The following is a 144179-nucleotide window of genomic DNA, read 5'->3' on the forward strand; positions in this document are numbered from 1 at the left end:
TGGCAAATGGATGTCAAAACTACTTTCCTTAATGGAAAGTTGGCTGAGGATGTTTACATGAGTCACCCAGAGGGTTTTGTCAGTACAGAGTACCCTAATAGAGTGTGTAAGCTTAAGAAATCCATTTATGGATTAAAGCACACACCTCGTAGATGGAATCTTTGCTTCGATGAGAAAGTTAAAGAGTTTGGCTTTTCGAGGAGTGATGATGAATCTTGTGTATATGTCAAGGCTAGTGGGAGTATAGTCATTTTTTTGGTATTGAATGTGGATGACATACTACTCATGGGAAATGACATCCCAACTTTTTAGAATGTTAAGTCCTGGTTTGCGAAGTGTTTCGCTATGAAGGACCTTGGAGAAGCTGCCTATATCCTAGGGATAAGAATTTTGAGAGACATGAGTAAAAGACTAATTGGACTTAGTCAGAGGACCTACTTGGAGAAGGTGCTGAATAGATTCAGCATGCAGGGTTACAAGAAAGGAGAGTTAACGATCCAGAGTAACGCCAGATTGAGTAAGACTCAAATTTCGAGTATAAAGGCTGAGATAGTTGAGATGAGTCGAGTACCATATGCTTCCGCTGTAGGCTTGATCATGTATGCTCTGACTTGTACTCGTCCTTATGTAGCCTTCGCATTGAGCATGGTCAGCAGATATCAGGGGAACCCAAGCAAGGCTTAGTGGATTGCGGTAAAGAACATTCTCAAGTACCTTCAGAGGCATAAGGGCTGGGTCCTTACCCTCGGTGGGAGTGATGACTTGAGAGTAGTAGGGTATAGTTATGATAGCTTCCAGGTTGAAAGGGATAATTTCCGCTCTTAGTCAGGATGGATATTTACCTAAAATGGTGGAGCAATTACTTGGAAAAGTTCCAAGCAGGAGACAGTGGCAGATTCAACCTGCAAATCAGAGTATATAGCGGCAAGAGAGGCAGCGAAGGAGGCTATATGGCTAAGGAACTTAATTGGAGACCTTGGAGTTGTACCGGCTATAAAGGAGCCCATGGAAATTTTCTGTGATAGTGAAAGTGCAGTTGCCTTAGCCAAGGAACCAATGGATCACGGGAGATCCAGACACATCGACAGAAAATATCATTTCATCAGACATCGAATAGAAGAAGGACTCCTCATGGCAAAGAGGGTATCATCAGATGAGAACCCGGCAGATCCCCTCACGAAGGGACTAGGCAGGGTTAAACATCTCCAGCATGCGAGGCGCATAGGGCTGAAGGATGATATTAGTTTTAGTAGTTAGATAATTTTGAAAATTTTAAAGTGTAATTGACATTTGATGATAAATAAAAGTTGTTTATTTATTAGCATAAGTTTTGCTATCTTTTGTCAATCATTTACTATAATTTCATTTTGCATGCTTTGACTTTAAGAATAATTATGTTATGGTATATCATATTATTCAAATTCTCCACAGTCGGTCATATGTTGGAAGTAGATATGAATCAAGACTGTCATGAGTTGGTTGTAGATGTCTAAGGTGTTAGACATAGCATGAGGTGCTACAACACTCAAGAGTGCTCATAAGTTTTGAGAATTGGATCAACCCACGCTCACTGGTATCACTTCATGGAATTTATCTCGAGTGATCGTGAGACGGTAATATCATATAAGTCTTCAAACCTTGAGATATGAGTTGTTGACTATGAGTTGGTTATACATTGATTATACAAAAACACATTGTTAACTCGATGTTATAAAACGTGCCTTTGTGTATGATTCAACAAGTGGTAGAACAAGCATATAAGTCAAAGTTTATCTGTTCCTTCATGGATTAGAAGCGATATATGGGCCCCTTGATGATTTTGTATTGACCTATGTACCAGGCCAGGTCGGAACTAAGTTGATGTGTTTAATTAAGTTATATGCCAAACAAATCAGAAAGCGAGAAACAAACTGTTGGACAATAAGCAAGACATTGTTCCATGTATTTGTCTGATTGATATCTAGAACAGAGGATTATTTGATCACTTATCTGAAATGGCGTATATCATCATCATATCAGTTCCGAGAGACCTTGAAAGGGCTACGATTGCTAATTGGTTCCTGAGGTCAGACTTGGAGTTATAGTTATTAGACTCATCCAAGTGGGAGACTATTGGATAAGGTGTCTAAGTCCATAACTATTTCTGGTATGTACTTGACCCGGTTTGGCATGGTCCATTTGGGTTGCATGGCATCATGCATTTGGATAGAATAAAATGAGAGAAATAACACTTATGGTTTATTAATATATTATAAGTTCTAATATATTAATAATATTATTCAATTAGTATTGATCAAGAATTAATTTTGAATTAATTAAGTGATCAAAAGGAGACTAATTAAATATATGGGTTGATTGTGTAAATCATCCACACTTATATAGTGGGGTAATGCTTCATGGATTATCAAGTTTGGCTAAACCCATAGGATGCTCCATGGTGTGTATAGAATCCATGGGCCGTGGAAATGAAAAGTCATGATAATTAGGGTTTATATGGTGTAACCCTAATTGTAACACACTATATAAGCTTCATGTTCTTCACCAAAATCGCCCATTAAGATATACAAGTGAGGGCTAGCCGATTTCTAAGTGTTCTTCATTTCTCTCTAAGTTATTCCAAGTGCATTTGGTGTTGTGTAAGACATTTGAGGCATCAAAATTGAGGTGCTAGGCTCACAAGGTTTTCGAGGAATCCAAACAACTACAAGGTATGTATTTCTTACTAACTTTTATGATAAAAGTTTCCCTTGTATGCTAGATAGGATATGAACCTTGGAAAATCAATTTTGCATGTATCATAGTAAAACATAGATCCAAGGTTTCTAGGGTTGCATGTACACCTTAGGAGTGTTAGAATGCTCAAAACCCTACACTATGACATGTATACTCCTCAAGTACGCATGGCGTAAGGATTTAACTTGCAACAAATTTTGTCTTTCAGGTCAAAATGGAAAATACCTAGTTTCGGGATGTTACAATTCTCCCACACTTGAATTAGACTCGGTCCTCGAAATACAGTGCTACAAATAACTCTGGATAATGAATCCTTGACCCGCTAGCTCTAATCAATGGCGAATAACTATCACTAGTCTGCCTGAATTTCGAAAATCCAATAACTTGTCCAACTCCCATGAAAGCAAAAGCATCCCGGGACATAGTTAATATGAATTCACTTTGCAATACGAAGCATACGGAACCCTTAAGTCACCGAATTATCTTGCTGATATCATTAGAAACAAAAATCTCTTCCTATTTACTATTGATTTTGTGACACCCAGTTCTGAATCGTTCCTAATTTGGGGCCTTGACCCGAAGATCGGTTATCATAAGGCTTAGGGAATTTGGGAAAGAGAGAATTAGTCGCCCTTTCAGTATGGAAAATGTAGATTGGGCAAACTGGAAGTTCGGTTTGTGTTTTGGAGTCCAAGGGTAGATTGGTAAGTATCAGTTTGGGCCTTTATGAATTTTGGGTTAAATTTTGGAAACGTTTAATGTAGGTGAGAGTTAATAGAAGTGTAGAGCTTGTTGTTACCTTTCCATGGATATACGGATCATCAAAATCGGACTTAGAATGAAGAAGTTATGGCTTTCGGATGTTTAGTAAGTTTAAGGCTAAGCCTAGTGCGCGGAGGCATACATAGGAGTACGCTGGGCGTACTTGGCAGGTTGATCGCGAGTGTTTGGGGGAGTACACTGTGTTTACCAAGAGTACACAGTGTGTACTCCACTCTGGTGCACCCCCAAATTTAGGGTCTTTGACCATATTCAAAGGCCTTAAATTGTGTTCAAACCCTATTATCTTCAGCCTCCATCAACCATAACCCTAAAATCGAAAACCTAAGTGCCTTTTTTGATTTTTGAGCTTGGGAGTGACTTTTAGTGTTGTTTTTGGTAAAGTAAAAGAAGAAGAACACTTGGATGTTGGTTAGGAGTGGCATGAGCTCGTAGGTCCATATTCATCTTCATCTTAACAAGTCATTTGAGGTAAAAATCTCTCATATTGGTGTTTCTTCTTGCTAGATCTAACTTAGGCTGTTATTTACACATTTTTGGGTCTTTTGACATAAAATTGGGTTTAGCTTCTACTCCAAAAACCGTGCAGGTAAGATCATAGCTCACATGAGGCCCTTCAGTATAAAAATGCAACATTTAAGAGTTATTTTGATTCATGCAAGAGTTAGGTTCTTTGTTACAGTTCTTTTTGAGTTTTGGAGCTTATTATGTCATGCATGGGTGTAAAGTTTCCAACTTTACATGTTAAGTCACATTCTAGAATCAGATATGAGAGTTTGGCATGTTGGCTTAACCAAATAAGTGCTTAATGGGATGGATTGCTAATATGGGTTGTACAAGGGGCGTAACCAGCTGGTATGTCGCACCTACTAGCCCCAGAAGGAGTACGCTAAGAGTACGAGCTGAGTACGCTTTGCATACTCAACATATTGACTTTTGGGTTGACTTCCTCAAGTATGGGCCATACTTTGAGCCTTTAGGGTTTGGGCCTTGTTGGGCCATTGGACTTCTGACTTTGGGCCATGGATACACTATGGAATTTCCTAGGATTAGGTCCATGATAGTTTTTGGACCAAGTTAGAAAGTTAGGCCATAATGGGCCTTGAGTCGCCATTTAGGAAGTTGGTTTTTTCTTTCAGCATTTGGGATGAGCCATGGTTTGGGCCAATTATGAAAAGGGTGTGATGGTATTTTTACCTAGATATCGGATATGTAATCTAGATTATTGATTATGGGTCAGGATCCAATTAGTAATTAGATATTATTTGATGGTTTTAGCATGGGGATTTTCTGGACCAGCAGACAAAAATTTTATCTGAGAGATGTTGCAGCTTGAGGAGAGTTTCCTTATTGTATTTAGCGAGTCTTAGGCACCAATGTCGGTCCCTGGTTTGATATGTTAGGACAGTATTTGCCTGCATGGCTCTTGCATGTGTTATGTGTTTATATATTTACCTGGCAAGTCCCGATTACTATCATGTATGTTATCTATCTTTGTGATTATTTAATGTGTTATATGATTATATGTTTATATGTTTATATGTATACATGGCGGGGCTGATGACTGACAGATATGTTTCCCTAGCGGGGATTCATGTCGGACGAGGCCCAATGATACGTGGGGCCCACAATATCTTTTATAAGTACGGTATGTGGTATTTTGGGGAACTCATTACGCTTTATGCTTATAGTTTTTAGTTTATGTTTCTGGTACTTCTAGTTCGAAAGGGAAGAACCCGGGATGCTTGTTGTAGACACATCATGTTCTTCTGCATTTTTTATATTAATCTAATGTAATTGGATATTTTGATACACTCTAATTCAGTAAGGTTCCTTTGATGTTGTTTTCGTTGATAGTTGTATCAATTTAAAAATCAAAATTTTTGTTCTTAATTTTTGGGACGTTACAAATTGGTATCAGAGCCTTGGTTTCAGGGTTTCACACACACTCTCAGGCATGTCTGAATTCAAACTGATGATTTGGTAGATTATGTAAAAAGAAAAGGTTTTATAAAAACAATTTTCTAATAAAGAAAAGGGTACGGTGCATGCTATCAACCGAACTCAAGTAAGTTTTCCCGAAATAACCATACATCTTTTATAATATGTTTTGAGTTGTGAATCTACGAATCGCATGCTAGATTAGGGCTAACGATATGTTCAGGATTTCATGATAGAATGCTAGGAGAGATGCCTTTGTATGCCTGTGGTTTCAGTCTGCGGATTTGCATGCTAGTACTGATCAGTCAGTGATAGGATGGCCTTCATAGGCCAAGCTTGTTCCAATTACTTGATGCTCGAATGCTACTTGCTTTGTGATTTTTAGGAATTCTCATTAACTACAACTAACTAGTAAGCGAATATGATAAGTTACATATTATTGAGATTAAATAATTATAGAAGTGTTAGGTTGAAATCTCTTGCACAACTCTTGTCCGATTCCAACCATTGTAGCGTTATACCTTTCATTCGATGAATTTTCTGGTGTCAGTAATATGTAAATTGTATTTGTCATCTAGTTAGAGGATGTTAGATGGAGTTCCATCTACATTAGATGGCAGAGAGTTGTGTGGTGATTACCATAGGATAGTTTAGGAAGAGACTTAGTGTTGGAAGGCTTGGCTTGTTGAGGGTGGCATGTATGGATAAGGGAGTAACTTGAAGGATTCAGGATAATTCTTGTGGGAAGTATGGATAGGTGTGGAAGGTAGTATTGGGCTTGTACTACTAAAAGCATACAATCCATACTCGAATTGAGGATATTCACGAGGAATGTAAGCACCCGATAGACAGGTAATACGTATATGTTTATTTGGAGTGACTAAAGTGTGATGGATTGATGATAACATTTTGGTTATGGGCTGACAAGTTGGTCTTATTGTATAGGATGCCAATGTCTTAGTGAGAGGCAGAGTCTTCTATGTTAGGTGTGGACGACGCCATGTTTCGTAGTTGGATTGCCCTGAAGGTTTCACAGATTTTACTGCAAGAGTTGCACGGTCTCATTGATTGGATCACTGTCAGGTTGATTGTTAAATTCGATGAGCGAACCACAATCATGCGCACTACAAGAGGAATCGTTGAGGTTACTAGAGAAAGCAATCATAATTAGGAGGCACGACCAGGAAAGAGAAGGCGGACTCATGATTTAGAACAATCAATGCAAGGTGTGGAGATCGATGCGGCTAACAAGAGTACTATAAGTCAAGGGAACTACAAAATATATGGCGAGTGTGGGGGGAATCACAAGTTTTCTTGTCAAAAGTTCAGGTGTTTCAAGTTTGGAGAAAAAGGCCATGTTCATCGAGATTGTAAGAAGGAGCAGATATGTTTTCATAGCCGCCAGTCAGGGCATGTCAAGTCTAGCGGTCATGCATGAATATTGGAGGGGTGCAGGCCCCAATACTCATCGTCCTTTAAGAGGTCAAGTTCAAGCCGCAAGAAATAATTGGTATGTATGTTAAGCCTCAGATCTATAATGATAATTATATTTAGAATAAGTATATTCTACCTAGTGTTATACCGTTGGACCAGAAATATTGTGTATAAGAGAATTGTTAGAACTGTATTGGAAGTTCTGCAATTTCTTTAGGATGGGGTTCAACCCTGTATGCTTCTTATTTGAGAGTGTATGGATCATCCTTTCTAGTTTGAATTTGTGACATTAGAAAGCTCCCATTAAACCTCATCTAAGGTTCAGGGATCCCCTATGATTGACTAGGTTAACATTCAAAGAATTTTCATATGTCGTTTTTCGTACCGTGGGTCGTGTTGGAAGATGCGAGGGTATTTCACAACGTTGGCATGCCGGGTTTGAATGTAGGATGTATAGGGGAATTCATAGATTCAAGGTGGTTAGGAATTGGTTCGATCATGGGTGTAAGATCAGTAGTTTTCAAGTTCTCACCCTTGGAGCGAGGTCAATTGTTTGTTGCATGGGAATTGCCCTAAACACAGGAAAGTGATTGAGCAGATTGGGTACTTGTTTGGTATTGAGATATGGACCCTTGTTAGCTGACCGGTAGCCAAGAATTGTAAGGGATTCATTGAGAAATGCCTTAGGATCTAGATATTCGTTGAAGTATTGAGAAAGATCATCCGGGTTTTGGAATGCGGAAGTGCTAGGTTTAGCTGGTCAATGAGAACTAGCAAATGTAAAGTTCAGGTTACCAACTACTACCATCAGTAGGGGTTGAGTAGTGGTAACGTATTCCTTCTGAGTAATTAGGAAGTGTTATCTTGTTGGGTTATTTTGGTCATTAGGATATTTTGCAGAAATCAAATTGTATCTTTAGGCTAACTGTGAGTATATAGAATCTTCGGCAAGTGAGATGATGAATTGGTGACCCGTCCATTCCAGTTAAGGGTTATAGTCTTATGCCACGAGCCGAGGTGGCTTAAGGATTCAGAGTTGTAATGTCGGTAGTACTTGGGATTATTGAGCTCATCGAGAATTAGGGAAGTATTCTTTGGATTTGGAATGTGTTTGGTCAATAAGGCTGGATAGTAATGGAATGTTAGTTCTTATAAGCCCTGGTTGTTAGCCGTTGGAATTGTAAGGTTGTGGGGTGGATAGGGAATCCATCAAATTATTTGTGGATTGGGAGAGCGCATTCGAATCCAATTGGGGGAAAATCGTTGGTCTAAAGGGGACAAGAATGGATAGTCACGTCTCTTTGCGCATCAATAGTGTCGCATGGTGGGTGTGGGAATGGACCCAAGTTGAGGATTGTGTTAGGGCCTCTCTGCCTATTCTTTTCTAATTAAGGCTTTGGATTTCGAAGCACAACCCAAACACCTGTTTTGGGTATAGACGGATGTGGGATTCAACTTAGAATGATTACGGTTGGTATAGGAAATTGACGGTAAGACAATTGGTGGGACCATGGCGGTATGGAAGTGTTGTAAGATTGAGGGGTAGCCATGGCATACACAAAGACGATAGGATGTCGAGAAAGTGTTGTAAGTCTGCGATGTATTTGTAGCATTCAACAGAACGAGATAGGTCACTGTAGGAGTGGCCATTATACTGAAAGACGATCAACGTTTGCCTAGGTCGAGGCCGACAATATTTTCGGATGGTTACTTTTGTTTGGAATGAGGATCGTTGGATCCAAGGCGAGGTTAGGGTTGTATAACACTCGATTAGGTGAAACCCGTGGGCATGCCCCGTTGGATTATATAGACTGGGTGAGACCCTTGGGTGAGGCCCGTATGGTTATGTTAGTGCGAGTGATACCCCGATGGTGATCGGTTGGATCAAGGTATTAGATTTTGGTTAGAATATGATGACTATGCGGTCAGTGTTTGCCATTCGTGTGATACATAGGATAGGGTAGCCATTATCAGTTAGACTCTTTGTAGGAGCCTGGTGGTTGGACCAGGTGTGAGACTGTCTGTCTTACCGGTGGATTGGGAATTTTATATCTCGGTATAGCGGAAGGTCGCCATGGAAACAAAATATTTCAGGAATAATGGAAGTGTAAGTCTTAGGATCACAGGATAGGAGTTATGTGCCAAGTTGGCTTTTGGTCAGGACTTACGTTGGGAGTTCTTCTTGTTTATATTAAAGGTCTTTCTTCAGCAAGATATGGTTGAAGAATCTGTCTGTCTAGGTATCAGTTAAATGGTTCAGGATCAAAGGGATGTTCCTTAGTTGATGATTGCAGTAAGACGTCCTCATGATTGTTTTTTGAAATGGTTCGACCTATGTGGAGGTTAGGAAAGTCATAGGGCTTCAGTATTACAATAGTTATATGTAGGTTTGTCAGTTAAAGGATCACTGATTTGTTCATCATTAGGAGGTCTTAGCTGGAGCGTTTGGTTTCCAGGAGGTGGTAACTATTGATTTTGATGACGAAATCTAATTTAATTTGGGCAGGGGGGACTTGTAACACTCTATTCTAAATCATTCCTAATTCAGGGTCGTGTCCCGACGATCAGTTGTCATAAGCCTTATCGCCTCCGAGAAAGGAAAAATTAGCCCCCCTTTGAGTATCGAAAATGTGGATTGGGCAACCCGGGAGTTTGGTTAGTCTTTTTGGAGCCCAAGGGCATATCGATAAAATATCAGTTTGGGCCTTTATGAATTTTGGGTTTAATTTCGGAAAATTTTATGGAAATGGATAGTTGACAGAAGTGTAGAGCTTCTCGTTACCTTTTTGTGGATATAAGAATCGTGCAAATTAGACTTAGAACGAAGAAGTTATGGCTTTCAGAAATTTGATGGGTTAAGGCTAAGCCTAGGACATGGGGGTGTACATAGGAGTATGTTAGGCGTACTAAGAAGGTTGATCATGGGTGTTCTAGGGAGTATGATGGGCGTATCAAGAGTATGCAGGACGTACTCCAGTCTGATACAAATCCTAATTTAAGGTCTTGGACCTTATTTAATGGCCTTAACTTGTGTTCAAACTGTATTATCTTCAACCTCCAATAACCTTAAACCTAAAATTGAAACCTTAAGTTCATTTTATGATTTTTGAGCTTGTAAGTGAGTATTGGTGGTGTTTTTGTTGAAGTGGAATAAGAAGAACACTTGATGGTTCTTTGTGCTAGATCTAACTTAGGGTATTATTTATGCATTTTTGGGTCTTTTGAGCTAAAGTTAGGTTTTTGATCTACTCCAGAAGCCATGGGGGTTAAATCTTATCACAAATGAGGTCCCTTTTCCATAAAAATGCAACTTTTATGAGTTAATTTTGTTCATGCAAGTTTTAGGTTCTTTGTTACGGTTCTTTTTAAGCTTGGGGTCTTATTAAGTCATGAATGGGTGTAAAGTTGCCAACTTTACGTGTTAAGTCACTTTCTAGAATCAGATATGAGTGTTTGGCATGTTGTCTTAACAAAATAAGTGCTTAATGGGATGGATTGGTAATATGGGGAGTACGCAGGGTGTACCCAGCTAGTCCATATCACGTCCTAGCCCTGGAAGAAGTATGCTAAGCGTACGAGCTGAGTACGCCCAGTGTAGTTGACATAATGACTTTTAGGTTGACTTCCTTGGGTTTAAGCCATGTTCTGGGCTTTTACGGTTTGGGCCTTATTAGTCCATTGGACTTCTGAATTTGGCCACAATCCTATGTGTACATGCAACCTTAATTGAAGATCTATGTTTTCTCTAATTGAACATACAATAATGAATAACAAGGTAAAAACCCTAGATCTTTGGATAATAATCAATTAATAGGGTTATAATACACAACTTTAAGATTGTTATTGTAAACAATCTTGTATCCTTGCTTAAAAGACATTTGGTAGCAAGCGACACAAGTATCCCGCCCATAATGGTTCACAAACTAACTCAAGCAACCAAGGAATACTATAGAGAGAGAGAGAGGAGCAAATCAAAATTTCAGCCAAGAAACTTAGATGTAGGTTTAGGCCGAAATTTAACCCTAAGGAGGGTTTATAGAGGTGTTAGGGATGTATTGGATAAGGCAGGTGTATCCAAGATAACCCTAATCCATTAACTTCCTCCCTAAGGCGTCTAAAGAACCCTAGGAGCCCAAGGAAACCATTGGAGTATCTAGATTTCGTTCCCCCTACTATAGGGAGGTTCTAGAGTTGCCCAACGCTCAACTATTGAACATTGTCACCATTGGTCCTTGCAGTTTTAATTAATTACTTTAATCCCAAAATTAATTTCAAATTAATTTATGATTAAATATCTATTAAACAATATGATTTCTAATTAATATATTATTTCCATAATACATTAATAAATCATTTATTTTGGTTTCTAATTAATTTATTAGCCAAGTAATAAATTAATAAATCATTCTTCGCTCTCTAATAGTCATCATATTCAATTTCCAGGTTTGAAGGCTACCCAAAAGGATTGTGCAACAATTAATTCAAGTATATACCAATTATAGTTATGGGCTTAGACACCTAATCCAATAGTATCTCACTTGGATATGTCTAATAACTATAACTTCCAGTATAACTACCAAATTGATCAGAAAATTGTAGCCACCAAAAGCCGCTGTCGGACTCTGACCTAGTCAGTAACATGTCCTTAGATAAGTGATCAAATACTGCTCTCTTCTACAAGATATCGTATAGACATGAGACACTGATTATAATCAATATCATTATCTAAGTTTTATTTCCCGATTTCTGATTTATGATGACTGATATCATACTACTAGTTGAACACGTCAATTTAATCTAGGCTTGGCCAAGCGCTTTAGATTTCATCTTCAAATCATCGAGGGGCCTACATATATCGCTTTTAACATTAGGGCAAAACGAACGGATAAAATTCAACTTATATGCTTGTACTATTTACTCATCAAATCATGCATATCAATATGTTTTATAACATCAAGTTACTGATGCATTTACATATTATCAATGCACAACTGACTCGTAAACAACAACTCATATATCTTTGTTTCAAGAATACTACAGCAAACCATAGCTATGTCTAAGCCCTTAGACAATCTACAGTTTGATTCATGACAGTCTTAATTCACTTCTTACTCCCAAAAGTATAATCGACTATGGACGTTTGAATAATCCAATTATTTGGGAAGTAAAACATGTGAAGTGAAACACAATTATAACCTAATTAACTATGGTCTTTTTTCCCTCTTAATGCCCTAGGTATTTGGAAAAATAGAATAAGTGAATATTATAGCATATGTAATCAATCAAATATCCAAGACATATAGGATTCAACACATAATGTCTCGCATAAAGACATTATACTTGATCAATCTCTTGTTATAATATTTTCCTATATATTGAATTTCGTATATTGTATCATTTCAACATGATATTCATATATGCACATGGCTAAGTTCTTTCAAATTCTTTCAATCTAAGCTTTTAGATTTGAATTGAAGTATGAGTTCCCTCTCCCCTAAGCTTATCATACTGAAACAATTCTAAAATTTACAACATGCAAAGTTGATAAACTTTGTTTCCTATTAATAGTATTTCTAACTTGCAACACTTAGCATAATAATTACACTTCTATTAATATAACAATTATGCTTCTATATGTGTAACATTTATGCTCCCACTAGCTTTGACATGTACCCATAAATCAACTGGACTTCCAAAAACCAATACTTTTTGACTTTCTTACTAAATTGCAGTTCTGATACGTGATGCTTTGATAAGTCTTCAACTAGACTTCTCAAGCTCATACACATTCATTAGATAGCATATATGTATGTTTAAACCCTTTCAGAACTTATAGTTATAAGTTTTAAACGTTCAAAATATTCCTCTCCATTTCTCACAATTCAAACTATGCAAAGGGACGTCATAATCATATGCGAATTTGAGAACGCAATCATCACAACTGCTAACCATAATGATATTAATTAGATTAAAAATCTACTTGCGAAAGTGTTTCCTCATAATTATTTTCATGAACTAGAGTCAAACCTTTTTCCACCTAGATCTTTTGGTGTATAAGTTCTGATCTATGTAAATTTATCAATTCCAACCTACAATCATAAGATAAGGTAGAGGATCAAACCAAAATCAATTTTAGGTTTTTCCTTTCATGGACTAAACTTGCTTGTTCTTAATTTCTTACTTTCTGGTAGCACAAGGGCCTACCAATACTTCCATGTTGTTAAGAAGCTCACTTCCATTGACCAATGTACCATCACTGACCAAAATGCTCTGTGTTTTGCAGTCAAATGAGAACCATCGAACTCATAACTATTGACAACTCAACTGAAAGATGCACAAAAACAAAAATGGGTCAACATAACACGACAAGTTATCAATCTTAAGTCGTGTGCTAGTGATAACTAAAAGGTTTATTCACAATCGACACCTAAATCACTTCAGTATCAATAAGACTCCCACCAACTTCTTGACATGTAATTTTCTCTCTAAATGAGCATTCCTAGACGAGCAAAAACAAAATCCAAAAGTTAGATGGATTTCGACAAGAAAACACACTTCACTGAATTGGTCTTAGTTTATCCATTGTTTTAACCAAAACATCACACTACCAATTCCAAATGTGCTAGAGTAAGAAAACATTTCTACTCCACATTTCATGAGGTTTTATAAACCTACTTAGTATAGGATAAGATTCAAAATATGATTTGTAGTTACTAGAGTATGACCCTAAAATTAGATTGGAAAATGAAGTACAACTCATCTCTTGATTAAACCATTTCACCAATATCCGATTCCCTTTCTTAGTTATAAAAATACACTAACATGTCCTTAGAGGATCAATTGTGTCATAGTTCCATAAGCATCAAAATGATCATAAAACATGACTCTAAAGTACTCTCCTTTCCTTTCAGATTAGAGAAACCTTTATCTTTCTGCCTAACAGATTCTTCTTATTTGTTCTATTACACTTTGAAAACTTTCAAGGTGTTAGAATTATAATTAATATTATAAACACAACCATAATTACTGAACCATCAGTAAACCATGACGAATAGACTTATCGTCCATTGTGGTGGATCTAAATAGTCCACATCAATGTGTACTAGATCTTTTAGTCCTTTACTTGATTCACATAAACATGTGATCAACGAATTAGTCATGATCTTCCAACGATCAAGGTACTCATACATCACACAATTTGAATTGGATGATTCCAAGTTTCTATCCAACTGAAACTTAGGTGATGAGAATTCCTTTTCACTTGATCAATCATGGCATTACCACAAAAGATATAATTAAGAATCAAATCCATATTTAACATTGCTAGAAATTTAACCACCAATTATAATAAATGTCATTGCAAGGAAACATAAAGTAAACCAGATAAAAATAAAAGTTCACTTTATTGATAACGAGCCGAAAATTTTTGTCCTTACAATACAAATGTATGAAAAATATGTTTCTAGATATTTCCTAAGCAATCTATTAATCTTTCATAACTCCTAAATAGCAGCTTCCAAAATCTGATCATCGAACGATGCGACTGAAATACATCTCTCACGATCAGTTTCAGCTTACTCTTCTTAAGCTTCATTCTTTCTCTTAGATCCTGTAGAAAATCAAAATGTGATTATCAGATCATGTATTAACAATCTATGAATGCGAACTTAATAATGGAGTTAGATAGTGGATATACCTAAAGTAGAGTCATACAACTTGACTTTACTATCTTTAAGATCTTTCAGGCAGTCTGGGCAGCTTCACATCCTATGCCCCTTCAATGGGGAATAGAAACATGGGGACCTTTTGGGATTAGCACATGGAACTATCTTAGAATTAGCCTTTTTCTTTACCATATGGCCCAACGGTTTGACCTTGGCCGATTCCTTTCCATTGGCAAGAGAAACCTTTTCTTGACTATGAATGTTGCCATTTTTAATGTCCATGGAAACTTGGGAGACAAATCCATCAAACATATTTTCTTGATTTATGCACTTAAGCATTTATGCTTCAGCAAAAATCAACATATATGTCAAATCGATTAGGGTCACGTCCTGGTCTCTCTCATAAATGTCTTTAATGAACTGACTATATGAGTCAGAATGCGAAAGTTAGACCAAATCAATAGCCAACTCCCTTAGGAAAATGACACCCAACATCCCTAATTTGCCAATGTGTGATTTTATTTTCATATCATGCATACATATAGACTTTCCATCTGGATGTTTACATGCCAATAGGGCTTGAGTAGTTTCGTACTTTTCAACTTGAAGAATACATGACTTAGGGAGCGTCACTGGAGGAGGTGGAGGAAAAGTTATAGAAGTATGATTTCTAGTTCCACCATTTCTTGAAGAAGGGAAAATTCTTTCACGTTGATCAACATGTGGAAGATCATCTTCAGATAGAGAAGGAAAAACATTTCCAGAAGAACGAGGAAGACCATTGTTGTTTGAACTTGAAATTTATAAAGGGAGAATAGAGAATTCAAGTTAGTTGATTTTAATCCTTAATTATTAACCCAATATTTTAAATTAAGGATATGATCCATATTTTCGATTTGAATTCTAAAGAGGGATGTCGTAATCAAATTCAAATCTATTTTAGGTAGGTAAAGCATTTACTAATTTCAATTTTAAGAAACTCCTAGATCTTTTTAGATTCATTGAACTATTCAATGGCATCATTAATCTCGATTATGATCTCACTTTGTGAATGAGATGTTGAGGATCAGAAACGAGATGTGAATAACTATGAAAATTAGCTTGGTACTCTCGATGTCATTTATCATCTAAAATAAATGTGTCGATTAACATCACACGCTCCATTAATTCAATGATAATTTACAAGACACCCATTGCCGACGTTATTAGTATCATATTAGTGTGCCGGTTAACCACACACGCACCACTAGCGACCAATAAGGTTGAATGTGCAATTTCATGGGTTAGCATCAAATTCACATTTTTCATGAAGTAACTAAGAATGTGATTTTAGAAAATGGTTTGGTTGCTTTATATCACATTATACTTACTAATGAGATTTAATTGTCCTATCGAACCCGTTCAACTAACGAACCTCCACCATACAAGAGAGCGGTGGGTAAGAACGGATACCTAATGGGTGTCATTTTGCAGGCCGCTTCCTTAAACTCCCCTTATAGTATGACTTCGTTAATAAGGCATACTAGCGATTCGATTGACTTTTCTTATACGTATAGTATATATTAAATTATTCATTATATATTTAGTATATGGTGAATTTTAAACATTTTAAAATTTCAAGGGTTTAATCTCTTAATAAATGAAACTTTTAATTTAATTAAATTTAAACCATTTATGATTTATTAATTATTGTTTAATTAATCATTTAATTAAATTATTAACAAAATCCATAAGAATGCAATTTACGGTTTACCTTTTGATTTCAAAAATGAAACCTTTTAATTAAAATTTCAAACAACCCTAAAATTTGCATTAGTTAATCATAAAATTAAATATTTAGTAATCAATTATAGATATATTAATTATCCTTTAATTAAAGAATTAATTAAATTATTAATCATATCCATAAGGATAATTATAATTAAATAAAATCAACATTATCCAATTCATAATTTTCTCCTAACATGTAGGTCATATTTAACTATCTAATATTACCAAAACTTGGATTATGGTAGTTTTAATAAAAAATATAATTAGGAAATATTAACCAACTAAATCAAGTTAGGCAAGAAAATCCGAAATCAGGATCTGACGCACAAACTCGCCGAGTTGCAGGACCAACTCGCCAAGTTGCAGTCCAACACATCGAGTCTGAAGAAACAAATCGACGAGTTCAAAGAATAGAATGACGATTTTGTTTTCTCCTCCTTGTTCAAATTCATACTAGTATCTATTCAATAGAAAACTAAACCTAGGCTTTGATACCACTGATGGGTGTTGAGCAAAATATACAATCCTATGTGTGCAAGCAATCCTAATTGAAGATCTGCGTTTTATCTAATTGAATATACAATAATGAACAACAAGGTACAAAACCTAGATCTATGGATAATAATCAAATAATAGGGTTATAATATATACCTTTAAGATTGTTATTATAAACAATCTTGAAAGATCTTTGGTAGCAAGCGCCACAAGTGTCGCGCCTCTAATGGTTCACAAACAAACTAAAGCAACCAATGTATACTATATAGAGAGAGGAGTAGATCAAAATTTCTGCAAAGACACTTAGAATGAAGAGTTAAGTGAAAATTTAACCCTAATGAGAGTTTATATAGGTGTTAGGAAGGTATTGGATAAGACATGTGTATCCAAAATAACCCTAATCTCTTAACTTCCTCCCTAAGGCATCTAAAGAACCCCTAGAGCCCAAGGAAACCCTAGGAGCATCTAAATTTCATTCCCCCTACTATATGGAGGTTCTAAAATTGCTCAATGCTCAACTATTGAACATTACCTTTAGTCCCTGCAGTTTTAATTAATTCCTGTAATTCCAAAATTAATTTCAAATTAATTTATAATTAAATATCAATTAAAGAATTTGATTTCTAATTAATATATTATTTCCATAATACATTAATAAATCATTTAATTTGATTTCTTATTAATTTATTAACCTAGTAATAAATTAATAAATCATTCTTCTCTCTCTAACAATCATCCTATTCAATTGTCAGCTTTGAAGGCAACCAAAAACAACCGTACTACTATCAATTCAAGTATATACCAATTATAGTTATCGGCTTAGACACCTAATCCAACATGATACATTATGGAATTTCTTAGGATTAGGTCCGTGATAGTTTTTGGGCCCAATTAGGAAGTTGAGCCATATTGGGCCTTGAGTTGCCATTTAAGAAGCTGGATTTTTTTGAGCAATTGGGATGGGCCTTGGTTTGAGCCAAGTAAGAAAAGGGTAAGATGGTCTTTTACCCTAGATATTGGACAAGTAATCTAGATTATTGATTAAAGTTCGGGATCCAAATATTAATTGGATATTATTTGATGGTGTTAGTGTCAGGACTTTCCGGACCAGCAGACTGAGATTTTATTTGAGAGATTCTACAGCTTGAGGTGAGTTTCCTCACTGTGTTTAGCGGGTCGAAGGCACCAATGTCATCCCCTGGCTTGATATGTTATGATTCTAGATGTTTACATGACTCTTGCATGTGTTACGTGTTTATATGTTTACCGGACACGACCCGATGACTATCTTGTATGCTATTTATCTTTGTGATTATTGCATGTGTTATATAATTATATGTTTATATGTTTATATGTGTATTGGGCGGGGCCCGATGCCAGGTAGGGCCTGATGGTTGACATATCTGTTTACCAAGCGAGGCTAGATGTAGGTCGGGGCCTGATGTCAAGCAGGGCCTGATGATGGGCAGGGCCCATTAAATATTATGTATGTATGGTATGTGGTATTTTGGGGAACTCACTAAAGTTTATGCTTATAGTTTTTAGTTTATGTTTCAGATACTTTTGGTTCGAAAGGAAAGATCCAAGGATGATTGTTGTGTACACACCACGTTCGTCCATATTTTTATATTAGTCTGATGTAGTTAGATGTTTTGATAAACTCTAATTCAATATGGTTCATTCGATATTGTTTAGGATAATATTTTTTTAGTCTTAACTTTTGGTATGTTACATGATGAACCCTCCACTTAAAAAAAAGGTGACTCCCAATATAAGTGTCAACTAATTAACTGTTGTAGAGGAACACTAACAATGTCAACATATTGTACAAACTCCTTGTAACTACTTCGAAATCAAGGCACCTTACAAAAGAAAACTCGTTAGACCACTCACAAACCCACAACTGCCAACAAACAAACCAATAAGTTGAAAATACTCAATCAAAATGACTATCTTTCTCTCCTAACTGTAAGACCCAAATTCTAGTGAGAGTCACACAATCGGTAACTCCCAACACTACAACCACCAACCAACTCTATCAATATACTTCCCGGAACTAAGAACCCATCAGTTCTAAACTTCATAAATCATAATTTAAGACTAATGATCATCCCTAGTCCCTTGACTAGGAACACCACCAAAACATGCAGAAGAATACTCAAAACATACCGATTGTGAATTCAAACCAATCCCAAATCCAAAAATTGTGCCCAAAAATCTTAATTACATACTTGACTTCCTGACGAGTCATCACCAACCCACTGCTCCCACAAGCATAACGATGGGTTATCCAAGAATTTCGAATTGCATCCAAATCCCTTGTCAGCTAATATGTGCATCCACTTGAAAAATCACTCGAGACATTTAAAATGAACCTCATGAGCTTAGATTCCTTAGTCGATACCCACATTAGTAACCAAACTCCAAATAAATAGTCCGCAAGCAAATGAGGTTCATAATGTGAACACGCCGTAAGAGACTTCTGATGCACAACTATTACTCCCAACAACTTTAAACTCCCCACGGGATTCAAACCATCTAGTTACTGAGTCTCCGGACTCCTAACTAAACATGCGAAGAAGTCTAATGATCTAAGACCTAAAAGTCTCAATCAAATGAATATCAGGTCCAACCCATATGAATCATACAACCACTGGTTCACGATACATCGTGACACCGTCCAACCATTGAGATGAGAAGCTCATGGTTCCTCACCGATCTTATTAAATCTTATAATCATTCATGAAAAATCATGACCATAATCCGGTGAACCTATAGATATACGACCATCATCTGTCACACCCCCAAACCAGAACGGCGGAAACGTTCGGGGCCGGGCGGATGACTTCATGTGGTAGCATAACAAATGAATACATAGTAAAGAAAGCAATACAACCATCATATATATAATTGAAAGTTTACATTGTTTAAAAAGTACATGTTCAAAACCAATTACAATATGATGCCAAAATATGAAGTTAAACTGACGGCGCAACGTCCCTTCTTCAAAAGCTGTTTGATACATGTAATTACTGAATCCCTGGGACATGCAAGTAGTTTTGAAAGAGTAGATAAGCATTTAAGCTAGTGAGTTTCATAAGTATTAAATGACAATGTTTGTATGAAATGAAATGTTTTGTTTTTGTTTGTTTGTTCCTAGAAAATCCCACATTTTCTACTAATATAAATGTAGCCTTCTATCAAGACTAATGTTTATTTCTAGAAAATGTATGTACGTATAGAATATCCAATATGTTTGAAAAACCTCGTAAATTAATGTATTTTTAATACCCCATGTGATTTTTATAACCATGCTATTGACTCGGATTGCCTATACACAACGTTCTTCAGGCGTTGGAATGTTCTGACGTTTGTCACCCCAAATGGTGGACTGTAGCTAACAGTCAGGGCGCAGGTTGTCAAGCCCATATAGATCTATACACAAACACCATGCTCCCCCTCCAAGGGATTCTGGTATATAATACAGGACTTGAAATGTGTACTCGAACGTACGTGAAGTTAATGTCTCACAAAGCTTAGTATAAAAACAGATTTACGTGTTAAAATGCTCGTTTGTTCTTGTATGTGAAAGTGACTTCTTGAAAATCGCGTTTCTAGTATGTAAAAGTTAGTAATGTTCTCGTAAAACTATACCTATTATAGCTTTCTAAAAGTGTGTCTCGTTTGTTTAGAAATCCCTAGAAAATGAATCCCTTGTTATGAAAGTATAGATTTTTATAGTGTCTAAGTTGGACATATATAAATGCCATCTAAAACAGAGTGTTTAATTTATACCTATATAACAACATTTTTCGTTTCAAAAGATATAATGTTATCGTGATATATATTACATACGAAAGTTCCCTATAAAGTTTATAAATCACATATGATTCTGTTAAATAAAAGTGTATAATAAAACTTTATATAACACACGATAATAATTGGGTGTTTTACTTGTATTCCCCCCCCCCCCTTGAAAGCATATAAAAGCATTTATAGAATATTTAACGGTTAATTAAGGGGTATGAACTCACTTGAAAGATCGAAGAAAGGCGAGATGAAAACCGGGCATAATTTCTTCTCGGGAAAACGGATTTTCTCGGGATTCTCGGGAATCTCAGGAGTACAAACGACCTTCGGGACTTGAGCAAAGTGATCGGAGCTTTGGGTTAGCATGGGCACGGAAAACTAGGCAACAACACAAGAGAAATGAGAGAGAATGGCCCTTTTCTTCGGAACCCTCGCATCCCTTTAATAGGGGGTTGGAACCGCCTCGGTACGTTGGTCGTACGCGGGTATGCTGGGCGTACGCAAGTACGCTGGGCGTACGCATGCGTCACGCATGACCGGATCCTCGACTGCCTCGGAGTTCGGATGGGACGGGTGCTAGCTTTGCATAGGGCGAGACGTGGACGATCCGAGGCCTAGGCCTTGAGTACGCTGGGCGTTACTCGGCCCTATCTGATGACTCGCCTTCGGATAATACCAAGGTTAAATAATAAAATTTATATTTTATTTATTTAATAAACTTCTAATATTCATATCTTCTTCATACGAACTCCGTTTTCGATGTTCTTTATATCCACGCGTAGGTGAGACTAAGTCTACAACTTTTGTTTAGATTCCGTCAGCAAATTTTGAAATTATTTTTATTATTTATTTTTAAAATGATGCATTTAAGAAAATTTCGTTAGAAATTCATAACTTCTTTATTTGACGTCTGTTTTAGCCAGACTTTTTACCACTGAAATACCATTGTCGAGACCTTCGATTCTCGTTTAGGTCATTCCGGTCAAAAGTCGCTCGATCTTTGATTCGAGTTTTTAGCTTACTGTCGCTAAGTCGAACTTGCAAAAATCATAACTTCAATATACGAAGTCGGATTCGGGCGTTCTTTTTACGTACGATCATGGTTTAGTGACATCAAACATAGTAGGTAACTAAATAAAAGCTTTTTGGACATTTTATTTTCAAAGCTAATTTCATTATCACAAAAGTGGTTACAATACTTGACTTTTAGGTCATTACATAGAGTTGAAATATCGGGTTGTCACATCATCCCACTGACCAACAAGAATCCAATCAATGTCTCACTTAATGCTTACCAAAACCACAGGAGCTATTCCATACTACAATATGCAACCCTTCCCTAGTCTCACAACCATTCCTAATATGATAGAATTCATTATATAGAATGCTATGAGCCAAGTCGTAGACTTAACACACTTCCACACCCGTGTACCAACCTAATGAATGTTATGGATACCCCACAGTCTTACAAGACTTCCACAACTACCATAGGCCTAGCCCTTAGTCTTACCAGCCACCTATAAGAATACCTAATCAAAGATCAATATGAGCCAAAACCGCAGCGTGCTAAACCTTATCAAGTGTTGGGTTTGTGCTTTGAACCCCAGAGCCTTCATTTGACAAGAACAGACAGAAAGTTCCTACCACAACCCTCAACCTGAACCTAGCCATGTATCTAAAACACATCCCTACCTCTACTTCACGTCCCCAAATGAGACAACCAAAAATCCTAAATCTATGATTTCCTAATTACAACTAGAAACCAACTATTCTCTTATGCTTAGATACGAACTCTAATTTAATCTGCACTTGAAATTATTTATTTTTTTCCATGCACCCCCCCCCCCCACTTGGAATCAGCCATTTCCTATTAACTTTAGAAATTCCATTGTGCGTGCACAATCTATATGAATAAACATTCCAACCATGAAACCTTATCAAGGTAATATGCCCATCATAATTAATCGGATACATCCTATATTTGATCAACTTATTAAACCAAACTTCATTTTTGGAGGGAAAGCTCTATAATTAATCATGAAAGCTATCAGAACCAAAATTAGCTTGACACTTTCTGTGACATCCTCATTTTCACGGCCATAAAAGACCGATTTTGTTTATGCTTTGTTTGAAAATCATAGTAACATTTTAAATAAAAGTTTTGCAGAATTTGTACCCAAACAAAATATGATAAAGATTTATCAAAAGCATTTCCAAGGAAATGTATTTCATTAAAAGAATTGGGATGTCATGTTTGATATAGATCAAACGCATAAACAATACAATATAAGCCTTACTACATTATTTCGTATCTACAGGCCTATATCCGTAATCCCTCATCCCAAAACATCACATCTATGCTCATGCGCCACTACCTGTAATACAAGAAACTGAGTGGGTCAGGCTGGGAAGCCTGGTGAGCACATAGGGTTTTCAACCCACAATAAATAAGTTTATTAATTTCATCAATCAACAATAACCCGATTACCCGTTCCCATTATCCTCACTTTACGTCCCTAAACATCTATCATAAGGGACCTAGCCTAAGGATTATCATCGGGATGGACATTATCGCTAAGGGGATTCCTTAGCAATGAATGACCTAAAGGCAACCATGTGGGGGATGTAGTACACCGGTGAAGACATCGTTCACAAACACCTAGAGGTTGCGAGCCTGCTTGTGTTCCACTGGACTATCTAGAAGAGTCCGTGGACGTCATCCATACTCTGCTAAATGACAGAATCAACAACATCAACATCGACGCCTCTCATAATTTTATCACACATCACCTATTACATCTACCCATGTTTTACCCCAACATTTTCGTAGATATAAAATAACTATACAGTTTAAATCATTGAAAACATGTATAACAATGTTCATCCAGCATAGATAGCAAGTATTCAGATAATATGCACACATAGCACGTAATTTATATAAAATACTTCATATCTATGTGTAAGCTGAAAGTAAATATGCACTCACCTAAAAGGTGGTGAGTCGGCACTCGAACAGCACTTCGTTACTCTTAAAACAATTATCCGTTGACGAAACCTAGTATCATTACCACTAGAGTTTAGTCTAACGCTTGACAAGACTAATTTAATAGTCTAGTTATTATTACTATTATATAAGCGTTAAATAACATTCAATATAACTCATAATAATAGCCCAAATAATTATTTTAAGGTCCTAATAATGTTACTATAATTAAATAAAATCTATATTAAATATAGTATAGGCGTAGCTCACTTACAGCGGGTTTTTTTTATTAAAAACCGGGCTTCGCTGGAGTAGTGTTTCCGAGCCGAAAGCTTTTCTTCTCAGAGCCGTCGGGCGCTCTAGGGCTTTCTTCTCGTGATAGGGAGGTTCCCTAGACTTGGGAGGGGTTTAGGGAGGTTAGAGAGAAGTTAGAGAGAGAAAGAAAGGTTTGAAGGTGTGAGGAAATTATGAAGAGTTCATCTCTTATTTATAGGAATTGTATAGTAAAGTAGTCTCCAAGCTTCGTCCGTAACTTTTGCATACAAGCTCCGTTTTTGTCTATCTTTTTACTGTTGAGTTCCTCTTAGTGAGATCTACAACTCTCATTTATACCTCATTGGCTAATTCTCATTCTATCTCGGATTTACAAAACTGTATCGAATTCGCCGCGCTCGAAAAGTAGAGACTAAGCTTCGTCCATAACTTTCGCATACGAGCTCTATTATCGATGTTCTTTATATCCACGCATTGGTATTTATGAGTACTACAACTTTCATTTAGATCCCGTCGGCTAATTCTCACTCTATATCAGATTTACAAAACTGTATCGAATTCGCAACGCTCGAAGAGTAGGGACTAAGCTTCGTCCATATCTTTCGCATACGAGCTCTGTTTTCGACTGTCTTTTTATCGTTTAACTCCTACTAACGATATATTCATTTATCGTTTAGATTATTTTGGCTAAAAATCGACCGATCTAAAATTTAGATTTCGGGCTGTGCACTGCTATGCTAAATCTTAGAAAAATCATAACTTCCTCATACGAAGTCAGATTTGCGCGTTCTTTTTATCGATGTTCTTAGGTTAACATATTCTACGACTTTCGTTTAGAGCGCTAAGGCTAAATCTCGCTCTATCGTAAATTCACTATTTACGCTTCCCTGTATCGTGCCGTTTCTGTTGCGAAACTTCGACGGGTCAAAACTTCTTCGTTATAACTCGGATTTCGGTGTTCTTATATCCCCGGAATCCTTGTTTCGACCACTACAACTTTATGTAGAGATATTGGTCTTATCTCACACTTTAATTTTGACGCTTATTTTTATTCTTTATTAATTATACATTTATAATTAAATAATAAGCACATAAACACACATAATTCACATAATACTCAAATATTTCATCTTTATTTCTTCAAAAAAGAGTTACAATAGTTAACCTAGACTATTACATTGACAAATATGCTTAGCCCTGAAACCCGGACGTTACAATTCTCTTCCCCTTAGGATGATTCCGTCTTGGAATCATGCATCAGCAAACAGATGTGGATAGCGACTCATCATTTCATCCTCTGTTTCCCAAGTGAGATTCGGCCCATTCGAATGTTTCCATCGGACTAGCACTAAGTCGAACATCTTGCGTCGTAACTTCTTAGTCTTATGGTCAACAATTGCCTCGGGCTCTTCGATCAGCCTCTTATTCTCATCCATGCTTAACTCTAAGATTGGAATTATGTCACGAACATCTCCCGTGAATTTTCTCAAATAACACACATGGAAGGTGTTATGAATACCGTTGAGTTCTTCGGGCAATTCCAGCTTGTAAGCTTGGTTCCCAATCTTCTAAAGAACTTTGAACGGTCCAATAAACCTTGGCCTCAACTTCCCTCGTTTCCCGAATCTTATAAGTCCCTTCCATGGTGAGACTTTAAGCAAAACGGAATCCCCAACTTCGAAGGTCATCGGTCATCTTTTCTTGTCAGCATAGCTCTTCTGACGATCCTGAGCTGCTAACATTCTTTCCCTAATCACCTTCAACTTCTCAGCAGTCTCATGGACTATGTTGGGGCCCATAAACTGTTTCTCTCCGGCTTCAAGCCAACAAGACGGCGTACGACACTTCTGTCCATACAAGGGTTGATAAGGCGCCATCTTGATGCTCGAGTGAAAACTATTGTTGTAGGAAAATTCTACCAGAGGTAAGTGCTCGTCCCAGTTCCCTTGGAACTCGAGGGTACATGCTCTCAGCATATCTTCCAGTGTCTGAATCGTTCTTTCGCTCTGACCATTAGTCTGTGGATGGTAAGCCATACTCAAACATAATTTCGTACCCAATTCCTCTTGTAAACTCCTCCAAAACCTCGATGTGAAACGACTATCACGATCTGATACAATCGTAAGAGGAACCCCGTGAAGTCTTACAATTTCCTTCACGTAAGCATTTGCGAGCTTATCCATAGACCACTTCTCGTTGGCTGCTATGAAGTGTGCACTCTTGGTGAAACGATCCACGACTACCCAAATCATGTCGTGTCCGTTCTTCGTCCTGGGCAGTTTAGTCACAAAATCCATGGTGATGTCTTCCCATTTACCCATGGGTATAGGTAAAGGTTCTAAACTCCCATACGGTTTCTGATGTTGTGCCTTAGCTCCTGCACATGTCACACACTCGGCCACATACTTCGCAACATCGAGCTTCATCGTTGGCCACCGGTAATAGGGTTTTAGGTCCCTATACATTTTAGTGCTACCGGGATGAATCGAGTACATGGTCTTGTGTGCTTCTTCCATCAGAAGGTCTCTTATTCCTCCCGTCTTAGGTACCCAAATCCTATCTTGGAATACCTTCAGTCCTCGACTGTTTGTACGGAACATTAACATTTTGCCCAAACGTTCTTCCTTTCGGTCATTCTTCTCTAAAGCTTCTTCCTGAGCTTTCTTGATACTTTCCACAATCGTTGAGACGACTTCGATTCTCAACGCTCTTGGCGTTTTCCTTTGAAGGTTGACTTTCCGACTGAGAGCATCAGCAACAATATTTGGTTTACCGGGGTGGTAAAGTATCTCATAGTTGTAGTCCTTGAGTAACTCTAGCCAGCGTCGTTGCCTCATGTTCAATTCTTTCTGATTAAAGAGATACTGGAGACTCTATGATCAGTGAACAACCTGCACTTCGTGCCGTAGAGATAATGCCTCCATATCTTTAGAGCAAATACTACCGCCGCCAACTCCAAATCGTGAGTGGGGTAGTTCTTTCCGTGCTCTTTCAATTGTCGAGATGCGTATGCTATCACCTTTTCTCTTTGGGTCAGAACACAACCCAAACCTACTCTAGAAGCGTCACTATAAACCGCGAAATCTTCAACTCCATCGGGTAGAGAAAGTATCGGTGCTTCACATAACTTCTTCTTTAGCTTCTCGAATGCCTCATCGTGTTTTTCACTCCACGCATACGTAGCTCCTTTATGGGTCAACGCTGTTAATGGAGCAGCTATCGAAGAAAAGCCTTGGATAAGTCATCGATAATATCCGGCTAATCCTAGAAAGCTTCGAATTTCTGTGGGACTCTTTGGACGTTCCCACTTCATCACAGCCTTGATCTTTGTGGGGTTAACCATTATCCCTTCCTGGTTAACCACGTGACCCAAGAACTGGACTTCTTGTATCCAAAAGTCGCATTTGGAGAACTTAGCGTAAAGCTTCTCCTTCTTCAATCTTTCCAACGCTTCTCGTAGATTCTTGCCATGCTCCTCCTGGCTTTTCGAGTAGACGAGAATGTCCTCGATGAACACTATCACGGATTTATCGAGGAATGGTTTACAAACCTTGTTCATCAAACCCATGAATGTTGCAGGAGCATTGGTTAGTCCAAATGACATAACCAATAACTCGTCGTGTCCATATCGTGTTCTGAATGCAGTCTTCTCAATATCCTGCTCTCTCACCTTCAGCTGATGATATCCTGACCTAAGATCGATCTTTGAGAAGTAGCTCGAACCTTGCAGTTGATCGAATAGGTCATCAATCCTCGGGAATGGATACTTGTTCTTCACCGTTGCCTTATTCAGCTCTCGGTAGTTTATACACATTCTCATACTTCCGTCCTTCTTCTTCACGAATAACACCGGAGCTCCCCAGTGTGATGAATTAGGTCGAATGAAACCGTTGTCCAACAGCTCCTGAAGTTGCGTCATAAGCTCCTTCATCTCCGTCGGTGCTAATCGGTAAGGTGCCTTTGCTATCGATGTTGTTCCTGGTAACAAGTCTATACGAAACACCACTTGCCTATCAGGTGGTAATCCGGGAAGATCTTCGGGAAAGACTTCCAGATAATCACACACAACTGATATATTTTGCACCTCTTTCTTTTCCTTCTTAGCACCGATTACGAGTGCCAAGTACGATGCACATCCTTTGGATAAACATTTCCTGGCTTTCATCAGGGAGATGATTCCAGAATTCACTCTGCGTTTGTCCCCGTACACAATAAATGATTCCCTTCCGGGTGGGTTCACCCTTACTATCTTCTTTTGGCATTGAATCTCAGCATCGTTGGCGCTAAGCCAATCCATACCCAAAAGGATGTCAAAACCGTTTAACTCTATGGGTAATAGCTCTTGGTGGAATTCATTTCCGTTTAGGTCGATGACGATGTTCCTAATACGATTACTAACATGTATGAATTTGCCACTGACAACTTCTACAATCAGGGCATTATCAAGTTTTTCTATAGGCAATGCTAATTTCCCACCAACTGTATGCAACACAAAGGAGTAGTTGGCTCCGGAATCAAATAGTATATTTGCAGGCAAACCATTTACAAGAAAGGTACCTGAAGCGACGTCTGTTGCCTCCTTCGCAGCCTCGAGCATCATCTGGAAGGCTCTCTCCTTCGGCTTCGGTGGTATGTTGGGTCTTCCTGCCTCCTCCTTCTTCGGGCAGTCCTTCAAAATGTTCCCTTCTTCATTACACCCATAACAGGCCTTCTAGATGAGGGTGCGTTCATTAGCATAGTACCCAGGTTTTCCGCATTTGAAACAAGTGACCCCTCCGTCACACTTCCCAGAATGCTTCTTCTTTCACTTGTCACACCACTTCGCTTCTGATCCTCCTCCTCTCGAACCAAACTTCGAGAATCTACTCTTCTTGTTGGACTTTGAGGATCCATCGAACTTTCGTTTCTCACCAACCTCAGCCCTTTCCAAACCTCTTTCCTTTTGTTGGGTCTCCACATTCTTAGTTGCTCGAACAGCTGATTTCAGAGTGGTTGCCATCTTGATTGTTGGGCTAAAGTCAGCCGGCAGTCCGTTTGCGAACTTCTCAATTTTGGAAAGTTCGGTTGGCACTAGGTATGGGAACAGCTTCATCTTTTCCGTGAATACAACAGCATAGTCATCGATGCTCATTCTCCCCTTCTTTAAATTTTGGAAGTCATTGTTTAGATCAATCAGATCTATCTCTGAACAATATTGCGCCTTCAGTTGTTCCAAGAACTCATCCCATGACATTTTCAGAGCTTCTCCTCGCGGCATTGTATCTACCAATAGCTTCCACCAGCTCAAGACTCCAGTTTTCAATTGTCTTATAGCGAAGACAGTCTTCTTCTTCTCGCTACAGTCACGGCTCTCAAACACCATCTCCATCTCGGAGATCCAGTCCATAATCTCAACCGGCTTTTGGCTTCCTGAGAGACTTGGTGGTTTCGCACCCAAGAAATTTTTGTACATCCGCCCATCCTTGTTGTTTCTCCCTTCTCGGCCATCCCTTTGCTCACCTTGAGTCCCTACTTGACTCACTTGGCGGCTGTAGTTCCCTTCCTAAAATTGCTCGGGAACTGGCTCTGTCGGTTCAACATGTATGGTAGGTTCATCCCTATTTTCGTGGAGCATCTGTCTCATTTCTTCCCTTTGTTCATCTAGCATAACCTGAATCATGGCTTGAACTCCAGCCATGGTGACTGGCTCAGGTGCAACTTCTTCTACAACAGGTATTTGCTGAACCACTGGGGGTTGGTTCTTATCTCCATTTGCGTTTACGTTTCCGCTACAGGTCCTTGCCATCTTGATCTATACACCGAATAAGGTGAATTTAGATATTTATTTAGGAAAGACGTTTAAATCGTCCTTATCACTCCGAAAAATTTACATGCTAGTTCTAATATCGTAGTCGTACGTTTAGAATCCTAAACACATAAGGTTTCCAGATCCGGTCGGCAACAGACCATAGATCCGAACAAATAACAGCATATCATGCACAAAGCATTTAGCACATAAAATCAATTTAGGCACAATTCCTAAAATAATCTAGTGCTCACACCTCACAATCATCGCTTAGCATTATAAGTTTAAGTCTAGAAATCCTACAAATTCCTAGTTCGCTTAAACTAATGCTCTGATACCAACTGTGACATCCCCATTTTCGAGGCCAGAAAAGACCGATTTTGTTTATGCTTTGTTTGAAAATCAGAGTAACATTTTAAATAAAAGTGTTGCGGAATTTGTCCCAAAACAAAATATGATAAAGATTTATCAAAAGCATTTCCAAGGAAATGTATTTCATTAAAAGACTTGGGATGTCATGTTTGATACAGATCAAAAGCATAAACAGTACAATATAAGCCTTACTACATTATTTCGTATCTACAGGCCTATATCCATAATCCCTCATCCCAAAACATCACATCTATGCTCATGCGCCACTACCTGTAATACAAGAAACTGAGTGGGTCAAGCTGGGAAGCTTGGTGAGCACATATGGTTTTCAACCCATAATAAATAAGTTTATTAATTTCATCAATCAACAATAACCCGATTATCCGTTCCGTTTATCCTCACTTTACGTCCCTAAACACCTATCATAAGGGACCTAGCCTAAGGACTATCATCGGGATGGACATTACCGCTAATGGGATTCCTTAGCAATAAATGTCCTAAAGGCAACCATGTGGGGGATGGAGTACACCAGTGAACACATTGTTCAAAAACACCTACAGGTTGTGAGCCTGCTAGTGTTCTACTGGACTGTCTAAAAGAGTCTGTGGTTGTCATCCATACTCCGCTAGATGACAGAATCAACAACATCAACATCGAGGACTCTCATCATTTTATCACACATCACCTATTACATCTACCCATGTTTTACCCCAACATTTTTGTAGATTTAAAATACATATACAGTTTAAATCATTGAAAACATGTATACCAATGTTCATCCAGCATAGATGGCAAATATTCAGATAATATGCACACGTAGCACGTAATTTATATAAAATACGTCATATCTATGTGTAAGCTAAAAGTAACTATGCACTCACCTGAAAGGTGGTGAGTCGGCACTCGGACAGCACTTCGTTACTCTTAAAGGAATTATCCCTTGACGAAACCTAGTATCATTACCACTAGAGTTTAGTCTAACGCTTGACGAGACTAATTTAATAGTCTAGCTATTATTACTATTATATAAACGTTAAATAACACTCAATATAACTCATAATAATAGCCCAAAATAATTATTTTAAGGTCCTAATAATGTTACTATAATTAAATAAAATCTATATTAAATATATTATAGGCGTAGCTCACTTACAGCGGGTTTTTATTAAAAACCGGGCATCGCTGGAGCAGCGTTTCCGAGCCGAAAGCTTTTCTTCTCCGAGCCGTCGGGTGCTCCGGGGCTTTCTTCTCGTGATAGGGAGGTTCCCTAGACTTGGGAGGGGTTTAGGGAGGTTAGAGAGAAGTTAGAGAGAGAAAGAAAGGTTTGAAGGTGTGAGGAAATTATGAAGAGTTCATCTCTTATTTATACGAATTGTATAGTAAAGTAGTCTCCAAGCTTCGTCCGTAACTTTTGCATACGAGCTCCGTTTTTGTCTGTCTTTTTACCGTTAAGTTCCTATTAATGAGATCTTCAACACTCATTTAGACCTCGTTGGCTAATTCTCATTCTATCTCGGATTTACAAAACTGTATCGAATTCGCCGCGCTCGAAAAGTAGAGACTAAGCTTCGTCCAGAACTTTTACATACGAGCTCTATTATCAATGTTCTTTATATCCACACGTTGGTATTTACGAGTACTACAACTTTCATTTAGATCCCGTTGGCTAATTCTCACTCTATCTCAGATTTACAAAACTGTATCGAATTTGCAACGCTTGAAGAGTAGGGACTAAGCTTCGTCCATATCTTTTGCATACGAGCTCCGTTTTCGACTGTCTTTTTATCGTTTAACTCCTATTAACGATATCTTCATTTATCGTTTAGATTATTTTGGCTAAAAATCGACCGATCTAAAATTCAGATTTCGGGCTGTGCACTACTATGCTAAATCTTAGAAAAATCATAACTTCCTCATACGAAGTCAGATTTGTGCGTTCTTTTTATCGATGTTCTTAGTTTAACATATTCTACGACTTTCGTTTAGAGCGCTAAGGCTAAATCTCGTTCTATCGTAAATTAACTATTTACGCTTCCTGGTATCGTGCCGGTTCTGTTGCGAAACTTCGACGGGTCAAAACTTCTTTGTTATAACTCGGATTTCGGTGTTCTTTATATGTCCGGAATCCTTGTTTTGACCACTACAACTTTATGTAGAGATATCGAACTTATCTCACACTTTAATTTTGACGCTTATTTTTATTCTTTATTAATTATATATTTATAATTAAATATTAAGCACATAAACACACATAATTCACATAATACTCAAATATTTCATCTTTATTTCTTCAAAAAGAGTTAAAATAGTTGACCTAGACTATTACATTGAAAAATATGCTTAGCCCTGAAACCCGGGCGTTACACTTTCATAATCCCGTTGTTGCACCTGATGAAATTGGATTCCGCATAGATCTAAAGCCCATCTAGAAGACTAGTCAACGTTGCCCAGACACTCTAAGCATGAGTCCCAAATATATATTGCTCCATACTTGGAGAAAGGTAAGTGTACCACCACACCATTAATTGATATAATTCGTCAATTCTTGAACGATCTCAACCACTGAACAAAACCTACGTGAAAGTGCATCCACCACACCTAAAAGTGGGTTGATAAATCAAAAATAGCTCTACCCTTAGTAATGATATACAATCAGTTTAACGAGCTTACCATCCCTTCAATTAATTTATAACTTGAGTGACACACACTTCTAATCTATCCCTAACTCTTCTCCATCACGAAGATCTCAGCAATCATGAATACCAGAAATTCAACGAACTTACATTACATCTTCTTCCAACCTATTAAGTTGGGATCACCAAAATCAATATGGATGTTGATTCATTAAGAAAACCCTATGTTCTCCCCCACTCAGGGCTTAATCCTTCATTAGCTAATGTCTTCCGCACGGAGGCCTAAAACCGGTTCATTCCATACCCTCTAAACACAGCTCTTGGAATGCAAAATGGCACACGACAATCTTGCCCTTGAATAATGATAATAACCAATCAATTTTCATGAAACTCTGACTCTTAGGTGGAGACTTAAGTAAAATGATCATAACGTCTCTCACACACAATCATTTAATCATAAACATAAACAATAAGAGCATGCAGGGTTTGAATACGATATATACATGCGAGGTCTTGAGGTCCTGGCTCCACTTCTTGGAAAACCGTGAAAGATGGATTGTGAGCTACTTTGGCCATCACACATGGGCAATTTGCCGTAATGTGACTAGGTTGATGACAACAATTACATAGTTCTACCTCTAGTGTGAGATCTTGGCGGACATGTCCCATCTGTCTGCACCTGCCACATTTGAACTTACATCGCACTGGCTCATGTGTTCCTCCATCCTTAATGTGCATGGGGTGTTCCCTATGGCCTCCAGTTCTTAGGTTAGCAACATTGAACTCTTCGCTTATCACTGAAATTGTTGGATCATGTATCCACTTACTATTTTCTTGACGCACTCCCAAATCAAGATCTCTCTCCGTAATCGTCTCAACAATCTCTTCCATAACCCAAAATGTTTCAACTTGCTCCCTGAATTTGACAATCAGCGTATCAGTGATTTGACCAACAATACCACACAATTCTTCTAGTAAAATCTATGAAACCTTATTGGTAATCCAATCGCTTGACCCTATGTCATCTGTATCAATCTTGGATGACTCTCCTTCCTACCCAGGCACTGACATCCTATTAAACAAAACCAAACTATTATCTCATAACCAAAATGTCATCACTAATCCATCAAGCCTTGCCCACACTACACAAAATCATACATAATTCCTCTACTGGTACTCCTAAAACCCGCCTAATAGTGCACCATTTGTAGTAAACCACTTCTTAGGCGCTCCTAGGATTCCTATCTCACGCTGCTATTAGCAGTTGAAAGGCCCCCACCAATGTCAGCTAACTACTTCAGGAATACAATTACATGCAACTTAGCTTAAATAATTCTTCGACTAAAAGACTCATCCAAATAATAGTTGGACTCAAACAAGAGTTGCACAATAGGTCCAAATCAATCATTCTAAAATTAATTAACCTTTGTAGAATGTAACCTAACATATTTATTTAATGGTTTACTTACATCGATATGAGTCATACAAAGCACAAAGCAATCAACATTAGAGTAATGAAAGTGATTGACAATAGGACATCATATAAAGCAGACATATCTTCACAAGCAATTCCAGACCAATAGGCTCATGCATCTAGAATACATATACATCCTATATATCCACTCTTTCAAGAGTATTTAACAATTCCTTCAAGATGGCGTGTTACCCCCAAATTCACTCATGGATATTCCACCAACACTGTATCCATTTGTACATGTTAATCATACATAACATTGTATTCCATATACAATCCATTACTTGATCCAACATATGCCCACAACCGACAACGAATAGCAAATAAGGCTAAATCAAACATTCTTAGGATATAAAATCTTAGTTATGTACAACTATGATGACACACTATACAACCACAATAATGATGTCAATTCCATCTAGTATACACGGAATTCCCCTAGGCTATCAAGCATCACACATCAAGAAATCCTATCGTGCAATTCCTAAAGATCCTTAGCCAAAAACTAGCATGAAGTTCTATCATAATCATCATAAGAAAATAATAATGTGGGTAACTTCGGGTATACTTTCTTGCTTCGGCTGATCATACACATCTCATCCTTTGTTGGTTACTTTCAAAAACAATTTTAAAAACCATTTTGAAAACTTTTATAGATCCTTAGTTTGTTTCTGGATTCATACGAATGCTCATCTAATTTTCTTAAATTAGGGATCTGATACCAAATTGTAACATCCCAAAAATCTAGGTAGAATTTTTGTTTTTCAAAACCACCCAATACCATAAATATTCACAAAATATAGTTTCCAAAAAGTCAAATCACAAATCTGAGTGACCCAAAATCAAATCGCATAAAAAAATGCAAGATGTGCAACATCAAGCCTTTATCTTGCCCTGATCATCAGAAGTACCTCAAACATAACACTTATAATGTAATCCAAAGCTTAGTAAGTTCCCCAAAACACCCCATATAACATATCATATGCACACATGTACGATGGGTCCGTAGTCAGACTAAATTACCCTTAGATACACAATAGTCGGGCTAGATTATCCTCGTCCTACAGTTACCAGACTAGATTGCATTGGCCTAATCAGTCATCAGACTATAATGCCTCCATCTATTCTTTTACCCATATAGATATGAAGCCTCAACCTAAACTACACTATGTCGACATATGCAACAGATTAAATGTAAAACAGTAAATAGATAATCATGCACATCATAAAAGGTCACTACAGCATAGTAACATCCTAAACCATGATAACAATCTATTGGGCCAACATTGGTGCCTTCGACCCAAAAGTACAGTGAGGAAACTCACTTCTTAGTCCGAAAAGATAGATGAACAAATTACTGCTCCAAATAATGCCACTATTGATCACTTAAAAGCATAACGAGGCCTGAAACAATAATTACCACTTAAAATACCAAAAATTCCCTTAGGTCACACTTCGCCAAACCCCCAGTTAATGGTCAAGGTCTGAAAGTCAAAAAGTTTAGAAAAGTCAAAGTAGACTGAGTACGCCCCGTGTACTTAGTTACTATGTTCAGTGTAGTCACAATGCTCCCAATCTACTAGGTCTCAGCCTAATACACATAGCATACCTCTTGGTATGCCTAAGGTACGCCGCCTAGACCTTTTTCCATTAAAATTGTGCTTATTCCTTAAAGACCTTATTTCTAAACTCAGATCCAGATCTAAAACGTCATTCTAAATCATAAAGTTTCCACCTTTATGACTTTCCATGGCTAGAAATGGTCCAAAATCTAAAACCCTAACTCAATATTCCATTAAAACATTATAACTCTTGCATGGAGTGGATAAAAGGATCAAGATCACATTTTTATGGTTCTAAGTAGCTAAAAACATCTGAAAGGACACCTCTTATTGATTAGAGTAATCCATACTCATGAACACTAAGATTATGGGACTAGAAAGCATAAAACCTAAGAACTAACAAGATCCAAAGAAAACATGCATCAAGTTCCAAGCTTTATACCTTTATATGTAGCTTGAGGGTGAGATATTTCTTGATCTAGGTTGCCTTGAGCTTCCAATATGATTCCACTTACTTCTCCATCCTTCCAAAAGACGATAAATACGCTCTCAAGCTCAAAAGGCTTACATAATGAATTAGCATTTACAAGTGGAGATTTGGGAGATGGAGGCTGATGAGGGAAAGTGTTTTAGGGAGATAAGGATGCTTAAATATTGCTCAAACCCTGAAAATTAAGGTTTTCTCATTTGTAATATACGCCCTGCCTACTCGTGAGTACACCTAATGTATTCACATACTTGCGCAACTTTCTTTAAACGAACTACACCGTGCATACGCCCCAATTACGCATGGTATAAGGACTTAACTTGCAACCAATTTTGTCTTTTAGATCAAAAAGGAAAATACGTAGTGTAAGGATGTCAAAAATAAAAGACTTAATCTACAACATTTTTATAATGTCTACACTAGGAAGAGAAACCAAGAGAAAATCATCTGATTCATATGCTCTAAATCTACTTGTAAGACAGGTATGATTAATGAAAATTATAGATGAAAATGGAGTCATGTACAATTTCATTTAAGATTTGAAATGATATAAATGTTTGTAATAGTTGTTGGTTATTATTGGTAAATAACAATGTAAATGTTTGTTATATGTGTTAAATTATGGCATTCTTGAGAAACAATTTATAAATTATAATATAGTAAACATTATGAAACAATATTAAAGTATATGTAACTCTTAGTTTAATGGAAGAGTTTAATACGATTGAATGCCTAGTTGGCAATCAACATATTAAACTCAACTATAGTGGAATTTCAAGTTGCATTCAATGGATAAGGAGTTCAATGACCATTAAACTGTTTAATCGAAAAGTAATCCTTTTACATTTTAAATAAATGTTCCATTGAAATTTTATAAAGTTCAATGATTTGTTGGAAAACAATTAGTAAAACTATGTGAAAAGTAAAAAAAAAATGATATATAAATCTATTAAAATACAACCTTGTAATAAATATTGTATAAAAAAAGAGTTCATAATGGCATAAAGTTTATTTTGATAGGTTTTGAGTGACTGAAGATGTAAGGGGGTCATGATTGTCATCGAATTCAGTTTCATAATTTTTCTTACACAAATACTTGATGGGTCTTGAGCATAACAACAAATCCTATATGTCCATGCAACCCTAAATTAAGGATCTTGTTTTTCACTAGTTGAACATGCAAACTTGAATACAAAAGAAGAAACCCTAGGATTTATGTATTATAATCGAAATTCAAACAATAAGGATTAAAATACATACCTTGATTATTATATTGTAATAACAATCTAAAAACCATGCTTGAATGACCTTCGGTAGCAAGCGCCACAAGTGTCACGCCTCTAAAGGCTCACACACAAACGTAGAAACCAAGGATTACTATAGAGATAGGAGGAATAGAGAAGAATTTTGGTTCTAATCCTTCTTGAGGATGCATGGACAAAATCCAACCCTAATGAGGGTTTATATATGTAACACCTGGTTCTTGAAACATATCAAAATTTAATTCATTGTATGTTTTTACACTAGGACACAGCGAGTTGGAGGCCTAACTCATCGAGTAGACTAGACTCTTGGATGCGGGTTTTAAGTAACCTACTCGACGAGTTGGAGAGCCCGACTCGGCGAGAAGGACTGTTTGAATGAAACCCTAATATTTAGGGTTTTCACCCTATTTAAACACCTTAACTTGTCCCGACCCATCCTCCATCTCCCTCCAGTCCAAAAAAGCCCTAACTCGAAACCCTAACCTTGTTTGAGTGTTGTTGAGCCATTTTGTGTATTTTTGGTAGTTGTGAAGCTTGAGAAGGAAAAACAAGCTTGGAAGTTCAAGAGGAAGCAGGTAGATCCAGAAGTTGTGTTGCATTTCTAGCTCATTTTAGGTAGAAAGTTTCAATCTTGACTCCCCATTTGTTAGATCCTCTTTAGGGCTTGAATCTTGTCATTTTTGGGATATTTCTAAGTCACCTTCGGGTCTTGAGCATGCCATGGAGTAATGACTCCAGATCTTGAATTTAAGAGGGTTCTGATGGCATAAAGGTGCCATCTTCACTGCCATGATAGCCTCATGAATCTTGTAAACCCATTTTAGGGCCTTTTGAGCTAAATGGCCCACGCATAGACGTAAAGTTTGTAACTCTACGTGTATTATGGACCCTAGGATGCCAGATCTATGTTTTGGATAGAATAAGACCAACTGAAATTGATTGTATGGTTTTAGATATAGAGGGACTCGGAGAGTCACTCATGTGACTCGGTGAGTCAGGACGTAGTTCCCACCAAATCTCTCCTAACAATAGACAAGGTGTTAAGTTAGAAGAACACGCAGTCAGTTGGACTCATTGTGGATCTGGAAATCATGGAACTCGACGAGTTCAAGAATAGAACTTGGTGAGTTCAAGGCAAGTCCCAACTTCATGAAGACGAACTCGACAATTTCATAAGGAACTCGGTGAGTCCAGGGCCAAATGCGCCTTCTTTCACGAAGGAGGACTCGACGGGTTCAAGGATGAACTCGGCGTGTCAGTTGAAGAATGTACTGATTTGGTACGAAGGAGAACTCGACGAGTGCATGCAAGGCTCGACGAGTGGGGACGAGGTTTTGGTTTTTTGAGGATTTGGGGACTCGACAAGTTGTTGGGATAACTCGGTGAGTCGAGTCAACTAGACGTTGACCTTGAACAGAGTTGACTTTGACAATAGTATTGACCTTGAATTTCGGTTTGACCTGAGTAGCCATTGTAAGGGTTAAGAGTGTGCAATGGTGAACTAAAGAAGGTTGTTACGTGTAGGAAGTGAGAGGAGTTGATCCTGGCGGCGAGAACAGTTCAGACACTTCGTGACATTGAGGTGACTTACCTTCATGTAGAAGTGGGTCTAAGGCACTAAGGTCGACCCATTAGTAAGAGATTGTAGTAAAGATTATTGTCTTTGTGATAATTGTCTGGTATATTGATATCTGTTATATTTATGTGCTAGGATGATATGACATATGTGTTAGTAGTGGTAGGGGTGAAATAGTCCTCGGTTACCGGTTCAAAGATACCGAATGGGTGGATAGTACACATGCATTCCTAGTAGTATGATCTTAATATATTATTATGTGATAGTGGTATGGGTGAAATGGTCCCCGGTTACTGGTTGAAAGATATCAAAGGGGAGGTTAGCTTCCGGTTACTAGTTGAAAGATACCAAAGGGGAGGTTAGCTCTTGGTTACCAGTTGAAAGATACCGAATGGGAGGTTAGCTCCCGGTTACTGGTTGAAAGATACTGAAGGGGAGGTTAGCTCTCGGTTATCGATTGAAAGATACCAAAGACGAGGTTAGCTCCCAGTTACCAGTTGAAAGATACCCAAGGGGAGGTTAGTTTCCGATTACCGGTTGAAAGATACCAAGGAATAGGCATTATGTTTTATGTGGTGTGATGGGGGAACTCAATAAGCTTTGTGCTTACGGTTTTCAGTTTGGTTTCAGGTACCTCTTCGTCGAAGGGGAAGGAGCTGACACGGTAGCAGCGCATCGCACACACACGATTCCGCATTTTGAGATCCATGGGATTGTAATCTGACGTTATTACTATTTATGATATGATTTTTGAGACTTGTGATTATTATTTTATGGAGTGATACGATATCGATGATGTTTTTAAGTAAATTGTTTTATGAGTAACGTAATCAAAAACAAAATATTTGGTCTTGAAAATTGGGATGTTACAAGTTGGTATCAGAGCCTTGGTTTGAGGGATTCGGACACACCTTCGAGGGTATCTGGACTCAAATCGAGGACTTGAACGTTTTTTTCTGAAAAAATAAGTTTTATCTAAAAGTTAAAGTAAAGAGTATTTGAGAAAGAACAAAGTGTTGTGATGCATGCAACCGGCCAGGCTCAAGTAAGTTCTCCCCAAGATACCCATACATGTTATATTACGTTATGATATGATTATGAGAACTGCATGCTAGATTAGGGCTAAGGATCTAGGAAGGATGCCTTTTATGCCTACTGTATGAGAACTGCATGCTAGAATAGGGCTAAGGTTCTATGAAGATGCTTGTTATGCCTGTTGTATATGCTTATTGAGTTGCATGATAACCTAGATATGATATGCTTGGTTTGGGTTACTCAATGCCTGAATGTTGCTTGCTTTGTGCTAATAGCAGTTCTAACTACCTTTAGCTAACTAATAAATGAATACATCACATTACATATTGCGAGGACTAAATAACTTCAGAAGTTTAGGTTTAGCCCTATTTCACAACTCTTGTTTGAGCCAAACTGTTGTAGGGCAGGACCTCTCATTCGATGAATTATCTGGTCTTAGTTATATGTAATGGTATTCGCGAGTTAGTTAGGTGAAGGTAGCAGGAACTTCTGATGCAGCTGATGGTGGATAGCAGGTTGGAGAGTTACCCTTGGGTAAGCCTAGGATAAGATTAGCAAAGAGTGCAGCAGTGGTAGAAGGGACTTGGTGATGTCGAAGCAATACTTGAGGAAAGTACGGACAGATGTGGAAGGTAGTATGGGCTCGTACTACTGCAAGCAGAGGATTTGTACTCGAGTCAAGGAGGGCCTAGATGGAACCAAGGAACTCGTAGTATGTGAGACCTCCTGAGGTTACATAAGACCGTGGCAATTATGTGTTTTTTTAGAATGGTGATGATTACGTGACACGGAGCAGGAGGATCGGGATCAGGATTTGGTTCAAGATCAGGTTCGGGGTCAAGTGCTGAGCCAGTTGATAAGGGACGACATGATTTCATCATGTCAGAGATTACCAGAGGTATCCTTGAGGCAACCCCGGTGATTTTCGAGTCGATCTAGGAAGGGATTATCAAGCTGATGGAGGATCGCCTCCGGGCGTTCTGGAGTGACTGGGCGTCTAACTAGTCGGGGTCGCACACACTGTCCTTTAAGGACTTCAGGGGCAGTGGTACGCCGGATTTCCATCGGGCAAAGGACCCCATCGTGGCCAGGAGATGGATTACAAACATCGAGTATGCATAATTGACGAGCTTCTACTGAGGGGTTGAATGTTTGATATGTTGCAGGCTGTTTGAGGGATAGGGCTAGAGATTAGTGGGAGTCGGTTGGTGACTCTCTGGGAGCCTCAGCTATTGAGGCTGTGACCTGGTTAGATATTGTGACTACGTTTAGGGTCGTGTTTGTACTGACTGTGGAACTTCAGCAGCTGGCCAGGGAGTTTCTCGACATGAGACAGACTATAGAGACAGTGGCAGAGATCACCGCCAAGTTTTGGAAGAGGGCCATGTTGGTGCTTCAGTATGTGGGGGATGAGGAGATGCGGAAGACCCGCTATCATGACATGTTGAGAGCTGACATTCCGGAGCATGTCAGCTACTCGTCATGCTCGACCCTGGATTCCATGATTGTCAGGGCAAGAGATAGGGAGATTGACTTGGAGCACATTAGGACGACGAAAGCGGAGGAGGGGCAGGTGACAGTGGTTTATGGGAAAACCCCAAGGGATTCGACTCTAGGTCAAAGGGACAGCAGGGTCGGGGCCGTTGTGGAAAATGTGGCAGGTCACATGAGGGAGTTTGCCTTATTGGATCTGGATCGGGCTTCTACAAGTGCGGCAAGACTGGTCACTTTGATAGGGATTGTATTGCCCCTACCACCACCATTAAGACATCAGATCTGATTTGCTTTCATTACAATCAGAAGTGCCACAAGAAGGCCAACTGCCCGCGATTGACGGCAGCAACATCGGTGGCAACGCCAGCTCCAGCGACCCTATAGATTACTGATGGCCGGCAGGGCAAGTCAGGGGCTCCAATGGTGAGGAGCCGAGCCTTCCAGTTGACTACGGAGGAGGCACGTGTTGCACCCGATGTGGTGATGGGTATGATTTCTTCTCCTTAGCTCTTATTATTTATTGCTTATGATATTTATGTGCCATGTTCTGTGTTTTCTTTATGATCGTTCCATGGGAATGGTATTCATGTTCGGGTGTTGTTCGACACGGGGGCGACGCGATCATTTGTCTTTCTTTCCCTTAGCAAGAGGTTCCCTGAGTCTTCGGGCATGTTGGATTGCCCTCTAGAGGTCGAGATTGCTGATGACCGATCATGTCGAGCATCAAGGGTTTTCAGAGACTGTGTGATAAGGATGTTCGAGTAGCGCTACCTGGTGAACTTGATTACCATTCCGTTGCATGGGAACAAGGTTATCATTGGTATGAACTGGTGGAGCCCTAACGGGGCAGTGAGCGACTATGCGTAAAATTTGGTTCCGGTGATAACCCCAAGTGGGGGAGAGATGGTGATTCAGGACGAGAGGCCATGCTGCGGGCCAACTTTATGCTCAGCAGCGAGGGCCAGGCGCTACATTCAGCAGGGTTGCACCGGATGTGTCTCCTACATCATGGATACCCAAGAAGAGGGTAAGGTGACCATGAGTGATGTGCTAGTGGTGTGAGAGTACCCAGATGTATTCCTAGAGAATTTGCCTGGGTTACCTCCGTTGGATCTAAGTTTTGTGGTGCAGGTGAGTCAGTATACAATAGAAGGGCTTGAAAGAGCTTTGTGGTTGGTTCTAAGTTTTAACCTAACATGACAGTTGGATTCTCAAGACTGGTTACTTATCTGCATGTAACTTGGGAGAAAGATTCTTAACAGAGGAACCTTACAAATGGCACAGGAATGGCCTAAGTAAAGATGGTCAGATTAACCATTTGTATCATATAAAAGTAGCTTATAATGCAAGTGGAAAGAAGCTTGTTTGATATCCTTTAGAGGACTAATAATTTAACTTCAGAAGAAATGTCATGGACCCAAATTTTTTTTGTTTGTAATTTTTATTAGCACAAAACATTTCCTTTAATTTATTATTCAAGCTCACTTTATGCAACTTCTGAGATGAAGGGTAGTTATTATTCAATTAACAACATTTTCTTGTATTCTTTTAACTTATTTTCCTTATGTTATAATTATTACTATTTGTTATTTAAGACATATAAATGCAGTGGCTAGTTAGAACCCTTTGGCAGAGTCAAGCAGGACTCTTTAACCTTTGCATAGTGGTTCTAGTTGCAGTTAATGGGAGACTCATCATTAAGAATCCGATGAAGGTAAAACTTATGTAATATTATTATAACTTTTTTTAATAAATAATTTATATTGCTGCTGATAACATAAATAATTTTTTTGTTAGTAATTTTTATTAGCACAAAACATTTCCTTTAATTTATTATTCAAGTTCACTTTAAGCAACTCCTGAGATGAAGGGTAGTTATTATTCAATCAACAACATTTTCTTGTATTCTTTTAACTTTATTTTCCTTATGTTATAATTATTACTATTTGTTATTTAAAACATATAAGTGGAGTGGCTAGTTAGAACCCTTTGGCAAACTCAGGCATGACTCTTTAACCTTTGCATAGTGGTTCTAGTTGCAGTTAATTGGAGACTCATCATTAAGAATCTGATGAATGTAAAACTTTTGTAATATTATTATATTTTTTTAATAAATAATTTATATTGCGGAAAGGATTGATGGTGCGATTTATTGCACTTTTGGAGTTGGAGGCTATGCCGTGGGAGTAGTTTGTAGCTAGTTTAGAGTAGAGGTTGCTCCAACTATTGCAGATCAGTCGTTGACGATTGAGCTGGTGAGTATGTCAGAATCCGAGACCCTGAATGATATGGTTTCCAAAGCTTGAGAGAACGTATTGATTTAGGTCACCTTGGGAAGAGGGGACCAAAGCGGGTGCCAATAGTGGAGGATCTCGGGAAGAGATCCAGGAGTTTGGATCAGCTTTTGAGAGGTCAGCAGGGCCAGATTTGGTGCAACGCATGCGGAAACTATGTGATGGAGTTTCGTTCCAAGGGATTGGATTGTCATTGGGATCGGAATGAAGTGTTGCATCATGTTCTCAGGGTGGTCGAGGTAACATGGGAGGAGGCGGTCGGGATTCCTTCAAGTGGATATCAAGGATTTGCATCATTTTGGAATGGTGATGTAACATCGTGATTTTTCACCCATATTTTTTTGTTTTTAAAAACATTTATTTATCAGAATACGTTGCGGAAGACTTATTAGGTTTATTTCAAAAACATCATCAAAGCTATTTTCATGTCAAAATAAACCCATCAAAATTTAATGTTCACAAAAACATAATGATGAAACTCAGCATGTCCAAATGGTATCATAACTAAAGATACTAAGACAACCCAAAAGCTCTCATCCTCACCAAGGCATCATGTCAAGCTACCTGTTCCAACACACATGGAAAGCCAAGAAGCAAAGAATAAGTGTTAGCATAAACTAAGTGAGTCAATATAGTACAATGTCAAGAGAACACACATATCATAGACAGAATCACACAAAACATTAACATACAGTCAAAGACTCACTAGCAAGACATGCAACATCACACCACATAACAAACACAGGTTTAGCTCAATTTACTTTAGTTCTTCAGTTAGAGTTTGTTTTGTTTGTTACTCTCCTCAACGCCGTTGTAACTAATTTAATCTTATCGATTCACCGCTTGAATATTATTATATAATATATTTTGTTTCTCCGCTTTACATTAATAATTACTCACCACTCACCATTGTAATTATTAAAGTATTACCTCCTAGTTCGCTCGTACCAAAACTAATTGACCTGTCACTTAGTTCATTGTTCAAGTTTATATTTTGCTCACCATTGCAATTATTGAAGGTGTTCATTAGAGATTTTTGACAGCAATTGAGCCATCATAAACACCCAATAAAAGTGAAATTGAACCATATGAACATTTAAGGTTTTTAGGAAGAAGAAGATGATATTGTAATTACCAAATAGGAAAAGAACGCACAACAACAATCACCAATTGATAAAGAATTGATAAATTAACTCCAGAAAGAGATTAGAATATGTTTTTTTTTACCAATTCCTGGCCAAAAACGCAGCCCTCTTCCTCCCCTCTAGGATCAATCAAGCAAGGCCTCTCTTCCTCCCTCCTTCCTCGTTGCTCACCGATCCTTCCTTCCTCCACAAATCGTCCGGTTTGTTTTTTTCTTCTTCTTGTTGTCGATGTCGCACAAACACACAAGGGAGGTTCGTATTTTTTATGCGTTCGTATAAGGGAAAGGGAAAAGAAAGCACAATTAGTTTTTCCTAACGTTACCCAAAATATTAACATAAAGGCTTAACCCAAAAAAGAAACGGACGAAACATTTAGAAACATTTACGTAGCATTGAAATTGTTCCAATTCTCAAGTTACAACATTAACCCTCTATGTATGCACCTTTGTTGATATCTAACCTTCTATTTTTGTTTGAATTAATTTTAACCTTGAATTATATTTAACATTTACTTTATATAAAATAATATATATATATATATATATATATATATATATATATATATATATATATATATATATATATATATATATATATATATATAAATATTAACTAATTCTCTTAGATATTAATTAACATCATTTTTATTCATTTTATTTTAACTTATTATCATAAAAACTAAAAATCATTACAATAATTATTATTCGAGTAACGGAAGTTAACGTCATTTATGGTAGGATTTTCGGGTCGTTACAATTCTACCCTCCTTAAAATGATTCCGTCCTCGGAATCAGTTACCGATACAAACAACCTAAGATAGTGAACCTTCATATATTCTACAACCCCTAGGTTACTCCTGACCTGTAGTCGTCCTCCCATTGGAGTTTAATGAGCTTGCATCGTTTCATTCATGGTTACTTGATCTTTTTCTCGCCAAGATATCTACCTACTTTTTCTCGCGCATCAACTCATCGAATTGTAACTTGTCTAGCAAAAAGAGACTCACCTCATAGCTTGCCAAGAAGAATAATTATCATCGCTAAACTCCTTGACCACCTTAACAAGAATGTACCCACTGAATTCCTTGAACCCTCCACTACATGAGCTAAGGAACCTAACACTTGCTACTCACAAAGCACAAAGGATGGAAATGAACCCTAGAGTTCTCTCCTCACAAAACAGACATACACTCAAACAAAACGTGAAACTCGCTCATGCTTCTATCATAGAGAATCTTAGTCTGACTGGAAGACAGTTAAAACATATCCATGACAACATCGCACAACCGATTGGAATCCAAGTTAAAAAGGAAAAATGAGTCCAACCATCATATTAGAATACCCCTTGTACATTTCCCAAAAATGAAAACAGGATTCCCTACCGCTTTTACCATGTCTAACACACAAAAATTCTGAAATACTCTATACTAACATACAACAAACACGTAATTCAACAAATACGAATTGTCTTCTCACACTAATATCAACACAATTATAAATTGCAACAAAACACTTAGATAAAAAAAGTTCTAAGAATAACTCATTATCGCGTCTGACCTCCTCAGCAGTCATCTAAAATGCTCGCGCCTGCACTTTTGGTGCATCATTCTTCTTACCACTGCCACTAGCCTGAACCTTTGGAGTTGGACACTGACCACTCATATGACCCGTCTGCCTACAATTATAGCAGAGCAGCTTATTCTTGCACTATTCTTGCTTGTGGCCTAATTTTCCACATCGTCTACATCTCATGGTGTCGCTACTACATGACCCCTTATGTGAGGAGAGACACTTTGTACAGTAATCTGACTTGTCACCCCTCGTATCCTGGTGATCATTCTTTTTCTTCCTCAAGGATTCAGACGAACCCTCCCATTTCCACTTCTCCCCACCCTTGATCACAGTGCGCCCGGGTGTGGCCAAATCAACCTTGATTCGAATAGCCTCATCCATGGCTGCCGCCAAAGTGTTGTGTTGCCTCAAAATAGCTCGATGCTCTAGTGGTAACCCCTCGGCATAATGTTCCACCTGTTTTGCATCGGTGGGGCAGTAACTTGTACCGAACTGTAGTTTCTCAGAAAAGTGAATTGTATTTCGCTATCGACATTGTGCCTTTCTTCAGTGCAAGGAACTCTCGCTCGGCCTTCCATAAACTCCCCGGTGGATAGAAACACTCCTGAAGCTTTTGGTTGAAAACCTCCCAGGTCATGGCTTGAATTGTAGCCTCAGGTACAACAAATTCCAATGCCTCCCACCATTGTAGTGCATCACCATCCAATTTCAGTGTTACATAACTGACTTTCTTTAATTTTGTGAAGTCTCCTGAACAGAAAATCTGTCTCATCTTATGCAACCATTGCACGCATAATGTTGGGTCTTCTCCTCCATTGAAGACAAGGGGTTTGCGGGCAGTGAATTCTTTATAGGAACTACCCCACCCCTCAACACGTTCTCTAATGGGCTCCCTGCTCTGTCCCCGAGTGACTAAGCGGCTCTCAACTATCACCTCTTGTGGCTCCTCATTCTCCTCTTCCAGTGGTAAAAGCCCCGCACCTCGCATAGCCTGTTGCATCCGCTCCATGTCTCGATCGCGTCTCTACAAATCAGCTTCTCGTGCCTTCAACTATTGTTGTAGGTCAGCAATGATAGTAGCACTCGCAGTGATGCGCTCGCTACGGGTTGGTAGTGATGGGTTTTGAGCATTCTAACACTTCCTAAGTGTACATGCAACCCTAATAACCTTGGATCTATGTTTGTCTAATAATCATGTAAAGTTGTTTTCCAAGGTTATGAACCTATCTAGCATACATGGGGTACAATTTTCTTTGTATAAAAGATAGAACTACATACCTTGTTGTTGTAAGTGTTCCTTGAAACCTTGTGAGCCTAGCACCTCAAGTGTGATGCCTCAAATGCTTCACACAACACCAAATGCAAAGTATAAACTTTAGAGAATACTTTAACACACTGAAAATCGGCCAAGCCCTCTTGTTTCTCTTGTGTGTCACTGGTGTAGCTGATTTTGGGGAGAGACATGGTCCTGATATAGTGTGTTGCATTAGGTAAAACCGTAATGTAACATGACTCTTCATGTTTCAATCCATGGGTTAATTCCATGGAGCATCCTATGGGTGGAACCCAACTTGATAATCCATGGAGCCTTTTAGCCCACTATATAAGATATGGAAGATTTACATAATCTACCCATATATTTAATTAGTTATTCTTTTGATCACTTAATTAATTCTAAATTAAATCTTGATCAAAACTAATTAAATAATATTATTAATATATTAGAACTTATAATATATTAATAAACCATATGTGTTATTTCTCTCATTTAGTTTATCCAATTGCATGGTGCCATGCAACCCAGATGGACCATGCCGGGTCGGGTCAAGTATTTACCAGAAATAGTTATGGACTTAGACACATTATCCAACAGTCTCCCACTTGGATAAGTCTAATAACTATAACTGCAATACTTCAGGAACCGATCGGCAATTGTAGCTCTTTCAAGGTCTCTCGGAACTGAGAAGATGTTGATACGCCATTTAAGATAAGTGATCATATAATCCTCTGTTCTAGATATCAGCCGGACAAATACATGGAACAATGTCTTACTTATTGTCCAGCAGTTTGTTTCCCGATTTCCAATTTGTTTGACAAAGAACTTAATTGAACACATCAACTTAGTTCTGACCGGGCCTGGTACATAGGTCAAAACAAAATTATCAAGGGGCCCAGATATCAGCTTCTAATCCAAGATGGAATAGATAAACTTCGACTCATATGTTTGTTCTACCACTCATTGAATTACACACAAAAGCACGTTTTATAACTTCGAGTTACCAATGCGTTTTCGTACAATCAATGCATAACCAACTTGTAAGTAACAAATCATATCTCTAGGTTTGAAGACTTATATGATATTACCATCTCACGATCACTCGAGATAAAATTCCATGAAGTGATTCCAATGAGCGTGGGTTGATTCCAATACTCAGAACTTATGAGCACTCATGATTGTTATAGCCATGTCCAACACCTTAGACCTATGCAACCAATCATGACAGTCTTGATTCATACCTACTTCCGACATATGACCGACTGTGGAGGTTCGAATAATATGATATACCAAACATAATTATTCTGGAAGTCAAAACATGCAAAAGAAATATAGTAAACGATTGACAAAAGATAGTAACACTTTACTCATAAATAAACACAACTTTTATTCATCATCAAATGTCAATTACACTTTACAAATTTCATAATTTATCTAACTACTAAAACTTATATCATCCTTCAGCCGTATGCCCTGAGCATGCTGGAGATGCTTAACCCTACTTAGTCCCTTCGTGAGGGGATCTGCTGGGTTCTCATCCAATGATACCTTCTTTGCCATGAGGATTCCTTCTACTATGCGATGTCTGATAAAATGATATTTTATGTCGATGTGTCTGGATCCACCGTGATCCCTTGGTTCCTTGGCTAAGGCAACAGCACTTTCACTATCACAGAAAATTTCCATGGGCTCCTTTATAGCTGGTACATCTCCAAGGTCTCCAATGAAGTTCTTCAGCCATATTGCCTCTTTTGCTGCCTCGCTCGCTGCTATATACTCTGATTCACAAGTGGAATCAGCCACTGTCTCCTGCTTCGAACTCTTCCAAGTGATTGCTCCTCCGTTTAAGGTAAAGACCCAGCCCGACTGAGAGCGGAAATTATCCCTATCAGTTTGGAAGATAGCATCACTATACCCTACAACTCTCAAGTCATCACTCCCACCAAGGGTAAGGACCCAGTCCTTAGTCCTCCGTAGGTACTTGAGGATATTCTTTACCGCAGTCCAGTGTGCCTTGCCAGGATTCCCCTGATGCCTGCTAACCATACTCAAGGCAAAGGCTACATCAGGTCGAGTACACGTCATAACATACATAATGAAGCCTACTGCTGAAGCATAAGGCACTTGACTCATTTCTGCTATCTCAGCCTCGGTACTTGGGCTTTGTGTCTTACTCAATCTGGCGTTACTCTGGATGGGTAACTCTCCTTTCTTGGAGTTCTGCATGCTGAATCTCTTCAACACCTTGTCCAAGTATGTACTTTGACTAAGTCCAATTAGTCTTTTACTCCAGTTTCTCAAAATCCTTATCCCTAGAATATAGGCAGCTTCTCCTAGGTCCTTCATAGAGAAACACTTCCGAAGCTAGGACTTAACTTCCTGCAGAGTTGGGATGTCATTTCCTATGAGTAGTATGTCATCCACATACAGCACCAAAAAGCTAACTATACTCCCACTAGCCTTGACATACACACAAGATTCATCTTCACTCCTAGAAAAGCCAAATTCCTTGACCTTTTCATCAAAGCAAAGATTCCATCTATGAGGTGCTTGCTTTAATCCATAAATGGATTTCTCAAGCTTACACACTCTATTAGGGTACTCGTTGCTGACAAAACCTTTTGGCTGACTCATGTAAACATCTTCAGTCAACTTTCCATTAAGGAAAGAGGTTTTGACATCCATTTGCCAAATTTCATAGTCATGAAATGCAGTTATGGCTAACATAACCCTAATAGACTTAATCTTGGCTACTGGAGAAAAGGTATCATTATAATCCACTCCAGGAATTTGAGAGAAGCCCTTTGCAACCAGCCGAGCCTTATAAGTGTCTACATTACCATCCATGACGGTCTTCTTCTTGAAGATCCATTTGCACCCTACAGTCTTACGACCTGGTACATTCTCAACCAAGTTCCAAACTTGATTGTCATACATGGATTGTATCTCGCTATCCATAGCCTCTTTCCATTTAGCAGACTCGGGGCCTGCCATGGCTTCTGCATAGCTGTTAGGTTCATCCAACCCTACTAGTGTCTCATCACTAATAAGTGCCTCACCTTCCGCAGTAATATGGAAACCATAGTAATGTTGGATTAGTGTCTAAGTCCATAACTATTTTGGTATGTACTTGACCCGATGGTGCATGGTCCTTTTGGGTTGCCTTCACCAAAGCAACTTGATAGGATGAATTATGGAGAGAAAGTATTAAATATGATTTATTAACATACTATGGGAATAATATACTAAAGGAGAAATCATATTGTTTAATTAATATTAGTCAATAATTAATTGGTAATTAGTTTTGTGACTAAAAGAGATTAATTAAACTTAAGGGACTAGAATTGTAATTATAAGATAATTGCAATTTGGGCCATGGGTTGCCTTTTATTATAAGGTGGACGAATTCTATGGGGGAAGCCCATATGAAATCGTCCAAGGCCTTAAGGAAATGGCTCCATGGGTTGCTTAGGGCTTAAGCAAACAAATTAGGGTTTCCTTGTTAGATAACCCTAATAGCCTCCTATATATATGGATCCCTTATGTCCCAAAAAGGTGGCTAAGACTCCTCTAGGGTTTGTAGACGTTTTTGGGCAGCCTCCATCCTCTCTCCTCTTCATCCTCTTGCTTATGGTGTTTGTGAACCATTAGAGGAGTGACAATTGTGACTCTATGCTTTCTAAAATCAATACAAGGACGAATTGGATTGTTATTCCTACATAACAATCAAGGTAACATCTTAAACCTATTCTCATGTTAGTATGATTACTTGAATGTTAGAATTAGGGTTTATAGTCTTGGATAACTTGCATGTACAATAGAGAAACCTAGATCCAAGCATTAGGGTTTGTATGAGCACATAGGATGTCTTATGACCAAAACCCATCAGTGGTATTAGAGCCTAGATTGGTTTCTATTGTATTGATGCTTTGTATGTTGAAAAAAATTCGATTTTTGTGCTTCTGGGGTCAGAACTCGCCGAGTTCATGATGAACTCGACGAGTCCATGTCTGACTCGACGAGTCGGCTGGTCAGAGTGAGGGAAAACCGTGATTTCTTGTTGTTTTTCCTTGAGGATACTTGCCTTATCATATTAGATCAATATAAATCCGATTTTTTGATATATATATATATATATATATATATATATATATATATATATATATATATATATATATATATATATATATATATATATATATATATATATATATATATATATATATATATATATATATATTCTTGATCTAATTGAAGATATTTATCAATTAATAAAATATTTGTTTCCTTATGAGATAATTGATTAATTATTTTGATTAAATTGGTAAATTGTTTTGCAAGAAATCAATAAATAAATCAAATATGGATAATTATGTGATTAAATGTTAATTTAGATTATTTGTTATTTGATCCTTGTGCTTTGAAAAGTTTTATATTTTCCCCTTTAGGTTTTATAGTTTAAATTTGAACCCAAAAAGTTTTGTTGTTTTGAAATTTAAATAGTTGAAACCCTAATATTTTCAAAAAGGTTTCAAAACTTGCCCTCAAGTTTTGGAATTTAAATTTTGATTAATAGTTTAATTTTGATGTATATTTAAATTCTAAACCCAAATGTTTTGAAATGTTTCAAAACTTGCCCTCAAGTTTTGGAATTTAAAAGTTGATTAAAAGTTTAATTAGGAATGTTAAATTCTAAAACCCTAGTAATGTTTTGAAAAGTTCAAATTACTCCCTTATGGTTTTATTAATTAATTAAGGTGTATAATTAAAAGAGGTTTAATAAATCCATAAAAGTTTAGGTTAACAATTTAATTGAATTAAAAGTATAATTGGTAAATTAAACCACCTAGTATTTTAAAAGTATAAAATACACCCTATACTATATATAACATTAAAAGTCTAACATTATATATATGTATGAGTAAAAGTCGGTCTTACCGTTAGTAGGCCTCATTCACGAAGCTGGTCTATAAGGGGTGTTTAAGGAAATTGCCTATAAAATGGCAATTGAATGGGTATCCACTCTTACCCACCGCACTCTTGACTAGTGGAGGGTCGTTAGCCGAACGGGTAGGATAGGACAAAACCTTCCATTATAAGTATAATGAATTACTAAAGTAACTAAATGTTTTACAAATTCCCAATCTTAGTTACTTAGGCTAAAGTGAATTGATGCAATTCCATGAAATTACACTTTGTGCCCTTGCAAAGACGTTAGTGGAGCGTGTGTGGTTTACCGACACACTAAATGGTTCTAAGCAAAGGTAAGAAAGGGTGACTCTATGTTTGTCATAGTTCGGTGGATCGTGTGTGGTTTACCGGCACATCGAATAGGTGACTGTAACATGTGGGGGCACCATGTAAGTTTGCATGGTTATTCACACCCACTTTCTGATCCTCGGCATCCCAGTCACAAACAAGAGGGACGTATCGAGATTTAAACATGCCATTGAAAGTTCAATGAATCTCAAAGGATCTAGGAGTTTTCATAGATTTAAAACTTAAATTTCTTTTTCGTTTTTCATGGTGGAAATTAGTGAATCGTCATTCACTTACCTTCAAATGTTCTGCAATTTGGGTTACGGCATCCCTCTCCCGAGTTGTAGAATATTGTGTTGGGTCCTAGCCTTAGTATCTCATTTGGGTGATTTACTAGGGACTCAATCAATCAACTAACTTGAATTCGTTTTCTCCTGTTTTGTAGATGTCAAAGTTAGACAACTATGGTCTTCCTAAATCCCGTGGAACAAGCATTCCACATGAATATGGTATTCCACGATTCGATCGAGGAACAAGAAATCATGCTTCACTTCCTCCACCTCCTCCAATTATTCTCCGTAACCCACAAGTTCAAAGGCTCGAAAAGTTCAAGCTCACTCAAGCCCTTTTGGCAAGTAAACATAAAGAAGGAAAGTCAGTGTGTGCACACGTCCTAGGGATGAAGTCACACATTGATAGGTTAAGAATGTTGGGATCCGTTGTCTGTGAAGAGATGGCTATTGACTGGGTTCTTCAGTCACTTCCTAACTCATATAGTGAGTTCGTAATAGAGTACTATATGATGAACTGCGACGTGACCCTTATAGATATCACCTATATGCTTGTTGCTGCTGAATCAGCAATGGTTTGGCGCAAAAGAAAAACAAATTTGATTGGTGAATCTGCCTTCAAGACCTCTATGGATATAGACAACGGCAACGAAAGACATGCTATGATCGAAAAGTTTGATCATAAGAGAAAGGCAATGTCTGAACTAGTTCCGTGTACTGTTCCAAAAGAGTCGGTTTGCTTTTATTGCCAAGAGAAGGGGCATTGGAGACAAAGCTGCCCTATTTACCTAAGAGATCTAAGAGATGGGAGAGTCAAAACGTGTAAGTCCCTAATCTGCCTGTGTATCAGTCAGATCCGTTTGATGGTGCGGAATCCCAATCAACCAGATGATGTAAGATCAAAATAAGAAGAGAAGAAGAAAAACAATAATGTTGAATCTTGAATGTATTAATGATATGAATTAAGTTCCTTACACAAAAGAGTCACACACACATAAAAGCTCCTGTTTCTCTCCTCTCTGGCCGTAAACTCCTTAGGGTTTATCAATCATCAATCACTACTCCTCACCCTAACACCTCTATTTATACATGTTGGATATGGACCGGAAACAAATGGGCCGTAAATGAGTTTACGGCCGTAAACTCAGCCGTAAACATGGCCAAAAACTCCACAATTATTACACAAAAATACAATTGCCCAGAAAAGTAAAGTATAAACCATATTTTGACCCAACAATCTCCCCCTTGGTTTATAGCTTACTTTTCTTAATTGACCCAACAACCTCCCCCTAAAAAGTAGATGGCTTTCTTGATAATCTTCAATGGGAGCTTGGCTTCAGCTTTAACCTTCGATTTCCTCACAACATCAGGATGAACATATGAATCTTCAATGAATGACTTCATCTTGAGCACTTGAGGTTTTCTTTAGAATTTGGCATTGAACGCACATTAGGTGAGGAGGCTTGACGTACTGATTCTTGAAAGATAACGCTTTCAACTTGAGAATCTTTAGAGAGAACATCAGAGAGACCAAAAAATTTGGATCACTTCAGCAGGTACAACAATAGCAGCAGACTGATTGAGGAGGCTTCAATGCAATCCGTCACATAATCTTCAATTGCAGCTTCACCTTGCTTCTAGGGTTGAAGGATTGAATGTTGAAAGAATAGTCTTCATTTCTTGCTCCTTCGAATGCGAATTCTTCGATGCTCACGGACGACGCCTTTGGCTCAGAAATCTTCAACACAAACTCCATGAGTCTTATCTATACCTAAAATCACTATTCAAGACAAAAACAAAACTAAAAGAAAACTTAGCACACAAATTAAAATAGAAACAAAAATATTTTTGGATTTTTGATTTTTCTGAACAAGAAATAAAACAGAAATAACACTATTTTTGGATTTTTTAATTTTTCTGATTTTCTTTGATTTTTTTTTAATTTTTTTTATTCTTTTTATTTTTTATTTTATTTTATTTTATTTTATTTTATTTTTTAAAATTTTAATTATCCCCTAATATTTAAATTAGAAGAAACTATGACAAATTTAACAAAAACAAAATTGATATCTAACTTTAAGAGTGATTTGGGATCAAAGTTTTTAGACAACCTTTATCCACTTGTCGGTACCTTCCATATTCAAATATTTGTCTGGTCGATCGTCGGTATTGTTGTCCACTTAAACACGAAAAATTGTGACTTATTTAGGACATACTATTTGTTACAAGACAAGCTGAACTTAAGTTCCTAAAAATTATATCTGATCCTAATTTCTTAGATACTATATCTTAAGGTCCATTCAGCTGAAGACGACCAGGGATATTGTTGTCCACCTAAATTGAGCAGCGAGATCTATAGACAATCTTTGAGTGTTTAATTTTAATTGTACTGGAACATGTTTCCCGCTTCCTGATATGCCCCAGCCATCAAGAACTTCCAGAGTACTCCTTACACCGGGTGAGCAGACAACCATTTAGAGAGAGAAGAGATTCTGAATTCTATTGCTAACTACTTCAGAGGGGTTAAGAAGAAGAAGGTTGCATATGCTGTGTACCATGTCGGATTAGAAGTCACACAAAGGAGACAACATATGGCTAACAGATGAGAAGTATTTCACACATATATTTCACACACATATATATATATCCTGCAGAGAAATAGAGTTGCATATGTTGTGTACCAGGTCGGATTGGAAGTCACGCAAAGGAGACAACATATGACTAACAGACGGAAAGAAAGAAAATGATATTCTACAGACCTAATTTATCGGAATTTACCAGTCGCCCCATCCAACCGGAATTAAGGACAGAATCTGCACATCGAGGAAAAGTTAAACCACGGTTCCAAGTACGGGTTCAATTAATGTGACGAGTAGATTCCCATATATATCTCCCTGCTCAACCTATCCGAGCGTCATATTGTCAGGCTGAACGTATCTAACTAGGTCAAGATTTGTCAAGTTTATGAATTTCCTAAGTTCAACTCTCCCTAGTCAAGTCCATTTAAAAAATTTCGTGCCTACCGACGCATCAAGTCAGAGCATAGACCCTTCAACTTTGGGTACGTTACGCAGACTCAGGTTGCCTTTTATCACTTGATAATATCACTTCCCAAAACATCTCCCTCAAACACATTTCATAACCAACATTTTTTTATTTTCTGATTTTCTAATTTTTGTTTTGTTTTTATTTCTCCCCCTAAATTCGTGCATAGGAGAGAAACGAAAGTAAATGCGCAAATTTAAACTATCCTAAAACAAAAATTAGTCTTTAAAGCGAATCAGGTTAAGAAAAACTTAGGAGTATAGAGAAGAAAACGCAAACCGTAATTCACCGAGTGAATCTGCATCCAGAAGGTCTGAGAACATCACGCGTAATCTCAGAACAGATCTGAAAATTCATCATGTCATTAAGCACTAACCCCATGAGTGATCTCTTCTTTTCTTCCTTTCCCACAAAAGACACATACTCTCAAACAAAGGTCTGAATGTTGTACAGTTGAGAGACGTCTCCTATCATGTGCTTGGAACAACCACTACCAACAAACCGAAGTCTGATGATATGCCTCCATAGCTGCTCCGACACAGAGCGGGATTAGTTGGTCTTTGGAACCCAGTCCATTTTGAAACTGGGTCGACCTTTGTCATCAACGCAAGGTACTTTCTCCCATGACATGTCCTGTTTATCACAAACAGAAGATATAGAAATATTAGAATCGTTAGAAAATTTGGGAGATTGAGCCTTCGGAACCCATTTGTAGTTAGGTTTAACCCATTTCTTTTTCGGTCTGATGCGTGGCTCAGTGCTTGCTTTAGAACTTGAAGCCGGTTGCCGAGATGACTTTGACCTAACCAGTCTTGGCTTCACAGGAGTATCTCTTGAACTGGGCTTGTTGGCTGACATTTCCTTCTTGCCCTTGGGATTCGGATTCTTGGCCTTGGGAGTTGAATTCTTGGCCTTCTGCGCGTTCCAGTCGTCAATATCTGAACGTGACCTTGAGGGGTATCTTTTGGAGCGTCTCCCTCTTGACGCGTTCTGCCAACCTTGTGCGTAGTAGGGAACATACGCGCGATTAGGACAATTTCTGGCAATGTGTCCAGGTGTTCCACAGTGAAAGCAAGTCTTTTTCTTCACTGTGAAGTTATCTCTTCCTGCCCCTGGTGGCGTATCCTTGCCTCGTTTCTTATTGTTCCCACATGCACACTTGCCACAAGAACTCTATTGCGCTGGAATTGGAGGCCTGTATTTCTCAACGACAGGTTTATTAGAAGCAACTGAGTTCGAAGCAACAGACTCAGAGTTCAAGGAGTCATCGGTTTGTTCAATAGTGTTCTCCTTGTTCTCATGTTCTGCTACTTTACCTGCATAGGTAACAGAAACATCAATATTTTCAACATTAATAACCCCTCCTGACACAAATCTAGCTGGTTTCCCGTATTTAAGATGTGCCTCCCTGTCAATTTCTTTCTTTGTCATCGGGATGGATGTGTAGTTATGATTGTAAGGAGGAGGTACACTATCATACCCTAGACCCTTGCTTTGATTTTCTTTGAATTTTAACTGGGTCTCATATAAGGACTCGACTGTCTGACTTGACGCAGTATAATTTTTGAAACTGACATCAGTTTTTCCACACTTAATTTTTAAAGCGTCAAGTTCTTCAGTTACAGCAGCAAGTTGACTCTTAACATAATCATAATTTTCACACTTGTTGCTGTACTCTTCCTGAAGTTTTCTAAAGTCCTTGGTTTTTGCTTCTAACTCGGCCTTCAGGGGTTTTTGTCCTTTTCTGAGTTGATATCCTTCATATCTCAGGTCTTCAACTTCTCTTTTGAGTATATCAATTTGTTCTCGAAGAAATTTAATCGTGGCTTCACAAGCTGGAGAACATGTAACTTCAGTGACCGGAATACTTTCAGAACGCATTGTTTCTCTACACTTCAAAACATCAAGTTCTTGAATTACATCAGCAAGACTAAGATGATTGAGATCTTTTGTCTTCTTCATGATAGCCACGTTCATATCCCACGATTTCGGAAGTGAATTTAGCAACTTTTTGTTTATCTCGGACTTAGTCAAGAAGATCCCGGCTATATTCATCTCAGCAGTAAGTGTAGTAAATCGCTGCAACTGAGCTTCCAGGGTTTCTCCAGGGATAAAATCGAAAAAGTTGAAATTTTGTCTTAACGTCTCCTGACGACTCTCTTTCATGTTTTCAAATTCCCTCGTATACCTTAAAATCAATTAATTAAAAAAACAACTAGAAGCAAACGTCAAATTTAAAATGCCTTTTTTTTTATTTTTTTTTATTATTTTTTTATTTTTAAAAACAACCTTAAAAGTCAAATTTAAAAAAAAAAATTAAACTTGAAAAGTCAAACTTAAAAATCAAACCGAAAGGTTAAATTTGAAATTTTAAAAATTAAACGAAAAAGTCAAAGTTTAAAAATCAAAATTTGAAATAAAAAGTAAAAATTAAAAATTAAAAAATAAAAAAAATTATTATTATTTAATTAATTTATTTATTATTTTATTTTAATTTTTTAATTTGGATGAAAAAGGAATTTAAAAAATAAAAGAAATTTAGTTTTTGGGCAGAAAGTGTCAAATTGGCGAAACTTTTGTGCGAATGGTAGTGGTTAATTTTAATATTTCGGAGATAAGAAACAAAGTCGTTGCTGGTGGAGTTGGTAAAGGCGCTGTGTTATGGAGCTGGAGGTCGCGGTTTCGATCCCTGGCACCTCCAATGCGCGTCTTATTTTTGATGCGATGCGAAGCTAGTTGGGAGGCCGAGGTGCGAGGATGAGCTGCGATGCCGTAAACCACTGAGGCCGAGGCCGCAAGCTCCGGCCGTAAATGTGCGAGGCCTCGGACCGTAACCTCTGACCGCGAACTCTTCGGAACCCTAGCCGTCGGCCGCAAAGAAACCCTAGCCGCAAGCTGTTTACGGCCGAGAACCCTTCAATGGCCGTAAACCCTTCAAAAAACGATGTTTTTCATCCCTTTTTGCTTTAAAACTCGATCAAAAACCTTTTTTTATGAAAAACACGAAGAACAAACCCCCCTTATTTTTCAGAGATCTATCCAAAAATGCAAGAATATTTCAAAAATAAGATCAAATTATGCCCCAAATAGAGTTTACGGCCCAAGAACTCGGAGTTTACGGCCGTAAGCTTGGACCGTAAACACAGAATATTCGATTCCAAACAAAATAAAACCTTTTGACTGATACAACTTGGCTCTGATACCAATTGTAAGTCCCTAATCTGCCTGTGTATCAGTCAGATCCGTTTGATGGTGCGGAATCCATATCAACCGGATGATGTAAGATCAAAATAAGAAGAGAAGAAGAAGAAGAAGAATGTTGAATCTTGAATGTATTAATGATATGAATTAAGTTCCTTACACAAAAGATTCACACACACATAAAAGCTCCTGTTTCTCTCCTCTCTGGCCGTAAACTCCTTAGGGTTTATCAATCATCAATCACTACTCCTCACCCTAACACCTCTATTTATACATGTTGGATATGGACCGGAAACAAATGGGCCGTAAATGAGTTTACGGCCGTAAACTCAGCCGTAAACATGGCCAAAAACTCCACAATTATTACACAAAAATACAATTGCCCAGAAAAGTAAAGTATAAACCATATTTTGACCCAACAAAACGTATGGCTTTGCTTTAGGTAAAATCCATTGACTAACTCTTTTAAGCTTCATTCTAGATTCTTAATACATAATGTGATAAGATTACAATTGATGTTTTGTAGGATCGAAGAAAAGAAAGGAATCTTAAGGGAAGAAGTGAGCAAAATCTAACCGTGAAGAAATGGATTTCGATCGCATTACTTGAAGATTAGATTCTTCAGCTACTACTTAGAGTTAGAATTAGATTGCTAAGAAAGATGTATTAGCATAGTTTTTCAATGAATTACATTGTAAGGACAAAAATTTTCCGCAATAAAATAAATTTGGATTTTATATTATTTATTTATCCTTGCAATGGCGTATATGAAAAATTGATGTTTGAATGTTTCTATTATTAGCAATAATGGATTTGGTTCTTATTATGTTATTTATGGAAAGTCGAGAATTTACCAAATAGGGAGAGTTTCTCATCGCCCAAGTTTCAATTGGACAGAAATTTGGAATCATGCAACTTGGTTGCACGATGAATGAGAAATTTCATATTTGGAAATTAGACTAATTCATTGACAAAGTGTCAAGTGAAGGACTTGGAAATTGAATACACAAAGTTGCGTGTTGATCAAGTCCACCATAAGAGTAACAAAGATATTCGTCATGATTTACTAAAGGTTTAGTAAATATGATTATACTTATAAGATTAAGTGTAATTTTGAATTGGTTGAAAAGGTTTAAATCAATAGCAGAACGAATAAGAAGAATCAAGTAGGCAAAAAGTTAAAAGTTTCTCCATTCTAAGAAGAAGGGAGAGTACCTTTTATGCTTTATGATAGGTCTTAATGATTAAGAACCATATCTCAATTGATCCTCTAAGTGAATCTTAGTACAATCGTATGTCTAAGAAGAGGAATCAAGAATTGAAGAAATGGTTAAGTCAAGAAGTCAATCATACTTCGTTCCAATAACATGTCTTAAAGTTAAGATTGTGACATTGAGTGAAAAGTATTAAGAAGGTTTGTAACATTCATCAAATGTGGAAAGTTGTGATGTCTTGGATAAGACAAAGACCAACTAGGACGAATTTATGAAGAGTTTTGATAAAAGCTACACTAACTCTTGAATATTTGTTTGTCAAGAAATATTTTGACAAGAGAATCTTATATGTCAAGGAGTCAGTGGGAGTCTTAATGGTCTTGAAAAGTTTCAAGAACAAATCAAATAAACCTTATCGATCATCACTAGCACACGAGTAAAGGTTTACAACCTATCGTGTTGACATTATTTTGTTTCTGTGCCAATCCAATCGAGTTAATTATGCATGTGAGTCCAATGAGTTCTCATTTGAATGCATAAAAGGAAAGGACCTTGATCAATGGAGAGTACATTGATAAGAAAAGGTGAGCTGCTTAACTACTTGGAAGACATGGTGGGAAGCTGTGCTACCATAAGGCAAGAAATCAAGATTAAGAAAGTTCGATCCATATGAAGTTTGAATTTGTCGTAAACTTTGGTTTTAACAAATTCACATGGATAGGAACACATACACCATTTAAATCTAAGTATCATAAGATTTCCTCCTTCATGAAAATGATTGTGAGGAAATGCTTTCACTAAGAATGATTTTAAGAAGATAGTGATTGTAAAATTGCATTCTCGAATTCGATTATGGTTACGGTATCCCTTTCCATAATTTGAATTGTGAGGTTTGGCAATTAGTCTTAATTGTTTAGAAACACATATGAACTATCTAAGGGAAAGGTGTATAAGTTCAAGAAGCATTGATAAAATATTATCAAAGCACTAAGTATTAGAAACATGGACTTAAGAAATTCAATAAGTATTGTTTTTCTGAAAGTTTAGCTGTTTCTGAATACATGTCGAAGCTAGTGGGAGCATAAGTGTTATGTTTATAATAATCATCATGATAGTGGGAGCATAAAAGTTATGATTGTATGATTATTAAGGCACGTATTGCAAGTTGGCAATATTAATTATAGAAAACAAGAGTTATACCTTGCAAAGTTGTAAGGGTTGTAAAGTTGTTTTGCTATAATTAAGGGAGAGAATATTATGCTTGATTTCAAATCTAAAGGATTAGGTTGAGAAATGTTAATAAATTTTGCCAAAGGTACATAATGTGTTCTTAAAATTTCGATTATGATTATGGCATTCCTCTTCATAATTCGAATTTTGAGAACATAGCAAATAAAACATTATGTGTCGTGTCCCATACGCTTCGGGTACAGGATCGATTGCAAATGCTTTAATGTTTGACCATTCTAAAATTTTCCAAATGTCTAGCGCATTTAGAGGAAAAAGGGACTAGAATCGGTTTTGACTAAAATAATTAAACAACTATCAAAGGACAATCCAAAGTTCGACGAAGATTGGTCGCTTGTGAGTAGTTGGAAGCATGGTATTGGATGGACCATATCGACATTATTATGAATAGAAAAGATTCTATTAGGAATGAGTTGTCATATGGAAAATATAGAAGTGTGTCCATATTGGGAATTGAATATTGAAAACATATGACTAGATTAGAAAATTTTATGCAAAAGGATGTTCAAAGGAATGTACTTTGAGTGAGAGACATCATATCTAAGGAATTGTCTTGTAACAATCTCTGATAGAAGACTTTGTAATATCATTGGCAATAGTCTTTGTGACTTTGGTGCAGTGACATTACGAAAGGATCATTGCATAGAATGTTAGAATCTAGCATATTTTATAAGTAACAAGAATTTGATATTCTCACACTTATGAAAAAGGATTTGGAGTTGTGAAATGAAAATGATTGGAAATGTGCTCAATTTGGTCTATTTCACAAAGTAAGAACCATAGGTAAACATTGTGTGCATGCTAGGAGCATGGGACAAGTGTAATAATTCAAGTAAGAAGTTAATTACCCAAAACGACAAATAATGAGTAATCGATATGGTGATAAATAAAAGGAGTTTTATTTATACTCAAAGGTTTGAGGCCATATGGGATTAGTATTATTCTTGTGTTTCACATTTGCATGTTTTGACTTCCAGAATAATTGAATTTATTAAGAATAATCGAATTATTCAAACGGGCCACAGTTGTTCATATGTTGGAAGTAGATATGAATGAAGACTGTCGTGAATTGGTGTGTGGATTGTCTAAAAGAGTATTAGACATAAGCAAATGTTTGCTGCAACGTTCATGAGTGCTTATGAATATGATTTGAGCATTGGACTAAACCCACGCTCACTTGGATCACTCCATGAATTGTATCACGAGTGATTGGTGAGACGATAACATCTTATATTCTTGAAACCGAGATGTGTGAGTTGTATCTTGCAAATCGGTTGCACATTGATAATATGTAAACGCACTAGTAACTTGGTGTTATAAAACATATTGTTGTGTGTGATTCGGTGAGTAAGTGCAAGCAAGCATTGTATCAAAGTTTATCCGTTCCTTTTATCCAAAGTAGGATAAAAGTGATATCTTTGGGCCCCTCGATGATTTAGTGATGACAAACGTAAATGCTCGGCCGGGCTAGGGCTAATTTGATTTGTTCAATTAGTCAGTCGTCATAAATCGGGAATCGAGATATAGTACGAAGAGAATGATTTGAAATCATATCTCATACGATATCCAGAATGGAGGAATATATGATCCCTTATCTAAGGATACGCGTATCTGATAGGATCAGAGTTGACAGCGGCTTTGGAAAGCTACGATTGCAGATCAGGATCTGAAGTCATACGCGTAATAGTTATTAGACTTATCCAAGTAGGAAACTGTTGGATTAGTGTCTAAGTCCATAACTATTTTGGTAAGTAGTTGACCCGATGGTGCATGGTCCTTTTGGGTTGCCTTCACCAAAGCAACTTGATAGGATGAATTATGGAGAGAGAGGATTAAATACGATTTATTAATATATTATGGGAATAATATTTTAAAGGAGAAATCATATTGTTTAATTAATATTAGTCAATAATTAATTGGTAATTAGTTTTGTGACTAAAAGAGATTAATTAAACTTAAGGGACTGGAATTGTAATTATAAGATAATTGCAATTTGGGCCATGGATTGCCTTTTATTATAAGGTGGACGAATTCTATGGGGGAAGCCCATATGAAATCGTCCAAGGCCTTAAGGAAAGGGCTCCATGGGTTGCTTAGGGCTTAAGCAACCAAATTAGGGTTTCCTTGTTAGATAACCCTAATAGCCTCCTATATATATGGATCCCTTATGTCCCAAAAAGGTGGCTAAGACTCCTTTAGGGTTTGTAGACGTTTTTGGGCAGCCTCTATCCTCTCTCCTCTTCATCCTCTTGCTTATGGTGTTTGTGAACCATTAGAGGAGTGACAATTGTGACTCTATGCTTTCTAAAATCAATACAAGGAGGAATTGGATTGTTATTGCTACATAACAATCAAGGTAACATCTTAAACCTATTCTCATGTTAGTATGAATACTTGAATGTTAGAATTAGGGTTTATAGTCTTGGATAACTTGCATGTAGAATAGAGAAACCTAGATCCAAACATTAGGGTTTGTATGAGCACATAGGATGTCTTATGACCAAAACCCATCAAGTAATGCTCATGTGCATTCCTAACTCTCGTGGAACGCCTCAGAGGTACAGACTCGTCAATTGGCTCAACAGTACTTTCCTCCTCAAGTTGAGGGCTAGGGTTTGAAGTTCCTTCACCGCTTGACTCTTGAAGTTCTTCAAGGTCAATTTGCCTCCCAGTGTCTCCTTGGCTTATAAATTCTCTCTCTCGAAAGACTCCTCTTCTTGCTATAAAGACCACATTATCACTAGGTCTGTAGAAGAGGTAACCAAAGGATCTTTGTGGGTAGTCGATGAAAATACACCTCTCGCTTCGGGGTTCTAGCTTATCATGAGACTCGCGCCTCACAAAAGCCTCGCAACCCCAAATCTTGATGTGGTCTAGTTTATGTACTTTACCAGTCCACATCTCGTGAGGAGTTTTGGCAACTTTCTTTATAGGGTCTAGATTAAGAATATGGGCGGCAGTCTCTAAGGCATACCCCCAGAATGAAATTGGTATCGAAGCTCGACTCATCATGGAATGAACCATATCCAACAAGGTTCGATTAGACCTCTCAGCCACACCATTCAACTGTGGTGTCCTAGGAGGTGTCAATTGTGAGATAATCCAACATTCCCTAAGATAGTCAAGGAACTCTGAACTAAGATACTCACCACCTTGATCGGATCAAAGCATCTTAATGTTCCTGCCCAATTGATTCTCGACTTCCTGTTTAAATTCCTTAAACCTTTCAAAATTCTCTGACTTATGCTTGATCAAGTAGACATATCCATATCTATTGTAATCATCAGTAAAATTCAAATAATAATGATTAGCATCCCTTGTGGCATGTTTGAATGGTCCACACACATCCGTGTGTAAAAGTTCCAACAAACCTTCACTCCTCTCACAAGAACCTGTGAAGGGTGACTTTGTCATTTTCCCAAGTAAGCATGATTCGCAACTATCATCTGACTTTAGGTCAAATGACTCCAAGACTCCGTTCTTTTGGAGTTGGCCTATGCGTTTCTTGCTTATATGTCCAAGACGACAATGCCATAATGATGCTTTATCCAAGTTATTATTATTAACAGAATCAATACACGATACATTATTTCCTAAGTTATCAACCACATATACTGTTTCATACATGCCATCACAAGGTAATGCTTTAAAATAAAGAACATTATTAAAGAAAGCATTAATCGAATAACAACACTTATTCAAATCTAAATTAAACCCACTACTTAGCGATAAAGTATAAACTCCAATCTTGGTGACAGGTGAAGCTTTCCTGTTTCCCATGATCAAGTTTATTCTTCCTTGCTCCACATTCTCACTTCTTCTTAGTCCCTGTAAGTTAGAAAAGATATGAATACCACAACCGGTATCAAGGACCCAAGAATTAGAATGGGGTGAGTTATTAGATAGGAGAGTGTAAATACCTGCATGGTTGGGTTTAACTTTCCCATCCTTCACATCTTGCTGGTACTTTGGGAAGTTCCGCTTCCAATGTGCCTTTTCATGGCAATAGAAGCATTCAGCCTCTTTTGGGTCAGAAGAAGGAGTGATGAAACCTTTCTTGGTTCCACTTGAAGAAGAGCCATCAAGGGTCCTAACCTTGGTACCCTTCGAAGAACTCTTTCTCTTCTTCCATCGCCCTTTCCCGATTCCCAAGACAGGGGCGGAGTTGATAGGAGTAGGAGTAGTAACAACCTCCTTACCCTTAAGACCACTTTCTGCGGTCTTTAAGAGTCCTTGAAGTTTGCTGAGAGTGACCTCTTCCTTGTTCATGTGGTATGTCATCCAGAATTGATCATAACATGAAGGTAAGGAGTGCAAAATGATATCTATTGCAAGATCCTCGAGGAAGTTCACATTAAGCTTCAGCAAACGGTCCACAAATCTTTGCATTTTCTGCATGTGGCCCGTGATGGGTTCTCCATCCTTCATGCGAGTTGTTATCATGGAGGAGATGATTTCATACCTATTTTGTCGTGCACTTTGATGGTATCTTTCCATCAAATCTTGGTGCATATCAAAAGGGTAGTAGTCCTCATAGGACTTTTGAAGATCGGCTGTCATAGTGGCCATCAGGATGCATGCCACCTTGGTGGCATCCCTTTCATGTGCCCTAAAGTCAGCGATCTCTTGAGGAGTAGCAACTGTCTCATCAATCTCCTTAAGCTCCTTATCGAGGACATATTCCTTGTCCTCGTAGTGAGTAATCATTCTGATGTTTCTGATCCATTCATTAAAGTTGGATCCATTAAAAGTGACTTTCCCACACAAGTTCATAAGAGAAAAGGAGCCACTAGGATTAGAGCCAGAAGCAGCATTGTTTGCAGACATCTGAAAAGAAGAAAAGTTTAGTTTAGAATAGAGATAGTCCTTAATAAAACACCCAAATGTAGTATTAAGGCTAGGACCCAATCACAATATATTATACTTAGAAGAGGTATGTCGTAATCTAAGTAATAACATATTTGAAAGGTAGGTGAATGACGATTCACCAATTTCCACCAAAGTCGAAATATTAAAATATTTAATTTGGTTCTTAGAAACTCCTAGATTCTTTGAGATTCAATGAACTTTTCAAAGGCATGTTTCAATCTCGAGTGTGCCCTCCAAGTTTTGTGACTGGGATGCCGAGGATCACAAAATGAGGTGTGAAGTAACCATGCAAATTATTTGGTACCCTTAATAAATTACCCCTCAATCGATGTGCCGGTTAACCACACACGCTCCATCGATACTATGATAAATATTAAGTCACCCTTTACCTACCTTGTTAAGTCCAAGTTAGTGTGCCGGTTAACCACACACGCTCCACTAACGACTTAGACAAAGTGTAAAGTGTAATTTCATGGATTAGCACCTTATTCACATTTTTCCTAAAGTAACTAAGATTGGGAATTTAATAAAACATTTAGTTACTTTATAATATTCATCATACTTTTAATGAGAATTTATAAGACCTTGTCTTACCCGTTCGGCTAACGACCCTCCACCAGTCAAGCAAGCGGTGGGTGAGAGTGGACACCCATTAAGTTGCCATTTTATAGGCAACAACCTTATACCCACATTATAGACCGGCTTCGTGAATGAGGCGTACTAGCGGTAAGACGACTTTAATCTTATACATATATATATTATTATTAACATATACTATTATAAGTATAAGGGTTGAATTTTAACTTTTAAAATTCTAAGGGTTGGAACTAAAGTTTTAATCAAGACTTTACTTGTTCCAAAACTTGAGGGCAAGTTTTGTAAACTTTCAAAACTTTTCATTTCTTGTAACTTGTGAGTTAAATAGAGTAATAAAAATGAAGACACTTCATTTTTCTAACTCTTGTGTTCTTTTAATGGTTTTAATTCAAGTGACTTTTGGTTTTCCATAACTTGAGGACAAGTTATGGACTCCATTAAAACACTTTATGATCAAGAATTAAACTACCACATAGGTTACAAATAATTCCTATGATCATCTAAACATCATAAGATCAAGAACATGAATATGAACACTTTCATGAATCAAAAATTACACTTAAAAACTTGTAATTTTGATAACTTGTTGTTGTAAATGGATTAACATGAACATTACACCAACTAAAACAAGTTTTAAAACACCAAAACAGTTTAGGGTAATATTCCTAGTCCATTTCCAGCAACAAGAACCGAAATTCTTAAAACTGCAGCCTCTACTCGTCGAGTGCATGAACTGACTCGACGAGTAGCTTGCATTTGGTCATGGACTCGTCGAGTCCCCCCATGGACTCGGCGAGTTCATACAGGCAGAAAACAGAAAACTCGATTTTTCAAGCAATTTGCACAAAAATCAGACAAGCAAGCCTAGGCTCTGATACCACTGATGGGTTTTGAGCATTTAACACTTCCTAAGTGTACATGCAACCCTAATAACCTTGGATCTATGTTTGTCTAATAATCATGCAAAGTTGTTTTCCAAGGTTATGAACCTATCTAGCATACATGGGGTACAATTTTCTTTGTATAAAAGATAGAACTACATACCTTGTTGTTGTAAGTGTTCCTTGAAACCTTGTGAGCCTAGCACCTCAAGTGTGATGCCTCAAATGCTTCACACAACACCAAATGCAAAGTATAAACTTGAGAGAATACTTTAACACACTCAAAATTGGCCAAGCCCTCTTGTTTCTCTTGTGTATCACTAGTGTAGCCGATTTTGGGGAGAGACATGGTCCTTATATAGTGTGTTGCATTAGGTAAAACCGTAATGTAACATGACTCTTCATTTTTCAATCCATGGGTTAACTCCATGGAGCATCCTATGGGTGGAACCCAACTTGATAATCCATGGAGCCTTTTAGCCCACTATATAAGATATGAAATATTTACATAATCTACCCATATATTTAATTAGTTATTCTTTTGATCACTTAATTAATTCTAAATTAATTCTTGATCAAAACTAATTAAATAATATTATTAATATATTAGAACTTATAATATATTAATAAACCATATGTGTTATTTCTCTCATTTAGTTTATCCAATTGCATGGTGACATGCAACCCAAATGGACCATGCCGGGTCGGGTCAAGTATTTTCCAGAAATAGTTATGGACTTAGACACCTTATCCAACAGGCAGAGCATGTGGCTAATGACCAGCTGGTGGGGTCTGAAAAACAAACGGTGGCGTCTCGGGTGTACGGTTGTCCTGCCCCACACCAGCTCCTCCAACATTGACATTCCCTTCGACGTGCGACATGTTCATAAATAGTAAAGAACTTTAAGCACACAAAACAATTACATGAAAGGAAAGTTTAGAAAGTTACATATAACTATCCTATAACTCTCAACACACATCCTTCCCCTCTAAGAATCCTATATCACCTAATTGAGCCAGTCTACACTATGAATCTGAACACCAGCCTCTGTATTCAGTTCACTCACAGCATGGCTCTGATACCATTTATTTATCAGAATACATTGCGGAAGAATTATTAGGTTTATTTCAAAAATATCATCAAAGCTATTTTCATGTTAAAATAAACCCATCAAAATTTAAAGTTCACAAAAACATAATGATGAAACTCAGCATGTCCAAATGGTATCATAACTAAAGATACTAACTAAGACTACCCAAAAGCTCCCATCCTCACCAAAGCATCATGTCAAGCTACGTGTTCCAACACACATGGAAAGGCAACAAGCAAAGAATAAGTGTTAGCATAAGGTAAGTGAGTCAATATAGTACAATGTTAAGAGAACACACATATCATATACAGAATCACACAAAACATCCACACACAGTCAAAGACTTACTAGCAAGACAGGTAACATCACACACATAACAAACACAGGTTTAGCTCAATTTACTTTAGTTCTTTTGTTAGAGCTTGTTTTGTTTGTTACTCTCCTCAATGCCGCTATAGGTAATTTAATCTTATCGATTCACCGCTTGAATATTATTATATATTATTTGTTTCTCCACTTTACATTAATAATTACTCACCGCTCACCACTGTAATTATTAAAGTATTACCTCCTAGTTAGGGTCTTTCTATTCACAGCAAAAACCTCCCCAAAGCTAGACCTTGTTCGCTACTAACGTGACCGGCACGACCCAATGCACTAAGTGAGGCACGACTCTCACCCGTAATCATTGCCCCCGGTGCGTTGTGTTCGCTACTCCAACTGTGCATACGTATACATACGTTGTCGTTCAGGATTGGTACGGGTGGTGCCAATTCCAACAGATACACCTCCCAAATCCCACATGATGTTTGCCCTGGTCCCACCGCTTGACCAGCATCACTCCAATCCCGGTATACCAAGGTTTACCAAGACCATGTCCCGATTGGTTGTCTAGAAAAACCTGTCAGCGTCATAGTTGGCTTAAGCTCTTTATCCTATAGGTATCTTTCAACCCAATAGGTCAACATAATATCCGGATTGGGTATATACCTATGTCGAGGTTACTACCCTTCGCCTCGCTAGTGTGTTCCCCTTTTTAATTTAATAATAATTAATTAAATAAAGAGTTACAATTTTACCCTCTTAAGTAATCATGTAATATTAGTCAATTTTCCTTTATTAACACATTACCTCTTTAAGGGTTATTTTCATGCAAACATGTAATTTTATGAAGTTATTACATTTACACCTCACATCACTTTCATATACAACATATCTATTAATTTTATACAACACTAACATTCTTGTCCTAAAACATTTTAAACAAATGTTTTCAAACAAGAATTAACATGTTCACATCAAATAATGTTCATACACTTCACTCGATCTAACATGGCCCTAACTCACTTTTCACACCAAACAAAGAAGAGTCTAGCATGCAACACCCTAGATATCATTACACATAAAACATTTCAACAATAAAGGCATAACAATCAATCATAGCTGTTTATAAGCCAAATAAATAAATCAACTAGCAAGTAAAATTCCCAGTTTTGGACCCAAAACAGACACCTGTTTATAGCTGTTTTAGCACACTTAGAACCTGTATAACTTTCATTTTAATTTCATATTACTGAAGCTCAGAATTTTAGCTTTCATAATGTACTTTTGAAGGTCCAAACAATTTTTCTACAATTTTATATGATTTTTACAAATCTGCCTATCAATGCAGCTAAATTCTGACCAGCTGGTAAAAAAAGAGATTTTCACCTAAATTAGATGCAATAACAGGTTCTGGAAAAATTCATGGACAAACTAGACTCAAAATGGAAACTTTGAGAGTTTACTGATCATTTATTTAATTCCTGGTTATTTTTATATAATTTTTCCAACACAGGGACAGATTGGTAATTCTTGCTGTATTTTCCAGCTTTGGGTTTCAAAGGCGTTTTGACCACTTAACACATTAAGCCATCACTAAAAACACCTATAAGGGTAACAATTAACTTCTTAACAGAAATAGCATTATTTAATCATAGAATTATATCCATTTGATTCATGGTGGAATTTAACATAAGTTTTAGAAATCAACAAGAAGAATTGTGACTCCAAAACTTTGATCAAAATATAAACTTGAACAATGAAGTTATTGAAGGTGTTCATTAAAGATTTGTGACAGCAATTGAGCCATCATAAACTCCCAATAAAAGTGAAATTGAACCATATGAACGTTCAAGGTTTCTAGGAAGAAGAAGATGATATTGTAATTACCAAATAGGAAAAGAACGGACAACAACAATCACCAATTGATAAGGAATTGATAAATTAACACCAGGCATTCAGGAGCAGGTGTGAGACCGGGATGGGTCTCTCATCCTCATCAAAGAAAATGGACGCCCAAGTGGCTAGTTGGTTTGAGGGTTGTGTGAGTTTGGAGTTCGGTAAAACTCCCCAACATTTGAAGCGTGTCTTCTTGACGTCTGATATGAGCATATTTAGCTATTTATTTTGTATAGAATTTTATTATTTATTGGCTAATTTATTGCAATTTACAGACAAAAGGTACTTAATTATGTTTAAATTGTATTTGTACTCTAAATGATGTGCTCGGAAGCAAAAGGAAGCAGGAGATGCAATTGAGAGCTTGGGAATTGAAGAAATAAGAAAAAGAGCAAAACTCCTGAAGGACTCGGCGAGTCGACTCGCCTACTCAACGAGTCCCCACGAATGTTTGCAAAGCAATAGAAGTCCTTGCCGTACATGGATTTTTAATGAAGGACTCAGCGAGTCAATTCCTGGACTCAACGAGTTGACCCTGTTTCCAGAAATCTATAAATAGGGACTTTGAGATCGACATCTGGTTTCTCTAGAGAACCCTTGGAGGCTATGCTACGATTAAAGGTGCTGCTGGATCGTGGGAAACTGAAGAATCAACCCTACATTCGATTTTGAGGAGAATTAAGGCAAATCAAACTTACTCTTTACTTAATCTCTTGTTTGAACCATATGTGAGCCAATTGATTTTGTTTTTGAGCTATTTTCTACTGTAATCATGAGCTAAAACTCATATCTTCTGTTTAGGATAGATGATTTTGTGACTATGGATTGATTTATGCTTGTATTAATTCGTTATTGGTGAATTATGTTTTACTAAGCTTGTTAAAGAACCTTATGCATTAACCACAACTATTTTCTGATAATTAGCAAGTAATTAAGCTGTATGAACATCTCTTAATTGCTTATATCATATGATTTATGTGAAAACATTATTACGTGCCTAGGAATAGCAAATGTGAAACTAGGGTTAACTAGAAAATGGGTAAATTAATGTGTAAGCTTTTGTGATAAACCATAAAAAAGAAGTTAATTTAATTAGTAATTTGATTAACTATTTACAAGTCTTATTTAACTCGAATCAATTATACTAGGAAATCTATTAGTTTAATCAACAGGCCACTGCTTGAATTGGTATGTTTTCTAAGGATTAGTAATACCGAACATGAACCTAATCACACTAATCGGTAGCCAATACTAATTAATCCATTGCACATGCCATAAAATCAACCATAGGAACAAATGATTCGAACCTAAACAGAAGTCTCCTTAAATATTGAATTTATTTGATTTTTGTTTGCCTTAGCTGTTAGTTACTTAGTTTGAGTTTTAGTTAAGTATTTAAGTTTCTAGTCATGCAAAACTAGAGAAAAACCTTCCCTTCTATTACTTGTTTTGAGATAATATTAGTAATTAGTTTAATTTCCGTTCCCTGTGTTCGATACCCTACTTGCTAAATTATACCACCAATTGACAGGTACACTACCTTTTTTGTGTCTAATTCATATTTAAAAAGTAGGATAAAATCAGTTCATTTTACACACATCAACGTCTTATAGCAGGCTTCGGGGGAGGGAACTAGGTAGTGTTCTAGTCAGTATTTAACTTCAATTGGGAGGCTACACCAGTTCGCAAGGTTGTGGAGAATCCACAGCCTTGGTAAAATCAGGATTGGAGATGATTTTTTGATCGGATATCTATGGGGAGCCCAGATGGTTGTGGGAATTCAGAATGGAACTGGTAGAGACTGTTGAGTCAAGTGTTTGGATAGGGCTGGTAGTCCTGATATCTGATCTCTCGGGAACCTGGTGGTTGGACTGAGTGCGAGACTGGTAGTCTCGAGGATCGGCTAAGGGTATCTATTTACCGGTCAGGTAAGGGAAATCGAAAGTTATGGTGCATGATGGACCTCGAGGTAGTAGCGAGGTATCGACCCGTTTCGGAAGGGACTCCAAATCGGGGTTCGCGCAGATTCAGTACAAGATTTTGTTCCTATGAGAAGAGATTTGGGAGAATAAGGATGCCAAGTGTATCAAACGCAGGATACTAGGTGAATGGATGAATTTGGTTCGATGATAGCTCAAGCCATCATGATGTGTCTCAGGTTGGTTCCATCATTAATAGGGCCACGGCATGTTGGAACCAGGAAAAGACTGGTCAAAGGAGGTCGGGTATGATGTAAGACTACAGTTATTCTAGTAGCATTCATCTTTGCATCGGATTCACTGGCCACAAGTTGTCCGCCAGTCATGATCGGATGGATCAAAGGATTGAAGGATTCGAGACAAGAGGTATAGTCAGGGCAGTTATTGTCCGACAAGATATCCTTCGGGGGTCGTGTGGGACTGCTTAGCGTGTGTCTCTGGCTTAGCAACCGGTTAGGTGTCCGGTGTTTAGGATAGTTGGCAGTCAAGTTAGGACCATGAAGGTCCCGACCGTTCTTCAAGAGAGCAGCTATGTGGCAGCGGGAGGAGTTGAAGCAGTTTCGGTGTTTAGGGGTCCGTGTGTGGAACTGCCTGTCAATTGGGGCATATACTAAGTTGTTTACAGTTGCACTAGACAATATTAGGATTTGAATAGCCCGTTCGGGGATAAGTGTCATGAACTCGGCAATGATTCGATGTGGGCAGTCTGTCAGAGAGACATACCATCTCGAGACATCAGGACTTGGGTTGATTAAACAGAATTATGTTGCAAGGAATTCGTTTCATCTTCGGGTTTTCGACCCCTGTGGGTTTGGTCTTAGTTGCCTTGCGAAGGCTATGGTATTCTCGGGCTTGTGGTCGTGTTGCTCAGGATGTCTGGGGTGATGAGAATCGTGAAGCATCATTTCGAGGAAGAAGTCCAATTGAAGTGGGAGAGAGTTCTAACACCCAATTTTGAAAGTACTCGGTTGGGGTCTCGGAAGCCAAAGGGTAGGGACGATTCGGTCTTTTATGGATACCGTGTTTTATTCGAAAGGTTTTAGACTTGGGGGTGTGGATTGGAGCGTAGGTCTTCTCACCACCTTTTTGTGGATATAAAGTTTGTCTGGTACGCCAACGGAAATGTTTGGCGTAAATGGTCTCCAATGGAAATGTTTGGCAAGCAAGTCCCATGCATGAAAGGGAAGCATGAACATGTCCGGCTAGGTATGCCCAACGTAAGCTGGGAGTACGCCCAACGTAGTAGAGTAAATGATCGCAGGTGTGGGAGGAGTACGCCCAACATATGAGAAGTACATCCAACGTACTCTCAGAGACCCTAAACCCTAATTTTAGGGCTGGCTCGCTATATAAAGCACCTTAAGTCCAAGGGGGTGCGCCTCTCTTACATTTCCAGATCCTTAAACCCTAATTTTGAGTGGTAGCTTCATACAAGAGTGGTGTGAGCTTTGTGGGTGCATTTTGGGTGGTTTTTGGTGGATTTCAAGAAGATTGAACTTGTTGCAAAGATGGGAATCAAGGAGGAGCCTATGGATCTGGATTTTGGAAATCATTCTCAGCTTGATGAAGGAAGTGGACAGGGCATCAATTAAGGATTTCTTTCTGGAAGCTTCTGCATTCGAGGTGCGTCATCTCACCATACCAATAGGTCTAAGGCACCAAGGCCGGCCTATTCTATGTTATGTGGTACACTAGCTGTTATAGAGATATGTGGTATGGTAGTTAGCTTTATGCTACATTATATGCTAGTGATTGTATGTTATTGCATGGAAGACCCCGTGGCAGCCCGTGGCAATTGGATGTAAGACCATGTGGGGTAGCCCATGGCATTCCCGGATATAAGACCATGTGGGGTAGCTAAAGGCATTCCCAGGTTAAGACCATGTGGGGTAGCCCATGACACAATGGTGTAAGACCTCAGGGGAGCCCACGACATCCTTACATGTTTATATTTGTGTTATTTGTAGATATTTCGGTGATATATGATATGTTTATGTGATGTGTTTTATGCTAGTTGTCTTTGTGATACTTGCATGGAAGACCTCGGGGAGAGCCCGTGGCAATTGGATGTAAGACCATGTGTGTAACGCCCTGTTCCTGGTACGTAATTTCTTACTTTTTCAAGTGTTTATTTTAAGCTACTCGACGAGTTGATAGCAAGGAATAACCCTAATCTCGGTGTTTAGCACCCTATTTAAACATGTTAAACCCCTTTGCTGGGCTTCCCTTATCAACCTCCTTGCCTCCAGAAAACCATAGTACATTTGTGAGCCTTTCTCTTGAGTTTTGAGTGTGTTTTGTGCCTTTGAAGGTAGTTACAAGAGTTTTGAGCTAACAAGCTTGGGGAAAGAGAACTAGATCCACGAACACACTCATCTTTGGCAGTATTCTAAGGTAAAAAGTTCTTATCTTGATGAACTATAGCTTAGATCTCCTTGCATGTGGATTCTTGGGACTTTTTAACCCTTTTGATTAGGAAAAAATATTATCTTGGATTGTTTGCAAGACACTTCCCCTTTTCTGTATTTTGCGGCCTTTAAATCCATAAAAAGGGTCTTGAACCCGTTTTCATCCAAGTCATGACCATGTTCATGAAAGTAGATTGTTATAACTTGAGTTTGGGTTCTTTTGGAGGTGTGCAAAGCCATGCAGTCTCCAACTTTATAGAAATGGACTTTAGAAACAACCTAGATCTGTATTTTGGAGTTGTATTAGTGTGAAACCAGCTAAATAGGTTAGATCTGCATGGGACTCGACGAGTTCATAAGGGAACTCGGCAAGTCCGATGAAGAAACCCCGATGACATTCATAGGACTCGGCGTGTTGATTAAGGAACTTGGCAAGTCGATTCGCGACATCTAGGGTTCTGAGTTTTAGGACTCGGTGAGTCACATGACAGACTCGGCGAGTTTGGTCAACCTGAAAGGTTGACTTTGACCAGGATGTTGACTTTGACCAGGGGCAAAATGGTCATTTACCTTAAGAATAGTTATTAGTTTTTAACTAAGTGTTCTTATTAAATTTATAGTCGGAGATTCGTCGGAGTAGCAGACAGAGATTCCTCACCCAGAGTTTCAGCAGTCAGTCAGACAAGGTGAGTTTTCCACCAGTAGGAATGAGTCTAAGGAACCAATTTCGGTTTGTTTATGTGGTTATAGTATGCCGGGGTGGTCTCGGGAATTGGTTATGTATGCATGATTTCTTCATGATTCATGCATGTTTATGTTATGTGTTATATCTTCGGGACTCCGGCTCAATGTCAGGAAAGCCCGATGCAGTATATGTGAATATGTTATGTGCTTGTGTTATGTTCAGTTTATTCTGGACTTCGGTACGATGTCGGGTGGGGCCCAATATATGCTGGACTTCGGTCTGATGTCGGGCAGGGCCTGATGTAGTGGGCAAGACCCAATATGTGTTATATGTGTTATATGTGTCATTGCATGGTATGTGGTAGTATGGGATAGCTCACTAAGCTTCGTGCTCATAGTTTTCAGTTTTGGTTTCAGGTACTTCTGGTATGAAAGGGAAGAGCTCGGGGTAATTGCATGGCACACACCATAGTATTCAGCTGAGATTGTTTGAGACTATGATATTTTATCCTATGTTTTGCTAAAGTATTTGAGATGATGTTTTGTTATACATGACAAATGTTTTTTACCCTTATGATTTATTGTTTATTTCGATTTTTGAAACGAATTTTTTAGTCTCTATTTTTGGGATGTTTCAAGTCGGTATCAGAGCCTTGGTTTGAGGGACTTAGACATACTTTCGGGTGTATCCGAACTCAAACTAAGGATATGGTATAAATATTTTCAAAAAGATTTTTGGAATAGAAAATGAATTTTGAAAAAGAAAAGTTTTGAAAAAAGGAAAGGGTGTGGTGCATGCAATCGGCCGAGCTCAAGTAAGTACTCCCAAATTACCCATACAAGTTTATGTTATGTTATGAATATCAGCATTATGAGAACAGGGATACCTAATGTGCTTGTTATATGTGTTCAACTTTATGAGAACTGCATGCTAGTACAGATTTGTCAGTATTGTAGCCAGAGTAGTATTTGCTTGATTATGTGTACTCGATGCTCGAATGCTACTTGCTTTGTTCTTTTGGGAGTCTTACTTATCTTTTACTAACTAGTAAATGAATATGTTACGTTACATATTGCGAGGATTAAATAATTTCAGAAGGTTAGGTCGAGCTCTATTACGCGGCTCTTGTTTGAGTCCAACCGTTGTAGGGTAGGATCTCTCATTCAAAGAATTATCTAGTCTTAGTGATATGTAATAGTATTCATGAGCTAGTTAGGGGGAGGTAGCAGAGACTTCTTATGCAGCTGATAACAGAGAGTGGGTTGGTGATTACCCTAGGGCAAGCCTAGGATGAGTTTAGCATGAGATCAGTAGTAGTAGTAGTAGTAGTAGTAGTAGGGACTTGGCGAAGTTGAGGCAGTTCTTGAGGAAAGTACGGATAGATGTGGAAAGTAGTATGGGCCCGTACTACTAAAAGCAAAGGATCCCTACTCGAATCAAGGAAGGCTAAGATAAGACCAAGGAATTTGTAAGTGTATGTGATCCCTCGAGTTATGTTAGTATTCTGACATTGTATGATATGTTCATTTCAGAATGGTGGTTTTACGTCCCAGACCAGCAGACGACAGTTCGGGCTCATGTTCTAGAGCCATACAGATAGATGATCAGACCAGGAAGTTTATTTCCTTGGAGATTACATGCAACATACTTGATCGGACTCCTGTGATCTTCGATAAGGTCAAGGAGGGTATTCTAGAGTGGTTGAAGGAGTGGTTTAGCACGTTCCGTACTGAGATGGCAGCCTTGATGGGGTCGCGCACACTCACTTTCCGAGAGTTCACAGCATGTGGAGCTCCCGACTACCATGGGGATCGAGACCCCATTGCTACCACCAGGTGGTTGGCGGATGTCGCCAATGCCTTCCGCACCAGCAAATGTTCCGAGGGGGACAAGGTCTGATTGTTGTCCTGTCTTCTGAAGGACAGGGCATGAGATTGGTGGGAGGAGGTTGGGAGAGGTATTAGTCATGACACTATGTTAGATGGGATGACCTGGGGTGATTTCACGACTAGGTTCAGGGCTGAGTTTGCACCAGTTATTAAGGTATAGCAACTTGCTAGAGAGTTTTAGGACCTCCAGCAGACGATAGAGACTGTGGCAGAGACCACCGCCAAGTTTAGGGAGAGGGCCCTTCTAGTTCCGTAGTATGTGGTGGGCGAGGAGATGAAAAAGGCTCGATATCATGAGATGTTGTGGAGTGATATTCGCAATTTTATGAGCCGTTACAGCTGCAAGACGCTGGAAGACATGATTGCGAGGGATCGTGAGAGGGAGATTGATCTTGAGATGGAAAGGACGAGGAAGCCAGAGGTGGTGTCTGGCGCAATGGGTTTGGGCAAAAAGCCCAAGGTGTTTGATTACAGGTCTAGGGAACAGCAGAGCCACAGTCGTTTTGGCAAGTGTGGCAGGTTTCACGAATGGGTGTGCAAGGTGGAGAGTTCCGGCTGTTTCAAGTGCGGCCGAACTGGGCATATGAGTAAGGATTGTACAACTACTACCACTACCACCACCACAACATCTGATCTGATTTGCTTTCATTGTAATCAGATGGGACACAAGAAGTCCCAGTGTCCGAGTTTAGCATTAGTAGGACAGGTGATGGAACACGCTCCTACTACTCTAAGGATTTCAGACTACCGGCAGGGTCGGCCGAGGCGCTAGTGGCAAAGAGCAGAGCCTTCCAGTTAAAAGCAGAGGAAGCTCAAGTGACTCCTGATGTGGTTACCGGTATGTACCTTCTCCATCATCTCTTTATTATTTTTTATTGTCATTCATGTTTATGTATTTGTTTATAGGTTTGTTCCTAGTGAACGATATTTCAGCTATAGTATTGTTTGATTTTAGGGCTACCTGATCATTTGTGTCGCTTACACTTAGCAAACGATTTAGTAGGCTCCGGGGGAGCTGGATTGCCTACTTGATGTTGAGATAGTTGATGACAGGACAATCAGGGTCGCGAGGGTTCATAGAGGATGTACGCTACGGTTATTTGATGAGCAGTTCTCAGTGGATTTGGTTCCTATTTCCCTGCGAGGATATAAGGTTATAGCGGGTATGGATTAGTTGAGCCTCAACGGGGCAGTGATTGATTGCAAGCTATAGTTAGTGAGGGTACGCACTTCTAGCGGGGGAGAGTTATTAATCCAGGGCAAGAGGCCACAACGCAGATTGATTCTATGTTCGGTGGCGAGAGCGAGGCGTTACTTCCAGCAGGGTTGCGCTGGATACGTCGATGACGTACCAGTAGTGAGAGAGTACCTGGATGTATTCGTGGAGGATCTACTTGGGATACCTTAGGAGCGACAGGTTGAGTTTCAGATTGACCTGGTCCCTGGTGCGGTTCCGATAGCCAAGGCACCATGTCGGTTGGCTCCTCCCGAGATGCAGGACTTGTCTACGCAGCTGCAAGAGCGGCTAGACAATGATTTTATCAGGCCGAGCAGTTCATCTTGGGGAGCCCTAATTTTGTTTGTGAAGAAGAAGGACGTATTGCACCGAATGTGCATAGATTACTGGGAGCTGAATAAGGAAACAGTGAAGAACCGTTAGCCACTCCCGAGGATAGATGACTTGTTTGATCAACTTCAGGGAGCATCTTGGTTTTTCAAGATTGATCTATGGTCCGGATATCACCACAAGCGGGTCAGATATGATGACGTGTAGAAGACCTCTTTTAGGACCTGCTGTGATCATTGTGAGTTTGTGGTGATGCCATTTGGTCTCACCAATGCTCCAGCTGCATTCATGGACCTCATGAACCGCGTGTGCAGGCAAATGTTGGATCAGTCTGTGATAGTATTCATCAATGACATCTTGGTTTACTCCAAGACTCAGGAGCAGCATGAGGGACACTTGAGAGAGGTGCTAGAGACCCTGAGGAAGGAGAGACTTTATGTGATGTTCTCCAAGTGTGACTTCTATTTACGTGAGGCACAGTTCCTTGGGCATCTTGTCAACTAGAAAGGTGTTTTGGCTCATCAGGACAAGATAGAGGCCGTGATTCAGTGGGAGACTCCGAGGTATCTAACAGAGATTCAAAGCTTCCTGGGTTTGGCAGGGTATTACAGGAGATTTATCCATGACTTCTCCCAGATATCAGTTCCATTGAGTCGACTGACTAAGATGTCGTCAGTGTTTCGCTGGGGTCCTAAGCAACAGACAGCCTTCGAGACGCTCAGACAACGACTGTGCGAGGCGCCGATGATGGGTTTTGAGCATTCTAACACTTCCTAAGTGTACATGCAACCCTAATAACCTTGAATCTATGTTTTCTCTATATACATGCAAATTTCTTTTTCAAGGTTATTTCCTAACTAGCATGGCATGGGGAATATACGAAACATAAAAACTAGTAGAAATACATACCTTGTTGTTGCTTGGATTCCTTCAAGACTTTGTGAGCCTAGCACCCCAAATGTTGTGCCTCAAATGCTTCACACAACACCACAAAACTTGGAATAACTTGAGAGAATACTTCTAGCAATCAAAATCAGTTATGCCCTCTCTAGTAACCTTACTAGGTCACGATTTTGCTAGCCAAAGGGTTCCTTTTATAGTGGTGTCACAATTAGGGTTTCATTAAGAAGACCCATAATTGTCACGACTCTTCATTTCTCATCACCCATGGGTTTGTAACTCCCATGGACTATCCATGGAGCTCCAAATGGTTAGATCCATAACCCATAAACCATGGATCATTAATCTGTTGGGTTTTAGCCATAAGATCTTTCCTATGTGCGCATGCAAAACCCTAATGCTTGGATCTAGGCTTTCTAATAAACATGCATTGAATCCAAGTCTTCTAATGACTAATTAGATTAAATAACAACATTGAAACAGATCTAGAATCATACCTTTGAGTTCCTTGTTGATCTTGAGGTCTTGGAGCTTCTAGAGTCACAAGTGTCACTCCTCTAATGGCTTACAAACACCAATAGCAATAAGAATGATTTAGGAGAGAGGAGAGGGGAGGAATTCAACCAGAGGTTCCTTGCTTTAGGAGATGTTTTCAATTCCCTATGCTATGGGGTCTATTTATACTTGTAGACTCCTTAAGGGTTACAACCTAAACCCTAATTGGATAATCTTCTCTTAAGGCTATCCAAATCCATTCCATAGATAAGTATATGGACGATTTTAGCTTTCCTAAAGCTCTTAGAATCCGTCCAAACATATCCAAATGGATTTACAGTCTAAAGCTTAACTATCAAACAATTGACAGTTTATACCCCTTTATTTAATTAATCTCTTTAAGTCACCAAATTAATTCTAATTAATTCTATGACTTATATTAATCAAATAACAATATATTATTCATTATATTATTCACATAATATATTAATAATATTTACTCTCTCTTAATAAATCATCCTATCAAGTTGCTATGGTGAAGGCAACCCAAAAGGACCATGCACAACCGGATATAGTTACAGCCTTAGACACTATTCCAACAGTCTCCCACTTGGATAAGTCTAGTAACTATACTAGTACAATTCGGTTCGCAATCATAGCTCTCAAAGACGCTGTCAACTCTGATCTAATCAATCTTGTCCTTTAGATAAGGGAACGTACAGTCCTCTGTTAGATATCATGCTGACAATCTTATGGAATGGTTAGTCAAGCATTTAGGTTTCTCGATCTCTGATTTATTCGACATAGAACTTAATCGAACACATCAATTCAGTTCTGACCGGGCCCGGCACATAAGTCAAATCAAATCATCGAGCGGCCGAGATATCGCTTTTACCTTCTTAGATAAAAGTTACAGATAAACTTCGACTTATATGCATTTACTTATTCATTAACCAACTATACACAACAATACGTTTTATAACACCAAGTTACTGACGCGTTTTCGCATTATCAATGTATAATCAATTAACAAATAATAAACCATATATCTAGGTTTTAAGACTATATGATATTATCGTCTTGCGATCACCTTTTATATCGTATTCCATAAGGTCATTCCAGCAAGCGCGGGTTTATTCCAATGCTCAAAACTAGTTCATAAGCACTCATGAACGTTGCAGCAATCCTTTGCTATGTCTAACACCATTTAGACACTCTACACACCAATTCATGACAATCTTCTTTCATATCTACTCCCAACATATGAACGATTGTGGACCATTTGAATAATTCGATTATTCCTAATAACCTCAATTATTCTGGAAGTCAAAACATGCAAAGTGAAACAATAGCTAAACAATTAACATAAGATAGTATCATTACTCATAAATAAAACTCCTTTATTTAATCATCAAATGTCAATTTACATTTATCTATTACACGTTTCTAATACTATCTAATCTATGCTAATATCATCCTTCAGCCCAATACTCCTAGCATGCTGTAAGTGCTTAACCCTACTCAGTCCCTTCGTAAGCGGATCTGCTGGGTTATCTTCTGATGATATCCTCTTCACTACGAGTTGTCCTTCTTCTACACGATGTCTGATGAAGTGATATTTTCTGTCGATATGTCTTGATCTACCATGATCCCTCGGTTCCTTGGTTAAGGCAACCGCACCTTCGTTATCACAGAAAATCTCCATTGGCTCCTTTATGGCAGGTACGACTCCAAGATCACCGATGAAGTTCTTTAGCCATATTGCCTCCTTCGACGCTTCGCTCGCTGCAATGTACTCTGATTCGCACGTTGAATCAGCTACGGTCTCTTGCTTGGAACTCTTCCAGGTCACTGCTCCTCCATTTAGGGTAAAGACCCAGCCTGACTGCGAACGGTAGTTGTCCCTGTCGGTCTGAAAATTGGCGTCACTATACCCTCGCACCTTCAAGTCATCACTTCCTCCGAGGACTAAGAACCATTCCTTTGTCCTCCGAAGGTCCTTAAGGATATTCTTCACCGCAATCCAATGTGCTTTGCCAGGATTCCCTTGATATCTGCTAACCATGCTCAAAGCGAAGGCTACATCAGGGCGAGTACAAGTCATAGCGTACATGATTGAGCCAACTGCGGAAGCGTATGGTACTCGGCTCATTTCTGCTATCTCAGCTTCGGTACTCGGACTTTGAGTCTTACTCAATTTGGCATTACTTTGTATTGGTAATTCTCCCTTCTTTGAGTTTTCCATACTAAAACGTTTCAGTACCTTCTCCAAGTAAGTGTTCTGACTAAGTCCAATTAGTCTCTTACTTCTTTTTCTCACTATCCTTATTCCCAAAATGTAAGAAGCTTCTCTGAGGTCCTTCATAGCGAAGCACTTCCCGAGCCAGGACTTAACTTCCTGCAGAGTCGGGATGTCGTTTCCTATGAGCAATATGTCATCAACATATAGGACGAGAAAGCTTACTATACTCCCACTGGCTTTGACATATACACAAGACTCGTCTTCGCTTCGTACAAACCCAAACTCTTTGACTTTCTCATCGAAGCAAAGATTCCATCTGCGAGACGCTTGCTTAAGTCCATAAATGGACTTCTCAAGCTTACACACTCTATTCGGATGCTTCGGATCCACAAACCCTTCGGGCTGAGCCATGTACACATCCTCAGCCAGCTTCCCATTAAGGAAAGCGGTCTTGACATCCATTTGCCAAATCTCATAATCATGAAATGCGGCAATAGCCAGCATCACTCTAATAGATTTAATCTTCGCAACTGGTGAGAAGGTCTCATCATAGTCAACTCCAGGAGTTTGAGTAAAGCCCTTCGCAACCAATCGTGCTTTATATGTGTGTACGTTTCCATCCACGTCGGTCTTCTTCTTGAAGATCCATTTGCACCCAACGGTCTTACGTCCGGGCACAAAATCAACCAAATTCCAAACTTGGTTATCATACATGGATTGGATCTCGCTATCCATTGCCTCTTTCCATTTTGCAGACTCCGGGCCTGCCATGGCTTCCTTATAGCTATTAGGTTCATCAAGATTTACTAGTGTACCATCACTAATATACGTGTCCCCTTCGGTAGTAATATGAAAACCATAAAACTGGGGTAGAACTCTAATTCTATCGGAACGTCTAAGAGGTAAGGATTCGTCAATCGGTTCAACCGGAGTTTCCTCCTCGGGTTGAGTGCCAGCGGTAGAGGTTCCTTCATCTATCGACTCTTGAATCTCTTCAAGCTCGATTTGCCTCCCACTGTCTCCTTGGCTTATGAGTTCTCGCTCTCGGAAAACTCCTCTCCTTGCAACGAAGACAACATTGTCCTTCGGTCTATAGAAGAGATATCCAAAGGATGTCTGCGGGTAGCCGATGAAAATACATCGCTCACTTCGAGGTTCAAGCTTGTCGTGAGCATCTCGTCTTACGAAAGCCTCGCAACCCCAAACCTTGATATGTGCCAACGAGGGAGCTTTCCCTGTCCACATCTCGTGAGGTGTTTTGGCAACCTTCTTAGTAGGGATTTGGTTAAGGATATGGGCGGCAGTCTCTAAGGCATACCCCCAAAAAGAGATTGGTAGCGAAGCACGACTCATCATAGAGCGAACCATATCCAATAAGGTTCGATTACGCCTTTCTGCCACACCATTCAACTGCGGTGTCCTAGGAAGCGTCAATTGTGAAACTATTCCACACCCCTTGAGATAATCGTGGAATTCAAGACTTAGGTACTCTCCTCCTCGATCGGATCGAAGCATCTTGATTTTCCTGCCCAATTGATTCTCCACTTCATTCTTGAATTCTTTGAACTTTTCAAAGGTGTCTGACTTTTGCTTGATTAAGTAGATATACCCATATCTACTATAGTCATCGGTAAAAGTCACATAGAAGCGGTTCCCATCCTTCGTGGTTGATCTAAATGGTCCACACACATCGGTATGTACTAGGTCCAATAGACCCTCGCCCCTTTCACATGTATTTGTGAAGGGCGACTTAGTCATCTTCCCAAGCAAACAAGACTCGCATGTGTCATCTTCCCTAAGGTCGAATGACTCCAACACTCCATCCTTTTGGAGTTGGGCTATGTGTTTCTTGTTGACATGTCCAAGACGACAATGCCACAAGGATGCTTTATCCATACTAGTGGAAGAATCAATATTCAAAACATCATTTTCTAAGTTATCAACAATCATAACGGTTTCATATATTCCATTACATGGTATAGCTTCAAAGTAAAAGACACCATTTAGATAAGCCAAAATAGAACCATTCTCATTATTAAAAGAAAATCTAAATCCTTGTCTATATAAACCATGAAATGAAATGATGTTTCTTGCCATTTCTGGCGAATAGCAACAATTGTTCAAATCTAAAACTAAACTATTCCTAAGCACTAAGGAATACACTCCAATCTTGGTCACAGGCGACGATCTTCTGTTCCCCATGATTAGATTGATCCTTCCTTGCTCCACATCCCTACTTCTTCTTAGTCCCTACACATTAGAACAAATGTGATAACCACAACCGGTATCAAGAACCCAAGAAATAGCATGATTAGAATCGTTAGATTTGATTGTATATATACCTGCGAAAGATGGCTTGATCTTTCCTTCTTTGATTGCTTGCAGGTAATCCGGGCAGCTTCTCTTCCAATGTCCTATCTTGTGGCAGTGGTGGCACTCTGCCTCCTTCGGGTTAGAGCAGGGCTTGGCGGGATCAACTTTGGTCCCACTAGAAGAGGCACCATCTCGGGCTTTCACCTTGCGATAGTTCTTCGATGAAGCTTTCCTCTTCTTTCCCTTCCCTTGTCCAATAGCCAAGACAGGAGCAGCGGGCGGATTGGGAGTGGGTGCAACAGACTTGTCCTTGAAGTTGCTCTCAGCAACCCTCAAGAGACCTTGGAGCTTGCTTAGGGTGACCTCTTCTTTGTCAATGTGGTAGGTCATCCTAAATTGGTTGTACATCGGAGGCAAAGAGTGAAGCACCATGTCGATCGCCAAGTCTTCACCGAAGTCAACATTTAACTTGCGGAGGCGGTCAACATACCTTTGCATCTTTTGCAAGTGCACGGTAAGAGATTCTCCATGACCCATCTTCGCGGAAATCATGTTAGTGAAAATCTCGTACCTCTCTTGTCTCGTGTTTTGGTGGTACCTCTCCAATAAGTCTTGATGCATCTCGTACGGGTACATGTCCTCGTAGGACTTTTGGAATTCGGAGTTCATGGTGGCGATCATGATGCAATGTACCTTCGTTGCATCTCGCTCATGAGTTTCAAAGGCGGTGATTTCGGCGGGAGTAGCAATTTCGGGGTTGATTTTCTCGAGCTTCTCATCGAGGACATACTCCTTATCCTCATAGCGAGCAATGGTGCGAATGTATCTTATCCATTCGCTAAAGTTCGTTCCATCGAAGGTGACCTTTTGGCAAAGGCTCATCAACGTGAAAGAACTAGCAGCAGCGTTGTTTGCGTTCGACATCTACAATTTGAAAAGGACAAAGATAGATTAGAATAAGAATCCCCAATTATCACCCAATAAGAAAATTAGGGCTAGGATCCAACAATAACATTTACATACTAGAAAAGGGATGCCGTAATCTAACATGCAAATAAATTGAAGGTAAGTGAATGACGATTCACTAATTCTCCATCACAAAACTTAAACTATTAGTCCTAAATGTTTTTGAGAATTCCTAGGTTCGGATGAGATTCATTGAAACTATTCAATGGCATGTTTAAATCTCGATATGCCCCTCTTGTTTGTGACTGGGATGCCGAGGATCACAAAGCGGGTGTGAATTACCATGCAAATTCACATGGTGCCTTCATTGTAACAATCACCTATTCGATGTGCCGGTAAACCACACACGCTCCATCGAACTATGATAAACAATGAATCACCCTTTGCCACCTTCGCTTAGAATCAATTAGTGTGCCGGTAAACCACACACGCTCCACTAACATCTTAGCAAGGTGCAAAGTGTAATTTCATGGGATTGCATCAATTCACTTTTCCTAAAGTAACTAGGATTGGGAAAATTTAAAAATATATGTAGTTACTTTATATTTCTTATTATACTTTTAATGAGAGAATGAGGTTGCCCTATCCTACCCGTTCGGCTAACGACCCTCCACCAATCAAGCAAGCGGTGGGTGTGAGTGTACACCCATTAAGCGCCATTTTATAGGACGCAACCTTATACCCACCTTATAGATCGGCTTCGTGAATGAGGCCTACTAACGGTAAGACTAGCATTTAGTTATACATATATAAATATTATATATTTAGCCATTCCTGACGCTTTGACTCGCCGAGTGCACAAGGGGACTCGCCGAGTCAGGCCTACTCGCCGAGTCCACTTTGGGACTCGCCGAGTCAGTGACACAGAAACCAAAAAATCGAATTTTGCAGGTTTGTTTCAGTTAATCAAGCAACAATTTAAAGAAAACCAAGCTAGGCTCTGATACCACTGTTGGGTTTTAGCCATAAGATCTTTCCTATGTGCGCATGCAAAACCCTAATGCTTGGATCTAGGCTTTCTAATAAACATGCATTGAATCCAAGTCTTCTAATGACTAATTAGATTAAATAACAACATTGAAACAGATCTAGAATCATACCTTTGAGTTCCTTGTTGATCTTGAGGTCTTGGAGCTTCTAGAGTCACAAGTGTCACTCCTCTAATGGCTTACAAACACCAATAGCAATAAGAATGATTTAGGAGAGAGGAGAGGGGAGGAATTCGACCAGAGGTTCCTTGCTTTAGGAGATGTTTTCAATTCCCTACGCTATGGGGTCTATTTATACTTGTAGACTCCTTAAGGGTTACAACCTAAACCCTAATTGGATAATCTTCTCTTAAGGCTATCCAAATCCATTCCATAGATAAGTATATGGACGATTTTAGCTTTCCTAAAGCTCTTAGAATCCGTCCAAACATATCCAAATGGATTTACAGTCTAAAGCTTAACTATCAAACAATTGACAGTTTATACCCCTTTATTTAATTATTCTCTTTAAGTCACCAAATTAATTCTAATTAATTCTATGACTTATATTAATCAAATAACAATATATTATTCATTATATTATTCACATAATATATTAATAATATTTACTCTCTCTTAATAAATCATCCTATCAAGTTGCTATGGTGAAGGCAACCCAAAAGGACCATGCACAACCGGATATAGTTACAGCCTTAGACACTATTCCAACATAATCCACCATAAAAGAATTGATGATTGTCATAATCAACCCTTATATATTTAATTAGTCTCACTTTGATCACCAAATTAATACTAGATTAATACTTGATCAATACTAATTAAATAACACTATTATTAATATATTAGAACTTATAATATATTAATAATCATAACTGCCATATTCTCTCATTTAGTCTATCCAAGTATTGCAATGCCATGCAACCCAAATGGACCATGCCGGGTCGGGTCAAGTACATACCAAATAAAGTTATGGACTTAGACACTATATCCAACAGTCTCCCACTTGGATAAGTCTAATAACTATATTTGCAAATATGACTTCAAAATCCGACTAGCAATCGTAGCTCTTTCAAAGTCTCTCGGAACTGAGATGATGATGATACGCCATTTAAGATAAGTGATCATATAATCCTCTACACTCATCATATCAGCCGGACAAATACATGGAACATGGTCTTACTTATTGTCCAGCATTTGTTTCTCGATCTCCGATTTGTTTCGACATAGAACTAAATTGAACACATCAATTAGGTTCTGACCGGGCCCGGTACATAGGTCAAAACCAAATCATCGAGGGGCCCAGATATCGCTTCTATTTCTAAAAGGAACAGATAAACTTCGACTGATATGCTTGTACTAACTACTTGTTGAATTACTCACAAAGGCACGTTTTATAACATCGAGTTACTAATGCATTTTCGTACAATCAATGAATAACCAACTCATAGTCAAAAACTCATATCTCTAGGTTTGAAGATTTATATGATATTACCGTCTCACGATCACTCGAAATAAATTCCATGAAGTGATGCAAGTGAGCGTGGGTTGAATCCAATACTCAGCCCTTATGAGTACTCATGGATGTTGTAGTAACCATTGCATTGTCTAAAGCACTTTAGACAAATCATACAAGCCAAATGCATGACAGTCTTGAATCAATACTTACTTCCAAAGTTTGACCGACTGTGGATGGTTTGAATAATATGATATATACCATAACATAATTATTTTGGAAGTAAAAAACATGAAAAATTTGAAACATAGTAAACAATCAACACAAGATAGTAACACCTTACTCATAAATAAATAACAACTTTTATTTATCATCAAATGTCAATTACATTTTACAAGTTTCAGGAATCTAATTATTGAAACTAATATCATCCTTCAGCCTAATGCGCCTTGCATGTTGTAAATGCTTAACCCTGCTCAGTCCGTTTGTGAAGGGATCTGTCGGGTTCTTATCTGATGATACCCTCTTTGCCACGAGGAGTCCTTCTTCTATTCTATGTCTGATGAAATGGTATTTTCTGTCAATGTGCCTAGATCTCCCGTGATCTCTTCGTTCTTTCGCCAAAGCAACCGCACTTTCACTGGCACAGAAAATTTCCATTGGCTCCTTTATAGCTGGTACAACTCCAAGGTCTCCAATGAAGTTCTTCAGCCATATCGCGTCTTTTTCTGCCTCGCTTGCTGCTATGTACTCTGATTCACAAGTCGAATCAGCTACTGTCTCCTTCTTGGAACTTTTCCAAGTAATGGCTCCTCCATTTAGGATCAAGACCCAGCCTGACTGAGAGCGGAAATTATCCCTATCAGTTTGAAAACTAGCATCACTATATCCTTCCACTCTCAAGTCATCACTGCCTCCGAGGGTAAGGACCCAGTCCTTAGTCCTCCGCAAATACTTGAGAATGTTCTTTACCGATGTCTAGTGTGCCTTGCCAGGGTTCCCTTGATATCTACTGACCATGCTCAAAGCAAAGGCCACATCAGGGCGAGTACAAGTCATAGCATACATGATCGAGCCCACAGCGGAAGCATATGGTATCTGACTCATTTAAGCTATCTCAGCCTTTGTACTCGGACTCTGAGTCTTACTTAGCTTGGCATTACTCTGGATTCGTAATTATCCTTTCTTGGAATCTTGCATACTGAACCTCTTTAGTACCTTATCCACATAAGTACTTTGACTAAGTCCAATTAGTCTCTTACTCCTATCTCTCAATATCCTTATCCCTAGGATATAGGCAGTTTCCCCAAGGTCTTTCATAGCAAAACACTTCCCAAGCCAGGCCTTAACCTCCTGCAAAGTTGGGATGTCGTTTCCTATGAGAAGTATGTCATCCACATACAACACCACGAAGCTAACTATGCTCCCACTAGCCCTGACATACACACAAGACTCATCCTCACTCCTAGAAAAGCCAAACTCTTTGACTTTCTCATCAAAGCAAATATTCCACCTGCGAGATGCTTGTTTCAATCCATAAATGGATTTTTCAAGCTTACACACTCTATTAGGGTATTTTGGATCGACAAAACCCTCTGGCTGAGCCATGTAAACATCCTCAGCCAATTTCCCATTATGGAAAGCGGTTTTGACATCCATTTTCCATATTTCATAGTCGTGAAATACAACTATGGCTAACAACACTCTAATAGACTTAATCTTAGCTACTGGTGAGAAGGTCTCATCATAGTCAACTCCCGGAGTTTGAGTAAAGCCCTTCGCAACCAGTCGTGCTTTATAAGTGTGTACTTTCCCATCCATGTCGGTCTTCTTCTTGAAGATCCATTTGTACCCAACTGTCTTACGACATGGTACATTGTCAACCAAGTTCCAAACTTGATAGTCATACATGGACTGAATCGCGCTGTCCATAGCCTCCTTCCATTTCGCAGACTCAGGGCCTACCATGGCTTCCTTATAATTATTAGGTTCATCCAAATCTATCAGTGTACTATCACTGATAAATGTATCACCTTCAGTGGTGACGTGATAACCATAATAAAATCCAGGTGTGTTCCTCACCCTAGTGAAACGTCTTGGAGGTACAGACTCATCTATCGCCTCAACAGGAGTTTCCTCCTCAGGTTGGCTGATAGCATTTGAGGTTCCTTCACCACTTGACTCTTGAAGCTCTTCAAGGTCAATTTGCCTCCCACTGTCCCCTTGGCTTATGAATTATCTCTCACGAAAGACTCCTCTTCTTGCTACAAAAACCACATTGTCACTAGGTTTGTAGAAGAGGTAACCAAAGGATCTCTATGGGTAGCCGATGAAAATACACCTCTCGCTTCGGGGCTCAAGCTTGTCATGAGTCTCACACCTCACAAAAGCTTCACAACCCCAAATCTTGATGTGGTCCAAATTGGGTATTTTCCCAGTCCACATCTCGTGAGGTGTTTTGGCAACCTTTTTAGTAGGGACTAGATTAAGGATATGGGCGGCAGTCTCTAAGGCATACCCCAAGAAAGAGATTGGTAACGAAGCTCGACTCATCATGGAACGAACCATATCCAACAAGGTTCGATTGCGCCTCTCAGCCACACCATTCAACTGTGGTGTCCTGGGAGGTGTCAATTGTGAGACAATCCCACATTCCTTAAGATAGTCAAGGAACTCAATGCTAAGATACTCTCCTCCCCGATCGGATCGGAGCATCTTGATGTTCCTGTCCAGTTGATTCTCAACTTCCTGCTTAAACTCTTTGAACATTTCAAAGGTTTCTGACTTATGCTTGATTAAGTAAATATTTCCATATCTTCTGTAATCATCAGTAAAAGTCACATAATAACGATTAGCATCCCTTGTAGCAACTCTGAAGGGCCCACACACATCCCTGTGTACAAGGTCCAACAAACCTTCACCCCTATCACAAGTACCTATGAAGGGCGACTTTGTCATTTTTCCAAGTAAACAAGACTTGCAACTATCATCTGACTTGAGGTCAAATGATTCCAAGACTCCAGCCTTTTGGAGTTGGCCTATGCGCTTCTTGCTAACATGTCCAAGACGAGAATTCCACAAGGATGCTTTATCCAAGCTATCAGAAGAATCAATATACAACACATTATTTCCTAGATTGTCTACAACATTCACGGCTTCATATACACCATCACAAGGTATTGCTTTAAAGTAAAATACATCATTGTAATAAACATTAATAGCACCATTTTTATTATCAAATGAAAATGTAAAACCTTGTTTGTACAAGCCATGAAAAGAAATAATATTTCTCTCCATTTCGGGCGAGTAACAACACGTATTCAAATCTAACATTAACCCATTATTAAGCAACAAAGAATAAACTCCTATCTTGGTAACAGGTGATGCTTTCCTGTTGCCCATGAATAAGTTTATCTTCCCGTGCTCCACTTGCTCACTTCTTCTTAGTGCCTGCAATTCAGTACAAATGTGAATACCACATCCTGTATCAAGCACCTGAGAATTAGCATTATATGAGTTGTTAGACAATATTGTGTAAATACCTGCATGGGTGGGTTTGACCTTCCCATCCTTTACATATTGCAGATATTTGGCACAGCTTCGCTTGAAGTGTCCCTTATCTTGGCAATAGAAGCATTGCGCTTCCTTTGGGTTCAAAGAAGGAGTAATGGGACCTTTCTTTGTCCCACTTGAAGAGGAACCATCAACAGTCTTACCCTTGGTACCCTTTGAAGGGTTTTTCCTCTTCTTACCCTTCCCTTGACTAATTGCAAGAACAGGGGCTGTTATAGGAGTAGAAGTAGCAACCGCTTTACCCTTAAGGCCATTTTCAGCTGTCCTTAAGAGTCCTTGAAGTTTTCTAAGTGTGACTTCCTCCTTGTTCATATGATAAGTCATACGAAACTGATCATAACTTGGAGGTAAGGAATGGAGAATGATGTCAATCGCCAATTCCTCAGGGAAGTCAACATTAAGCTTTAGCAACCAGTCAACAATCCTCTGCATCTTCTGCAAGTGACCGGTGATGGGTTCACCATAGGGGTAGAAATCTTCATAAGATTTTTGGAGTTCCGGAGTCATTGTAGCCATCATGATGCAGGACACCTTGGTGGCATCCTTCTCATGCGTAATGAACTCCGCAAGCTTTTCTGGAGTAGCAGTGGCTTCATTAACAACCTTAAGCTCCCTGTCAAGGACATATTCTTTGTCCTCATAGCGGTTAATCATCCTGATGTTTCTGATCCACTCATTAAAGTTGGATCCATCAAAGATGACCTTACCACACAAGTTCATTAGGGAAAATGAGCCTGTAGGGTTTAAGCCAGCAGCGTTATTAGAAGACCTCTGGAATAAAAGGAAGATAAGTTTCATTAGATTAAGAGTCCTTAATAAGTCACCCAAATGAAATATTAAGGCTAGGATCCAACAAACTATTTATAGGTGGAAGAGGGATGCCGTAATCCACACTATAAAATATTTGAAGGTAGGTGAATGACGATTTACCAATTTCCACCATAAGACGAAATATTTTATTATTAGGTTTTATTGGTTTGGAAACTCCTAGATCTTTTGAGATACATTGAACTTTTCAATGGCATGTTTGAATCTCGAATGTGCCCTCTCAAGTTTGTGACTGGGATGCCGAAGATCACAAACAAGGTGTTAATAACCATACAAATTGACTTGGTACCCTTAACAATATTACCTAATCGATGTGTCGGTTAACCACACATGCTCCACCGATCTATAATAAAGTCAAATTACCCTTTGCCACTCTTACTAGTCCATGTTAGTGTGCCGGTTAACCACACACACTCCACTAACGACTTGGTAAGGTACAAAGTGTAATTTTATGGGCTAGCACCAATTTCACATTTTCCTAAAGTAACTAAGATTTGGAATTTTTAATGTATAGTTAATTTATAATTCATTATACTTTTAATGAGAGTTTAAAGCCATATCCTACCCGTTCGGCTAACGACCCTCCACCGATCAAGGAAGCGGTGGGTGAGAGTGGACACCCATTAAGTCACCATTTTATAGGCAACAACCTTATACCCCCTTATAGACCGGCTTCGTGAATGAGGCCTACTAACGGTAAGAATGACATATTCATATACATATCTATATAATAAAATTATAATAATAGTATAAGTGTTGATTTTTAAACTTTTTAAAAATCTAAGTTTTAATTTGGAATTAAAGTATTAGAGTGTAAGACTTCTCAAATTCCAAAACTTGAGGGCAAGATTTGAAACTATTCGAAGTCTCTTCAATTTGTAACTTATGAGTTTTAATAGTTCATTAAAATGAAGACTCTTCATTTTATGAAACCTCTTTAGTTCTTTAATCATAATTTAAAGAAGTGACTTTTGGTTATCCATAACTTGAGGACAAGTTATGAACACCATCAATACAATTAAGATCAAGAATTAAACACACATAGTGGTTACACATAATTCCTATGATCTTCTAAAAACTCATAAGAACACAAATTCATGTCAAGCAATTTCAAGAAATCATATGAACATATATAATACTTTGAAATTGTTAAAAGTCATGTAAAATGGATTAACATAATCATTATCATTTTGAAAAACAGATTTTACAAGTCCAAAACATATTGGGATAATGATTCTAATCCATTTCCAGCAACAAAAACTCAAAAAATCTGCCCAGCTCGATCCTACTTGGCGAGTGCATTATCCTACTCGGCGAGTAGGATGAATTTGTTCATGGACTCGGCGAGTCCTCCCCATGGACTCGGCGAGTCCTCCCCATGGACTCGGCGAGTACAGTCATCAGAATCCAGAATTTTCGATTTTCAAGCAGTTTTGCATCAAGTATACAGAAAACAATCCTAGGCTCTGATACCATTGATGGGTTTTGAGCATTCTAACACTTCCTAAGTGTACATGCAACCCTAATAACCATGAATCTATGTTTTCTCTATATACATGCAAATTTCTTTTTCAAGGTTATTTCCTAACTAGCATGGCATGGGGAATATACGAAACATAAAAACTAGTAGAAATACATACCTTGTTGTTGCTTGGATTCCTTCAAGACTTTGTGAGCCTAGCACCCCAAATGTTGTGCCTCAAATGCTTCACACAACACCACAAAACTTGGAATAACTTGAGAGAATACTTGTAGCACTCAAAATCGGTTATGCCCTCTCTAGTAACCTTACTTGGTCACGATTTTGCTAGCCAAAGGGTTCCTTTTATAGTGGTGTCACGATTAGGGTTTCATTAAGAAGACCCATAATTGTCATGACTCTTCATTTCTCATGACCCATGGGTTTGTAACTCCCATGGACTATCCATGGAGATCCAAATGGTTAGATCCATAACCCATAAACCATGGATCATTAATCCACCATAAAAGAATTGATGATTGTCATAACCAACCCTTATATATTTAATTAGTCTCACTTTGATCACCAAATTAATACTAGATTAATACTTGATCAATACTAATTAAATAACACTATTATTAATATATTAGAACTTATAATATATTAATAATCATAACTGCCATATTCTCTCATTTAGTCTATCCAAGTATTACAATGCCATGCAACCCGAATTGACCATGCCGGGTCGTGTCAAGTGTTGGAATAGTGTCTAAGGCTGTAACTATATCCGGTTGTGCATGGTCCTTTTGGGTTGCCTTCACCATAGCAACTTGATAGGATGATTTATTAAGAGAGAGTAAATATTATTAATGTATTATGTGAATAATATAATGAATAATATATTTGTTATTTGATTAATATAAGTCATAGAATTAATTAGAATTAATTTGGTGACTTAAAGAGATTAATTAAATAAAGGGGTATAAACTGTCAATTGTTTGATAGTTAAGCTTTGAACTGTAAATCCATTTGGATATGGTTTGGACGGATTCTAAGAGCTTTAGGAAAGCTTAAATCGTCCATATACTTATCTAGGAATGGATTTGGATAGCCTTAAGAGAAGATTATCTGATAGGGACTTATCTGTAATCCTTAAGGAGTCTACAAGTATAAATAGACCCCATGGCATAGGGAATTCGACACTTGACCTAAAGTAAGGAACCTCTGGTCGAATTCCTCCCCTCTCCTCTCTCCTAAATCATTCTTATTGCTTTTGGTGTTTGTAAGCCATTAGAGGAGTGACACTTGTGACTCTAGAAGCTCCAAGACCTCAAGATCAACAAGGAACTCAAAGGTATGATTCTAGATCTGTTTCAATGTTGTTATTTAACCTAATTAGTAATTAGAAGTCTTGGATTCAAAGCATGTTTATTAGAAAGCCTAGATCCAAGCATTAGGGTTTTGCATGCGCACATAGGAAAGTTCTTATGGCTAAAACCCATCAGTGGTATCAGAGCCTTGCTTGGTTTTCTGTAAATTGTTGCTTGATTAACTGAAACAAACCTGCAAAATTCGAATTTTTGGTTTCTGAGTCATGGACTCGGCGAGTCTCAAAGTGGACTCGGCGAGTAGGCCTGACTCGGCGAGTCCATTTGTGCACTCGGCGAGTCCAGGCGTCAGGAATGGCCAGATTCGGGATTTCTTTGTGTTTATCTTATCTTAACTTACCATAAACTAATTAGATCAACATTAATTCGTTTTTCTGATAAATATAACTATTATCTTGATCTAGTTAAGGGTAATTATCAACCAATTAAATATTTAATTTCCTTATATGATAATTAATTAATTATTTTAATTATTTTGGTAATTATCTTAAAAGAAATCTTGAATAAATCAAATATAGATAATTAGGATATTAATTGTTAATTGGAATTATTTGTTATTTGATCCTCCATGTTTTAAATGTTTAAAACCTACCCTCATGTTTTGAAATTTACCTTTTGTGATTAAAAGTTTTAATTTAGACAACTTAAATTTCAAACCCTAGATTTTAAAAGTTTTAAAATACAACCCTATACTAATATGATATTACTAGAATAATATATATATGTATAACTAAATGCTAGTCTTACCGTTAGTAGGCCTCATTCACGAAGCCGATCTATAAGGTGGGTATAAGGTTGCGGCCTATAAAATGGCGCTTAATGGGTGTACACGCACACCCACCGCTTGCTTGATTGGTGGAGGGTCGTTAGCCGAACGGGTAGGATAGGGCAACCTCATCCTCTCATTAAAAGTATAATAAGAAATATAAAGTAACTACACATATTTTAAAATTTCCCAATCCTAGTTACTTTAGGAAAAGTGAATTGATGCAATCCCATGAAATTACACTTTGCACCTTGCTAAGATGTTGGTGGAGCGTGTGTGGTTTACCGGCACACTAATTGGTTCTAAGCGAAGGTGGCAAAGGGTGATTCATTGTTTATCATAGTTCGATGGAGCGTGTGTGGTTTACCGGCACATCGAATAGGTGATTGTTACAATGAAGGCACCATGTGAATTTGCATGGTAATTCACACCCGCTTTGTGATCCTCGGCATCCCAGTCACAAACAAGAGGGGCATATCGAGATTTAAACATGCCATTGAATAGTTTCAATGAATCTCATCCGAACCTAGGAATTCTCAAAACACTTAGGGCTAATAGTTTAGGTTTTGTGATGGAGAATTAGTGAATCGTCATTCACTTACCTTCAATTTATTTGCATATTAGATTACGGCATCCCTTTTCTAGTATGTAAATGATATTGTTGGATCCTAGCCCTAATTTTCTTATTGGGTGATAATTAGGGATTCTCATTCTAATCTATCTTTGTCCTCTTCTAATTGTAGATGTCGAACGCAAACAACGCTGCTGCTAGTTCTTTCACATTGATGAGCCTTTGCCAAAAGGTCACCTTCGATGGAACGAACTTTAGCGAATGGATAAGATACATTCGCACCATTGCTCGCTATGAGGATAAGGAGTATGTCCTCGATGAGAAGCTCGAGAAAATCAACCCCGAAATTGCTACTCCCGCCGAAATCACCGCCTTTGAAACTCATGAGCGAGATGCAACGAAGGTGCATTGCATCATGATCGCCACCATGAACTCCGAATTCCAAAAGTCCTACGAGGACATGTACCCGTACGAAATGCATCAAGACTTATTGGAGAGGTACCACCAAAACGCGAGACAAGAGAGGTACGAGATTTTCACTAACATGATTTCCGCGAAGATGGGTCATGGAGAATCTCTTACCGTGCACTTGCAAAAGATGCAAAGGTATGTCGACCGCCTTCGCAAGTTAAATGTTGACTTCGGTGAAGACTTGGCGATCGACATGGTGCTTCACTCGTTGCCTCCGATGTACAACCAATTTAGGATGACCTACCACATGAACAAAGAAGAGGTCACCCTAAGCAAGCTCCAAGGTCTCTTGAGGGTTGCTGAGAGCAACTTTAAAGACAAGTCTGTTGCACCCACTCCCAATCCGCCCGCTGCTCCTGTCTTGGCTATTGGACAAGGGAAGGGAAAGAAGAGGAAAGCTTCATCGAAGAACCATCGCAAGGTGAAAGCCCGAGATGGTGCCTCTTCTAGTGGGACCAAAGTTGATCCCGCCAAGCCCTGCTCTAACCCGAAGGAGGCAGAGTGCCACCACTGCCACAAGATAGGACATTGGAAGAGAAGCTGCCCGGATTACCTGCAAGCAATCAAAGAAGGAAAGATCAAGCCATCTTTCGCAGGTATATATACGATCAAATCTAACGATTCTAATCATGCTATTTCTTGGGTTCTTGATACCGGTTGTGGTTATCACATTTGTTCTAATGTGCAGGGACTAAGAAGAAGTAGGGATGTGGAGCAAGGAAGGATCAATCTAATCATGGGGAACAGAAGATCGTCGCCTGTAACCAAGATTGGAGTGTATTCCTTAGTGCTTAGGAATAGTTTAGTTTTAGATTTGAACAATTGTTGCTATTCGCCAGAAATGGCAAGAAACATCATTTCATTTCATGGTTTATTTAGACAAGGATTTAGATTTTCTTTTAATAATGAGAATGGTTCTATTTTGGCTTATCTAAATGGTGTCTTTTACTTTGAAGCTATACCATGTAATGGAATATATGAAACCGTTATGATTGTTGATGACTTTGGAAATGATGTTTTGAATATTGATTCTTCCACTAGTATGGATAAAGCATCCTTGTGGCATTGTCGTCTTGGACATGTCAACAAGAAACGCATAGCCCAACTCCAAAAGGATGGAGTGTTGGAGTCATTCGACCTTAGGGAAGATGACACATGCGAGTCTTGTTTGCTTGGAAAGATGACTAAGTCGCCCTTCACGAGTACATGTGAAAGGGGCGAGGGTCTATTGGACCTAATACATACCGATGTATGTGGACCATTTAGATCAACCACGAAGGATGGGAACCGCTTCTATGTGACTTTTACCGATGACCATAGTAGATATGGGTATATCTACTTAATCAAGCAAAAGTCAGACACCTTTGAAAAATTCAAAGAGTTCAAGAATGAAGTGGAGAATCAATTGGGCAGGAAAATCAAGATGCTTCGATCCGATCGAGGAGGAGAGTACCTAAGTCTTGAATTCCACGATTATCTCAAGGAGTGTGGAATAGTTTCACAATTGACGCCTCCTAGGACACCGCAGTTGAATGGTGTGGCAGAAAGGCGTAATCGAACCTTATTGGATATGGTTCGCTCTATGATGAGTCGTGCTTCACTACCAATCTCTTTTTGGGGGTATGCCTTAGAGACTGCCGCCCATATCCTTAACCGAGTCCCTACTAAGAAGGTTGCCAAAACACCTCACGAGATGTGGACAGGGAAAGCTCCCTCGTTGGCACATATCAAGGTTTGGGGTTGCGAGGCTTTCGTAAGACGAGATACTCACGACAAGCTTGAACCTCGAAGTGAGCGATGTATTTTCATCGGCTACCCGCAGACATCCTTTGGATATCTCTTCTATAGACCGAAGGACAATGTTGTCTTCGTTGCGAGGAGAGGAGTTTTCCGAGAGCGAGAACTCATAAGCCAAAGGAGACAGTGGGAGGCAAATCGAACTTGAAGAGATTCAAGAGTCGATAGATGAAGGAACCTCTACCGCTGGCACTCAACCCGAGGAGGAAACTCCGGTTGAACCAACTGACGAATCCTTACCTCTTAGACGTTCCGATAGAGTTAGAGTTCTACCCCAGTTTTATGGTTTTCATATTACTACCGAAGGGGACACGTATATTAGTGATGGTACACTGGTAAACCTCGATGAACCTAACAGCTATAAGGAAGCCATGGCAGGCCCGGAGTCTGCAAAATGGAAAGAGGCAATGGATAGCGAGATCCAATCCATGCATGATAACCAAGTTTGGAATTTGGTTGATTATGTGCCCGGACGTAAGACCGTTGGGTGCAAATGGATCTTCAAGAAGAAGACCGACGTGGATGGAAACGTACACACATATAAAGCACGATTGGTTGCGAAGGGCTTTACTCAAACTCCTGGAGTTGACTATGATGAGACCTTCTCACCAGTTGCTAAGATTAAATCTATTAGAGTGATGCTAGCTATTGCCGCATTTCATGATTATGAGATTTGGCAAATGGATGTCAAGACCGCTTTCCTTAATGGGAAGCTGGCTGAGGATGTGTACATGGCTCAGCCCGAAGGGCTTGTGGATCCGAAGCATCCAAATAGAGTGTGTAAGCTTGAGAAGTCCATTTATGGACTTAAGCAAGCGTCTCGCAGATGGAATCTTTGCTTCGATGAGAAAGTCAAAGAGTTTGGATTTGTACGAAGCGAAGACGAGTCTTGTGTATATGTCAAAGCCAGTGGGAGTGTAGTAAGCTTTCTCGTCCTATATGTCGATGACATATTGCTCATAGGAAACGACATCCCGACTCTGCAGGAAGTCAAGTCCTGGCTCGGGAAGTGCTTCGCTATGAAGGACCTCGGAGAAGCTTCTTACATTTTGGGAATAAGGATAGTGAGAGAAAGAAGTAAGAGACTAATTGGACTTAGTCAGAACACTTACTTGGAGAAGGTACTGAAACGTTTTAGTATGGAAAACTCAAAGAAGGGAGAATTACCAATACAAAGTAATGCCAAATTGAGTAAGACTCAAAGTCCGAGTACCGAAGCTGAGATAGCAGAAATGAGCCGAGTACCATACGCTTCCGCAGTTGGCTCAATCATGTACGCTATGACTTGTACTCGCCCTGATGTAGCCTTCGCTTTGAGCATGGTTAGCAGATATCAAGGGAATCCTGGCAAAGCACATTGGATTGCGGTGAAGAATATCCTTAAGTACCTTCGGAGGACAAAGGAATGGTTCTTAGTCCTCGGAGGGAGTGATGACTTGAAGGTGCGAGGGTATAGTGACGCCAGTTTTCAAACCGACAGGGACAACTACCGTTCGCAGTCGGGCTGGGTCTTTACCCTAAATGGAGGAGCAGTGACATGGAAAAGTTCCAAGCAGGAAACCGTAGCTGATTCAACGTGCGAATCAGAGTACATTGCAGCGAGCGAAGCGTCGAAGGAGGCAATATGGCTAAAGAACTTCATCGGTGATCTTGGAGTCGTACCTGCCATAAAGGAGCCAATGGAGATTTTCTGTGATAACGAAGGTGCGGTTGCCTTAACCAAGGAACCGAGGGATCATGGTAGATCAAGACATATCGACAGAAAGTATCACTTCATTAGACATCGTGTAGAAGAAGGACAACTCGTAGTGAAGAGGATATCATCAGAAGATAACCCAGCAGATCCGCTTACGAAGGGACTGAGTAAGGTTAAGCACTTACAGCATGCTAGGAATATTGGGCTGAAGGATGATATTAGTATAGATTAGATAGTATTAGAAACGTGTAATAGATAAATGTAAATTGACATTTGATGAATAAATAAAGGAGTTTTATTTATGAGTAATGATACTATCTTATGTTAATTGTTTAAGATATTGTTTCGCTTTGCATGTTTTGACTTCCAGAATAATTGAGTTTATTAGGAATAATCAAATTATTCAAATGGTCCACAATCGTTCATATGTTGGAAGTAGATATGAAAGAAGATTGTCATGAATTGGTGTGTAGAGTGTCTAAATGGTGTTAGACATAGCAAAGGATTGCTGCAACATTCATGAGTGCTTATGAACTAGTTTTGAGCATTGGAATAAACCCGCGCTTGCTGGAATGACCTTATGGAATACGATATAAAAGGTGATCGCAAGACGATAATATCATATAGTCTTAAAACCTAGATATATGGTTTATTATTTGTTAATTGATTGTACATTGATAATGCGAAAACGCATCAGTAACTTGGTGTTATAAAACGTATTGTTGTGTATAGTTGGTAAATAAATAAGTAAATGCATATAAGTCGAAGTTTATCTGTAACTTTTATCTAAGAAGGTAAAAGTGATATCTCGGCCGCTCGATGATTTGATTTGACTTATGTGCTGGGCCCGGTCAGAACTGAATTGATGTGTTCGATTAAGTTCTATGTCGAATAAATCAGAGATCGAGAAACCTAAATGCTTGACTAACCATTCCATAGGATTGTCAGCATGATATCTAACAGAGGACTGTACGTTCCCTTATCTAAAGGACAAGATTGATTAGATCAGAGTTGACAGCGTCTTTGAGAGCTACGATTGCAAACCGAATTGTACTTGTATAGTTACTAGACTTATCCAAGTGGGAGACTGTTGGAATAGTGTCTAAGGCTGTAACTATATCCGGTTGTGCATGGTCCTTTTGGGTTGCCTTCACCATAGCAACTTGATAGGATGATTTATTAAGAGAGAGTAAATATTATTAATGTATTATGTGAATAATATAATGAATAATATATTTGTTATTTGATTAATATAAGTCATAGAATTAATTAGAATTAATTTGGTGACTTAAAGAGATTAATTAAATAAAGGGGTATAAACTGTCAATTGTTTGATAGTTAAGCTTTGAACTGTAAATCCATTTGGATATGGTTTGGACGGATTCTAAGAGCTTTAGGAAAGCTTAAATCGTCCATATACTTATCTAGGAATGGATTTGGATAGCCTTAAGAGAAGATTATCTGATAGGGACTTATATGTAATCCTTAAGGAGTCTACAAGTATAAATAGACCCCATGGCATAGGGAATTCGACACTTGACCTAAACTAAGGAACCTCTGGTCGAATTCCTCCCTTCTCCTCTCTCCTAAATCATTCTTATTGCTTTTGGTGTTTGTAAGCCATTAGAGGAGTGACACTTGTGACTCTAGAAGCTCCAAGACCTCAAGATCAACAAGGAACTCAAAGGTATGATTCTAGATCTGTTTCAATGTTGTTATTTAACCTAATTAGTAATTAGAAGTCTTGGATTCAAAGCATGTTTATTAGAAAGCCTAGATCCAAGCATTAGGGTTTTGCATGCGCACATAGGAAAGTTCTTATGGCTAAAACCCATCATCAAGTACATACCAAATAAAGTTATGGACTTAGACACTATATCCAACAGCCGATTCTCACCCTGCCAGAGGGAGTTGATGACTTCGTAGTCTATTGTGACGCTTCGATCACAAGTATGGGAGCAGTGTTGATTCAGCGAGGGCATGTAATAGCTTATGCCTCACGACAGTTGAAGCCTCACGAGACTAACAATCTGACGCAAGATTTAGAGCTAGGGGCGGTGGTGTTCGCCCTCAAGATTTGGCATCATTACCTCTACGGGGTTTGTGGTACTATTTATACAGTCCATAAGAGTTTGAGGTGCCTCCTGGATCAGCCGAACCTGAACATGAGGCAGTTTCGGTGGTTAGACGTGGTTAAGGATTACGATTGTGAGATCCTTTACCACCAAAGCAAGGCCAACATAGTGGCCGGTGCCCTGAGCCGCAAGGCAATAGCGACCCCGATCCGAGATATCTGTCTGAGGATGACAGTGATTACTCCGCTATTGGAGCAGATCCGAGAGGCGCATGTTGAGGGCCTGAAGGAGGAGCACCGGAAGTGCGAGAGGATTACAGGCCATGTGACCTCCTTCGATTACAGTAGTAGAGGGCTCTTGACCCTTCATAAGAGGTTATGGGTGCCGTACCGGGGCGGAGTGAGGCAGGTGTTGATGGATGAGGCCCACAAATCCAGGTTCTCCATCCACCTGGGAGCAACGAAGATGTACAGAGACCTTCGCCCAGACTACTGATGGCCCTATATGAAGAGGATGTAGCCTGGTACATTGAGAGATGTCTGACCTATAGGAAAGTCAAGGTAGAGCATTAGAGCTCATTTGGCAAGATGCAACCTTTGGACATCCCTTTGTGGAATTGGGAGGATATTACTATGGACTTTATCACTAAGCTTCCTAGGACCGCATATGGAGTCGTTTCGATATGGGTCATCGTGGATCGGTTGACCAAGAGCACACCCTTCATACCGATCCAAGAGAGCATCTTGGTCGAGAAGCTGGCCGATATTTATGTGCGAGAGGTAGTCGCACGTCATACCGAGATGTCCATTTCACTTCCATGTTTTGGAAGCGGTTTCATGACGAGATGGGTACTCGTCTCCACTTCAGCACCGCTTTCTACCCTCAGACAGACGGGTAGAGAGAGAGAGATAGAGAGAGAGAGAGAGAGAACGATTCAGACTCTTGAGGAAATGCTTTGGGCATGTGTGCCAGATTTCGGTGGCAGTTGGGATACGTATCTTCCGGTAGTGGAATTTCCATATAACAACATTTACCACTCCAGTATAGACCGGCTTCCCTTCGAGATGCTTTACAGGAGGAAGTGTGGGACCCCAATCTACTGGGGAGAGGTCAGTCAGAGGGTCATGGGGAGTACGAAGGTAGTACTCAACCACAGATCGGGTCCAGCAGGTACGGAGCACGCTTCATACTGCTCAGAGTCAACAGAAGAGCTACGTCGATAAACGGAGTTCGGATTTGGAGTTTCAGGTGGGCGACATGGTCCTCTTGAAAGTGTCACCCTGGAAGGGTGTTATCAGGTTTTGGAAGCGGGGAAAGTTGGGCCCCAAATTCATTGGTCTGTTTCGGGTTTTGGCCCGGGTGGGTCGGGTTGCTTATCGGTTAGACCTTCCAGCAGAGCTCAGCCAGATTCACAGCACGTTCCACGTTTCCCATCTGCGGAAGTGCTTGGGGTATGATTCTGCAGTGATACCCATGGAGGATATTCAAGTTGATGACCACCAGAATTACATGGAGAAACCAGTGGCGATCTTAGATCGCAAGACGAGGAGCTGAGGAAGAAACGGGTCAAGTTAGTGAAGGTGCAATGGCAGCACCACAAGGGTTCGGAGTGGACATGAGAGCCTGAGGAGGAAATGAGGGAGCACTACCCAGTGTTGTTTTCAGGCGCAACAGACTTCGAGGACGAATTCTAAGACAAGTGGGGGAGAATTGTAACGCCCTATTCCTGGTACGCAATTCCTTACTTTTTAAAGTGTTTATTTTGAGCTACTCAACGAGTTGGTAGCCCTAACTCGTCGAGTGGATGCCATAGAGACGTGGGATTTAAAAGGTTTACTCAGCGAGTCCATGCATGGACTCGACGAGTAGGTCTGAAAGGAAGCAACCCTATTCTCGAGGTTTTGCACCCTACTTAAACATGTTAAACCCCTTTGTTGGGCTTCCCTTATCAGCCTCCTTGCCTCCAGAAAACCCTAGGTCGTTTGTGAGCCTTTCTCTTGACTTTTGAGTGTGTTTTGTGCCTTTGAAGGTAAGTGCAAGAATTTTGACCTAACAAGCTTGGGGAAAGAGAACTAGATCTAGGAACACACTTATCTTTGGCAGCTTTCTGAGGTAAAATGTTCTTATCTTGATGAACTATAGCTTAGATTTCCTTGCATGTGGATTCTTGGGTCTTTTTAACCCTTTTGATTAGGAAAAGCTATTGTCTTGGATTGTTTGCAAGACACTTCCCCTTTTCTATATTATGGGGCCTCTAGATCCATGAAAAGGGTCTTGAACCCATTTTCATCCAAGTCATGACCATGTTCATGAAAGTAGATTGCTATATCTTGATTTTGGGTTCTTTTGAGATGTGCAAAGCCATCAAGTCTCCAACTTTATAGAAATGGACCTTGGAAACAACCTAGATCCGTATTTTGGAGCTGTAGAAATGTGAAACCAGCTAACTAGGTTAGATCTGCATGGGACTCAATGAGTTCTTAAGGGAAATCGACGAGTCCGATGAAGAAACCTTGATGACATTCATAGGACTCGACGAGTTGATTAAGGAACTAGGCGAGTCGAGTCGCGACTTCTAGGGTTCTGAGTTTTAGGACTCCATGAGTCACAAGGCTGACTCGGCGAGTTTGGTCAACTTGGAAGGTTGACTTTGACCAGGATGTTGACTTTGACCTGGGGCAAAATGGTCATTTTACCATAATAATAGTTATAAGTTTTTGACTAAGTGTCCTTATTAAATTTATAGCCGGAGATTCGCTGGAGCAGCAGCACAAGATTCCTCACCCAGAGTTTCAGTGGCCAGTCAGACGAGATGAGTTTTCCTTCAGTAGGAACGGGTCTAAGGCACCAATGTTGGCCTGTTTATGTGGTTACAATATGCCAGGGTGGTCCCGAGAAGTAGTTATGTATGCCTGATGTCTTCGTGATTCATGCATGTTTATGTTATGTGCTATATATTCCGGAATCCGGTCCGATGTCGGGCAAGCCCGATGCAGTATATGTGAATATGTTATGTGCTTGTGTGATGTTCAGTTTATCCCAGACATTGGTTCAATGCCGAGGTGGGGCCCGATGCAGTGGGCAAGGCCAAGTATGTATTATATGTGTTATATGTGTCATTGCATGGTATGTGGTAGTATGGGGGAGCTCACTAAGCTTCATGCTTACAGTTTTCAGTTTTGGTTTCAGGTACTTCTGGTAGCAAAGGGAAGAGCTCGGGGTGATCGCATGGTACACACCATATTATTCAACTTGGGATTGTTTGAGACTCTGATATTTTATCATATGTTTTGCTATAGTATTTGAGATGATGTTTTGTTATACATGACACACATTTCTTTACCCTTATGATTTATGGTTTATTATATTTTCTGAAATGAAATTTTTAGTCTGTATTTTTAGGATGTTTCAATGTGGGGTAGCCCATGGCATTCCTAGATACAAGACCATCTAAAAGGTATCCCATGGCATTCCCAGGTTAAGACCATGTGGGGTAGCCCATGGCACAATGGTGTAAGACCCTGGGGGAGCCCACGACATCCTTACATGTTTATGTATGCATGGCTTGTGTGATATAGGTAGCTTCTATAGCTACAAGATATGTGATACATGTAGCTTCTATAGCTAGCAGGATATGTGATATAGGTAGCTTCTATAGATAGTAGGATATGTGATACAGGTAGCTTCTGTAGCTAACAGGATATGTGATATGTGGATTGTGTGTGTGGCATGCTCTGGGAAACTCACTAAGCCTCGTGCTTACAGGTTTTATTTATAGTTTCATGTATCATCGTTTTGGAAAGGAAGGGCTCGGATTGATCGCAGTGCACGCACCTACAATTTCCATAATGAATGATTTTTGGATAAACTCTGATAAATGATTTACGTCACTATGATTTGAAATGTTTGAATTAAATGGTATCAATGTTTTAGTTACATTAAAAATGAAATTTGTACCCTTGATTTTTTGGGTTGTTACACAAGCAAACCCAAGGAAACTCTAGAATTCGTTTCCCTCACTATAGGGATGTTCTAGAATAGCCCAATGCTCAAGTATTGAACATTGTCACCTTTAGTCCCTGCAGTTTCAATTAATTCCTTTAATCCCGAAATTAATTCCAAATTAATTTCTGATTAAATATTATTTAATCAATATGGTACCCAATTAATATATTACTTCCATCATACATTAATAAATCATTTATTTTGATTTTTGATAAGTGATTAAATATTATTTTGGCCTAGGCAATGACGTGTCCTTAGATAAGTGATCAAATATTCAACCGTTCTACAAGATATTGTATGGACATGAGACATGGATTATAATCATTCTCTTTGTCCAAGATTTGTTTCCCGATTTATGACTACTGATAACGGAGTACTAATTGAACACATTAATTCAGTCCTGGCTTGACCAAACACTATAGATGTCATCATCAAATCATCGAGGGGCCCAAATATATCGCTTTTCCCCGTTAGGGAAAAAAAACGGATAAACTTCGACTTATATACTTGCACTATTCACTCTTCAAATCACGCACAACAATATGCTTTATAACATCAAGTTACTGATGTCTTTACGTATTATCAATGCACAACTGAGTCGTAAACAACAACTCATATGTCTCTATTTCAAGAATATAAGATATTATCGTCTCAAAATTAATCGTGATGAAATCCATGAAGTAATTCTTTGAGCGTGGTTTTATCCAATACTTATATCCCCATTTCAAAAGTACCCATGAATACTGCAGCAAACCATTGCTATGTCTAACCCCTTAGACAATCTATAGTTCGATTCATGACACTCTTAATTCACTACTTACTTCCAAAAGTATGATCGGCTGTGTGTGTTTTGAATAATCCAATTATTCGGGAAGTAAAACATGTGAAGTGAAACACAATAATAACCTAATTAACTATGGTCTCAAAAGTATTGAATATAAATAAAACTCATTTTATTTAATCACCATATTAGTTAGACTTTATTAACTGTATAATGTTTCGATTAATCAACTAAATACTTGAATTAAACATCTGTCATGCCATGTTCCAAACATGCATACTATGTCTCTCTATGGTCTTTCCATTGTGAACAGATCAATTGGACATAACTCCAATGATGCTCATATCACAATTCCAATTCCTTATTACAAGTGTAAGACTTGCAAACTCTTGTCACCACTAAATGTGTTAGAGTCTAATCTTGCATGCAATATCCTTTTGTGACGACATGGCCTAAAAATATCAAAGACTTTGCTAACGATGTCACAAAACACTCCATTGAAACTTTATTACTTAAAACAATTTCATGGATATGAAGTCTCAAATTCAAGATACAATTCTTGAATACCATCCTTGCATTAAAGTCTCTAACTCACATGTAGATAATAATAACCAAGTCCCATTATGAAAACATTTCCATATTCCCATATGACTATCAATTCTGATCAAGAATTATCCCAATCAGAAACATGTCAATATGTCTGTCCAAATATTATTATACTTCTAACTGTGCACAAGAAACCAATCTTCAGCGAACCTAAGATTGTTCTTGATAATTGTTTAACAACTTCAATTATATCTTGTTCTAGTCCTTTTTATTTCTCAATGCCCTAGTCATTTGAAAAATAAGACCAAGCGAATATTATAGTATATGTGATCAATCCTATATCTGAAGCATATGGGATTCGACACATAATGTCTTACGTAAACACACAATACTTGATCAGTCTCTTGCTATAATATTTCCATATATCGAATTTTCCTATGCTTAATCACTTCAACACGATATTCATATATGTTCTTGACTAAGTTCCATTAAAATTATTCAATCTAAACTTTTAGATTTGAAATGAAGTATAAATGCTCTCTCATCTACTATGCTATCAATAGCGCGCTATAGCGGTGCATAGCAGCGCTACAACATTTTGCAGTGTTACTGAATCGCTATTTTAAAATAGCATTTACAAATAGCGGCATCGCTATTGACCGCTATTTACCGCGAACTCATCAGCACTATAACGATGCTACACCCACTTTTACAATTTCGTACACATTTGGCTACTGTAACAAAGAAAAAAAAGATTGTGTGTTATTTCAATATTAAATCTTTATTTTTTTGTAACTAGTCCACTACACCTTTTGTCTTAATAAGTCCAAATAATAAATATAATTAATTACATACTACAAAGCAACGAATGACAACTTCCCTTTCTCGTCCGTTTCAATACTTAGAAACCACGAACGACTTGAGTTGCGATGACATTTTGACACTTTTTAGTTTCTATATTAATATACTGGAATATTATATATAGATTATGTTATGTTTTTATATGATTATTTACGTTATCAATTCTATATAGTATTAACAATCTAATATATAAATTTTGTATAAATATATAATATAAATTATACATAATATTAAAAAACCGCTATACCACTGCTATACGACGTCGATAACCGCGATTTCAAATAGCGGCATGTGATCGCTATTGAAATTCCGACCGCAATAACTGCTTAGCTCATCTATAACTTTCTATAGCGAAACAATTTTCAACTTTGCAACCCTCAAATTTGTAACCTTTGCTTCCTACAAATAGTATTGCTAACTTGCAACACTAAGCATAACTACTATGCTCCTACTAGCACAACAAATATGCATACTCCTGCATAATTATGATGCTTCCACTAGCTTTGACATGTACCCAAAAATCAACTGGACTTCCAGAATCAATGCTCTTGACTTCTCACTAAAGTTCAGATTTCTGATATGTGGTGCTTTGATAAGTCTTCATCTAGACCTCTCAAGCTCATATACCTTTCATTAAAGAGCATATGTGTGTGTTTAAACCCATTCAAAAGTTACAACAATAAGTCATGAACGTTTAAACTATTTCTTGCAATTTCTTACAATTTGAACTATGAAAAGAGATGTCGTAATCATATACGAATTTGAGAACGCAATTATCAAAAATACGAACCATAATGACATTTATCAAATCTTTAAAATCAATAAGCAAAAGTATTACTTTATAATCATTTTCATGAATTAGAGTGAAACCTTTTACTACTTATATTTGATGGTGTATATGTTCCTATCCATATAAATTTGTCACGTCCAACCTACAATCATAAGATAAGGTTGAGGACAAAAACCCAAAATCAAATTTTGTTTTCCATTCATGGACGGAACTTTGCTTATTCTTAATTTCTTGCCTTTTAGTAGCATAAGAGCCAACCAATGCTTCCAAGTTGTCAAGCAGCTCACCCGTATTGATCAACTAATTATCACTGACCAACATACTCTGTCTTCTGTTGTCAAATGAGAGCAATAGAACTCAAAAGAATTGCTAACTCAACTGGAAAGTGCACAGAAGCAAGAATGTGTCAACATAAGAGGTTATAAACCTTTCATCATGTGTTAGTGATTACTAAAAGGTTTATTGTTTATTGACTCTTGAAACTCTTTAAGATCAATAAGACTTCCACTATCTTATTGACATATAAGTATATTTTTTTCAAGGAACATTCCTTGATGAACTAAAGCAAATATTCAAAAAGTTATTGCGGATTCTTACCAAGAAAACAATTCACTTAATTGGTCATAGTTTATCTTTGTTTTAACCAAAAACATCACAACTATCAATTTCAAATGTGCTAGAGTAAGAAAGCTTTTCTACTCCACATATCATGAGGTGCTATCAAACTACTTAGTTTGGAATAAGCTTCAAGATACGATTCGAAGTTACTAGAGTGTGACTCTAAAACTTGATTTGGAAATGAAGTATGACTCATCTCTTGATTAAACTATTTCAACAATATCTGATTCCTCTTCTTAGTTGAGACACTTTCATTAAAATGTCCTTCGAGGATCAATTGTGACATAGTTACATAATTATTAAGATGATCATAAAACATGATACTAAAGTACTATCCTTCCCTTTCAAATTGGAGAAACCTTTATCATTTTGCCTAATAGATTCTTCATATTCGTTTGGCCATTCTTTGAAACCTTTCATAGAATCAAAATTACACTTAATCTTATAAGTATAACCATATTTACTGAACCATCAGTAAATCATGAAGAATAAACTTATCATCCTTTGTGGTGTATCTAAATAGTCCACATCAATCTGTACTAGATCCATTAGTCCTTCACTTTGACTCACTTAAACATGTGATAAACGAATTAGTCTTAATCTTCAAAAGATCAAGATTTTCATACATCACACAATCAAATTGTATGACTCCAAGTTTCTTTCTAATTGAAACTTAGGTGATGGGAATTCCTATTCACTTGGTTGATTAATACATTCCCAGAAACGACATAACTAAGAGTCAAATCCATATTTATCATTGCTAGAAATATCATCACCAATTTTCATAAATGCAATTGTAAGAAAATATAAAGTAACAAAAATTCACTTTATCAATAAAATGCGGAAAACTTTTTCCTTACAACACAAATATAAAAAGTATGTTTTTAGACATTTTCTAAGCAATCTATTAATCTATCATAACTCATAAGCACCAACTCAAAAATCTGATCTTCGAACCATGCGATTGAAATCCATCTCTCATTATCAGATTCAACTCGCTCTTCTTAAGCTTCCATCTATCTCTTAGATTCTGCATAACAGCAAAATGTGACCATCACATCATGTATTAAGAATCTATTAATAGGAACTTAATGGAGTTAGATAATGGATGTACCTGAAGTAGAGTCATACAACTTGACTTTCTTATCTTTGCGATCTTTTAGGTAGACATGACAGCTTCGCATCGAATGTCCCTTCAATTGGCAATAGAAACATATGAACTCTTCAAGAATGGAACATGGTACTATCTCATAATTAGCCTTTCTCTTTACCATATGGTTAAACAATTTGACCTTGGCCGATCCCTTTCTATTAGGATGAGAAGCCTTTTCTGGACTATGTTGCCATTGTCGATGTCCATGGAAACTTGGGAGATAGATCCTTTAGAAACATTTGCTTTACCGATGCCCTTCAACATGTTTGCTTCAGTAGCAATTAGCAAGTATGTCAGATCAATTAAGGTCACGTCGTACTCAGTCATATAGTAGTCCTTAATGAACTGAATACATGACTAAGGAAGTGAATGAAGAACCAAGTCAATAGCCAGCTCCTTTGGGAAAATGACACTCAACATTCCCAATCTGTTAATGTGCGACCTCATGTTTAGAACATGTGCACACACATAATTTCCATCTAGGTGTTTGCATGCCAACAGGGCTTTGCGTAACCTTGCAGTTTTCAAGTTGAAGAAAACGTGGGTCAGGGAGAATCAGTGGAGGAGGTGGAGGAAGAGTTGGAGAAGCATGATTTCCAGTTCCACTATTTGAAGAAGAGAATGTTCTTTCACCATGATCAACTTGTGGAACATCATCTCCAGATTGAGAAGGAAAAACATTTCCAAAAGGATGAGGAAGACCATTGATGTCTGAACTCGAAATGTATAAAGGGAGACAAGAGAATTCAAGTTAGCTGATTTTAATCCTTAATTACTAACCAAAAAATTCAAATTAAGGATAGGATCCATATTTTTGATTTAAATTCTGAAGAAGGATGTCGTAATCAAATTCGAATATATTTTAGGTAGCTAACCATTTACCAGTTTCGATCTAATGAAACTCCTAGATCTTTGAGATTCATTGAACTATTCAATAGCATGTTTAATCTAGATTATGCTCTCACTTTGTGACTAGGAAGTCGAGGATCACAAATGAGATGTAAATAACCATGCAAATTATCTTGGTACTCTCGATGTCATTTATCACCGAATCAATGTTTCGGTTAACCGCACACGCTCCATCAATTAACGATAATTTCCAAAACACCCATTGCCAACAATATTAGTCCATATTAGTGTTCCAGTTAACCACACACGCTCCATTAACAATCAATAAGGTGCAATGTGCAATTTCATGGGTTAGCATCAAATTCACATTTTTCTAAGGTAACTAAGAATGGGATTTTTTAGAAAATGGTTTAGTTACTTTATAATTCATTATACTTTTAATGAGAGTTTAGAGTCCTACCAAACTCGTTCGGCTAACAAACCTCTACTAGTCAAGAGAGTGGTGGGTAAGAATGGATACAAAATGACAGTCATTTTATAGGCCGCTTCCTCAAACTCCTTTTATAGATCAGCTTCATGAATGAGGCGTACTAGCGGTTCGACTAACTCATCTTATATATAGTAATATTAAACCTTTAATGTTACATAATATAAGGGTGTATTTTAAAATTTTAAAATACTAGGGGTTTAATCATTTAATAAGTTAAACATTTAATTTAATTAAATTTAAACCCTTTATGATTTTATTAATTATCTTTTAATTAACACTTAATTAAATTATTAATAACATCCATAAGGACCAACTTTAAACTTTTTAAAATATTGGGGTTCTAAAATTTAAGATTTCAAAATTAAACTATTTAATTAAATTTTAAATTCAGAAACCGAGGGGGTATTTTTAAAACTTTTGCATTCGATACATTTGGTTTTCTCGCACCAAAGGCGGTGGAGCTCCTTAATAGAGTCCAACGGGTCATGCATTCTAATATTATATCTCCTAGATCCACAAATATTGTTTTCAAAAGAATTGGTTTTTCTATCCAGAAAGGGCTAGCGGCGCAGCTTGTTGCCCGTTTGCCTTCAGTCGATATCTATTGAACTTTCATCTATGGTTTCGCTTCTCTAGATTGGCATCGCCAATGAAATTTGGTTTCTTTTAATCTAAAAAAAATTAATAAGTCAATTTTTGTCTTTATCGGGAATTTTAACCTAATCATGGATTCATGAAAAGGATATAAGATTGCTGATTTTTTACCAATTTTAAACCAATAAAATGAAATTAAGGTGATTATTCTAATCAAATCCATGAAAGATATGTCAAAGCCGAAAATCTGGGATCTGATTGGCCAACTTGTCGAGTTAGAGAAATGCACTCGTCAAGTTGGACCAACTCATCATGTTCCAAACATGAACTCGTCGAGTTCTATGAATATAATGACGATTATGCTCCCTTCTTCTTTGAACGATTCACAATTGCATCAAGTTCAACTGAAAAACACCATAGGCTCTTATACCACTGATGGGTCTTGAGCATAACTATAAATCTTATGTGTTCATGCAACCCTAAATTAAGGATCTAGGTTTTCACTAGTTGAACATGCAAACTTGAATACAAAAGAAGAAACCCTAGGTTCTTTGTATTATAATTAAAATTCATATAATAAAGATTAAAATATATACCTTGATTGTTATATTGTAATAAAAATCTAAAATCCTTGCTTGAAATACCTTCAATAGCAAGCGCCACAAGTGTCGTGCCTCTAATGGTTCACAAACAAACCTAGCAACCAATGATTACTATATATATATATATATATATATATATATATATATATATATATATATATATAGAGAGAGAGAGAGAGAGAGAGAGAGAGAGAACAGAGAAGAATTTTGGCTCTAAGCCTTCTTGAGGATGCATGGACAAAATCCAACCCTAACGAGGGTTTATATAGGTTTTAGGAATGTATTGGATTAGGCAGGTGTATCCAAGATAACCCTAATCCCTTAACTTCCTCCCTAATGCATCCAAGGCACCCTTAGAGCCCAAGGAAACCCTAGGACACTCTATAAGTCGTTCCTTCACTATAGGGATGTTCTAGAATAGTCCAATGCTCAACTATTAAACATTGTCACCTTTAGTCCCTACAATTTCAATTAATTCATTTAATCTCAAAATTAATTCCAAATTAATTTTTTATTAAATATTAATTAAACAATATGATTTCCAATTAGTATATTATTTCCATAATATGTTAATAAATCATTTATTTTGATTTCTAATTAATTTATTAACCAAGTAACAAAATTAATAAATCATTTTTGTCTCTCTAACAGTTATCCTGATTCAATTGTCAGGTTTGAAGGCAATCCAAAAGGACATTACTATTATCAATTCAAGTGTATACCAATTATAGTTATGGGCTTAGACACCTAATCCAATAATACAATATTTCCTTGCTCTTTCGTTTAGATTAGGTTGATATATTATTTTTGCAAGAAAGTTGTCATAATCATTCCACATTCTACTTAATTGTTACATCTTCAAGAAAGTTGTCATCATCATTCCACATTGTACTTAAGTGTTACATCTTATACATCAATACATCATTTATATTTATTTAACATAACAATCTTAATCCCTTACCGCCCTTCCCAACATCTCAACAAATGATACAAACATGCTCACTGATGACTTAGAGTCTCGCTCTTCAAATAACTCTTTTATGGTCAAGTTACCATTAAAGATTTGTTTTTCCTTATCTACTACAATTTCAACATGAAGTCTATTGTTAACCAAACTTTCAAACTAGGAGACGATGAATCCTTGGAGGAAAATGGGGGCCACAGAACCACTAGTTATTTGAAGGAACAAAGGTGTGAACCCTTGTAAGATATAGGATGCAACATGAAAAAACAATTTTAATATGGTACGATTTTTTTTAAAAGGTACTCTTTTCAATAAGAGCAAATTATAAAATTGGTCCCTATTGTATCCCAAAATGTGCAGTTTGATTCTATTTTTCTATTCTCATGGTTAGTCCAAAATTGAAACTTCCATGCAGATTTGGTCCCCCGAGTTAATTTTCGTCTAAACCATCCCGTTAAGTCCCACATGTCTTTAAAAGTTAGGGGCATTTTGGTCCTTTAAGATAGTTATTTTGATGTTTTAATGATTAAATTGGTAAAAAGAAAACCCTTCAACTTACTACCACATTATCACTGCCATCATCCCCTCTCTATCGTCTTCTTTATCTCTCTATATGATCAACCGGTCCATCACTATCTACAGATCACCATTTTAGACAGACCACCACCAACTTTTACCTCATCCGTTCTACTTCCACCACCATAAAAAATTTGAGATATGTCATGGATGAAAAAATATTAAAGACCATAATCAAAATCTAAAAGTTTTAGAACACTAATTTGTTGTGGGTGAACTTAATTCAATAGATGAAACCCTAATCTGCCATAGTTGAAAAAAGTCGACTATTCTAGATCTACAAACTTACTAAAAACAAAAATGAAAACATAATCTATTAGGGTTTTCAAAAAAACCCAAACTATCCGCATGTGCAAACCATCTATAAAAAAGATGAACACATACTACTGAATACTAACTCGTCGAATATGGGGTTTTAGAAATTAAAAACCTACTTAAAACGAAATTGATAACGCCTAACTTAGACATACATTTATGGAATTATCTTATTATTTTATGATATATTTTTATATTATTTGGAACAAAAGGCTCTTATAAAGTTTTAAATTGTTATTTTACATATATAATATCTTGCTGGAGCGAAAAGGAAGAAAAATGTTGAAAATGGAGCTGGATCAGAATAAATGAAAAAGCGTTGAATTTATCTAAGAGGTGTGTCGCGCCCCTTCATGATACGCGCCGCGTCTTTTCGAAAAATAATAAAATTATTTTTTTTCCAAGCCGATAAGTTTGGTTTCATTATGGATTCTCATTATCACGATGCGACAAGGCCATTACCACCTTATGGTGTCGTGGAAATCTATAAATAGATGTGAAAATGAACCCTAACAAGATATCTTACAACCCACTTTAACTTGTGCATCAAGAAACTTTAGAAATACCAATTTAAGGGTCCAGAAGGTGGTTGGAGAGTCATTAAACTGATATGGAGCAAAGATTTGAAGGATTTGAGAGTTGATTCATGATAGGAATAATTTGGTTTGTTGTTTTGACCATAATCATTCTAATTGTTTCTATTTGAGTTTTTACTTTCGGAATTAGGGTGTTCAAGCCTTTTGCTTTGTGTTTAAGTTAGATGAATCATTGATATTTTGGTTTAAATTGCTATTTGGATCATTTATTCTTATTTAATTTATTATGTAAGTTTGATTGAAGATTCATGTGTTAAAGATTGTTACATGATTACCTATTGCTAAGTCTATGTGATTAGAAGACAAAACTAATTATACTTTCTTGAATCATAGTGGTTTTATTACCATAAAGTAATTGTGAATAGTGTTGGATCATAACCTAGGGTAAGGTTAATAAAGTTGTGAATTTTCAAGTGCGAGCATGTTTTAGATGACCATTATTAGCACGATTTAATTCTAATAATATTTAGGATTGACAAAAATCGAATCTTGCATGATGCGGACTGAAAAATAAATTTAAGGATAATCAACGGCATGATGATAAAATTAAAAGTTCTTTGAGTCATTAGTATTCATGTATGGACCAAATACACGCATCAATTTAAGAATTAGTAAATAATGAATAAATAACCATTGCATTTAGTAATTAACCAACATTTTCAAATGTAATCCAATCTAAACCAAAGTACCTGAAGTGATTCGTTTCCAATCAATTATTCTTGTTAGTTTAGCTATTTATTTGCTTGAGATTTTATAATAAGACCCCTCCCCCCCCCCCCCCCCTTTATTGCTTTTATTTATTTAGTATAACCTATAATAAAAAGTTCTCCCTAAACCTTTGACACCTTTTCAAGGCTACAACTATATTATTTCATAATTAGGTACATTGTCTAGTGTGTCAAAGCTAGTTGATATAGAATTGAAGTTATAAATTTAAAACTAGGGGAAAACTGCAATAAAGTCCTTACATATTGCCCTCATAATCGATTTAGTCCCTATATATTTTTTTTATTCAATTAAGTCCCAAATACTGGTAATCGTATTCAATTTAACCCTTTGACCAGGTCAACAGGTCACCCAACTTTAAAAAGTTACATTTTTGGCCCAGATTTCAAAATTTATTACAAATTTGGTCCAAAATTTACACTTTTGGCCCATATTTTAAATTTTTGTAACACCTGGTTCCTGGTATGTATTTTTTTTTATTAAGTATTTGGCATTTTGGCCTGGAACTCGCCGAGTTGGTGGCCTAACTCATCGAGTAGAAACGGCTTGGACTCCCGCGAGTTAAGTGGCTGACTCGGCGAGTTAGAGACCGGACACGACAAGCCCGTTCTGTCTGGACAAAAAGCCTAATATGAGGGTTTGCACCCTACATAAACACCTTAACTCAGCCTCCCTTGTCCCTAACACTCCCCTAAAGTTGCATATTGAAACCCTAGTCGTTTGTGTGTGTGTTACGGCCATTTTGGTGCTTTTGTTGACTTGTGAAGCTTGGAAGGAAGAAGAGGAGCTTCAGTATTCTACTTGGGGCTTGTGGATCCAGAAATCTCATTCCATCTTCAGCTTAATCAAGGTAAAATGTCCCTGCTTTGGTCTCCCATTTGGTTGTTCATCTTTAGATTATAGATCTTGGGTGCATTTAGGGCTTTTGACCTATTTTCAGATTTAAAAGGTGTTATGTGGACTCTAGCCTTCAGATCTGGGCTTTAAGAAGGGTCTCATGGCATAAAGGTGCCGACTTTATATGGATTTTTGAGCTAAAAACCCCATGCATGTGCATCAAGTTTGGAACTTTACGTATCAAATGGACATTAAGAGGCCAGATCTATGGTTTTGGTGTGTTAGGCCTCATTTAAATCAACTGTATGGAGTTGGTCAAGGTTGGACTCGGCGAGTTGCTCTTGGCACTCGACGAGTCGGTGACCATTGTGCACCAAACCCCCTTTCTATAAATGGGTATGTATAAGGAAGGAAGTCCCTTGTGGGTTTAGACGCGAAAAGGGACCTGGAAGTCATAGGACTCGACGAGTGGTATGAGCGGACTCGGCGAGTCCATAGCAATCTCCCAATCATAGAAGATGGACTCGACGAGTTTTTCATACAACTCGGCGAGTCATAGACTGGACAAGTTCTTAAGTTGAAGATGAACTCGACGAGTTCAAGAAGGAACTTGGCGAGTCGGATGAAGATGGTCCCGATGTTATGATTGAAGGAGAACCCGTCGAGTTTTGTTGGACTCGACGAGTGGAGCTGGGGTTTTGTGTGGGATTAGAGAAGCATGGACTCGACGAGTTGGTAGGCCAACTCGGTGAGTCAGGTCAACTGAATGTTGACTTCTACTAATGTTGACTCTGACTGAACTTGGACTGACCTTGTTTAGGGTTGTATGTGATGTGTGTTGACTTGAAGGTTGTCATGTAGGAATCGAGAAGTCGTAGGGAGTCGACTTGTGCGCCGAGGCTAGTTCAGACACTGCACGACATTGAGGTGAGTTACCTTCCAGTAGGGTGGGTCTAAGGCCACAATGCCAACCCACAAAAAAGGGGTATTTAGAAGATAATGGTCTTTGTGATAATTATCTTGGTCTGGTTATGTATTGGTTATGAGGTTTATCTGGGTTTTTGTTATGTGTATGGTAAGGATTGGTTTCCCTGACAGTGGTCCTTAGGACCCAAGGGTATGTCAATACCCGGATATGCCTGACTGTATGCTTATATCTGTTGATTGTATGCTAGTGGTAGGGGTGAAATAGTCCCCAGTTACCGGTTGAAAGATACCGATGTTGATTACTGGTTGAAAGATACTGATGATGGTTACCGGTTGAAAGATACCGATGAAGGTTACCGGTTGAAAGATACCGGCGATATTGGATGGTATGTGGTATGATGGGGGAACTCACTAAGCTTTGTGCTTACAGTTTTGGTTTTGGTTTTAGGTACCTCTTCCTCGAAGGGGAAGGAGCCGGCGGTGTAGCAGCGCATCACACATACACATGTTTCCGCAAGAAGTTTTTGGGATTGTAGTCTGATTTTCAATACTTATGATGTTATGGTTGAAATACAACATTATGATTTTGTAATAGAATGTTTTATTGACAAGGCTTTGGTAAAATGTTTATTAAATGCGTTAATTCAAGAAAGAAAGTTTTGGCCTTGAAATTTGGGTCGTTACAATTTTGTTACAAATTTGGTCCAAACTTTACCCTTTTTGCCTAAATTTTAGAATTTTATTATGAATTCATCCTAATTTTAGTTTTTTTTTACAACTTTTTTTCTCAAAGAATTGTTTCTAATATGTTTTTTCTTTATAAAATCATATTTATACAAAAAAAAACGTATTTTCACTTAAAAATCTTATATTTTCTATATAAAAACTTTTTTTAGAAAAATTTTATATGAAATATCTAGTTATAAAAATAAATATTTATTAAGTATATAAATATATACAAATTCGTTGTTATAAAAAGAATATATACTAAAAACGTATTTTACAAAAAAAATGTATACAAACACCTATTTTATCTATATTTTTTTTATAAAATCGTGTTTGTTTATATTTTTTTTATAAAAACTTGTTTGAATAATTTTTTATATAATACGTGTTTATATACATTTTATAAAATGTATACAAACACAATTTTATAAAAAAAATATAGATACACACCTATTTGTGTGCATATATATATATATATATATATATATATATATATATATATATATATATATATATATATATATATATATAAAGGTGATTGGTGTTTGTATCATTTTTTTTGTAAAATACGTTTTTCTATACATTTTTTATAAAAACGGATTTGTATATATTTATATAGTTAATAAATATATAATTTTATAACTAGATACTTCATATACAAAAGAGTTTTAAAAAAAAGTTTTTATATAGAAAATATAAGATTTTTATATGAAAATACGTTTTTTTTATAAGTATGATTTTATAGAGAAAAAACATATTAAAAACAATTTTTTGAGAAAAAAAGTTGTAAAGAAAACAAAAGTTAGGATGAATTCATAATAAAATTCTAAAATTTAGGCAAAAAGGGTAAAGTTTGGACCAAATTTGTAACAAAACTTAAAATCTGGGCCAAAAGTATAAAATTTGGACCAAATTTGTAATAAATTTTAAAATCTGGGCCAAAAATGTAATTATTGAAAGTTGGATGACCTGTTGACCGGGTCAAAGAGTTAAATTGAGTACGATTACTGGTATTTGGGACTTAATTGAATAAAAAATAAATATAGGAACTAAATCGATTATGAGACCAATATATAGGGACTTTATTGCAGTTTTCCCAAAAACTAGTGCATAAAATACACATCGGAAATCGATGGAGACATAGATGAATGTTCATGGTTTTCAAATTTGGAACTTCTCTGCCGCCCTTCGTCTTCACCAGATGCGCAACTTCGTCAGAAAACCCTTAGATCTCCGGTAACCCTAAAGTTAGTGGTTCTGGTGAGATCTAAAACTCATAGACCTGAAAGCTCATCACATTTTCAGATTTGAGAGTGGAGTTCTCCTTATAGCAAGGAGGAGGCTTTCTAACGAGTAGGCAGTGTTCAAGCGAGCAGAGCAACATTCCAACAATGCAGGCAACAACGACATTGACTGGTCTGGTGGTGTTGCTTTTGATTGTCGGTGGTGGTTGTATCTTCTAGTTGTGAAAATCAAATAAGCAAGATGAGAATTGTATGAGAGAGAGAGAGAGAGAGAGATGGTAGGTTTATTTAATTGTTGTGTAAAGACATATAAATACGAAAATGCCCCTCATTTTTAAAGACACGTGAAACTTAACAAGATGCTTTAGTCGACGACAGCTAATTTGAGGGACCAAATCTATATAATATGTTAAATTTTGGACCTATTATGCACAAAAGAAAAAATTGGACTCAAAGTACATTTTTAAGTTGCCGTAAGATCAATGATGCAATTCACTCTTTAAACAATTATATATAGATTTAAACACTCCAACTGGAAGTGGATCTCAACTGAGGTGGTATGCAGTCAAAAAGGTAAAATATATAGATCATTTCAACCATTCCATGTTATGACTCCTCTTGTGCATGCATTAAGTGTATGAATTAAGCTTTCAGAATGAACTTTAAAGTCAAACTGTTTATGATTTAGGGAATAAGTAATCCTTTGTTTGAATAGGTTCCAAGTGAACAGAGGGTATATATATATAAAAGGAATAATACCTTTTTATTTTTATTGAACAATATTGTATGCATCAAACAGTTTTATCATAATTATCGTTAAAATACAATGCATAGATATATAATGATGCTCAATGCTTGCACCCTTAAGCTTTGTATTCAGCCCACAGTTGAGCAACCGACTTCCCTAGCAAGTCGACGAAATAACCATCGTTATAGCCATTCCTCATCTTCTTATTGAGATCAGCCACGAACCCACTTCTACGACCATTACAATAGTCTAGAAACCGAGCTGTCACATCGTACCCTTGGTCCCATTTGCTACCTTGTCCTGGCCGAACCCAATGGCCAGGAGCATACCCAGCCTTCAGCCTCACGTAATCCGCAATTCCCTCTATCAATCCTCCCGGAGCTTGACCGTTACCATTCCATTGCCATACATGAGTCATCTCGTGGTAGAGGACTCCGGTAATCTCAGTCTTGACATCACCGGAATAACCCTGAATATACCTCGCGCTGACATGGATCTCATTGCCAGAAGTGTAGGCAACACCATCCATATCATCAATGAACACGTTTACTTGTGCTACGTTCTTTCTATCAGCAGCAGTATTTTGTTGGAATGTGGTCCATATGAAGCTTGTGGCGGAACCGAGAGTTTGAGTGGTGTATGCCGCCCCAATGACGTTGTTGAACTTTACACCGCCGGGGGTGGTTGCTGCCCTGTTGGTTACGGTGTAGTCGACAGCTGAAGACAGTTGCAGAGCTGATAAGATTACAAGGGATAAGAGGAAGAAGGAGATCTTGGTGGCCATTTTGTAGATAGGGTTAGGTTGTATACGAGGTTGAGTTTATATAGATGTGGCTGGTGAACCATATTGCTCGTAGTGGGACAGCGGAGTCAACACGACGTAGCCAACAATGGAAATTATAATTGTGACCGACTTGGACATATTCGTCTTTATAATCTTTTTAATCGTTTTTTTGATATGTTTTGAATAATGAGAATTGAGAAACTAATAGACATTGACTATAGTTTCTTCGTCATGATTATTTATTTATTCTGTAAATACAACTACTCTTGTTATCAACTTATTTAGGATTTTTTTTTTTAACTGAGTTTAATATGTATTTTCGAGATTTTATCATATTTTTACCCATTTATTTGATATGTTTCATATTTTAATTACAAAAACATGTTTAATTAATGTTAACGCTCGATTACATTCATCGATAAAAAAATATAAACATCATTACAAAAATCTGATTCTTATTCTGCATTTGGTAAAATATTAGTGAGCTGGTAAAGACCGTCACTGGAAAATTTAATTGCGGACGACTTGGACCTCTTCGTATCGTCAACATTCTTTAAATTATTTATCCAATAAGTTATGGATGTTGCAAAAAAAGGCAGGCCATTTCTTTTTATTTTAATTTTCAACATTGAATTGCAAAAAATGTCACAACTTCTTATTTTCATAAAAATTAAATGGATCATGTAAATGTAGTGATCTAAAAGCTATTAAAGTGACAAAAGGATTGGTTTCAACTATATCGAAATATTCTAAGACATTCTATGACGCAGAAATCTTCATTATTCATAATTGCATACGTTCACCATTGTTTGGATTTGTAACATTACTACAATATGGCTCATCTCGTCCCCAAATATAATCTAGTTTTTACCATATTATTGAGAAAATAGAAAGATTTCTTTAGGTATATAGCATCATTCCATGGCCATGTAACTTGGGTTATGAAAATACTTAACCCATCTTTTGGGAACCAACATCTTCAGCGATTGAGTTTTTAATCAAAAGAGTGTTTTTTTTTTTAAAAAAAAAAAAACCTATATACTCGATAGGTATAGTTTTCAAAGTATTTATCAAACTAAGGATTTTTTCACTATAAAAAAATAACATTGCCCTAAAGCATTCTTTACTGAACGAGGGAAGTTGCAAGCGGGAAGAAATTACCAACGACGTACGACACCATCTGTGGTTCGTCTCTCCAGCGGCACCTCCATCGTCGACGACAACTCCAGCCGGCCACCATTCAACCTCTTGCCATACCGAACTCAACGTCCGTCAATCCCCGAACATGCGATTTCATATCTAGTTCGAAATTGAACTCCATATCTGGTTCGAAATTGAACTACATCTTTGATTTATGTATGGAATAGATGCTGGTTATAGCAAGAAGGTGATTCTATTTCGATTTTTGGTGTAGAAGTTTTGTTAGATTAGATTGCTTATGTTAGATTTCGAGAATTCTAAATTCTGAATTTTAAATTCGGTTTACTGATTTCTAAGAATTAATGAAATTATGTTTGATTTTTGATTTCTTGAATATAGCAGATGTGCTAATTGGGTTTAAGAAGACATGAAATTTGTATTAGTTTATAACAAAAGCCCCTGCCGTGTTTGTTGGCTTGGACTTTCATGTATCAATTTTATCTTGAGTGTATGTTCGTTATCTTACAAAAGAATTCTTTTTGCATAAATACAGAAGAGGTATCGGAGGGTATTATTGTAGGGAAATGTTAACTGTTTTCTAAGTTATTGCTATATTTTGGAGCCAGAAATACGCATCACGAATTGTTGATCAAATTGTAAGAAAGAATTTTAAACATTAATAGCAAAACTAAAAAAAAAAAAGTTTATATTAAAAAAAAAATAAACGTCAACTACAGTGAAGATTTTTGTGACTTATGAATATTGTTGTTTTTTTCATGTCAATTGTGTGAAAGAAAAGAAAGGAACATGAAACCTTTTCTAAAAAATTGATAAATAACCCATTTTAGTAAATAACAAAGTATACCTATTGGTAAATAAGTTTTTCAATAACACCTATTTGGTTAAAAACTCATTAGAGATTATATATATTCCTAGAAATTAGCTATTGTTGTTATCTTGTACTAGTCGTAGGATCATCTGTAACGCCCCATTTCTGGTATGTAATTCAAATAAAGTATTTTCTTTTCTGAAGGGGTACTCGACGAGTCTGTAGCCCGACTCGTCGAGTATAGACGGGACGATTACGCGTTTGAGCTGGCTACTCGACGAGTCCATACTCTGGACTCGATGAGTCCGCCTGTCTGGATGAAACCCTAATTTTAAGGGTTTGCACCCTATTTAAACACACTTATGTGCCCCAACCTCGCCTCTATCACTCTGAAAACATTCCCCCTGTAAACCCTAGCCCCATTGTTGAGTTTGAGTGTGTTTGTGATAGCTTGGAAGCTTTGGAAAGGAAAGAAGGTTCATTGAAGGGAAGGAAGATCTAGGAGCTAGTTTACATTTGTTCTTCATCCAGGTAATGAAGTTATGGCCTTGTGCATTCCTCCATTATAACCTCCTTTATGCTTGTTATGCTTTCTTTGGAACCTTTTATGATTCAAAACTTGAGATATGGACTCTCCTTGGATGAAAACTTCAGATCTGGACTCTTATTACAATCTAGAAGTATAAAGTTTCGGTTAAGGTCGTGATTGAAGTCCCTCTTGAGCTTGGAACCCCATTAAGAGCATAGGGTTGGCATTTCAAGCCTTTAAAGCCATGCATGCACGTAAAGTTTGCAACTTTACGTGATAAGCATGCCTAGAAGCATGGATCTATGAATTGGAGCTGCTACATGGCTCAAATCAGGCCTATATGGAAAAGGGACTGAACGGACTCGGCGAGTCACGAGCTTGACTCGGCGAGTCATATGAAGATAGCCTTGGACTCGACGAGTTGGATGAGCAACTCGGCGAGTCCGATGAAGATTGCCTTAGACTCGACGGGTTGTTCTACAACTCGGCGAGTCGGATGAGTTTTTCACGAGAAAAGTAGTGTTTGAGTGAAATGACTTCATTCCTTCATAATTACACGTAAAGTCAGCAAATTTACATGTTCAGATGGTCCCAAGGGCTCAGATCTACAAGTTAGAGGCCCTGGAATGGATTAGAATTCGATTGCATGGAATCTGCATTTTGACTCATCGAGTCGCGAGTCCCCGTTTTCTCTTCGAGTTTTGAGTTCATAGTGAATCAGTGAGTGGGAAAGGGGCTCGCAGAGTTAAAGTCAGAATTAGTAAAGGAGGGACTCGGCGAGTCTGCGCCTTGACTCGGCGAGTCCGGTCGACTGGAAGTTGACTTTGACCGGGGGTAAAATAGTCATTTTACCCCCAGTTTGGTTATCAGTAGTTGATTGAGTGTGTTTATGGTAATTGTAGCGGGGAGAGACCGAAGCAGCTGCAGACAGTTCCCGGGTAGAGTTTCAGCAGCCAGCTTTCGAGGTGAGTTTTCCTTCCAGTAGGAACGGGTCTACAACCACAATGTCGGCCTGTCTAGTTAGCTGTCAGTTCCCGACTTTGGTCCGATGCAATAGTTCTTTGTGCTTGATTTCTTTGTGATTCAAGCACGTCTTTGTGTTATGTGTTCCGGACTTCGGTCTGACGCAGTGTGTAGTATATGTGTTTATGCCAGTTGATATGTTTATACAATGTTATGTATTGCTCAGTCAGTTTCCGGATTTCAGTCTAATGCAGGGGACAAGGTCCCGGTCAGTTGGGATACGTATCTTCCACTAGCGGAATTTTTGTATAACAACAATTATCATGCTATCATTGACCGTCCTCTTTTCGAGTTGCTATACGAAAGGAAGTGCAGGACCCCGATTTGTTGGGGCGAGGTCGGTCAGCGAGTCATTAGGAGCATTGAAGTGGTGCTCAAGACCACATAGTTGATCCAGCAGGTTTGTAGCAGACTGCAGAGTAGGCAGAAGAGCTACGCCGACAAAAGGCGTTCGAACTTAGAATTTCAGGTGGGCGATATGGTCCTCTTGAAGGTATCACCCTGGAAAGGTGTAATCACGTTTCGGAAGAGGAGCAAGTTGGGTCCTCGGTTCATTGGCCTATTTAGGGTTTTGGCCCGGGTGGGTCAGGTTGCTTATCAGTTGGATCTTCTGGCAGAGCTTAGTCAGATCCACAACACTTTCCATATTTCTCAGTTACGAAAGTGTTTGGTGGACGAGTCAGCAGTTGTACCCTTAGTGGATATTCAGGTTAATCGCAGTCTGAATTATATCGAGAGACCAGTTACGATCTTAGATCGAAAGAGGAAGACCTTGAGGAACATGGTGGTTCAGCTAGTGAAGGTGCGGTGGCAGCACTGAAAGGGCTCAGAGTGGACGTGGGAGTCCGAGGGAGAGATGAGGGAGCATTATCCAGAGTTATTTTCAGCAGCAGCAGCAACAGACTTCGAGGACGAAGTCTAAGATAAGTGAGGGAGATTTGTAACGCCCCATTTTTGGTATGTAATTCAAATAAATTACTTTCTTTTCTGAAGGGGTACTAGATGAGTCTGTAGCCCGACTCGTCGAGTAGAGACGGGACAATCACGTGTTCGAGCTGGCTACTCGACGAGTCCATACTCTGGACTCGGCGAGTCCGCCTGTCTGGATGAAACCCTAATTTTAATGGTTTGCACCCTATTTAAACACACTTATGTTCCCCTAACCTCGCCTCTATCACGCTTCATTCCTACTGTAAACCCTAGCCCCATTGTTGAGTTTGAGTGTGTTTGTGATAGATTGGAAGGTTTGGAAAGGAAAGAAGGTCCATTGAAGGGAAGGTAGATCCAGGAGTTAGTTTACATTTGTTCTTCATCCAGGTAATGAAGTTATTGTTGGATTAGTGTCTAAGTCCATAACTATTTTGGTATGTACTTGACTCGATGGTGCATGGTCCTTTTGGGTTGGCTTCACCAAAGCAACTTGATAGGATGAATTATGGAGAGAAAGGATTAATTATGATTTATTAATATATTATGAGAATAATATATTAAAGGAGAAATCATATTGTTTAATTAATATTAGTCAAGAATTAATTGATAATTAATTTTGTGGCTAAAAGAGATTAATTAAACTTAAGGGACTGGAACTATAATTATAAGATAATTGCATTTGGGCTATGGATCACCTTGGAATAATAGGTTGGGTGAATTCTATGGGAAAACCCATTAGAAATCGTCCAAGGGATATTCTAAAAGAGTCCATGGGCAGCTTAGGGCTTAAGCAGTCAAATTAGGTTTTCCTAGTTAAAAACCCTAATAGCCTACATGTATATATAGTACCCTTAAGCCCCAAAAACGTGGCTAAGAGTTCCACTAGGGTTTCTGGAGGTTTTGGCAGCCTCCTCTCTCCTTATTCTTCATCCTCTTGCTCTTGGTGTTTGTGAGCCATTAGAGGAGTGACACTTATGACTCTAAGCTTTCTAAAGTCATTACAAGGAGGATTTGAGATTGTTATTGCTACGTAACAATCAAAGGTAATTCTCTAAACCCAAATTTCAGTTTATAATATGTTAGATCTAAGATTGTAAGTCTTGGATACATTGCATGTACAATAGAGAAACCTAGATCCAAGCATTAGGGTTTGCATGAGCACATAGGATGTTCTTATGGCTAAAACCCATCAGTGGTATCAGAGACTTGATTGGTTTCTGTTGTATGTGATGCTATGTTGAATTATTAACTGAAAATCGAATTCTAGCCTTCTGTTCGAACTGACTCGGCGAGTCACTACATGGACTCGGCGAGTCTGCCCTACTCGGCGAGTTCCAATGAGTGACTCGGCGAGTCGGAGCGTCAGACAGAGGGAATTTCGGATTTTATTGCTGTTTTGCATAAGGATAATTACCATATTCGTTTTAAACTTATAAAATACGATTTTTAATGTTTGTAAAAGATTATCCTTGCCAAAACACAAGATAATTACCAATTGATTAGATAATAACTTCCTTATATGATTAAAGATTGATTATTTGTATTAATTGGGTAACTTATCTTGCAAGAAATTGAAATTAGGTCAAATAAAGATAATGAAAAAATTAATTGTTTAATTTCTATTATTTGTTATTTGATCCTTGTGTTGTGAAAAAGTTTCATTTGTGCCCATGTAAGTTTTATGGTTTAAATGTGAACTTAAAGGTTTTGTTTTGAAATTTAAATAGTTGAAACCCTAATGTTTTGAAATGTTTCAAAATTTACCCTCAAGTTTTGGAATTTAAAAGTTGATTAAAAGTTTAATTTAGAAATGTTAAATTCTAAAACCCTAGTATTATTTTGAAAAGTTCAAATCACATCCTTATGGTTTTATTAATTAATTAAAGTGTATAATTATTAAATTTGACCACCTAGTATTTTAAAAGAGTAAAATACACCCTATACTATATATAACATTAAAAGTCTAATATATATGTATGAGTAAAAGTCAGTCTTACTGTTAGTAGGCCTCATTTACGAAGCTGGTCTATAAGGGGTGTTTAAGGAAATTGCCTATAAAATGGCGATTGAACGGGTATCCACTCTTATCCACCGCAATCTTGACTAGTGGAGGGTCGTTAGCCGTACAGGTAAGATAGGACATAAACCTTCCATTATAAGCATAATGAAGTACAAAAGTAACTAAATGCTTTTACAAATTCCCAATCTTAGTTACTTTAGGCAAAAGTGAATTGATGCGATTCCATGAAATTACACTTTGTGCCCTTGCGAACACGTTAGAGCGTGTGTGATTAACCGGCACACTAAATGGTTCTAAGCAAAGGTAGCAATGGGTGACTCAATGTTTGTCATAGTTCGGTGGAGCGTGTGTGGTTAAACGGCACATCGAATAGGTGACTGTAACATGTGCGGGCACCATGTAAGTCTGCATGGTTATTCACACCCGCTTTGTGATCCTCGGTATCCCAATCACAAACTAGAGGGGCATATCGAGATTTAAACATGCCATTGAAAAGTTCAATGAATCTCAAAAGATCTAGGAATTTTCAATAGATTTAAAACTTAAATTTCTTTTTCGTTTTTCATGCTGGAAATTAGTGAATCGTCATTCACTTACCTTCAAATATTCTGCAACTAGATTACGGCATCCCTTTTCTAGGTTGTAGAGTATTGTGTTGGGTCCTAGCCTTAATATCTCATTTGGGTGATTTATTAAGGACTCAATCAATCAAATAACTTGAATTTAATTTTTCTCCCGTTTTGTAGATGTCAAAGTATGACAACTATGGTCTTCCCAAATCCCGTGGAACAAGCTTTTCACATGAAGATGATATTCCACGATTCGATCGAGGAACACGAGATCATGATTCACTTCCTCCACCTCCTCCTATTGCTCTCCCTAACCCAAGAGTTCATAAGATTGAAAAATTCAAACTCACTCAAGCCCTTTTGGCAAGAAAACATGTAGAAGGAAAGTCAGTCTGTGCACACATCCTAGAGATGAAGTCACACATTGATAGGTTAAGAATGTTGGGATCTGTTGTCTGTGAGGAGCTGGTTGTTGACTGGGTTCTTCAGTCACTTCATGACTCATATAGTGAGTTCGTAAGAGAGTACTATATGATGAACCACGACGTAACCCTCATCGATCTCACCTATATGCTTATTGTTGCTGAATCAGCAATGATTTGGCACACTGGAAAAGCAAAGTTGAATGGTGGATCTGCCTTCCAGACTTCTATGGATATAGGCAATGGCAACGAAAGGCATGCCATGATCGAAAATTTTGATCATAAGAGAAAGGCAAAGACAGAAGTAGTTCCATGTGTTGTTCCAAAAGAGTCAATTTGCTTTTATTGCCAAGAGAAGGGGCATTGGAGACGAAGCTGCCCTATTTACCTAAGAGATCTAAGAGATGGGAGAGTCAAAACGTATGGCTCTACTTTACGTAAATTCCATTAACTAACTCTTTCAAGTTCATATTCTAGATTCTTAATACATGATGTGATAAGATTGCATTTCGATGTTTTGTAGGATCAGAGAAAAGAAAGGAAGCTTAAGGGAAGAAGTTAGCGGAATCTAATTGTAAAGAAAATGGATTTCGATCGCATTACTTGAACATTAGAATCTTGAGCTACTACTGGAGTTAGAATAAGATTGCTAAGAAATATGTATTAACATAGTTTTTCAATTAAATTGCATTGTAAGGACAAATTTTTTCCGCAATTAAATAAATTTTGATTTTATATTATTTATTTATCCTTGCAATGGCGTGTATGAAAAATTGATGTTTGTAAGTTTCTATTATTAGCAATAATGGATTTGATTCTTAATTATGTTATTTGTGGAAAGGTCAAGAATTTACCAAATAGGGAAAGTTTCTCATCGCCCAAGTTTCAATTGGATAGAAACTTGGAATCATACAACTTGGTTGCATGATGAATCAGAAATTTCATATTTGGGAATTAGAGTAATTCATTAACAAAGTGTCAAGTGAAGGACTAGGAGATCGAGTACACAAGGTTGTGTGTTGATCAAGTCCACCACAAGAGTAACAAAAATATTCGTCATGATTTACTAAGGTTAAGTAAATATGATTATACTTATGAGATTAAGTGTAATTCTCAGTTGATTGAAAGAGTTTCAATCAATAGCAGAACGAATAAGAAGAATCAAATAGGCAGAAAGATAAAAGTTTCTCTATTCTAAGAAGAAGGGAGAATACTTTTATTATGTTTTATGATAAGTCTTAATGATTAAGAACCATATCTCAATTGATCCTCTAAGTGAGTCTCAGTGCACTTGTATGTCTGAGAAGAGGAATCAAGAATTAAAGAAATGGTTAAATCAAGAAGTCAATCATACTTCGTTCCAAAACAAGTCTTAGAGTTAAGATTGTGACATTGAGTGACAAGTCTTAAGAAGGTTTATAACATTTATCAAATGTGGAATTTGAAAAAGTTTTCTTATTTTTGAAATTGGAAAGTTGTGATGTCTTGGATAAGACAAAGACCAACTAGAACCAATTTTGTGAAGTGTTTTGTCTTGATAAAAGCTACACTAACTCTTGAATATTTGTTTGTCAAGAAATCTTTGTTGACAAGAGAATATTATATGTCAAGGAGTCAGTGGGAGTCTTAATGGTCTTGAAAGGTTTCAAGAAATAATCAAGAATAAATCTTATCAATCATCACTAGCACACGACTTGAGGCTTACAACCTATCGTGTTGACACTATCTTGTTTCAGTTCCGTTCCAATTGAGTTAATTATGCATGTGAGTTCTATGAGTTCTCATTTGAATGCATAAAAGGCAAGGACCTTGATCAATGAAAAGTACATTGATAAGAAAGGATGAGCTGCTTAACTACTTGGAAGACATGGTGGGCACTCGTGTTACCATAAGGCAAGAAATCAAGATTAAGAAAGTTCGGTCCATCAGAGTTTGGATTTGTCGCAAACTTTGGTTTTGGGCAAATTCACATGGATAGGAACACATACACCATTAAAATCTAAGTGTCATAAGATTCCCTCCTTCATGAAAATGACTGTGAGGAAATGCTTTCACTAAGAAAGATTTTAAGAAGATAGTGATTGTGAAATTGTATCCCTTTCCATAACTCGAATTGTGAGATTTGGCAATTAGTCTGAATTGTTTAGACACACATATGAGCTATCTAAGGCAAAGGTGTATAAGTTTAAGAAGCTTAGATAAAGGATTATCATGTCAAAGCTATTGGGAGCATAAGTGTTATGTTTATTGATAATAATCATCATGATAGTGGGAGCATAAATGTTGTGCTTGTATGATTATTAAAACAAGTATTGCAAGTTAGCAATATTATTTATAGAAAACAAGAGTTATACTTTGCAAAGTCGTAAGGGTTGAATAGTTGTTTTGGTATAATTAAGCGAGAGAATATTAGGCTTCATTTCAAATCTAAAGGATTAGGTTGTGGAATGTTAATAAATTTAGTCAAGGATCCATAGTGTTATGGTATTGTTCGAACTGTGAAAACATGGAAAATTAAATATTATGGTAGATGATTGATAAAGTATCATATCCTTATGTAAGACATTATGCATCGTATCCCATACGCTTCGGGTATATGATTGATTGCTAGTGCTATTATATTTGACCATTCTAAAATTTTCCAAATGTCTAGCGCATTTAGAGGGAAAAAGGACTAGAATTGGTTTTGACTAAAATAATTTGTGATAACCTGAAATTTCCATTCTGAACAAACCATATTAAGCCAATAGAAGTTAGAACAGTTTCAGCAAAATTCCAAACTTTGGGTATAAGTTTGGCAGTTTTCAGGATTTACACTTAAGGAGATATCAGGGGAGTGGTTGCACTAGGGTTTTGTGCAACACTGTTATTCCAACACTCGTTTATATTAGAAATCATTTTGGGAATAAAAATATTTTCTGCCAAAAATATCTCAGGACTATAAATAGAATTCTGAACCAAATTATGTCATTATTCACATTTCCAACTAGAGAAAAGCCATTTTCTCTCTCACGGATCTTCGGGTTTTTATCCCAAATCGTGAGTACACTTCTCTAGTTGTCTTATAATGCTTATTATGTTCTTAATAACTTAGATTACATATCAAATCTATGAGATTCGGGAGTTTACCGCCCAAGAACGTTCTTGGAGAGTTAACTCCTATATGTGGCTTAAATGCTACCTAGTCTTTTCCCCATGTTAGGTAACGAACTTAGGCTTGTATATAAGTGTGTTTGAGACTAGAAAACAAACAAAACCCAAAGATTCGGGATTTTACCGCCCAAGAACACTTGAGGAGTAAACTCCATTTTAAGGGCTAAAGGTGTCCCAAAGTCCCTCAAGGCCTCGGATCTCAAACTAGAAGCCTACATTACATGTTTAGACCACCAAATCAATTAATATTCAAGGGAGAAAGAGAGTTCACGGCCCAAAAGGTTCAAGGGCCGTGAACTCCAATAAATGGTGCCAAATGGTGCCATAATTCCTCCTAAAGCCTTGTACAATAGCCTAGTTTAGTTCCTACTTAATTTAGGGACTTGAAAACACCATAAACATCCTCCCAAGGGAGTTTACGGCTGTAAACTCCAAGGGAATATGGTCCCAGGGACGTAAACTCCTAAAAGGAGTTATATTATGCCCTAAACTCTTCCATAGACCAAGCCATTAAGTAGAAATGCTTATTAGGGCCTTATAGAGCATCAAACATCAAATGGTAACATAAGTGTGAGCTTACGGCCATAAACTCATGATTTTACGACCGTAAACTCACTTAGTAGGGTCATTAGGGCCGTGAACCTCATGGTGGAGTATTCCTTGAGCCCTACACACAATAGCTTCCCCTACAAACACTTAGATGCAATCCTAGAGGCTAATAACACTTGGTAAAGGTGTTTAGCATGTCCTAGGGTGTCTTGACTTGTTTATTAGTTGTTTATAGACTAATTTGTTACATATATGTGAAATTATATGTTAACTAGTACCGTAAGTGTGTTCAAGAGTTCACTTGACACCTAGTAGTCCTACCTCTTCAGTTCATCCGTATCACCCGCAACAGGTGAGTTCATACCCCTTAATCAATGTTTTAAATGCTTTAATGGGGGGAATACAAGTAGAAAACAGTATGTTATTAAATCAATCTTATGTATTTTATAACTGTGTTTTCACTCAGTAGATTTCACATATTTCAAAACGTGTCACATGAAATGGTTTTCTATCTTAAAATACCTTGATAACAAAAGTGTTAGTTTTGAAATGTTTATTAAAATGACATCAAGTCACTCTTAATTATTGTTCAAAACTCCTAGATATCTTGCAAAACTATTATTTTACCTTCTTGAATCAAACTATATGTATGCGCATATGTTCATTTATATGTTAGAGATTATAGTTTTCACCCTTCATTTAGTTTCCAATACTCTTGGGTAGCAAGAGTGCATAAATCTACTTGAACAACCAATTACTTTCCAGTTAATTATTATAGGGATAGTTAGAAGAAACAAACATTTGTTCCTATTACAAAGAATCACATAAGAGTCAGTTCATTCATGAGTCTATACCAATACCTTACATGATACATGAGTACACTTACTTAGGATTACATGATACATGAATATGTTTACATATACTTACCTGTTACATGAACACACTTACATGAATACCATACAGGAACACTGTTACTTAGGTGCATTATCCTGTATTTACTTACCTGGATACTTGTACTTAGAACTACTAGGATGATTTATTAGTACTTACTGTGTAAATTATCTTTCCTATCCCAGTTCAATGGGATATTTCGGGGGGACTTACCATTCCGAACCCCACTGATTAGCACCAGTGGTCGATGATTGTCTACGGATGTCTAAGGTTGTTACTTATTTTGTAGTCGGTGACGGGACTAATCATCCCTCTGTCCAACTGTTGCAACAGTGGATGAGATGTGAATTTTCGGAGGATTATTAGGTTAACGATCGGTATTAGGAGATCGATATCGGGACTAACCCTCCATCCACCCTGCTGCCGCTACAGAGGATGAGGGGACACTCTTAGGATGTCCATAGGGTCTATCTTTCGCTTCGGCGATGTCGTGTTTGTCCTGGTAACCCAAGATAATGACACTTACATGATTATATTTTTCCTATTTACTTTATTTTGTGATATATTCACATAAACGATGAGTTAGACTAAGTACTCTTAGTACTAGTCAATAGAAAGGAAAAACTATCATTTTAGTTACAGAACATTAGGGTCTTGGTAGAAGACTATCATATCATTTTCCTAGTTTACTTTATTTTGTGATATATTCACATAAACGATGAGTTAGACTAAGTACTCTTAGTACTAGTCAATAGAAAGGAAAAACTATCATTTTACTTACAGAACATTAGGGTCTTGGTAGAAGACTATCATATCATTTTCCTAGTTTACTTTATTTTGTGATATATTCACATAAACGATGAGTTAGACTAAGTACTCTTAGTACTAGTCAATAGAAGGGAAAAACTATCATTTTACTTACAGAGCATTAGGGTCTTGGTATAAGACTATCATATCATTTTCCTAGTTTACTTTATTTTGTGATATATTCACATAAACGATGAGTTAGACTAAGTACTTTTAGTACTAGTCGATAAAAAGGAAAAACTATCATTTTACTTACAAAATGTTTAAGTCTTGGTAGAAGACTATCATATCATTTTCCTATTTTACTTTATTTTGTAATATATTCACATAAACGATGAATTAGACTAAGTACTCTTAGTACTAGTCAATAGAAAGGAAAACCTATCATTTTACTTCGTCATAACAAAACATTCGGGTCTTGGTAGAAGACCACATTTCATACTTATATCAACTGTTCTATTTAAGGATTTATACGACATTCTTAACAACATTCCAAAACAGGACAACAACACATAAATACTTATGAATTCACCAGCTTTAAAGCTGATACTCTCTTTCAAAATAACTTGTATTCTCAGGTCATCAGTTAGACAGGTGCGATGGTCAGGTTTTTGAGAAGATGGAGCATACACAAGACTCGCCTTATTTTGATTATTCATTTTATTGTTGTACATTATGAAAGAACTCACATGTATTAAAACCCTACTTATAATGCAATGGATGATGTTGTTGCTTGTTTATTATATTACACTGTTGTGATACTGTACATGACGTCCTCCACCCCTGAACGTTTCCGCCGTTTGTGGTTTTGGGGTGTGACATAATTAAACAACTATCAAAGGACGATCCAAAGCTCGCTAAGGATTGGTTGCTTGTGAGTAGTTGGAAGTATGGTATTGGATGGACCATATCGACATTATTATGAATAGATAAGATTCTATTAACAACAAGTTGTCCTATGGCAAATATGGAAATGTTTCCATATTGGGAGTTGGATATTGAGAATCTATGTTTAGATTAGAAATTTTTATGCAAGAAGGATGTTCCAAGAAATGTACTTTGAATGAGAGACATCATATCTATAGAAATGCTTCTGATAGAGAATGGCCAAGTCTTGATGATTTTGAGCTATGAATTTACGAAAGGATCATTGCATAAAATGTTAGAATCCAACATATTCTATAGGTGGCAAGAATTTGATATTCTTATACTTATGATAAGGATTGGGAGTTGTGAAATGAGTATGATTGGAAATGTGTTCATTTGATCTATTTCACAAACTAAGGACCGTAGGTAAACATTGTGTGCATGCTAAGAGCATGGGACAATTGTTGTTATAATTCAAGTAAGAAATAGATTACCCGAAACAACAAATAATGAGTAATCAATATGGTGATTAAATAAAATGTTTTATTTATACCTAGAGTTTGGGGCCATATGGGATTAGTATTATTCTTGTGTTTCACTTTGCATGTTTTGACTTCCCGAATAATTAAATTGATTCAGAACAATCAAATTATTCGAACGGACCACAGTCGTTCATATGTTGGAAGTAGGTATGAATGAAGATTGTTGTGAATTGGTGTGTGGATTGTCTAAAGTGGATTAGAAATAAGCAAATGTTTGCTGCAACGTTCATGAGTGCTTATGAATATGATCTGAGCATTGGATTAAACCCACGCTCACTTGGATCACTTCATGGATTTTATCACGAGTGATTGGTGAGACGATAACATCTTATATTCTTGAAACCGAGATGTGTGAGTTGTATCTTGCGAGTCAGTTACACATTGATAACATATAAATGCACCAGTAACTTGGTGTCATAAAACATATTGTTGTGTGTGATTCGGTGAGTGATTACAAGCAAGCATTGAATCAAAGTTTATCCGTTCCTTTTATCTAAAGTAGGATGAAAGCGATATCTTTAGGCCCCTCGATGATTTAGTGATGACACCCTAAGCGCTTGGCCAAGCCGGGACTAAGTTGATGTGTTCAATTGTAGTCTGTTGTCAGTCATCATAAATCGGAAATCGGGAAACAACATATAGATTGAGAGAATGATTTCAATCCATGTATCACGTCTATACGATATCTAGAATGGAGGAATATATGATCCCTTATCTAAAGGACACACGTTTCTGATAAGATCAGAGTTGACAGCGGTTTTTGAAATCTACGATTGCATATCAGGATCTGAAGTCATACACAGAATAGTTATTAGACTTATCCAAGTGGGAGACTGTTGGATTAGTGTTTAAGTCCATAACTATTTTGCTATGTACTTGACCCGATGGTGCATGGTCCTTTTGGGTTGCCTTCACCAAAGCAACTTGATAGGATGAATTATAGAGAGAAATGATTAATTATGATTTATTAATATATTATGAGAATAATATATTAGTCAAGTATTAATTGATAATTAATTTTGTGGCTAAAAGAGATTAATTAAACTTAAGGGACTAGAACTGTATTTATAAGATAATTGCATTTGGGCTATGGATCACCTTGGAATAATAGGTTGGACGAATTCTATGGGAAAACCCATTAGAAATCGTCCAAGGGATATTCTAAAAGAGTATATGGGCTGCTTAAGGCTTAAGCAGTCAAATTAGGGTTTCCTAGTTGAAAACCCTAATAGCCTACATGTATATATAGTACCCTTAAGCCTTAAAAACGTGGCTAAGAGTTCCACTAGGGTTTCTGGAGGTTTTGGCAGCCTCCTCTCTCCTTATTCTTCATCCTCTTGCTCTTGGTGTTTGTGAGCCATTAGAGGAGTGACACTTGTGACTCTAAGCTTTCTAAAGTCATTACAAGGAGGATTTGAGATTGTTATTGCTACATAACAATCAAAGGTAATTCTCTAAACCCTAATTTCAGTTTATAATCTGTTAGATCTAAGATTGTAAGTCTTGGATACATTGCATGTACAATAGAGAAACCTAGATCCAAGCATTAGGGTTTGCATGAGCACATAGGATGTTCTTATGGCTAAAACCGATCGGTTATAGCTTTGTGCATTCCTCCATTATAACCTCCTTTATGCTTGTTATGCTTTCTTTGGAATCTTTTATGATTCAAAACTTGAGATATGGATTCCGATTGGATGAAAACATCAGATCTGGACTCTTATTACATTCTAGAAGTATAAAGTTTCAGTTAAGGTCGTGATTTAAGTCCCTCTTGAGCTTGGAACCCCATTAAGAGATTAGGGTTGGCATTTGAAGCCTTTAAAGCCATGCATGCATGTAAAGTTTGCAACTTTACGTAATAAGCATGCCCTAGAAGCATGGATATATGAATTGGAGCCGCTGCATGCCTCAAATCAGGCCTGTGGAAAAGGGACTGAATGGACTCTACGAGTCACAAGCTTGACTCGGCGAGTCATATGAAGATAGCCTTGGACTCGACGAGTTGGACGAGCAACTCGGCGAGTCCGATGAAGATTGCCTTAGACTCGACGGGTTGTTCTACAACTCGGTGTGTTAGATGAGTTTTTCTCGAGAAAAGTAGTGTTTGAGTAAAATGACTTCATTCCTTCGTAGTTACACGTAAAGTCAGCAACTTTACGTGTTCAGATGGTCCCAAGTGCTCAGATATACGAGTTAGATTCCTTGGAATGGATTAGAATTCGATTGCATGGAATCTGTGTTTTGACTCGTTGAGTTGTTCTTCGGACTCGACGAGTCAAGTCGTGAGTCCCCGTTTTCTCTTCGAGTTGTGAGTTCAGAGTGGTAAAGGGTCTCGGAGAGTTAAAGTCAGAATTAGTAAAAGAGGGACTCGGCGAGTCTGCGCCCTGACTCGGCGAGTCCGGTCGACTGGAAGTTGACTTTGACCGGGGGTAAAATAGTCATTTTACCTTCAGTTTGGTTATCAGTAGCTGATTGAGTGTGTTTATGGGAATTGTAGCCGAGAGAGACCGAAGCAGCAACAGACAATTCCCGGGTAGAGTTTCAGCAGCCAGCTTTCGAGGTGAGTTTTCCTTCCAGTAGGAACGGGTCTACGACCACAATGTCGACCCGTCTAGTTAGCAGTCAGTTCCCGACTTTGGTCCGATGCAGTAGTTCTTTGTGCTTGATGTCTTTGTGATTCAAGCACGTCTTTGTGTTATGTGTTCCGGACTTCGGTCTAATGTAGTGTGTAGTATATGTGTTTATGCTAGTTAATATGTTTATACTATGCTATGTATTGCTCAGTCAGTTTCCGGATTTCGGTCCAATGCAGGGGACAAGGTCCCGGTCATTTCTAGATTTCTATTCGATGCAGTTAGTTACGAACTTCGGTCCGATGCAGGGTACAAGGTCCTAGTTAGTTCCGGACTTCGATCCGATGCAGAGGGCAAGGCCCTGGTTAGTTTCGGACTTTGGTCCGATGCAGTGGGCAAGGCCCAATATGTGTTTATATGATTGTATGTATGTGGTAGTCTGGGGGAGCTCACTAAGCTTTGTGCTTACAAATTTAGTTTTGGTTTCAGGTACTTTCGCAAGCAAAGGGAAGGGCTCGGGATGATGGCATCGTGCACACCACAGCTTCAGTTTTTTCCTGGGAGTTGGTTTAGTTTTTCCTAGATATTATTTGACACAGTTGATACAGTTTTTATCACGACAAGTTATTATGGTTTTGAGATATTGACGTATGATTTCTATTTTATGGCATTCGATGTTATGGTTTTAGTATTATTTAAACAAAAAATTTTGGGTCGTATTTTGGGTTGTTACATCATCTCTTAAATCAATGGATGGGAATGAAATGACGTTGATCTCCAACCAAAGCCTTTAGCGGCGACGTCACTAGCGGCGATGGATACATTTACCGACAACAAAAAATGCGTTTATTTTTTTCGCTGGTAAAAGTCCCCATCACCGCTATAGGCGTCGCCGCTATTGCCGGTTATTCTTCTAGCGATCCTTCATTTCGTGATCATGTCTTACAAGCCGAAGGCCATGAGTTATTTCTTGCTGCGCTTCATAACCCTACTCAGCATGTTGCTACTATCACTACTCATCGTTAGTCTGCTTCGGTTACCTCTTCTTATGGTAATAACACGTATGGTCATGGTTTTTCATCTGGTTGATATAACACCCCTCACTAAGGCTCATTTGTAAATATCATATTTTCTTTTTTCTTTTAAAAAAAATAAAAATAACGGACCACTAAAGTTCACAACTTTAAAAGTTTCATGATTTAATATGGAAAATTTTATCGGTCACAAAACTTGAATAAAAATTTCAAGCAGCGAAGTTGTTCATTTGTTATCATAACAAAATTTCAAGTACCCCACAAGTCAGAGTATTCTAAAATCCATGTTATCTCTTAAGCACCACAACTCTCAATCTGAACACACATCCAAAATAAGTAAGACAATGAAATATCTAGGGTGTTACCTGAGGATCAACTCATTTTGAGTAAGGAATAGCAATCCCAATACTCGAATTGATCCTCCCAAAAACTTATATATAATATTTTAGTTGAAAAAGATGAAAACATTTCATTCAAACCATGTCGAAAGGTGAATAAGATTTTCATGATGAATCAAATGTTATGAACGTATCTATTCCCAAACCTCATGTCAATCTCAAATTCCAACTCACAAGTTGATGGTCGGATGTAAAGAACACATGATAGAAGAAATTGTCAAGTTTTCCTTTACATCTACAAACAAGGAACTAAGGGCCATCCTACCTACGTGCATGTGAGGATTAGCTAGAAATTTATTTACAACAACAATAATAACAAGTGTATAATTGGGTACCCGGGAATCACAAAGTTACACATTCTAACATGATATGTACATATGGATGAGTACTGGATTTTGGCAAAAGTTGAGTTATGTATCTTCCGTTAGTAGAATTTAAATATAACCATAGTTATCACGGTAGCATTGATCGGCCTCCTATTGAGATGATTTATGGTTGGTCAATCAGCGGGTCATGGGGTGTACCGAGGTGGAACTTATGTAATGCCCGTGTTTCTGGGCTAAAGCATTAACGATGATGTAATAGTCTAGGTCAATCATTGGAACTCGTTTTGAAGTAATAAGAATGAATTATGTGATATAGCTTAATTATTATGATTTAATAAATTAAGGATAAAAATAAGCATCAAAAATAAATATTAGATAAACTCGATATCTATGAAGAAAGTTGCAGTGATCGAAACAAGGATTCCGGAGACATAAAGAGAAATCCGAATTATAACGAAGAAGTTATGACCTGTCGAAGTTTCGCGACAAAATCGTCACGACGTTGTGGGACGTAAAAAGTGAATTTACAATAAAGTGCGTTTTAGCCTTAGCGATCTAAATGAAAGTCGTAGTATATGTTAAACCGAGAGCGTGCATAAAAAGAATGTCCAAATCTAACTTCGTATTAGGAAGTTATGAATTTCCGAAGATTTGGCATAGCAGTATGCAACCTGGAACTCGAATTTTAGACCGAGTAATTTCTAGCCAACATAACTTAAACGAGAATCGAAGATCTTGTTGATAATAGTTCAACGGTAAAAAGACAGACGAAAACAGACGTCGGATGAAGAAGTTATGAATTTTTAACAGACTTTTCCTGTCCCGGCCTGTTAAAAATATAACTTTAAAAATAATGTCAAAATTAGCCAACGGAGTCTAAACGAAAGTTGTAGAGCATGGTCTTACCTACGCGTTCATATAAAGGGCGTTGAAAATGGAGCTCGTATGTGAAAGCTATAAATCTTTGAAGTTTGAAAAATAAAAATCTGAGGAGTACGCCCCGAGTACAAAAGAGTACACCCATCGTACTCGGACTAGCTTTGATGTGTGTTAGTAGCTTTGACACCTTCGGAGCTCGGAACCCGATCAGAGGATACGTATCTTGTACTCACAACGTACAAAAGAGTACGCTTAGCATACTCGGACTAGCTTCACTACATGTTAGTAGCTTTGGCATGCCCGATGCTCGGAATCCGAACAGAAGGCATGTAGCCACTATGCCCAGCATACGAGAGTGTATGCCGAACGTAATACGAGGGATCAGCCTCCTATAAATAGCATGCGAGACCATCCAATTTTTGTTTACAAAACTTACATCTTTTACTTTCCTTTTAGCCTATCCTAACCCCCCCCCCCCCAAAGCCAAGGGTACCATCCTAACACCCGAAGAAAGCCCGGTGCCCCGAAGTCTCCAAGAAAAAGAGTTTTTCGAGCCGAAACTTTGCCCGCATAAAGCCTGGTTTTTTAGCAAACCTCTCGGTTTCATCGAAAAAGATTGTTTTAAGGGACGATGTGTTGTCCAATCACCATTTTATCAGGTGAGTGTATAGTTACTTTCATCTTAC

At 37.9% G+C, this 144179-nt stretch overlaps 1 protein-coding gene across 1 annotated transcript; it reads right to left on the bottom strand.

Moving 5' to 3' along the window:
* Window positions 1-123213: 123213 nt before the first annotated feature.
* LOC111917112 (uncharacterized) lies at window positions 123214-124027 on the bottom strand. Its single transcript, XM_023912772.3, has one exon. The coding sequence runs from the start codon at window positions 124007-124009 to the stop codon at window positions 123341-123343; it is 669 nt and encodes a 222-aa protein (XP_023768540.1). The 5' UTR covers window positions 124010-124027; the 3' UTR covers window positions 123214-123340.
* Between the last annotated feature and the right edge of the window lie 20152 nt (window positions 124028-144179).

The sequence above is a fragment of the Lactuca sativa genome, chromosome 9 (assembly GCF_002870075.4).
Source record: "Lactuca sativa cultivar Salinas chromosome 9, Lsat_Salinas_v11, whole genome shotgun sequence".
Classification (NCBI taxonomy): Eukaryota; Viridiplantae; Streptophyta; class Magnoliopsida; order Asterales; family Asteraceae; genus Lactuca; species Lactuca sativa.

Coding starts and splice junctions, on each gene's coding strand:
- LOC111917112 (XM_023912772.3), bottom strand. CDS start 124,009: ATGGCCACCAAGATCTCCTTCTTCCTCTTATCCCTTGTAATCTTATCA.